The 144,179-nt window shown below is 46.9% G+C and overlaps 1 protein-coding gene and 1 long non-coding RNA gene across 3 annotated transcripts in view; one reads left to right on the top strand and one right to left on the bottom strand.

Annotated features, from left to right (window-relative positions):
* Positions 1–21,077, bottom strand: part of LOC142289747 (uncharacterized) — a 265,036-nt gene extending 243,959 nt beyond the window's left edge. For both annotated transcript variants that reach the window (XR_012750145.1, XR_012750147.1), the window contains exon 1: positions 20,944–21,077. This is a non-coding gene — a long non-coding RNA (uncharacterized LOC142289747). The remainder of the gene's footprint in view (positions 1–20,943) is intronic.
* Positions 21,078–32,177: 11,100 nt separating this feature from the next.
* Positions 32,178–128,862, top strand: KLHDC8A (kelch domain containing 8A). Its single transcript, XM_075333667.1, has 6 exons — positions 32,178–32,424; positions 102,784–103,211; positions 106,090–106,254; positions 123,115–123,330; positions 126,054–126,155; positions 127,744–128,862. The coding sequence occupies exons 2-6, from the start codon at positions 102,836–102,838 to the stop codon at positions 127,935–127,937; spliced, it is 1,053 nt and encodes a 350-aa protein (XP_075189782.1). The 5' UTR covers positions 32,178–32,424; positions 102,784–102,835; the 3' UTR covers positions 127,938–128,862.
* Positions 128,863–144,179: the final 15,317 nt, after the last annotated feature.

The following is a 144,179-nucleotide window of genomic DNA, read 5'->3' as shown; positions in this document are numbered from 1 at the left end:
ATATACAGACATCAGGAACCTACTAATCTAATATATAAAGCTCAGTGTATGTATGTATGTATGTCCGCTAAAGGAATCCGCACCGTCGCATTTACAGACATGAAATTTTGCACAGACGCCTCATGTGACCCAGGGAGCGTCGTAGATGCATGTTATGACAGAAAAATTTAACCCCGTGCTTTACAGTTAGTCTCTAAAATCCTGCCGCCATTAAACTGAATGGAGGTGGGAGCTATAGGTTATTAATAGCAACTGTCAGTGGTTGCTATAGGAACAAAATAAACTTAGTTGAAGCTTATGCGTGAGGTTATATGATGTTGGTGGAGAGATGGATAGAGAGACAGAAAAAAACAGACAGAGAGACAGACAGATGGGGAAAGAGACAGACGGGGAAAGAGACAGACGGGGAAAGAGACAGACGGGGAAAGAGACAGACGGGGAAAGAGACAGACGGGGAAAGAGACAGACCTGGAAAAAGACAGACCTGGAAAAAGACAGACCTGGAAAAAGACAGACCGAGCAAACAGAGAGACGGGCAAAGAGACAGACCTGGAAAGAGACAGACCTGGAAAGAGACAGCCGGGAGACAGAGATAGGCATAGAGAGAGAGAGACAGACATAAACTCGAAGAGCGGTAGATACTATCCCGGGCAACGCCCGGGTACTATAGCTAGTCTAATATATAAAGCTGAATGTGTATGTATGAATGTATGTATGTGTGTATGTCCGGGATTGGCATCTGCACCGTTGCAGCTACAGCCACAAAATTTTGCACACTCACACGTCTGGACCCCGGAGAGTGTCATAGGCTATGTTGTGAGGCAAAATTTTAACCCCGCGCGTTCCAATTTAGCAATCAATTTTGCCCCTATTTACATAATGGGGAAAAAGTGAAACGAAAAGTGTATCCGCACCGTCGCATTTACAATCACGAAATTTTGCACAGTCACCTCATGAGACCCAGGGAACGTCGTAGACTATGTTTTGACAGGAAAATTTAACCCCGCGCTTTACAGTTACTCTCCAAAAAACATGCCTCCATTAAAGTAAATGGAGCCTGAAACTACAGGTTATTAGTAGGAGCTGTGATTGGTTGCTATAGGAACAAAAGACATTCATAGTATAAGAAGCTTATATGTGGGGTAATAAGATGTCGGTGGGGAGACGGATAGAGACAGAGAGACAGAGAGACAGACAGGGAAAGAGACAGAGAGATAGAGACAGTCAGGGAAAGAGACAGACAGAGACAAACGGTGAAATAGAAAGACAGACAGATGGTGAAAGAGACAGACGGGGAAAGAGACAGACCTGGAAAGAGACAGACAGAGACAGACCTGGAAAGAGACAGACCTGGAAAGAGACAGACAGAGACAGACCTGGAAAGAGACAGACCTGGAAAGAGACCGATGGGGAAATAGACAGACAGACATGCAGACAGGGACAGAGACAGGCAGACAGGGAAGGAGGAGACAGCCAGAGAGACAGACAAAGATAGATGGGGAAAGACACAGACCTTGATAGAGACAGACGGGGAAAGAAATAGAGACAGACAAGGAAAGAGACAGACAGAGACAGGCAGACAGGGAAAGAGACAGACAGGAAAAGACACAGACAAAGAGACAGGGAGACAGACGGGAAAGAGACAGACCTGGGAAAGAGACAGACATAGAAAGAAACAGATGGAGAAAGAAACAGAGAGATAGAGACAGACAAAAAAAGAGACAGACAGAGATAGGCAGATGGGGAAAGAGACAGATGGGGAAAGAGACAGACCTGGAAAGAGACAGACGGAGCACATTACTTGGCCAATTTAGTTAAATCTGTGTGGAATATATGTGGTGTTGAAATTATATGTTGTGAAATGCTTCTATTAGCTTAGTTTTTGCCTTTTAATAATTACATTTCTATCTATTTGTTTTGTGGTTTTTGTGTGCAGAATAATTTTTTGTTAATACATTCTATTTTGTTAACAACAGTTTTTAACCCGGGCGAAGCCGGGTAGTACAGCTAGTTGTAAATAAACGTGTATAACAAAGTGTGTAATTGCAAAATTTTCTGGGAGAAATACCTAATTTTCTAGAACAATTTCAAGGGTGCCAACACTGTCGGCCATGAATGTATGATGATGCGCACTGTCCTGTTAAGAGGTTGAGTTCTGCCCAGCAACAGACAGTTAGCAGGGTCAGAGATCGTTAAGTGTTGGGACTAGACAAAAATGGGAGGAGTTAGCTGATAGGGAAAGAGATGGTTCCTTCTAGAAAAGTTAGTAAAGATCTAGTGTGTGATAGATATGAATAGATAGTTGGAAGTTCGTTAAGGTCGCATGCAGTGGATGACTTGTGGCGAAAGAAGGAGAGACAAGACCGGAGTCAAGGTAGCATGATCCTTGAGTTGAGTCTTGACCAAGATATAGAATGTGAGTCAATGCTGGAGCTAGATATTGGCCTTCAAACAGAGTGGCCCTTGAATGGAGAGAGAGGACTTTAGCGACAAGGTACCAAAGCTATAAGGTAACGTGTCAGAATAGACTAAGGGGTACTTTGCACACTACGACATCGCAAGCCGATGATAGCGATACCGAGCGCGATAGTCCCCGCCCCCGTCGCAGCTGTGATATCTTGTGATAGCTACCGTAGCGAACATTATCGCTACACCAGCTTCACATGCACTTACCTGCCCTGCGACGTCGCTCTGGCCGGCAAACCGCCTCCTTCCTAAGGGGGCAGGTCGTGCGGCGTCACAGCGACGTCACACGGCAGGCGGCCAATAGAAGCAGAGGGGCGGAGATGCGCGGGACGTAAACATCCCGCCCACCTCCGTCCTTCCGCATAGCCGGCGTGAGCCGCGGGACACAGGTAAGGAGATGTTCCTCGCTCCTGCAGCTTCTCACACAGCGATGTGTGCTGCCGCAGGAACGAGGAACAACATCGTACCTCTCGCTGCCGCGACATTATGGAAATGACCGACACTACACCGATGATACGATTTCGACGCTGTTGCGCTCGTTAATCGTATCAACAACGATTTACACACTCCGATGTCGACAGCGACGCCGGATGTGCGTCACTTTCGATTTGACCCCACCAACATCGCAGCTGCAATGTCGTAGTGTGCAAAGTACCCCTAAGGCTATGTGCCCACGATGCGTTTTTACATGCTTTTCAGCAGCGTTTTCAACTGCACCTTTTTAATGCCAAAATGCATGCATTTTGATTTTCCAGCAAAGTCTATGGGAAATGGGGATTTCTTGTGCACACCATGCTGTTCAAAACGCTGCGTTTAATTTGCATAATTTGGGGCAAAAACTCAGCGTTCAAAGAAGCAGCATGTCAATTGTTTTTGCCATTTGGGCTGCGTTTTGCTAACATTGAAGTCAATGAGAAGTAGCAAAAAGCAAGAAATATCAAAATTCCAGCGTTTTACATGCTTTTTAGGTGCAGAAAACATGCGTTTTGGACTACATAAACGCATGCGTTTATGACATCAAAATAATGGAATGATATGTCCCTTTACACACACACATAGTCCGACAATTTAAAATAATGAAAAATATTAATTTATTGTTATTTTAGCCATAAATAGTATAAAACCGCTATATATAGAGGTTTTATTAAATATTAAATATACCGTAACTATTTTCGTTTTGATATAATTAATTAGATTTGTTTTCTTTTTTTTTTCCGTTTTTCAGTGTTTGTATGTATAAACTTTATTTACCAGTGTCTTTATGTTCAAAACGCATCTGAGTTTAAGCAATGAAAAAGCATGTAAATCGCGCTAAAAATGCGGCTAAAACGCAGTAAAAACGCACGCGTATTTATCACGTTTTTATGATCAAAACCAACTTTGGCAAAAACCATTTCTGCCAGAGGATGCGTTTAGAAATGCAACTACCTCGACGCAATGTGGGCACATAGCCTTAGACACAAGCAAAGTTGGCTTTCCTGAATAGAGTCGCAATAAGCGACTGGGAGCGCAAGGCTCTACTCTGGCACTTCTGGCTGCCCCCTACCCTCTACGAGGAGAAGATATGTGGATTTTGAAGCTTTTGGGAGCAAAAGGCTCTACTCTGGCCTTAATGGCAACACCCTCTACCCCCTACAAGATGAAGAAACAGAGCTGTGAGCGAGGGAAAAGTGACTGTCACGAATTGGACTGTTAAACCTGCTTTACACGCTGCAATGTATCTTACAATGTGTCGGTGGGGTCACGTCGTAAGTGACGCACATCCGGCATCGTAAGGTACATTGCAGTGTGTGACAGATACGTGCGATTGCGATTGAATGTTAAAACGTTCATCGCATACACATCATACCTTTCTCTAGAATTGCACGTCAGATTGTTCATCGTACCCGGGGTAGCACACATTGCAGTCTGTGACATCCCGGGAATGATGAACAGATCTTACCTGCGTCCTGCGGCTCCCGGCCCACAATGCGGAAGGAAGGAGGTGGCGGGATGTTTACGTCCCGCTCAGCTCCGCCCTTCCGCTTCTATTGGCCAGCTGCCGCGTGAAGTCTATGTGACGCCGAACGTCCCTCCCACTCCAGGAAGTGGACGTTCACCGCCGACATCTAGGTCGCATGGAAGGTAAGTACGTGTGACGGGGGTTAATCGTTTGTGCGGCACGTTCAACAAATTGACCGTGCCACACATACGATGGGGGCGTTGCAAATCGCATACGATATCGTATGCAAAATTGCAACGTGTAAAGCAGGCTTTAGGCTGAGTTGTGCTGAGAATCACAGGACCATTAAGAACAGAAACAGCCTAGTGAGAACTTCAAATGTGCCTGAATGTGCTTTTATTAGTGTACTGTGCTAGAAGATATGTACCTGCTATCTTGTGTATAACTTTGACGAAGATGAACAATCAAGTAAACAGTTGTTGTAAAAATTGAACTGGTGGTGAAAGCAAATTCTCATTTGGTGCTGGCCAGGCAACACCTACGGCTACATGCAGCCTACACGGGTGTACAGTCCACACACCCAGCCAGGACCATGTCTTGTATGTAGTGTAACGGGCGTCCGGAGTCAATCCCTTGGACATGACTACCGCGCTGCACTACTCCACATGTGCACACAGTGTCATTTAGATACCGAGTTTACCCAGGTGAAGCTGCATCAGAAAAACACCACTGCTCTTTCTGTGCATTATGTTAATTTTATGAGGCATTTTTACAGCGCTTGATCAGGTAGATGCTGAGTGAAATCCACCTGAAAAGATTGTGTGCACAGTCTTTTGAACAGTTTTCGGAGTAGAAACTGAGTTGAAACTGCAAGTTTTTAAGTCGTTTTGAGATTTGGAGGAGGATGTGGAGAGTTCATTTTCCGCTCATTTTCTTCTCTAAAAACATCTTGATAAACTCTTTGTCCACTTAACCTTATTCCGAAAAATGTTTTAAAGTAGATCTGGATAATTATCTCTAAGGACATTTGGGGATAGGTCCCATGTAAATAATTTATTTTATTACATTTTATTACATTGGACATTGACTTAATTAGATTAATACTCACTGTGCTGATGTCCTTTCAACGTATAGCATGGTCATTATACAGACCTCAATGCTCGGGTTAGAAATGAGTGAACCCAAGGTTCTGTGTTCGCACTGAACAGAAGCTTTACAAAAAAGAAGGGTTTGAGTTCGAAGTTTGGGTGCTTTACATATGTAAACCACTCGAGTGAGCTTCGCTGTGCTTAGGTGCACTCGGTGCTCGGCCCTGTGCGAGCCATTTATACAGTAGTGTTTGAATGGCCCATCCGCCCCCAGAAGTGTTCTGTTTATGGCTTGCTGCATGTGGGCGGAGATCCGAACTGCCCAATTAATGACTTCCATTAGGGTTTAGGTCAAGTCCAGGTCCCAAACCGAAGTTTTTCAAAAGTCTGTCTGAACCCGGCAAACCGAACTTCCATGAGTTCGCTCATCTCTACTAATGGTGTTCAAACCCAAACTTACAGTCTCATATGTGTCTACAAGACTGTACATTTGGGTCAGAAGACCGAAGGTCATTCCAGGTATTGTGGTCCGTATATGGACTGTGAAATATGTTTGTGGGAACCTGTTCTAAATTAGTACTTAGTATGCCAAACTATTCATGTGATGGAATTGTTATTCTGAGATTCTTGTAACATTGGCTTCTCCAAGGCACTATAAGCCAATGCTGATTGTCTGCAAAATAAGCTTTGTCGTTGCTTCACAATTCAACCATGTGTTAGAAGGGATTAGCAATTCCCTTTGGGGCCTGTACAGTGAGTGCACTTTGGACCTCTGATTTAACCATGTCTTACAGATGTCTATATATTATTTATTGAATAATGTCTCATAATATCAGTACTACTTGAAGTAATCTTTGCTATAGTATTTCTATGGCACATTCATTCTGTTTGGATATCTTTTGTATGGTTTACATTTGCTTTCTTCATAACTTAGTCCAATTCTAGTTCTAGTTAGCAGGAAAAACCTTTTTAGACCTCATTCATATATTTTATGTCCACTGTATTTCAAGGACCTTGGGTCTCCTGGCCAGAAATAACAGTGATATATATGCCTCTTATGCTGCAAAATCAGCTAAGGGAAACCATGGTGAGCACCAAAAATAGCGGCCATTATTTGGGTTGGGGTTACACAATGACTTGGTAGCGACATACGTTGCGCACTCAGAGATTACTATGTGCTGTTGCTACAGCGTCTTGCAAATAAATGGAGACATATCCCGCCCACTTGGGCATCGAAATTGTGACAATCAAGTTAAAAAAACTTTTTCTATTAACTTGTTGCTATTGCAGTGCGCCAAGTGCTATTTACCTGTATCATAGTGTAATGTAGCAGTGGGACAAAGTGAGACGTGCCGTGGCCATGTTGTCATGTAACCCCAGGCTTAAAGGTCAAATGAAGAGGTCTTTACATATACAGTTTATAAAGCATATGTGACATACAGAACACTATGCGCTATAGACATACAGTAAGAGTGCGTGATCTTAGATGCAGCTGCTCTACAAGCTGACGTCAGCACAATTTAATTTTCTATTAACTTTTTCCTATAGGAGGATTAAATTTGAATATGAATAAGATGATTTTGAAGAAGTAATTTTGAACAAAGGGAAGTTTAATTACAGAGAATTATCAATTCTTACAGAATTTACATTGTACCCTTTATTACCTCCCTAAGCACTTATCATAGTCAGATTGATACAGAAGCTCCAGTGCGATATTCCATAGACAGCTATTTAAACTGTATTACCTATGGGCTCAGCTCCTACTTTTGCATATCATCATTTTCATGCTCTGAAACCCTTCTACTCCTGATTCCATTGTGAATTATGATCCCCAGAAGCTAATCGTAGACCTACTTTATTATCACACCATGAGTAAACTTACCCACCTAAAACACCAGGGGCTTGCCTAGTCATTATGAGCCTCAGGCAGCTGTGAAATAGGATATCACTTATTTTAATAGAAGCTGACAATTCCTGAAGAGAGTCGATAATTAAATACGGTAGATATATAAACTACTACGTAATTAAATTCATGCTATGCTTTCTATGACGTTTTATAGCATCTTTATTACAATTTTAGAATTGTTTTTATTGTTATATTGTCTGTATAGAAAGAGCAGTTAAATGGGTATTCTCTAGACTGGAAATTATCCTCTATTCACAAGATAGGGGACAACTGCTCTACCACTGGAGATCCAACCACTAGGACCCTCACTAATCCAAAGAAATGGGGCTCTGAAGAACTCCATTGATCATGAGTAGAGGTGAGCGAACCTTTGGAGGTTCGGTTCGCTGGCAGCAAAGGAACCGAACCTTCACTTGTCTGAACCTGGCTCAAGGAGGTTCGGAATCAGTAATTGGAAGTTTGAGTCTCCGGCCACAAACAGCCAGCTATGAGCAGAACACTTCCGGGGGAGGCTAGGCTTTTTCAAACTTTTTTTTTTTTTGCACACTACATCTAATCATGCTGTTGTTACCCCCCATTCAAACACTGCAAGCGGCTTGCACTGGGCTGAGCACCAAGTGTACCTGAGCACAGCATTGGTTGCCCAAGTTAAGTTCACAAGTAAAGCATTCGAACTCCGAAACCCAAGCCCTGTTTATTTAAGATGATCTTTCGGTTCTAAAACCGAACCTCAGGGTCGCTCATCTTTAATCTTGAGCACTGCTGCTCGATCTATTCTTAATGGAATTGTCGGATATAGTCGAGAGCTGCACTTAGCTGGTCTTTGGTGCTCCCATAAGAATAACTGGAGCAGCAAAGCGCATGATTGACCTCAACTCCATTCACACTAGTCTCTTAAATACAGCATAACCCACAGTCACAGTGCTTGTCAATCTTCTGTCTAGCTATCTGCACACCCTTGCATCAAAGTTTGATCAGCGTGTGTGTTGCGCCCAGAGAAGGGGGTACTTGGTCCCGGGCGGTAACAAATGGGAATGTCACTTTGGTGGCCGTTGCCCGGTCCCGTGCTCTGGGCCCCTTTTGTTAATGGGGTGAATTTACAGGGGAGATAAGAGTTTTTGTCATGTGACGCCACCTGCGGGTTGCGGTTAAGGATGGTGAACCACTGCTGCTCAATGTGGGTACTCCCAGGGATGGTGGTAGTGGCAGCTGTAATGGTAGGCCCTCTGCAGGTAGGGCTGTGCCTGGGAGATGTAATGGGGTAAAAATGCAGACCACACCAGGTTGTCTTTAACAGTCTCTACTCACTGTGGACCCAGGAGTTGTTGGTTCAGGTCCCGGGAGAACCAGTGCCAATGTAGTGACCCAGGTTGCTCTGTCCCCGACACTCTCTGTAGATTGAGTCCCTGTAGCGTGAAACATTTGGGAACCCCGACTGTCCCTTTTGGGGTACAGTCTCCTTCTCCGTATGGCAGTACGGACCCTGCGGGAAGGTAAGTGTCCGAATCCCGATCCTAGTTTACTGCTGATGCCCCCAGATTATTTGGTTCGATGAAGTCTGTGAAGGTGTCCTCACCGTGCAGGTATTTGTCAAACAGTCTGAAACTTGCACTTGACCAAGGGCCCTGTGCCCCGTTTGTGCTCCGGTCCCAGCGGTATCTCGGTACCCATCCTGGCGACCTCTTTCCTGTGCCCCCGGCGTCACCATTACACGGACCCAGCTCTGGCACGTCCGCACATCTCTCCTGTGTGCTCCGACTCTCTATCTGACTACAGACTGACTGCTGACCCCTCCCACCAGGCTGGCTATACCCAGGGACTCATTCCCATGGCGACCAACCCCTTACATGGTTAACCCTCTATGCCCAGTTTGGAGAGAAGAACTAGGATTTTAGATATGTGTTTGTGGAATTGGCACTGCTACTCCAGGTCCCAGGGGGTAGGTCCTGCATCCCCAACAGGATGCAGTTCCCTGTAGTGCCATGAGGGTCTCAGGGGCGCTATATTCCCCCTTGGTTAAACACAGCACGTCCTCGGGCTGAAAGAAAGCAGAGTTTTATTGAACCGCAAATAGAAAAGTTGCAAAAAGGTTAGGTATTTAACATGAACGTTCTTCCCACGCAGGGGAGGCAATGCACTTAAACGTTACGGCAAGCAATCCCCCCCCATCAACCCACCACCCAAAAAGGTCCTGGCTCCCCAAAACCCTTTGAAGAAGCAGGTCACCGGTCCCTTTGGTGACCAGGTCTGGGCCTTCTCTATCCCAGACCTTTGCTTCAACCTTCCTCTCCGTGGTGGCGTGATTAATATCCTGATGTTGCAGAGGACTACTCTGGTAGGCACACTGGGTGCAACTATTTACAAAAGTACAAGTTCGTGCTGGCTGCTGCCAGTCCTGCAGCCATGGTCCATATTTAACTGAACTGGTGGAAAATCAGGTGACTGTCCCAAATGATTTAGCATTTTTCAAAACTTTTTCAAATTATTAGCAGCGATATCATAACAAGTATAACAACATTGTCAATGGTAACAACTGCTGGGGTAGCCTGGTTCAGCTACCACAGTGTGGAGGACCTTGGAAATGGTGGGGGAATAGGAGGAGTTGGCTGGCACATGTCTCGAATTTTCTGGACATCAAGGGCATACCAGCCCCTCTCTCCATGATGCCTGGTGTACGTGACCACGTCACCCAGGTGCAGGTCACGATCCGGATGTCCTTGTGCCAGGTGGTCCAGCACACCTCTGCGGAACACAAACACGCCAGCATGCATCCCTGGCTCCTTGATTAATCCCCACCCTTTGTGCTGGTCGAATTTAACGACGGTCCCCTGATACTGGACCCCACGGGCGCCCCAGGTATCTTGGCGCAGCCTTTCCTTCCCTTTCAGATCACGGGCTCTCACCTCTCTTCTCCTGGGAGCCCGAGCCTGCTGCTCCTTGTGCAGCTGCCGGATGGTGGCTTGGCAGGCCTCCTCGTTCATGGCAGCCCTCTGTGCCACAGCAGTCATCCCGGACTCCCTCTCAAACTTGATGCTCCCCGAACCCAGATAACCCGCATCTGTATTACCGTCAGTGGGCTCCAGCTCAGGCTGGTCACCGGCGCCTTCTCTTGTGGTCGTCGGGTCTCCCAGGGCTGTGTTCCGCAACCTAGCTTGGTCCGATCTGGTCGTGGACGATGGCGTTGTGGCCTGATCTGGTCTGGCTGTGGACGGTGGTGCCGCGGCCCGGTCTGGTGTTGCCGCGGTGGGAGGATCCAGTGTACTGGCGGGTCAGCGGGCACTGGTGTTGATTGTTCCGCGACAGCAGGGACTTGTGGGGCTGAGGATGATGCCTCGCTTACTGGCTCCTGGTGCCGCTCCTCGTTCACGACCCGTTTTGCTTGGGTCTGCACCACCGCCACTATTCTCCTCATCTCCCGGCGCTAGTCCTCGATCTGTTGGATCATTTGCAGCCGCATCCGGAGACGCAGCAGATCCAGCTCTGCTTCAATCCAGGGCAGGGTTACGCGGGCTGTAGGAACAGACATCTTGTCTCGTGCTGGTCTGCAGATTCAGTGTTCCAGGACTGGTGTCACTTCCGCATACCAGGGTGCATTCTGCCGGCCTCTTACAGCCAGTTTCACTTTTGCATGATACCTCTACCAAGGGGCAGGTTCGGCTTTTCGTGCTCTTTTGGTCACAGTGATGGCGCAGCAGATTTTTCAAAGATTCAAAGATGGCGACAGTCTTTACCCAAACAGTCCATAAAATATAGTTCTTAAGGCACACGTCACCCGTGTTAACGGGCCTTGTCCGTATCCTGTTCATGACGCCAGAAAAAAGGGTTGTTGTGCCCAGAGAAGGGGGTACTCAGTCCCGGGCGGTAACAAATGGGAATGTCACTCTGGTGGCCGTTGCCCAGTCCCGTGCTCTGGGCCCCTTTTGATAATGTGGTGTATGTACAGGGGAGATAAGAGTTTTTGTCATATGACGCAACCTGCGGGTTGCGATTAAGGATGGAGAGAGTGACAGCTGTGATGGTAGGCCCTCCGCAGGTAGGGCTGTGCTTGGGAGATGTAATGGGGCAAAAATGGAGACCACACCAGGTTGTGTTGAACAGTCTCCACTCACTGTGGACACAGGAGTTGCTGGTTCAGGTCCCGGGAGGACCAGTGCCAATGTACTGACCCAGGTTGCAGTGTCCCCGGCACTCTCTGTAGATTGAGTCCCCGTAGCGTGGAGCGTTTCGGAACCCCGACTGTCCCTTTTGGGGTACAGTCTCCTTCTCCGTACAGCGGGCAGTGTGGTCCCTGCAGGAAGGTAAGTGTCCGAACCCCGATCCTAGTTTACTGCTGATGCCCCCAGATTATTTGGTTCGATGAAGTCCATGAAGGTGTCCTCACTGTGCAGGTATTTGTCAAACAGTCTGAAACTTGCACTTGACCAAGGGCCCTGTGCCCTGTTCGTGATCCGGTCCCAGCGGTATCTTGGTACCCGTCCTGGTGACCTCTCTTCTGTGCCCCCGGGGTCACCGTTACACGGACCCAGCTCTGGCACGTCCGCACACCTCTCCTGTGTGCTCCCGACTTTCTAACTGACTACAGACTGACTGCTCACCTCTCCCACCAGGCTGGCTATACCCAGGCACTCGTTCCGATGGCGACCATCCCATTACATGGTTAACCCTCTATGCCCAGTGTGGAGAGGAGAACTAGGATTTTAGATGTATGTTGGTGGAATCGACACTGGTACTCCAGGTACCAGGGGGTAGGTCCTGCACCCCCAAGAGGATGCAGTTCCCTGTGGATGCCCTGAGGGTCTCATGGTCTTATGAACACATTGACAACCCAACTAACCACAGACAATGATCTCCAATCTAGAACTGGATTATGGGTCTGCAGCCAAGGGAATCCCAGTACCAAAATATCATGCAAGTTGTGTAGTACCAAAAATTTACAATTCTCCTGATTTGCTGTGGCAACCCTCTTAGTCACCTGAGTCAAAACGTGGGGTTTATTCTCAGCTAAGGGAGTAACATCAATGCCCCTTAAAGGAATAGGAGTTTGCAAAGGTACCATGGGATAGCCACAACTTTTAGCAAACCCAAAATCCATCAAGTTCAGGGCGGCCCCTGACTCAAGAAAAGCCATAGCAGAAAACGAGGAAAATGAGCAAATTAAAGAGACTGACAAAAGAAATTTAGGTTGCACATTATCCATAGTAAATGAACGAGCAAATCTCTTTTCTCGTTTAGGACAGACAGAGATAGTGTGAGACGCGTCTCCACAATAGAAACACAGCTTGTTTCTCTGTCTAAAATCCTGCTGCTCAGCATAAGAGAGAACCTGATCACACTGCATAAGCTCTGAAGACTGTTCCGCAAGCAATACATCTGCACATATCACTTTGCGTTCGCGTAAATGTCTATCTATTTGAATGGCTAAGGTCATAGAGGCATCAAGACCCAAAGGGAAAGGAAATCCCACCATAACACTTTCACAGTATCTGCAAGACCCTTCCGAAAAAGTGTCACAAGAGCATCATCATTCCATTTGGAAAGGACTACCCACTTTCTGAATCTCTGGCAAAAAATTTCAATGGAATCCTGACACTGGACCAATGCCAACAAGGCCTTCTTAGCTTGATCCACAACATTGGATTCGTCATAAACAATCCCAGGGCCTTTAAAAAGGAATCCACATCAGCAAGAGTCGGATCACCAGGAACCAAGGAAAAGGCCCAGTCCTGAGGATCACCGCAAAACAAGAAGATGACAATCCTAACCTGCTGCACGGGACTCCCTGAGGACTGAGGTCTTAAGGCAAAAAATAATTTACAATTATTTTTAAAGTTCAGGAATTTAGACCTATCCTCCGAGAACAATTCAGGAACGGGAATTTTAGGTTCTACCACAGGAGTCTGTCTAAGATAAGCCGACATACCCTGAACCTTAGAAGCAATATGCTCAACACAATCAGACAACTGGTTAATATCCATGCCAGCAAAATATCTTCCACGGAATCCAAACAATAAGAGGAAAAATATACAGAAATAAATAAAAAATTTCCTTCTTTTGAATACCTTTTTTTTGTGTAGCCGGTGATGCTGTTATGAACTGGTAACCGTTGGACGATCACAAAAAATCCCATTAATCAGGAAAAAAGAAAACCACAAGAGTAGTTTGAAACTAAGCTGACCACAATCCCCTATCTATCGGACAACACTAGAAGTAGCAGTGGGATGTTCCTAACACACCTAGACACCTCGTCACTGCTGGAGAAACTTGCTACACCTCAAAGATAGAAATGATGAATCCTAACTTGCCTTGGAGCAGTCCCCAAAGGAATAGCAAGCCCCCAACATGTAACGACGGTGATGTAAGAAAACACAATACACAGATAGAAAATATGGATTAGCAAAGATGAGGCTCGACTTACTAGATACAACAGAACAATAAAGATAAGTGACTACGGCCAGCAAAAAACCCTGCAAAAAATAACAAACTCCTGATAAAAAAAGTCTTAAGACCACACGGTCTTTTCCCCACTATATCAGGTACTCTTGTGCCAGACACTTTAAACAGAACTGCAGATATAATGGGAAGAAACAAAATCACAGAACAAATAATATTCAAAAGTGCAAATAATCAACATCCGAACAGGGAGAAACTCCCTTTCTTGCTGAAGGAACTGCCCTCTCAAAAATAGCGGAGAGCCAGATACTTACATACAAGAAAGCAAACACAGAGCAAAATGGAAACAAAAAGAAAAACACCCGTAGGTGCAAAACCAGCAAAAAAGAAAACCAGTAGACCTATCTGGAGTAAATTTTGGTGCAGGATAAATAGAGGAAACTGAAGGACAAACTCCAAACCATCTTCAGAGGCAGAAGCAACATTTATCACCGGCAGCAGCCAACCAGAAACTGCTCTCTTAAATACACCAGGTTGGTCTGCAATAGGACTTCCTGGATTCCAAATTAATTCCAACACCTGTTTGTGTCACAGATTCAGACTCTGCTTCATTACCATTCCTGGCCACCAGAGGGAGCTCCACACCAGCACCCACACGAATGACATTCACAACACCGGACCCAGATGCGTATTGTATCCATGCAAAACCTTGACCTCAGCTTTGCGGAATTTAAAGACCGGGACATCTGGGCATTGCGTGAGCAGATATCTGCAGTGCCATGCTTCAGTAACCGGGGTTGGTGCCAGCTAAACCAGTGCGGGTTGAAGCCAAGGAACAGACCGTGGGTGATGATTCCATCAATGAACTGCGGCTCCACATCTTGGAATTGATTAAAGGTATGGTTACTTTGACCAAAGCGGTGCAAACCAAGCAAGGGACTCAGCAACGTGCAACCATTGACTTGGCTTCCAGTGCTTAAGATCTCCTCTTACAGCGATGCGGGAAGAACCCGCTGCCCCAGATACCTGATCGTTATGATGCTGATGAGCAGCCGATCTGCTGGCGCTGCAACAAGGTTGGACACTTTGCCCGAGGATGTCATGTGAGTGTCCAGAGCCAGGGGGTTGGGATCAGCCCTCTGGCACCACCAGCAGCCAAGCAAGAATAACTGTTTTTCTATGCAGATGTTGATGTTTGTTTTTCTTGACTGCACTTGATTTTCTTGCTAACCGGTATATGGTTTGAAATGTTTGATGCTACCTCCCATAAAGGGAAAATTATTAACTTGTTTATTGCATACTAAAAATATTGCGGTGTACTAACTTTGTTTGGTTGCAGCCTGGGAGTGCTGCCATTTGCCGTGGGGTAATGTGACGCCCCTGAGGCTTCAGTCACCACAGGGTACTGCATCTCCTTTAGGATGTAGTACTCATTCCGGGTAAGGAGAGATTAATTGCTGGTGTTTCTCACACTCACACAAACCCCACCGTTAGGTGCCTTCCCACTGGGGGGATGGCCTAGGGTAGGCAGGGGGTCGGCCATCATGAAGCATGGGACTTTCCCAGTCACTAGGACATCCACCTGGGGGGCGGGCACCACTTGGGGAAAAGGGAAGGAGCATCTCTACACATAGTTAGCTATCCCTGGGCACAGCTTGGGGTGAGACACACGCTGGGACCTTGGTCCAATCTTTTACCTTACACTTCTGGGAGCTCCATAGGATCCGTGGCTTGGAGCAGACAGCTCAGCCCAGGTTCCCCACAGCTACACGGGATTCCAGGGTCTGCGGAGAGTGCAGAAAACACCCGCAGCCCGTTCCACATGCCACTTACACCAGGATTGGAGGGACGCTGACCAGAAAGGAATCACAGTGGGAGCCCATCACGGCGGTGACCATCATCTTCCGGGTAAAACCAGGACTGTGAGTAAAGACAACCTTGAACCCACAGAGACTGTCTCCGCCTGTCCTTGCCGGTGCCGGCACCCCACGCTTCAGTGCTCACCATTACAACTACTCCCCTCATCAAACTCCCCAGGGCCCGCTCCACCTATGGGGAGCAGAAACATCTTAGCTGCTATAAGCATCTGCTCCGGAGGACAGCGACAGCAGCGGCGGCTATTCCCTGGCTGCGCACCACAGGTGGCGTCACGACACAAATCTTCCACCATCATCACTCCTTTCCCAACCCTTCCTTCTTTACTGTACACCTTGGGGTCACGGAACCGGGCAGGGCCACCCGTGACATCCCTGACAGCCCGGCAATGAGTATTTAACCCCTGCCCCATGTGGGGCGCTACACATGTCCATAAATATTGACTTATGTGCAATAATGAGAAATTATGTTGTTTGCACTTCTAGATTATGGCCCCAACAGTGCTCACTGGGACCTTCGGTAATTTAGAAATTCTGGAACCAATGCCATCAGTATGTTTGCTACAATAAATTAGCAAAGGTCTTGAGACAGCTCACTAGTTTTACCCACTATGAGATATTTCTTGTCTGGCATCTTGATAATGAGACACCTTTTTATAGGCCATAAGTTGAACTAGCTGATATTATTTTTCACAAAAAGGTGACATGTAAGCCCGCTAGGACCCTTTCTCCCCTCTGTCCAGTTTGTCTGCTGTAATTTATATCTGTATTTTGTATGTAACCCCTTTTCAGGTACAGCACCATGAAATCAATGGTGCTCTATAAATAAATAATAATAATAATAATAATAATAATAATAATTAGTGAAAGATTTCAGCTGTTGGCATAACTTCCCATGGCTTTTTGCACCTCCTTTTTGGATGTGTTCAATACTTTTTCCCTGTGTCATTTTTCTTTATTACACATAACTTAATTTATGGTTTGATTTATTTGCCTGTATGGACTGGATGGATTGTTACCGACATCTAGTGAGAAATTCATATCAATTGCGCCTTTAGAAATATATTTAATTTAAAAATTGGTGATGTGTTTGATACTTATTTCAACTGCCATATGTGTATACTGTGCAGGTTCTCACAAGTAACGTTCTCGCTGCTTGTTATCTTTTATTTTCCCTTTTCATTTACATTTAGTCCATACTATCATGACTCCTTCTTCCATTCATAAAATGAAACACACAAACATCTTTACTGCTTTTCCAGGTCCCTACTGACATTCCACCCCCTCTCCACAAACCACAACTTGTGCTACCTTTTAATAATTCCCCTGTGCCTCTTTTAATATTATTCCCCTTTGATCCCTTATAATAACAATTCTATGCCTCCTTATAATAATAAAAAGATCCCTGTGCTTTATTATTAATAGTAATAATAATAATAATAATAATTATTATTATTATTATTATTATTATTATTACTATTATTATATATCCTTGCTTCCCCTATAACAGTAAAGATATTTCATTGTGTCTCCTTTTAAGGCTGTCCTCTCACAAGGGTATACGTCGGACGATTGCTATCTATGTTTTATTGGATAACACAAGGTCCAATGTTAGACTATGGGGCAGTGCCGATTCGGCATCAGACATTTTTTCGACATGATATCACCATTGCAGCTAAAATACAGAGAACCAAGCAGTGGCGGATAGCTGGGTTTGGACCTGGGGAGGGTGAGTACCCGCTGTGTTTGTTATTTTACAGAATTTAAGATTGACTTTTTCTGAAATTGGAAAACTCCTTCAAGGTGATGGTGATCCATCAGTAAAATAATTCCCCCTATGTACTACAGTGTTTGTATACTACATATTGTTATTCATTAAAATTAAAAAATGATGTATAAAAATAAATAAAAATAATATTGACTATTATATAAGCCCTTTACTTTTTGCTTTCCTGCAAAGTACTAACTATCCAATTCAGTGGTATCTATCTCTAAAAAAATTAAGCTTATGTGACAATCCGAGCCTGAATGGCAAATTTGTCTCCTTGAGCTGTGACTCATTGCTTACATTGCACACTATCAATTCTCCATTTTACTAGAGCAGAGCTCCCCTATTCCCTATGATCCTTGCCGCTTGCTGCTGCCAGTATGGGAAGATCACGACATACAGACTTACAGAGCTCCAACCGAAACCTTTACCACTGCATAAATCTACCTGACGGTAGCTCCCCCTACAAGCAGTTACAGGCAGAAATAATTCACTCAATTTCATGGCAAGTGGCAACACAACAGGCCTCCTATTTCACCAGACCCCTGAAGGCTCATTTTCTTCTCTGTTGGCTGTCTTGGGTTGCAGATCATTGATACACATAATGCAAGACATGATGCAGCTGTACTCTCATCTATACGAACGCTTCCCCTGTGCAGGTGTTTTTTGTGCCTATAATGTTAGAAGCATACATTTAAAAATGTATTTGCTGTCTTTAATGAGTTCTTTCATGTGTGCCATAAAGACTGGTGAAAGTCTGATTAAAAAGTGTCATTAAGTTGCGCTGTGACTGCAACAGATCTCATGACTCATTATAAACATCTGCAATACGTGCACCAGACACAAGGTATGCAGCAGATCTGACCTCTACGTGGTGGTGTACTGCCAATGGTGGGAGACCATGTGCCCAAGAGAAAGGGAGACCCAGTGCCAAACTATCCATACCCTCTGCCCAGCAGCCCAAATTCAACTGTATCTATATCAGTGGTACCACAATGGTTGAGTTTAAATGGTCAAGTTTGTATGATCACTGGCTCAGCAGGCATGATACCATCACGATATAGCACCTGCTGTGCCTCAGTCTGTACACAGCACAGACCAGAACAGAACATCAGGGGAATGGGGATAGTTGCGTTTGTCTTGTTTATTATTTTTTTTTTCGTAGGTGCATTTTTTTTTGTGAGTGTGTAAGGAGGTGGGCTAGGCTCATATGTTCCTGCCCTGAAGATATCAATCGCGTTGTATTATAGTAGTATGAACTGTGTCCATGTATCTATTGTGTATGTAATGATCATGCATAGAGTATAAGTGTGACCATCTAGTGGCCAGTTTCAGGTAGTGCTCAAAGGTAGAAAGATTAGAAGTAGGACTATGGGCAGGAAACGATTAAGCTCTGTGGGTAGCCCACTGGAGGAGGGGCTAAGAGCCGTTTCTCACATCCGGCTTTTCGCCGGTTTGCCGGATTCGATGCACGCCAGTACAGTGTATATAGTACAATGGCAGCGCCGCAACTTCCGGGTCACATGCTCCGGTAACATGACAGCATGTGACTGTCGCTTGTCGCGCTGCTACTGTACTGTATACACTCTACTGGCATGCACCGAATCCGTCAATCCGGCGAAAAGCCGGATGTGTGAAACCGGCCTAACCGCAGGGAACAGGCTGACTCCATCCTCGTTTAGTTAGTGAGTAGAAAGCTGTACTAGTGGGTAGTATAGGAAATAGGAACAGTGCGCAAGCCAGATATATACCATAGACCATAGTAAGTGGGTGTTTGTGACATCTATCACCTGACCATGGGTTCACAGCGGTGATGTGTAGAGGATTACCTCCCTCCTGGAATTGTGAATTCCAGGTCCAAACTCTACCGAGGTTCTGCTGTCAGTGAACTAACTTCAGCGGTACAGGTGCTCAACTGGGGCTTGGCATAGACCTTGGCGAATAGGTCGGTACAGAAACCTATGTTAGACGAGTCAAATCTGACAGAGGTCAACACCATTATAGAGAACGAGTTCCGGTGGGTGGGAAGAGACCCTGACCAGTGAGGACTATATGACTTTAAGGTGCGGGACTGTGGTGCCAAACAGTGAAAGAGGTGGACAGATGAACAGCAGTTGTAGTACCAGGAATTATGGAGCAGCCTGGTACTTTTAATATGGTGATGTAGTGCCCCTGAAGCCATCAGGGATCTACAAGGTACTGCATCCCCACCAGGATGTAGGACCTACCCCAGGGACCCAGAAGACCAGTGCCGGTAACAACAAAAACATTCCAGTTAATCCCTGTTTTACACCCAAATTCCCCATAGATTGGTGCCAGACTAGAGTTGGACCTAATGGATGGCCACTTAGAGGTGTAGCCGATCCAGTCCACTAGATGACCTGGTGGGACGGGCAGACAGTGTTCAGTCAGAGAGAGTGAGAGTCATCAGTGACGGACGGACGGAGAGAGAGAGTGAGTGAAGCACTGATAGAAGTGTGACGGTGACCTGAGGGCCCAGGCGTTTGGTTGCTGGTGGGGTACGGTGGAGTGCTCCCGGAACCATAGCATCGATGGGGTACAGAATCCTAAGTCAGGCAAACGCTCCAGGCAGACCTGATAAAATCTGCACAGTGAGGGGACCATCAAGGACCTACCTCACTGACCTTGAATTTCAGGACCCAGTAGCAATGGGAGAACCGGGGAACAGGACCAGAGACTCCGACCCCACAAGGTTCACGCTACCGTCATACGGACTACCATTGAGAGACTACCAGGAGGGGACCCCCAGACGCTCCAAGTCATGGGAACCCACCAACCAAAGACAAGTGCCGGGGAAAGAAGCCATCAGGTCACTAAACCAGCAGTGGGACTAAGGGGACCAGCGGTCAAGACCAGCCTTCCTCGGTTGACCAGTTTCCATCTGACTGTGAGTAAAGGAATCAGTTACACTGCAACCCCTTGTTTGGCCTACCTTCTTTCTGCACCCATTCACATCACGTATCCTCTGAGGCTCGGCCCTGCTTGCAAAGGGCCTAAAATCCAGGCTGCCACCAACACCAGCCCCAGTAGTGAGAACTGTGCATCGGCGGCTCCATCCATATAGCCGCAACCTGCAAGTGACATAACCCTAGTATTACACCACCTGGGTCCGAGTACCCCATAGCCCTGGGCAACACAGTGACAAGAACACTTTAAAGAAAATCTGTCACCAGGCTTTTGCTAACTCAACTGAAAGCAGAATGATGTAGGGGCAGAGACCCTGATTCAAGCAATATATAACTTTCTGTACTGTTTGCTGCAGTTTTTTCTGCTGCAGATCTACCAATTCTTTGAATACTAAGCTCAATACAATCTTACTATCAAAAGACGGAGCAGATCCAGAAATAAGCATTTCCGGCCACCTGCACCAAGAACAGCTGATCAGTGGGGATCCCATTGCACTCACATCAGAAGCAATGCGCAAATGGGACCAAGGCCTAATGATGGGACATAGTCAGTATCACAAATAAACATTTACATTAAGGTACCTTATAGATGATGTTGTCTCTGAGTTTTTTCTTTCTATTCTTCATCTTGCCTGATGCCATGATTGCTTTTCACATTCACATCTCATCCATGCAGATTTCTATCTTCTCCGGTCTTCTGCAGCACATGCCGACACGATGCCCTTAAAAATAGCAGAATGAATATAATACTTCTGTTTAAAAATATCTGCCCTATGCTGTGCCCGGGAATAAATAATGGCCCCTCACTGTGTTCTCTGCACAAAATATGACCCACACACTGTCCTTCTTATTGTACATGCCCTTCACACTGCCCTCTCCTTTCCATTCTGAGCCCACTCTTAGTTACATAGTTACATAGTTACTTAGGTTGAAAAAAGACCTAGGTCCATCTAGTTCAACCTTCTTCCACCAGTTCTACATTTAGTCACTAAGTCATTTATAACCAACAATGTTGTGTGTACTGAGGAAATCATCCAGCCCTTTTTTAAAAGCTGTTATAGTATCTGCCATTACTACCTCTTGTGGTAGGGCATTCAACAGTCTGACTGCTCTAACTGTAAAGAACCCTTTCCTATTTAGCTGTTGGAATCGCTTTTCTTCCACTCGCAGTGAGTGTCCCCTGGTCCTTAGTACTGTCTTTGGAAGAAATAAGTCATGTGCCAGTCCTTTATATTGACCACACATGTATTTATACATATAAATGAGATCTCCTCTGAGACGTCTTTTTTCTAAGCTAAACATATCTAACTTTTTCAACCTGTCATCATATGGGAGGCCTTCCATTCCTTGTAATAGTCTAGTTGCCCGCCTTTGAACTGACTCTAACTTCTGAATGTCCTTTTTAAAATGTGGAGCCCAAAACTGGATCCCGTATTCCAGATGTGGCCTTACAAGTGATTTATAGAGGGGTAACAATACGTTGGGATCACGGGATCTAATCTCTCTTTTTATACACCCTAAAATCTTGTTTGCTTTAGCAGCTGCTGCTTGATATTGAGTGCTGCTGCTCAGCTTATTTGTAATGAGAATCCCCAAGTCCTTCTCCTGTTCTGTATTCCCGAGTTTACTTCCATTTAATGTATACGCAGCTATAGGATTACTCCGTCCTAGGTGCATTACTTTACATTTATCAACATTAAATCTCATTTGCCAAGTATCTGCCCATTCTGACATCTTATCCAGATCTTTTTGTAATATTGTACTATCCAGGTCAGTTTTTAATATCCTACACAGTTTGGTGTCATCGGCAAAGACTGACACTGTACTATCAATACCATCCACAAGGTCATTAATAAAGAGATTAAAAAGAATTGGTCCAAGCACAGATCCCTGCGGCACCCCACTGCTGACTATAGCCCATTTAGAGAATGTACCATTTATGACTACTCTTTGTTTCCTATCTTTTAGCCAATTCCTTACCCAGTTGCATATTGTGTCCCCTAGTCCTTGCTTCTGGAGCTTTAGTATAAGGCTATTATGTGGTACAGTATCAAATGCCTTTGCAAAGTCCAAATAAATCACATCAGCTGCATTACCAATATCCAGGTTTGAACTTACCCCCTCATAGAACCCCAACAGGTTGGTTAGACACGACTTCTCTTTCAAGAATCCATGCTGTTTGTCAGTTATATTATTTTCTGCAATATATTTTTGCATGTCATCCCTTAAAATGCCCTCAAAAACTTTGCATACTACTGATGTCAGGCTTACTGGACGGTAGTTGCCTGGATCTACCCTCTTACCTTTCTTAAATATCGGTACCACATCAGCAATCCTCCAATCCTGAGGCACCAACCCTGTTACAAGTGAGTCTAAAAAGATGAGATACAGCGGTCTGTCGATTACGGAGCTCAATTCTCTCAATATTCGTGGATGAATGCCATCTGGCCCTGGGGATTTGTCAATGTTTAATTTACTCAGACGTAGGCGTACTTCATCTTGTGTTAAATTAATTATATCGGGTGGTGAACTTTGATTTTTCACTTGTTGAATGATCCCTGGTACAGTCAGTTCCTTGGTGAATACAGATGAGAAATGCCTATTTAATATCTCAGTCTTTTGTTTGTCCTCTATAACTAACTTGTTATTATATTTTAAGGGGCCAATACTATCCTTTGTTTTCCTTTTGGCATTAATGTATTTATAAAAGATTTTGGGATTTATTTTAATGTCATTGGCGATTTTTGTTTCAGTAGCTAATTTTGCTTGTTTGATTTCTTTTTTACATTTCCTATTGATATCTTTATACTTCTGAAATGCTATTTCTGTATTCTTAGCCTTTAAGATTTTAAATGCCCTTTGTTTTTGTTTTATTATACTTTGTACAGTCTTATTTATCCATAGTGGTTTCTTTTTATTCCTGGACATTTTATTACCAGAGGGTATACGTTTTTTACAGGACTCTAGTAGTATATCCTTAAACTTACCCCATTTATGTTCGGTATCCCCAGTTATTATGACTTTGTCCCAATCTACACATTTAAGCTCTTCCCTTAATTTGTTGAAATCAGCTTTCCTAAAATTCCAGGTTTTAGCATTCCCCCTTTGAAATGTTCTATTGAATATTATGTTGAAGCTTACCATATTATGATCGCTGGTGCCCAAGTGCTCCCGGACCTGTAGATCTGAAATTGTATCCGGTCTATTTGACAGGACCAGATCTAGCAAATTATCTCCCCTGGTCGGTTCACCTACCATCTGAGAGAGGAAATGGTCTTGAATAGTAGATAAGAACTTACAGCTTTTAGCAGAACCAGAAGATTCTATGTCCCACTGTATGTCTGGATAGTTGAAATCCCCCATAATAAGAACCCGATTATTATTATTAGCTGCCTTTTCAATTTGTTCCAGCATTTCACCCTCTATTTGTTGAGGTATGTTAGGAGGCTTATAGCAAACTCCAATTAGCATTTTTCCATTATTCCCCTCCCCATGTACATTTACACATACTGACTCTACATTGTTGCTGTTCCCCTCATTGTCATCATACAACACAGGTTTTAGGTTACATTTAATAAATATACACACCCCACCACCTTTTTGGCCTTTCCTGTCCTTCCTAAATGTACTATAACCCTGTATGTTTGTCACCCAGTCATGGCTTTCATCCAGCCAGGTTTCCGTAATGCCCACCACATCATAATCCATGGTTGACATAAGAGTCTCCAATTTATTAATTTTGTTTGCAAGACTTCTTGCATTTGCCAGTAGACATTTAATCCTATTAACACCTTTATTACTCCTAGCCTCCCTACGTTCCTTGTATGTCCCACCCCCCCCCTAATCCTTCATTGACCCCTACCGTCTCACTGTCTCTATCTGCTCTATCTTTCCCCTTATTTGCTCTACTACCCTCCCTCCCCCCCGATCCTAGTTTAAAAGCTCCTCCATCCGTCTGACCATTTTCTCCCCCAGCACAGCTGCACCTTCCCCATTGAGGTGCAGCCCGTCCCTACCGTAGAGCCTGTAGCCGACTGAGAAGTCGGCCCAGTTCTCCATGAACCCGAACCCTTCCTTCCTGCACCAATTTCTAAGCCACATATTTATCTCCCTAAGCTCCCGCTGTCTTTCTAGTGACGCTCGTGGCACCGGTAGTATTTCTGAAAACACCACCTTGGAGGTCCTGGAGCTTCTCTCCTAGTTCCCTGTAATCATTTTTAAGGACCTTCCACCTGCCTCTAATTTTGTCATTAGTACCAATGTGCACCATGACCGCTGGGTTTTCCCCAGCCCCACCCAGCATTCTGTCTATCCGATCCGCAATATGCCGAACCCGAGCACCCGGCAGACAACACACTGCAGATGACCCTGTCTGTCCGCCTAATTATAGAGTCCCCTACCACCAACATCTGTCTGGGCTTTGCTGCACTCCTATTTCCCGCCTTCCTACAGCAGTTGTTTTCCTGGTTGCTAGGAGCAACGTCCTGCTGTAGTGACCCTAGTCCAGGCCCTTCATTCCTAATATCAGCCAAACAGGCATATTTACTAGGTTGTGCCAGGTCTGGACTAGGCTCCCTGACACTTTTCCCCCTACCTCTTCTTCTAACTGTTACCCAGCTACCTACCTCTGGGTCCTGATCTTCCCCACCTCCACCCTCCTCCATATCACTGGCCCCAGCCAGAGAAAGCTCAGTGGGCTCTAAACTCCTCTCCAGGTTTGCAATGCCCCTTAGTGTTGCAAGCTGCTTATTTAGATCAGTTACCTTGGCTTCCAAATACGCAACATGCTTGCATCGAGTGCAGACATAGTCACCCTCGAACGGCTGCTCAAGGCATGCATACATCTGACAAGATACACACCTGGTAGCATTGTCCATGGAGCACCTATTAAATGGGGATAAACGTTAAAGTAGTAAAACAAAGAGAAAAAAAACAAAACAAAACAATGGAAAACGTATAAGGATAAATTCAAACTATGTAATTGTGTTGAAACTATGCACTTATCTTAAATTCAGCACTTTACTTCAGTTCAGCACCTCGCACGCTCAGCACCTCGCTTGCACTGGCTGGTTTATATAGATGTACAATGACTACCAGAAGCTGCTAGAAGCTTCTAGAAACAGGTGTGACTAATCCTACTAATTAAATCACAAGACTAACTTTTTTTTTTTTTTTTCCTTTTCACAGAATCACAAACAGACACACAATTCCCTAATGAAATTCAACAATTACAGTTATCACCACTATGTAATTGTGTTGAAACTATGCACTTATCTTAAATTCAGCACTTTACTTCAGTTCAGCACCTCGCAAGCTCAGCACCTCGCTTGCACTGGCTGGTTTATATAGATGTACAATGACTACCAGAAGCTGCTAGAAGCTTCACACTGTCCTTTGCACTGTGTCCCCTTATTCTGCCCAGTCTTTATATTGTAACCTCTCATCGCACTCTCCCTCCTTGCTATGGCCTCACACTGTCCCCTGATGCTACCCTCTCTCCATACCGCCCCCCTCCACTACCCAGTCTATATTCTGTGCCCCTAACATTATTCTCAACCCTTACTGTCTCCTCACTACCTCCTGTGTGTCCATATATTTTCCCCCTCACTCCCCATACTGTGTCCACACCCACTACTGTGCCCACTTGCTCCTCATACCATGTCACTCTTTATTATGTGTTCTCAAAATTTCTTTCCCTTGTTTGCTCCCCTTACTATGTCCGTATACATTCATACATTCCCCCAATCGCTCCACATACTATGTCTGTATACATTCCCCCTCACCCTCTCTTTCTATACTATGTCTGTTGTAAGGATGCGACCGGCAAGGTTATAAATGGCCTGTATGTGTCTGAGAGGCGGAAATTGTCTGCGTTCTGAACCTGGAATATTTCTCTGGGACTTGTAGTGCCATGAGGTTTTTTTGTACACATTCAGGGCTCGGTTCAGGGGATGGTCAGAAGTAATGGGTGGGTTTGACCATCCACCTACCTCCCATACATAGGTGTGTCTAAGGGGATTTAATGGAGCTGTCGTTTGTCACATGATTGCTGTGAATAGGTGGGAGCTATCTTGCTGAAAGCACATGTTCAGGAGATCATGTGCATGCTGAGACAGCAAGGGGCTCTGAGAGTCCAGGGAGCTGCAGAGTTTATTGGGGCTCCGCACTGACAGCAGGTGCCATCGCACGGAATTGATCCTAGGACCTGGTTAGTGAGCCCAGTGAGACAGTCTCCCTGGAGATCGAGCCTGGATGAAGGCAGATGTAGAAATCTACAAAGCGACTGGCAGGTAACACCCTGAGAAAAGGGGATGTAGACTGGGTGATGCCAGAGAATGAACTGTATGGACACTCGGCGGTCTAAACCGACAGTGAGACATTGTGGTCCTGCGAGAGAGCGGCTGTGGCCCTGAAGTAATAGACTTTGTTAGTTTTCTGTTATGCGAACCCAAAGTATGGTTTACATTTAAGTTACACTGCATGGTTCATGAGGATGTGAATAAACCGCCTGGACTGTTTAAGTGACAAAGTGCTCGTGTGTGTGCCTCAATCCTGCTGCCAGACGTGTGTCCCCGATATGTTCGGGGTGCAGGTCATTACACTGTATACATCACCCCTCACCCCCACTCCTTATAGTATGTCTGCATACATCATCCCTCACCCTCACTTCCTATAATATGTCTGTATACATATACTATATCTGTTTACATGACCCCTCACTCCCTATACTATGTTTGTATACATCACCCCTCACCCTCTCTCCTGATACATCACCCCTCACTCCCTATACTATGTCTGTATACATCATCCCTCACTCCCTATACTATGTGTTTATACATCATCCCTCACTTCCTATACTGTGTTTGCATACATCCTCCCTCACCCTCTCTCCCCATACATCACCCCTCACCCTCTTTCTCCCTATACTGTGTCCAAAGATACTTACCCCTCCCCATCCTCTCTTCCCACCACACTGTGTCCACAGATAGTTCCCTCTCCCCACCCTCTCGCCCCCATACCGTGTCTATAGATACTGCCCACTCCCAACCCTCTTTCCCCCCCATTCTTTATCCATAGATACTGCCCCCTCATCCCATAGTGTGTCTCTTCGGTGTCTTTAGCTCCACTGGAGCACTTATAACTAGCATTCTCTGCCGCCTCTGCGCTGCGGCCCTTACTTCAGGGTCAGCAAGTGTGATCAGTTGACCTGATCACACTACAGACGTCACTCTGACTCGGAAGTCAGGGCAGATGGTCGCCACTTCAATTGACCTCGCGTCTGAAATATACAAAGATATTTGATCAGTGGGAGCCGCGCACTGCTGTTTCTATGAGTGTGGCTGGCAGCGAAGAAACACAGCTGCTAGGGAGACTTTCATAGTGCCGCATCAGATGGCCTGACAGCGCCCTCTGACAGTTGCGCCCGGGACAGGTGCCCCGCCAGCCCCTCTCTAGATACGCCTCTGGTGTAGGAGATCATACTTTGTGTGGAGACTAGGGCTATCATACTGCTTGTGGAGACATTATACTGTGTGTCGGCTAGAGGGGATCACTCTGTACGTGGGGCTTTGGAGTCAATCATATTGTGTGAGGAACTGTGGGTATAAGTTTTTTCATTGTTTCTTTTGGAGTTTAATTTTTTTGTGAAGAAACTCAGGGGCCTTTATTACTGTATGTGAAGGGAGGGACTCGAACGCTATTATTACTGTATTTGGGGGCATTTAGGTGATGCTATTACTGTATGTGAGGTGTTCAGGGGAGATTATTAAATATTAACTGGGCACTTAAGAGGCATTTTTACATTATAGAGGCACTCAGTGAATTGTAAGTATCAAACGGACACACACAACACAGACATTTTACTCTGTAAGTAGCACATTTGTGGTCATTATTATGTGGGGCACTAAGAGAAGAGCATTGTTATCATGCCATAAAGCAGGTGCAGTCAAAAGGATAAATACGTCATCAGCGGCTCAGCATTGGGTGTATCAGTAGGGTATTAGTAGGGAGTTTGTTCTGGTTGGGAATACATGGGAATGGTGCTAGAAATGTGAGAAGTCAAATGGGTCATTGTCTTTCTGTATTTTCTGTAGGAGCATGGTCTCTCTCTGAGCTATGCATTTCATCTATAGAGCTTCCCATGGACAGGTGGCTGCAGTTGGGCCCTGTCCTTCTCTGTCCCTATTCACATTGATGTCATTAGCGCAAGGTAAGGTTTTAATACTAGAGTAAGTCCATCCAGACTGGGTACACCTTGTTCACCTTGTTGTAGTGGGATTGGTTTTATGCTTTTTGATCAAACAGTGTTAATCAAGTACGCTGTTATTTACATATACTACTACTATTTACTTACCTTAGGACAGGTCTGCACAGCATACAGCCCATCAAAGGATGGCATGCACTCAGCAGAGAACCAGGTGGCTCCGGTTCTCATTCTCCTATATTCAGCTATAGTCACGTTTTTCAGACGCGACCACAGTTAAATTCAAGAACGCAGGAGATGAGATCAGAGTTGCACTTGCCATCCCCAGCATACAGTGGTGTGATGATGTGGCACCACAGTGGTTCTGGGAGCCACAGTGGCATTGTTCTCATCACTGGGGGCAATGCCATGCTTGAAAGCAGTGGGGTAATCTCTGCCAGGTTTACTAACATGCAACACCACTTCCTCCTCTGGACCAGTAGTGGGAGCTCATAATATGTGTTGAAGGGAGCCTCTCTGGATATACTGACCTGGAGGAGGGATTAGGGAGCAACAGGAAGTGAGACCTCAGGACAGTAGTACATAGCAAAGAGAACAGTCGCTGTCTGAGAGCTGCTGCCCAGCTCTCCAGGACCGAGCGCATAGAGTGGGACACCGGTGTCCCAGACTACTGGCTACTGACGGTCCAGTAGTAACGACTGAGGGCAGAAGAGTTCACCTTCTCTGGCCCACTTAAAATCTGGAGGCAAAGTGGCAAGAAAAGAGCCCGGGGTCACTGCTACAGAGTGGGCCCCAGTACCGGCTCATGCTACCCATCAGACGGAAGACTTAACACACTTAAAAAGAGGGACGCTGTGCAGTTTCAGGCCACAGAGACCAACACCTGCACATAGAAGGAGGCTTATAACCGCCGGGCAGAGAGAAATCCCCCTGCTGCTTCCAGGCTGACCAGGCCACGAACTCCTGGACTTCACCAGTCACCAGTAAAAGTTAAAAGGAGATTCCATCCTGTGTCGTCCAGTTCTTGCCACCGCCCTCAGCCCTGCACCCCCAACGTATTACTCCGTTCCACCATCATCATATCCCTGGGGCCTAGCTTCACCTGTGGGAAGCAAATCTACCCTAGCTGCAGCGACATCTGACTCAGAGAACAGCGACAGCAGTGGAGGCTGTTTCCTGGCTGCATACCGCAGGTGGCGTCACGTTCATCTAAAAACTTTCCTAACTACCACCCTCCACCCTCCTTTCTGTATGCCTCGGGGAAACAGAACCGGGCCAGGCAACCCTGTGACATCACAGAGGATCTGCGTCCCCGGCCCGGCAATGAGTAGGTTAAAACACCTGCCCCGTGGGGCACTACAATGACATCATGACTCTATGTCCTCATCACACTTCTGCTGGAGCCACACAGGCAGAGGAGGCGAGGACATAGAGGAAACAGTAAGTGCTCCAGGAGGAGCTGAAAATTGTTTATACTATTATAAGAAGAGGTGGGAATGTGGGGGAACATTATTGAGCTGTGCAGGTTGTGTGAGGACATTATGGAGAGGTGCAGTACATGGGAAACAATCTGAAAAAGTGCAGGTTGTGTGGGATATTATGGTGAGGTGCAGGGTGTGGGGAAACACTATGGTGCGGTGCAGGGTGTGGGGGACATTATGGAGATATGTGAGGGATATTATGGAGTGGTGCAGGTTGGGGGGACATTATGGAACAGTGAAGGGTGTGGAAAATATTATGCAGAGTTGCGAGGGACATTGTGGAGCGGTGCAGGGTGTAGACATTATGTGGCAGTGTGGGGAACATTACACTGTGGTGAAGGGTGTAGGGGACATTATGGAGAGGCATAGGGCGTGTGGAACATTATGGTAAGGTGCAAGCCATGGGGAAAATTATGGAGAGGTGCAGGGTGTGTGGGAAATTTTGAAGCTATGCAGGGTGCTGGTGACACCATGGAGATGTATGAGTGACATTATGGAGAGATGCAGGGTGTAAGAGGCAATGGGGGAATATTATGGAAAGGGCAGTGTGGAGGGGATATTGTTGAGAGGGCAGTGTGGGTGGATATTATAGAGAGGGGCATTGTGGGGTAATATTATGGAAAGGGGCAGTGTGAGGGGATATTGTTGAGAGGGCAGTGTGGGTGGACATTATAGAGAGGAGCAGTGTGGGGGGATATTGTAGAGAGGAGCAATGTGGGGGATATTTTAAAGGGAGCACAGTGACGTACAATTATTTATTCAGGGGAACTGCATAGGAGATACCTTTATGTATCGGGCAGTATAATGGTACTGTTATTTTTAAGGGCACCATGTCGGGAAGTGGATGTAAATGGTTATTTGTCATACTGATTACATCTCATCAGTACTGTGGTTCTCCTAAGGTCTGCAGTCTAATAATGGCTGGAAAAAATAACTCCCAGTACCTCCTTATCATTGTTAAGGACATACTGGGAGTTGCAGGTTCACATGATAGAAGTCTATCATTGGGCTGACCTGGAACTGTAATTGATCACTGAACTAAGCTTGGTGATGTATTCTTGTACTGACAGTGGTTCTGATCATGTAGCAATGCATAACATGCTTCATGTTAAAACTAAAAAATCCTGAGATTTGAGGAGGATTTAATTTAGTTGCTCCAAAAACTCAGTGTAAGTTGGGTGTGTTCGCACTGATTTTTTTTTGGGATCAGAAACTGAGCAGAAACTCTCTAAATCCTTCTCAAATACTCAACTAAAAATTCTAATGATGTATTATTGTACTGCCAATGGATCTGCTGCTGTATTCTTGTAAATACCGCTTTACATTTTTTGCAGCCCTTCGGATTGGTTAAGTTATTGCAATGTGACCCTTGGATCAGAATATGTTGTTTGCCCCTGCTTTAGGGTATATGCTCATTTTATGTTTTATTTTTCTTGGGCTTCATTGTAAACTCTGCAGACGAGTCGTGGCTGGAAGAAGCTGTTATTTCGATTTTGGTCAGTTAGAAAAGATGGGAAAACTGAATGATTCCATCAGAAAGCACATTGTCTATAAATCACTACATAAAACTCTCTGTAATCTTTTAATATGTTTTTCAGAACTTGTATCTATCACTATGCAGTCACCATATGGGGTAAAATCGGTCGTGGTCTTTGTATAGTTGTTTTCTTTTTCAGTAACAAAATGGTCAAACTATATACTGCTCAAAAAAATAAAGGGAACACTAAAATACCAGTTTGTTGTTTAAGTGTTCCCTTTATTTTTTGAGCAGTATATTTACCTATGTTAATAATCCATAGATTAAATATATAGGTAAAGGCGATCCTAGGGGTTAAGGAGTCTCTAGGTTCCACACAAGTATCGACATACCACTTGTGGCTTCACCTCCTCAATACAAAGAAATCATTGCCATCCATACTATTAATTATCATTTTTCTGGGACAATCAATCCATGTGATACAGTCTCGTCCTGTAACTGTAATGGATTGTTTGTTGTTTGTAACAGAAATCGTTCCAAATATCGCCATCATAAATCAGGTTTGCTTGCTTAAGGAATTGACTATCCATTCGTTCATGCAATTCCCTTCTCTCTAGGCATTTTCCCTGTCTGAAGTATTCTTCAATCACAGCTTGTGTCATTCCCTAAGGGCTGCGAGGAGGGAGGAAAAAAAAAAGCATAGACTTCACAATGTTGTATGCATGTGAGGAATAAGGGGGCTGGCAGGAAGCATGCTGAGAGGGAGAGGAGGCATGTTTGCATTGAGAGGAGAGGAACAGAATATTGGGAGAGACAAGCTACGAGAAAGCCACTGAATTTGGACTTTTCTAGGCTCAAACTTGGCGACAGCACCCAGGAAACTGATCATACTGGAGAACACAGTGAGTACAGTGGTTTCTGTATTAACCCCTACTGGTCCCAGTTCTCAGCATCTGAGTTAGATGTGCATCCGCTATGCCGAAGGCTATCCTATTTTGCAAGGGCATCACTGGAATCGTGCTTAATGTTGTATCTTGCTGGTTCTGCCACCTTCAGTGTCATGGATACAAATCCGTCATGGTGCCCTCCAACGATTTAATTAGTAGACAATTTAATTTTAGCTTTCCGACATCCAGCCAAATGATTTTACAAGCTTCCCTTTAGACTCATAGCTATATTACGGTTCTCCGATATCTGGGGCAAAACATCACTGGATTTCTCAAAAAGCAATGTTCCTTTATATAGAAATGACATAACGCTAATTAAACAGATTACATTATGGTATTATACAACCACTGAAAGCGTTGTAGATGGTACAGTATAGTTACACCAGACCTAGAAACCTGTGAGTTATAATGCCATCGTAATGACTACTTTCCTTGGGGGGGGGGGGGGAACCCTATAATTTTTCCACACACTTAATTTGCAATGGTCTATAGAATGGTTCCCCTTAATAGGTGGTTAGGGAGAAGGCAGTAATAACATCTAGACAGCAGGCTATCCTGAATAAAGACCTAGGATTACGCATGGTTTGATGTTTTAGTCGGTAGGATGAAAGCAGATTAGAGGAGCCCAAGCTGTTCTTGGCAGCACTATCTCCGTGTTAGTGAATGCCATTAACACCTACACTTTGTTGTGGCGGCTGTGACATGTTCATGAACCCTTCCTGTTATTGTCACTTTGAAAAAAAAATTGTTATGGAAGTTTCTAGTTTCACCTATAGGCCCACAAAAGCGAAAAACGTCAGGTTTGAGAGTAGTATAGATGGCACCCAGAAAAAAAATCAGATATAGGAGATATATCTCTTTACACTTCTCTGGATTGAGTGCCGTGAAACGCGTTAAACTTAACCCAGTTGCCCTCAGCTTGTCAGTCTTCCATTTCCAGAATGCTATTGATCAGAGCGAATTCTATACAATGCCAAAATCAATACGCGGAGAAGGAAGGAATAAGCATTTCATCAGGAAGGATTTGTGACTATTATCTCTAGAATCATAAAGTGATCACAAAGAAGATCTCCTTAATATACCTATATGTTTTATTTTGCATAAGTAGAAAAAAGTAATTTAGGCAAAAGTCCCATCATAAGCAAGAAGTATGAGTATGTGAATGGTTTTCATCATGTTCCAGTATCGGCTCAGCCTAAACAGGATGCTGGTATAAACTTCCAGTTAAAGTTTGCGACTGCATTCCTTCTTTCCTCTAAGTACTTCCAAACATTAGAACATTAGATTCCACATGATTAGATGACAGTGCCGCAGTTTCCGCTAGTGCTTTGGTAGCTAAGGTGTATTATCATTAGCTAACAATTTCTTCATTTAAATGGAATAATGGGCAATTATGTCTTCTTAGAAAAGTGACCTCAGCTCTGATAATTTGGCCATTTTGAGTCTACTGTGATGCCTCAAAGTGATTCTCTGTGATCATTTGTTTTATATTATTTCATTTAGATATGTAAAAATCCTTAAAAATATCACAGCAGTACCAAAAAGACATTTCAAGAGTCTGTAGCCATAGATTGTTTGAATTCATCAAGTACGACACCTTAAATAGGTTGTCCAGCCATATAATATATAAATGGGCCTTTTAAAATTAAAGCCCCTCTCCACTCACATTAGACAGCAGTTGGCCGGACAATGGTTTGGTCAGAAGTTATTTTGCTTGACTGCCCCATACACAAGTGCTTGTTCTGCCCAGTGCTCCAGTGTTCTCTATGAGAACCATTACAATTCCGGTGACGGCTTATCTATACAGAACGAAAGGATCTACAGTCCAATATTGAACATGCCATATCCTTAACTCCCCCAACAATCGTCTTCTGGGACTCACGTACACATTAGATTGTCTGCTGAACCAGTTGATATTACCGATTAGGTTGACGTTGGTCTAATCTCTGTGGGCCTTAAATTATGTATCTTACAAATGTGATTTAATTATGACAGATTCCTCTATATACAATCCAATTCCACTTCTGAACCTGTGCAGGACACAGTAGTTTGTTTTATGCGTTGGCATGAGACCAGTACTTTGTGTTATGGAGGCTGGCTGACTGCCTTTTTTCAATAGCTGATCCAGCTCCCTTCTCTTTATGCATTATATGAAGAACAATGCTAGCTTAGCCACAGAAATAGTCAACTAGCCCACCTCACACACTCCACTGGGCTTGTGTGACAAAGGAATCACTGTCCTGGGTTGTGCACAGTGAAAGGAAAATAAACTGCCAAACCTGGAACTAGAGCAGATACCTGACCATCAGAGGACTCGGGACAACTGACGTGTACAGTCATGGCCAAAAGTTTTGAGAATGCTACAAATATTAATTTTTACAAAGTCTACTGCTTAAGTTTTTCTAATGGGAATTTGCATACACTCCAGAATGTCATAAAGAGTGATCAGCTTAACAGCAATTACTTGCAAAGTCAATATTGGCTAAGAAAATGAACTTTAATCCCCAAAACACATTTCAATATCATTGCATTCCTGCCTTAAAAGGAGCAGCTAACATTGTTTTAGTGATTGTTCCATTAACACAGGTGTGGGTGTTGATGAGGACAGGGCTGGCGATCAATCAGTCATGATTAAGTAAGAATGACACCACTGGACACTTTAAAAGGAGGCTGGTGCTTGGTATCATTGTTTCTCTTCAGTTAACCATGGTTATCTTTAAAGAAACACGTGCAGCCATCATTGCTCTGCACAAAAATGGCCTAACAGGGAAGAATATCGCAGCTACAAAGATTGCACCTCAGTCAACAATCTATCGCATCATCAAGAACTTCAAGGAGAGAGCTTCCATTGTTGCCAAAAAGGCTCCAGGGCTCCCAAGAAGTACCAGCAAACGCCAGGACCGTATCTTAAAACTGTTTCAGCTGTGGGATCGGACTACCAGCAGTGCCAAGCTAGCTCAGCAATGGCAGCAGGCTGGTGTGAGTGCTTCTGCACGCACTGTGAGGCGGAGACTGCTTGAGCAAGGCCTGGTTTCAAGGAGGGCAGCAAAGAAGCCACTTCTCTCCAGAAAAAACATCAGGGACTGACTGACATTCTGCAAAAGGTACAGGGAGTGGACTGCTGAGGACTGGGGTAAAGTCATTTTCTCAGATGAATCCCCTTTTCGATTGTTTGGGACATCTGGAAAACAGCTTATTAGGAGAAGAAGAAGTGAGCGCTACCACCAGTCTTGTCTCATGCCAACTGTTAAGCATCCTGAAACGATTCATGTGTGGGGTTGCTTCTCAGCCAAGGGAATCGGCTCACTCACAGTCTTGCCTAAAAACACAGCCATGAATAAAGAATGGTACCAGAATGTCCTCCAAGAGCAACTTCTCCCAACTGTCCAAGAGCAGTTTGGCACCCAACAATGCCTTTTCCAGCATGATGGAGCACCTTGCCATAAAGCAAAGGTGATCACTAAATGGCTCATAGAACAAAACGTAGAGATTTTGGGTCCATGGCCTGGAAACTCCCCAGATCTTAATCCCATTGAGAACTTGTGGGCAATCATCAAGAGACGGGTGGACAAACAAAAACCAACAAATTCTGGCAAAATGCAAACATTGCTTATGCAAGAATGGACAGCTATCAGTCAGGATTTGATAAGTCGATTGAGAGCATGCCAGGGAGAATTGCAGAGGTCCTGAAGAAGAAGGGTCAACACTGCAAATATTGACTTGCTGCATTAACTCATTCTAACTGTCAATATAACCTTTTGGTACTCATAATATGATTGCAGTTATATTTCTGTATGTGATGTAAACATCAGACAAACACAATTAAAAACCAGAGGGCAACAGATCATGTGAAAATATAATTTTGGTGTCATTCTCAAAACTTTTGGCCATGACTGTACTAGTAGGGAATTTAACTTATTTATCATTTATGCATTTAGTTGGGAAAACTCTTAGTGCTGGCTTTTTGTTTTTCTTCATTGAATTGGTCGGTGGCTGACCCCCACCATGCTATGCACCCCAATTTGGCATGTATTCCACCTGTCTAGATTTTGGCGGTTGGTGACTGTTCACATCAGTCATCAGGCCTTGTCCACAGGCTATTTACTTCATGCAGCATTTGCTTGGACCTGTCCCGCCCACAGCCATGACTCAGTCATGGGTACGGGATTGAAATAGACCAGGTGAGTGCTGCTAAGAGCAGTTCTACTATTCATATGTGAGGCCGTATGGCACATTTTATAAAAATATTTTAGTGTAGGACTGCCTCAAATGAGATTTGCCGTGACGTGGCGAGGCAGCTCAAGAAATTGCAATTTTTTGCCAAAAATCTCAAAAAAAAATTTATAAGTACAGTTTGGAATTTTTAGTGCTGATGTGCACATTTAGTGCTGGCTTTTTGTTTTTCTACATATCATGTTTTACTCAACATTGGGTAGACCTTCGATTACAGGCCCCTTGGTCTCTTTCTTGAGGTGCATTTTTCCTCCATCTATCATATAGCAAGTTTCCCACACTTGTTCCCCAAGCTCAAAGGTTTGCCTATAGGGCAGGCTCTTTCACATCCTGAATTCTTGTATCAGTGCTAGCATAATTTTTCCTCAGGTCTGGTACAAGCCACTTAATACTCTACAAAAAATACGAAACCCAGTAGACTATAACACACTCCATATTTTAAGTTGATCCATCTTAACAGCCAAACCATGAAACCAGCACTGATGTTTAATCACCAAGTCAAAGCTATCCCGGAACTGGATAACATCCTCCTTATGTTAAGCTTTCCTGTTACACCAAACTCACTCATTCTTTAACTGTGTGGCTATTACTTCAGGATGATATTCCACTGTTATACCTTCCTGAGGAGCCCAGTAAATTCATAGTGGATAGGTAATGCCTTGACTCTCCTGGACCCCACAAAATAATTTATATTTCCTTTAGTTTGTCCCTAGTCCATTACTTCCGTTTCCTATAAAGCCTACTAACTTGTACTAATGTACAGAGCTGTGGAAAAAGAAGCGCAGATAGGGTATTACCCCAATAATATGGGGTGAGGAGGGGGGAGTGAATACTCACCAGATAAAGTTGTGCAAGTCACAACCCCTTTAATCGCATGTAATGTATTGATCCAGGCTGCAGCCACCCGATGACAGATAACAGAGAGTAATAGAGATAGGTGATAATGCCGCGCCAAAGATCACTTCTGGAACCGTAAGATTAACGTATCTTTATTGGCATAGGTCTACGCGTTTCAGGAGCACCGCTCCCTTCCTCAGGACCGTGAAGAACCAAGAGACATCAAATCAGATTTGATTTGATTTGATGTCTCTTGGTTCTTCACGGTCCTGAGGAAGGGAGCGGTGCTCCTGAAACGCGTAGACCTATGCCAATAAAGATACGTTAATCTTATGGTTCCAGAAGTGATCTTTGGCGCGGCATTATCACCTATCTCTATTACTCTCTGTTACTAACTTGTACTAGCATTATCCTTAGGAAAAATGAACATCAACTTTAGGCTCACTGTTTGTAGTTGTATCGTGCATCAAATTTTAAATAAAAATGTGTTATCCGTCAAAACTTCAAGGTCTAGGCACATAGTTCACGCAACATTTCTCTGTGTACATCCGTTATCTGTCCATTCCTTTTTTTCTTGTCTTAGGGCCGCTTTACACGCTACGACGATTGCAATTGCTAGCGATGTCGAGCACGATAGCACCCGCCCCCGTCGTTGTAACGATATGTGGTGATCGCTGCCGTAGTGAATATTATCGCTACGGCAGCGTGACACGCACATACCTGCTCTGCGACGTGACTGCCGAACAATCCCTCCCTCAAGGGGGAGATGCGTTCGGCTTCACCATGACGTCACAGCGACGTCACTAAGCGTCCGCCCAATCAAAGTGGAGGGGCGGAGATGAGCGGGACGAACATCCCGCCCACTTCCTTCCTTCCTCATTGATGGTGGGACGCAGGTAAGGAGAGGTTCCTCGTTCCTGCGATCTCACACGGAACGATGTGTGCTGCAGCATAAACGAGGAACAACATTGTTACTGCAGCAGCAACGATAATTGAGATTAGGGGGGATGTCACCGATTAGCGATTTTGAACTTTTTTGCAATGATTCAAAATCACTAATAGGTGTCACACACAACGACATCCCTAACGCGGCCGGATGTGCGTCACAAAATCCGTGACCTCAACGACATCGCTTTAGCGATGTCGTAGCGTGTCAAGCCACCTTTAGTTAATGCAACAAAACCCTTTTTTTTCAAACCAAAATGCACAGAAAAATAAAAAAACAGTTTTCTAATATTCAAGCTTAGGTTCTTTGTTTTTAGTTGTATCCTGCATGAAATCTTAAATAACAATGTTTCCATACATACCTCAAGGTCTAAGACATAGTAAAACATGACACTCCATCGTATAAGTTTGTATATGTCCATGTCTTAGCTTACGTACAACACACTTTATCTAAACAAAAATGCACAGAAACCCCCCAAAAAACAGTTGCCTAATATACACCCCCATCAGTCCTTCACAGTTCAAAAAAGTAACATACAACCCTCGCAGCCACTCACTACCTCATTCACTTCAAAGGGAGTCTGATAGGAAACACAGAAAACAACCACCATACTAAGAAACTTAAAGGGAATCGGTCACCAAGCTATTGCTACCTCATCTGATAGCAGCATAATGTAGAGACAGAGGCCCTGATTCCAGCGATGTGTCATTTACTGAGCAGTTTGCTGTCATTTTGATAAAATCAATGTTTCCTCTGCTGCAGATTATTATTATTATTATTATTTATTATTATAGCGCCATTTATTCCATGGCGCTTTACAAGTGAAAGGGTATACGTACAACAATCATTAACAGTACATAACAGACTGGTACAGGAGGAGAGAGGACCCTGCCCGCGAGGGCTCACAGTCTACAGGGAATGGGTGATGGTACAATAGGTGAGGACAGAGCTGGTTGCGCAGTGGTCTACTGGACTGAGGGCTGTTGTAGGTTGTAGGCTTGTTGGAAGAGGTGGGTCTTGAGGTTCCTCTCTAGCAGTTATACAGAGCTCATGACTAGTGATGAGCGAGTACTAAAAAGCTCGGGTGCTCGAGGCTCGGGCCGAGCATCCCAAGATACTCGTGTACTCGGCCCGAGCAACGAGCCCAATGTTATCCTATGGGAGACCCGAGTATTATTCTGAAATGACCACCGGCAGCATGTAGAAACCATAAAACTGTAAATTTAAAAAAAAAACGTGCGTGTGTGTGTAAGCGTGCATATATATATACACGCGGAGTGGAGTGCGGGAGGGGCCGTAGCCGAGCGGGGAAGTGTCGGGCTAAAGGCACGGTCATGCTGTGAGGGCCGGCCAATCACTGCAATTCCACAACAGGGCTGTGGCATTGCAGTGGTCTGCCAGCCAATCCCTGCATAAGGGCTGGCTCTAAAAAGAGCGCCAACATGACGACCACGAGTACAGCACGAGTATTGCGAGATTACTCGGTCCCCGCCGAGTAGCCCGAGTACAGTGATACTCGTGCGAGTACCGAGTAGTAACAAGCATACTCGCTCATCACTACTCATGACTATACTGGAGTACCTGCAGCACACCAAGTAGTCCTCTCATGATCATCTACTGCTGATTAAACAGTGATTTTATGAAAACTACACTAAGCAGCCCAGTAAGTGAAACACCACTGCAATCAGCATCTCTGCCCCTACATTATGCTGTTCTCATATTAGGCGGCAAAAACCTGGTGACAGATTCCCTTTAAATTTTGCTATAAGTTACACGCACATTAAACTACAGATTATGCTTTTCTGACACCTCTCTGAGCCTTCCAGATCTAACAATATATTTAAGTTGCAAAATACACAATCATACCTAGTAAACAAAAAAAAAAATAAACTAATAAGTGAAAAGTACCATATACATAAACTACCGTATACATCAATAAACAGCACAGGCCTGCTGGAAATTCTGTTGCACCTAGATATAAAGAGTTTAATTCAAGGCTTTACAAAAGGTTCAAATTTACTCTTTCCTCCTTGGTTGTAATTGGTTATTATTATGAGATTTCTGCACATAATGGGGCACATGGGACTGAGCGAAAAGGCTTTTATGGCTATTCTGTCTGTGTAAATGTCTATTACCAATCACAATAATCATAAGATATGCCTATTACCCATCACAAGACATCACTTTAATGGTTACTTTTGCTGTTGTTTTTCTCGAGAGAAGCAATTCCTTGATGCGTCTCCTACCTCCACATCTTCACCATTCAATTCAACGCATGTGTGGTGAGTGGCTTGACTGGTACTGCTTATCTCTGGGTGTGAGATACCCCCGCTCTAGTCTCTCCTCATAAAGGAGTACAGAATCTAGTTCTGAGGTACTGTAGTTGCAGGGGGTTTTCTTATACTATGTAGTCCCCTCTGATTTCTCGCATCTATTGCACAGCCTGGCTCAGTATTTGGCAACCCAAAGCAGTCATTTCATGGCTTCAGACCATATCTGCCACAGTGGGGAGCCTCTTGCCCTCGGACTTTAGGTTCCACTTCGACCTCGAGCAAGCTCATATTGACATTGTAGCATAGATATTCCTTCAGTGCTTCTCTCAGATAGGTACCTCTAAGTCCCACAAGCAGCTTATCCCTTAACATTTCTGTAAGAGGACCACAGGGAATAGTTAGGATGGGAGATATGTATCATCAAGGTTGATAGCCTAGGTGATGACAGTTTTAACTGATGAGATTCTATGACGATGGGAGGTGGAAGGAGCTAGAGGCAGAGGGATCAGTCAGAGGCAGAAGGAAGAGCCCCTCCTGAATCTCATTAGTAACAATTTCAAAAACACTTTGATTTTTTCAGTATTGAATATGAGCACCACATGCAGAAGTACACACATGCCTTAGCTTCTATCAATGAGGTTATAAAAGTTGTCTAAGTAGTGTTCTTTCACATTGAATGTACTTAGGCACCACAAATCATCAAGATCCCGGCCATTTGTTCAGTGTCCCAGGAGCGGTTTTTCAACACCAAAACACCAGGCTACTTGTTAATCATACTACTTTGAGACGCTTGGCTGACCTAAACATGCTACCATGGCCTTCAGCTCCTCCCATAAAGCAGATGTGGGATTATTGGTCAGATATTGCAAAGCTAGCTATGTGGGATTGGTAGTTCCTGATGATTTGTGTGCCAAAGTTCAACACGCCAGAGCATTCGTCAGACAACCGCAAAAAACCTCACCTCATTGACAACATGCCAAGATGTACATACTGTACGGTAGTTTATGTACATGTTTTTCTGTATATGGTGCTCATATTCTATACTAAATAATAATATTTTAAAAGTTTTCTTCTATTCTTTCATTTGCAGATTATTAACCCTTTCACCCCAGGGCGATTTTCCGTTTTTCCGTTTTGCTTTTTTTGCTCCCCTTTCCTGAGAGCCATAACTTTTTTACTTTTCTGTCAATCTTGCCATATGAGGGCTTGTTTTTTGTGGGATGAATTGTACTTTTGAATGAAACCATTAGTATTACCATATAGTGTACTGGAAAACGGCAAAAAAATTCCAAATGTGAAAAAATTGCAAAAAAAATGTGCAACTGCCTGATTGTTTTTGCGATATTTTATTCACAGTGTTCACTATATGGTAAAACTGACATATCAATGTGATGGGATAGGTTTACTTTTATCTAGGGGTTAAAAAAAATTTACAAGTTTGTCCAAACATTTTTTGCGCCATTTTCCACGATGCGTAACATTCTAATTTTTCGGGATCTATGGCTCAGTGGTGGGTTATTTTTTGCATCTCGAGGTGACGTTTTTAACCCCTTCACGACCGGCCGATTTTTCGCTTTCCGTTTTTTTTTTTCGCCATTCTTTTTCTGAGAGACGTAACTTTTTTATTTTTCAGTCAATATGGTCATGTGAGGGCTCATTTTTTGCGGAACGAGCTGTACTTTTAAATGAAACCATCAGTTTTACCATATTGTGTACTAGAAAATGGCAAAAAAATTCCAAATGCTGAAAAATTGCAAAAAAAGTGCGATAGCACTATGGTTTTTGAGATATTTTATTCACTGTGTTCACTATATGGTAAAACTGATGTGTGGGTGTGATGCCTCAGGTCAGTGCGAGTTCGTAGACACCAAACATGTATAGGTTTACTTTTATATAAGGGGTTAAAAAAAATCGGAAGTTTGTCCGAAAAAAGTGGCGCACGTTTTACGCCATATTCCGTGACCCGTAGCGTTCTCATTTTTCGGGATCTTAGGCTCAATGACGGCTTATTTTTTGCGTCTCGAGCTGACGTTTTTAACGGTACCATTTTTGCGCAGATGCTACGTTTTGATCGCCTCTTATTGCATTTTGCGCAAAAGTTGTAGCGACAAAAAAACGTCGTTTTGGCGTTTACTGATCAGATTAATTGATTTTATATTTTGATAGATCGGGCGTTTCTGAACGCGGCGATACCAAATGTGTGTATATTTTTTATTTTTTTAACCCTTTAATTTTCAATGGGGCGAATGGGGGGTGATTTGAACTTTTAGGTTTTTTTGTTTTTTTTTAATTTTTTAAAACTTATTTTTTAACTTTTTTTTTTTATTTTACTAGTCCCCCTAGGGGGCTATTGCGATCAGCATTCCGATCGCTCTGCAGTATCTGCTGATCACAGCTGCATGGCTGTAAACAGCAGATACGCTGTCTTTCTCTTTTGCTGTGCCCCGGGCACAGCGAAAGTGAAACCAAGTCAGGTGTAGTACAGGAGTCATCACATGACCCTGTGCTACCATGACAACTATCGGGAGTCAAGTGATCGCGTCACGTGACTTCCGGTATCGGGCGGTAAGGAAAATATTACCGCAATCGCGCTTATAATGGCGCTGTCATGTATTGACAGCGCCATATAAGGGGTTAATCGGCGCGAGCAGATAACGATTCTGCTCGTGCCTAGCAGGCACACATCTCAGCTGTGAAAATCAGCTGAGATGTGTGCCGATCGCGGCATGCTGCCGCCGGAGGACCGCGGGCAGTAACATTATGTCATTTAGGACGTAATTTTACGGCCCGCGGTCGTTAAGGGGTTAATGGTACCATTTTTGCGCAGATGCTACGTTTTGATCGCCTGTTATCGCATCTTGCACAAAATATGTGGAGAACAAAAAACATAGTTTTGGCGTTTGGAATTGTTTTGACGCTACGCCATTTACCAATCAGGTTAATTGATTTTACATTTTGATAGATTGGGCATTTCTGAACGCGATGATTCCAAATATCTGTATATTTTTTATTTTTTTAACACTTAAATTTTCAATGGGGTGAATGGGAGTGATTTGAACTTTTAGGCTTTTTTATTTCTTTACATTTTTTAAAACTTTTTTTACTTTTTTATTTACTAGTCCACCTAGGGGACTATAAGTATCAGCAGTCTGATCGCTTGTTCATTTCTCCAGATCACATGTACACAGCTGAGATCTGCAGAAAAGAAGCTCTCCCATTACACACTGCAGTCTGCCGGGTGTAAGAGGAAGTGACTCATGATAGCTACAGGAGTCATCACATGACCCTGTGTTACCACGGCAGCCATCGGATCCACGTGATCACATCACGTGACTTCCGATGGCACCAGGTAAGTGAATGATTACCACGGCGTGCCATTTCATCTCGCTGTCACATTTTGACAGCGAGATGCAAGGGTTTAACAGGCACGAGTGGAGAGCGGATCCACTCGTGCTTGATAGCCACACGTCAGCTATTTAAATCAGCTGACATGTGCAAGGATCACTGCCGACTGCACGCGGCAGGCAGCGGGAATTAACCTGACACGATGCATGACGTACCCAGTACATCATGTGTTGAGAAGAGGTTAACATGTCTTTCAGTCCTGCAATTTTTAAAATTCCATGACTATTCGTTTTTGGTGTTGAAATTTCAATGTTGAGGAGGTCATACTGTATATATACAGTCCTGTGGAAAAGTTTTCAGAAAAAGGCAGCACATGAAGAATGCTTTCAAAAATACAAGTGTTAATAGTGTATATTTTTTATCAATTGAGAAAATGCAAAGTGAATGAACAAAAGAGACATTTAAATGAAATCAATATTTGGTGTGACTGCCAAAAACAGCTTCTTTACTTGTACCATTGAAACCAGAGGTTTACATACACTATGTAAAAATACACTTATGCATGTTTTTCTCACTATCTGACAAGAATTCAGAATAAACCTTTGCTGTTTTGGTCAATTAGGAACCAAAATTATTTATATTTGCCAAATGCCAGAATAATGAGAGAGAATGTTTTAAGGCATTTTTATTACTTTCTTCAAAGACAAAAGTTTACATACAGTAAGAGTACTATGCCTTTAAACAAAATAGGACAGCCCATGTGACGATGTCATGTCATTAGAAACTTCTGATAGGTTTTTTGGCAACATCTGAGTTAATTAGAGACACACTTGAGGATGTATTTTAATGCACACCTGAGATACACTGCATCTTTGTGTAGTATCATGGGAAAGTCAAAGGAAATCAGCCAAGATCTCAGGAAGAGAATTGTGGACTTGCACAAGTTTTGTTCATCCTTGGGTGCAATTTTCAGATACCTGAAGGTGCCCCATTCATCTGTACAAACAATTTTATACAAGTACAAACAAGATGGGAATGTCCAGTCATCATGCCACTCAGGAAAGAGACGGCTTCTGTACCAGAGATAAACCCACTTTCGTCAGCCATGTTCTTATCAACCAAAGAACAAAAGCAAAAGACCTTATGAAGATGCTGGCAGAAGCTGGTAAGATTGTGTCATTTTCCACAGTGAAACGAGTACTGTATCAACATGGGCTGAAAGGCGACTCTGCCAGGAAAAAGCCATTACTCCAAAAGAAACATAAAAAAACAGATTAATGTTTGCAAATGAACACAGGAACAAAGACCTTAATTTTTGGAGACATGTCCTGTGGTTTGACGAAACTAAAATTCAACTGTTTGGCCATAATGACCATCATTTAGTGGAAAAGTGAGAAGCTTTGAAGCCTAAGATCACCATCCCAACTTTGAAACATGGGCATGGCAGCATCATGTTGTGGGGTTGTTTTGCTTCTGGAGGGATTGGTGCACCTTACAGAACAGATGACATCATGAGGAAAGAAGATTATGTGTCTATACTGAAGCAACATCTCAAGACATCAGCCAGGAACTTAAAATGGGAAATGCGTCTTCCAAATGGACAACGACCAAAAGCATACTGCCAAACTGGTTACAAAGTGGCTTAAGGATCATCATAGTATCATAGTATCATAGTATCATAGTTTTAAGGTTGAAGGGAGACTCTAAGTCCATCTAGTTCAACCCGTAGCCTAACATGTTGATCCAGAGGAAGGCAAAAAACCCCAATGTGGCAAACAAGTTCCAATGGGGAAAAAATTTCCTTCCTGACTCCACATCCGGCAATCAGACTAGTTCCCTGGATCAAAAGGATAACAAAGTCAATGTATTGGAGTGGCTATCACAATCCCCTGATTGCAATCTTTGAAAATGTATGGGCAAAGGTGAAAAGGGAGGTGCGAGCAAGTGGACATACAAACGTGGCTCAGTTACACTAGTCCTATTAGGAAAAATTGGCCCAAATTCCTACCAAATATTTTGAGAAGCTTGTGGAGGGATATAAAAAACATTTGACCCAAGTCATATAGTTTATGGGCAGTGGTACCAAATACTAATGAAATGTATGTAAACTTTTGACTTTGCAGAAATTAAGAAAAATGCTTTAAAACATCCTCTCTCTCTCATTCCAGCACTTGGCAAATATAAATAATTTTGGTTTGAACTAAATGAACTAACTAGGAAAGGTTTATTCTGATTTCATTTCAGATAGGGAGAAAACATGCAGATGTGTCTTTTAAAGGGAAGGTGTCGTCCAAAAAAAAAAATGTCAATAACTGAAAAAATGTAAAGTATTAATGTTTTAATGTTTTATTTAGATATTATTATTTGTTTTTAATTGAGCAAAATATCTAAAAAAATTAAAAAAAGTTGGATATTTTCCACTCTTAAACACTAGGGGGAGCAGCTGCTGAAATCCTGCTGTGGAATTAGACTGGATTACAGCTGCAGTAAAAGTGGGCAGAATTTGCTCTCCTGTGTTGTGATGTCACCTCCCCCTCCCAATCTGGGTGTTTCCAAGGGATAACAGAAAATGAAATTTAGGATCACAGTGCGGAGCCATTTTGCTGGTGACTAGAAATCTCTAAAGTGTCACAAAGGACAGCTGGAGTATCACACAGGACAGGATTAGAAACACAGCTCTGAAGACAGTATCACACACAGGAGAGGATTAGATACACAGTTCAGCAGACAGTATCACACAGGATAGGATTAGATACATGGCTCAGCAGACAGTATCACACAGGAGAGGAGTAGATACCCAGCTCTGGAGACAGTATCACACACAGGAGATGATTAGAAACACAGCTCAGCAGGCAGTATCACATAGGAGAGGATTATGTGAGCAAGGATGGTTGACCTTAGGAAGATCAACATCCACCACTGCGGAGACACCATCACGTGTTTCTCAACGCAGTGATTCTAGAGCAATGCCCCCTGGGAAATATTCAAAGCAAGAAGGCCTGCGGAGACACCATCACATGTTTCTCAACGCTGGCAGGAAACTAGCCAGGTCTTTCACCGGGAAGGAACAACCACGGGAAGGGCAGTCTCCAGTCAAGGAGACCACCTATGCCAAACATGGTATCCATCCACAGACAGCCGTTTCGGGGTATTTGCCCCTCATCAGTGTGGAGTAGGAATCTGGCTAGTGGGACATTGCCTAGTAAAAGACTATGTGAGCAAGGATGGTTGACCTTAGGGAGATCAACATCCACCACTGCGGAGACACCATCACGTGTTTCTCAACGCAGTGATTCTAGAGCAATGCCCTCTGGGAAATATTCAAAGCAAGAAGGCCTGCGGAGACACCATCACATGTTTCTCAACGCTGGCAGGAAACTAGCCAGGTCTTTCACCGGGAAGGAACAACCACGGGAAGGGCAGTCTCCAGTCAAGGAGACCACCTATGCCAAACATGGTATCCATCCACAGACAGCCGTTTCGGGGTATTTGCCCCTCATCAGTGTGGAGTAGGAATCTGGCTAGAAGTTCACATTACCCAGTTTTGGGATTTGGTAATAGGAATAATCATTGTGCCAAACACATATCACTCGGCCTGATATTATTTCTCTTTTAACTGTATTGGTGAAAAGTTTTATGTAATGATTATTCCATACTGAATGACTTATTACTGAAATAGAGGCTTGTTTTGGCCCCATATATTTCATATATTGGATCACTTACATTTCGAGAATACATTTATTGTGCTCTATAGAAAAACGTGACAAACTGGGACAAATATATATAAACCATGTCTTGTTCCTCATGTTCTCATTCTGTCATCTGCTTTGGCAAAGTGTTGTGGCGCACTGCTGGCGCATCACAGAGATTATTTGAGTAACTTCTTTTCTCTGTAACCTGTAAAATCAAAATATCCAAGTGATAGTCCAAAGGTTAACAACTCAACCTTCTACAATACAGAATATACTCTAGCCATATTGCATGGCATAAAGCAAAACAATGTATTAGTGTCTGCACTATACTTTCCTATTATGATCTAGCATCCTAAACTTTTCATCCAATGCCAGGCAAAGGGCACAATGAATCTACCTTCAAATACAGTATCTTGCCATCATCTACAGTAAGTGCCAATAGGTAGGCTATTAACAGATTGCATCTCTCAAGGAAACCAATTACTCAAGTTCCCAGGTTGCCGATATAGTGTACGTTTTGCATATGTTAGACCAATAGGTGTTGGCATGCCTTTTCTATCATTATATAAGAAAGTTTGGTCTGCTGCACTTTCATATGCAAAAGCATTTAGATAAATGCATACCATCTAGGACTTATGGGTATCATACAGTGTCATATATCGCAACTTTGCTTTTGAAAGCAAATATTAAATTAAAATAGAGCCTTATAATTAATCATTGCAAATTTACTGTAAATAAACTCTCTTATCAAAGTTTTTATCTTCTTAATATATTGCAAACATCATTTTATATGGCACTATGTACTTACAATTGCTCATTTTGTTTTTCTACCCAGTAAATTCTTCTCTTTTCTCTGCTCTGGAGAAACAGGAAGTCTCTTGCATCAATCATTCTCCTCCTCAACTCTTGACCGTGTTGCTCCCTCCTCCCATCTGCTAGGGACTACTTTGGCATTGACTAATGACATGCAGGGAAAACAGATAAATAAAACTCTTTCTACATAGAGATTACAAGGATTGAGGTGGTCAGTTTCATGTGATAGCATACACCTAAGGGAAAACAGAAAAATTAAATGAGCAGAAGGGCAAAATGAGAAATTGTAAGTACACAGTGCTATATAATATGATGATTGCAATATATGTGTGCCGCCCCGTGGCCCCGTTACCTTCAGGTCGTCTCAGGGTCTTCAGGGATGGCGCATCCTGGGTCCTTCAGGTCACAGGTAGGTTGACGTCTTTGAGATTCGTGACGCCATTCTTGGTATTGCGGTCAGGGCGACCGCCACTGCAGTTTCAGGGGCACCTGGGGCTGATGTTAGGTGCAATTAGATGTGGTGGCCTCCCGAGAGTGAGGCTGGCCCCAGGGCCCGGTGTAGGTGGGTGGTACCACAGGTCGCAGAAGAACTCACACGCACAGCAGTAATGTCTTTCAGGGTTTTTACTCACTTCAGATGGCAGGGGTGAGTAACCCGGGTGATGCTGTGATGCTCCAAGTAGGGAACCAGGCTCCTTCAGGCTGACGTAGGGGGTGGCTACTGATTCGCCTTCCTAGCCCTCTTGTTTTTGTGGTGACCCAGACTTGTAGTCCTACAGGGTTACCCAGGGAAGTTGCTCCCGCCTGTTCTCCCCTTTTTCGGTCTATTTGCTTGTAGCCTGGATCAGGTCACTCCGGCTGCTTGACTCTTGTGATCTATGGGCCCTCTCGTTGCTACGTGGCTGCGGACTCTGTGGTGTTTTGGTGGAGGGTATGAAGTACCCCCACCTGCAGGTTGAGCAGGCAAACTGAATGGGCCCCTGCTCTGGGGACCTGTAACCCCGTGCGGGCCTGGTCCTCGCCTGGCAGTCCCCGTACTCAGCCACCTCTCTGCACTCCGGCCTTAGGTGGATTTTGGGCAGCACTACCAGGTGGCCGTTCTCCCCCGCCAGTAACCACTGCATCTGCGGTGTCTGACTAGTGACAGCCTCCAGGTTTCCTTCTTGCGACTGCTCTCTTTCCCTGAGCTTCACTGACTGACTAGCTCACTGCCTCCTCCCCTCTGTGCCTGCCTCCGCAACTTAGCAACCAGGCTCTCTACCACACCCCTTGAGTGGAGATGGAGGCCACGCCCCCTCCTGGATTCTCCAGGGGTCCCTTCAAAGGTCAATGTGGGAGACCTGGTTACTATGCGCCTGCTTGTCCACACCCCGGTCAGCCTTCTGGCATAGCTGCAGTACTCAGTAGTGCCTGACCAGGTCAGGGGCGCCACATATGAAAAGGATAAATATTTTGATGAGAGTGCTGCTTTAATACAACCTTTAATTTAATTTCCCCTATGTGGATGATAAGAGATGATTGTGCCATCTTTATAATTTCCTTTTCTATGAAGGTCGGTTTGTAGTGGATAACACTGAATATGATTTCATAACAAAATGTGTGTCTCATATACCGTAATGTTATTCTCTGTCTGTGTTATGTAAATGATGAATCTCCCATATCAGAGTTGAATGATTTATATCACAAAGGATGTTGTGAAATGCATCCTAGCATTCATTATGAGACTGTGATGACTTGTTTCTCTAGTCTCGTGAGAGACCTGTTGATTGGTCATTGTGGTTAGTGAATTTGACTAAAAAGAAAAATATTATAATAAATTCAGAAGCTGGGATCCTGCTCTCATCCCCCTATCCCTTCTACCACCAGTTTTAATCGCTGGATTCTGGTACCCATAGACTTATATGGGGACCGGAATCCGTCCTGGAACCGGATTTTAAAAAACAGATCGCCGGAATCCACCAGTCCGTTTATCTGTGAGTCCGCTTATCACTAGTGGCTACACCAAACCACCAAATTCATGCCGGCTGGCAGCCAGTCTTACGCCATGAATGTTAAATACTATTTCTGGCGAGGTTCAAGTAAACACACACCACTGATAAGATGTGCCAAATTCATTAAGTAACATGCGTCTCTTCATGAGTTCAGTGCATCTTATTGCTCATTAAGACACAATGAATTGTTGCGGACGGGGGCCAGGCTACTGCAGAGGCTGCTCATATCTGGGTTCGTTACTGCGGCTCCAGTGGTGGCCGGACCTGGGCTCGTACGGCCGGCCGTCCTCACAACCGTAGGAAGGGAGTATTTACAGGGGATTGATTTGTCGGTGACGCCACCCGTGGGTTGCGGTGAGAGTTGGTAGCACCGCCGCTGCCTGGTGATGGGGCGCCCGGGGTTGATGGAGTGGGGCAGCTAGATGGAATCCCCTCCATGGGTAGGGGAGGTGTAGTCCCGGAGCCCAGGTGTACGGGAGCAATGGCTGCTGGAGGTGACGTGCTGGGTCGGACCGGGGCTAAATGGTGTACTCACAGTTCAAAGAATTGCACACAAAGTCCAGTGGTAAACCAAATTGCCAGTGACCGGTCGCCTTCGGCGGGTGAATTCGGGTCCCACACCCGGGTGTAGCAAACAGGAGTCCCTTCCTCCTGCACTCAGTGTTTGTGTCTTCACTGGGACAACTCCTCTTGGAACGGGGAAGTCCACTCCCTGGACTGTGTATGTTGGAAGCTGTGGCCCGCGAAATCTGACCCTTGGGATTTCTGTGGGTTCTGACGGACACCCTATCCCCCGTGTTGGGCTTCCGTTTCACTCTCTGGGCTTCTATAGAACAAGGCCTGAAACCTTGTCCCCGGCTGGTCAATTAACAAGAGGCTTGCAACCTTCATCGTCCTAGGGTCCAGGTACCTCGACTGTGCATGGCCTCCGGACCAGATTCCCGTTGTCAGCACCGGCGGGCTACAACCCTGCCCCGGTCCACTCCAGGTCTCCCGCGACCAGATCTCCGTCGCCTGTGGTCCTGCTTGCCATCTACCACGTAGTCTGGTAGTCCAAGGGCCCCAACCCCTGACTCCACTGCTCTTCCACACTCCTCCACTGTCAACTGTCAGTACTGTTCTGTTGTATTCCCTCCCCTGGCACCTCAGGACCCCTAGGTGGGCGCTCCCATCCGCCTGATCCCGCTCACTGGTGTGTCCCTATTGTCATGGGGGGACTAGGCTTTACTGGTTGTGTGGTGTATCTGGGTGTGGGTTTTGTGTTGGTATGCCAAGAAGGATGGAGTTTTGTACCAGATAGATTTGTACAACTTCTGTGACTACCTGGTTTTGCCAGGGCGTCACAAAATGTCTTAATAAATCGCTGGCCTAGGTGTCTACATACCCACCACTATATTGTAGGCTAACTTATTCCATATCACTTACTTTCCTCTGACCTTTTTAGGTCAGAGGAAAGAAACCAGGTCTGACAAGAAACCAGAATTCATTTTTTTAACCCCCTACCTTTTCTAACAAAGTAACTTCTTAGGCCACGTGCACACGGTGAGTATTTGGTGAGTTTTTTACCACTGTATTTGTAAGAAAAACAGGAGTGGGTGATAAATGCAGAAGAGGTGCAAAGGTTTCTATTATACTTCTGATTGTTCCACTCCTGGTTTTGGCTACAAATACGGAGGTAGAAAAAACACTCACCAAATACTCAGTGTGTGCATATGGCCTTACTCTTATTCTAATGTAAATAGATGACAGGAAAAGATTGGAAACCAGGGCATATAATCTACCCCATTGCCCTGTACCCGAGGATGTATAACCTACTTCTGCCTCCCTACTTGACAACATAAAATACCTTCTTTTCTACTGTTCATGAGAGAATATAGCCTCCACATCTCCCTAATAGACACTAAAGGCCGCTTTACACGCAACGACATTGCTAACGAGATGTCGTTGGGGTCACGGAATTCGTGACGCACATCCGGCCTCGTTAGCGACGTTGTTGCGTGTGAAACGTACGAACGACCGCTAACGATCAAAAATACTCACCATATTGTTGATTGTTGACACTTTGTTCTAATCCCAAATATCGCTGCTGTTGCAGGACGCAGGTTGTTCATCGTTCCTGTGGCAGCACACATCGCTATGTGTGACACCGCAGGAACGAGGAACAACATCGTACCTGCGGCCGCCGGCAATGAGGAAGGAAGGAGGTGGGCGGGATATTTCGTCCGCTGATCTCCGCCCCTCCGCTTCTATTGGGTGGCCGCTCAGTGACACCGCTATAACGCCGAACGAACCTCCCCCTTAGAAAGGAGGCGTTTCGCCAGCCACAGCGATGTCGCTAGCAGGTAAGTACGTGTGACGGGTCCTAGCAATGTTGTGCGCCATGGTCAGCGATTTGCCCGTGACGTACAACCGACGGGGGCGGGTGCTTTCACTAGCGACATCGCTAGCGATGTTGCTGTGTGTAAAGTGCCCTTAAGGACTAGTATCGGTCTGTGGTGTCATGGGTGCATCAGACACTGTTATTTTGAAGGCTCACCAACAATTTATCCAGAACATGTGTGTATCCACTTTTCATTGTATGCTATATTTCATGCAAATGTCATATTTTAATTTTATCTCATACTCATATTCTAATAGATAACATTTTGTAAATTAATGTAATTGTTCTTATAAGCAAATTGGTCTCAAATATGTTTGCTGTAATTTTGAAACAGAGCAGCAGTCGAATATGCGCTCTACCACTCCATTCTTCATAGTTCCCCGTTTTGTCGCTTGGTGCTGGTCCATGTGGTCAGATCCCACCAATCAACAAATTGTCAGCTATCCTATGGACTTTTTTTCACTAGACAACTTCTTTATGTCCAGGCACAGATTTATTTCTGGAACAGGCAGTCAGCAATGTTGACAGCAACTTACATTATTGGTGTTGTCTATTTGTGGGCTACCCTTTATTATCGGATCCGGAGTATTGGGCTCAGTGCTAACTATACTGCAGGGGAAGTCTAGGAGGTGAGTGCCAATTATTTTATTCACTTGTCTGGATCCATAGCTAGACCTTTCACAAATTTTTTTTGAACTGGACACAGAATGTGTGGATGGTCTTTGACCTTTCCTTGCACCTGCACATTACAGTACTTTGCTCTATCCTCAGCAGAGCAGAGAGAAGAGCGGGTGTGCAGGAGTGCAATGGGGGCCTCTGTGTGGATGAGGTAGGACATGTCATCCACACGGAGCTGAGAAGGAGGACAGCAATAGAATTAAGAGAGGAGGCGCCAGACCGATTACAGCAACGCCCATCGGACCGGACTGCCTCGTGGGTAAGTATAATAAAAGATGTTTTTTATGTTTATTCAGAGCAACCTGGATTCTTATATACAGTATTCTACAATCTATATATATAATTGCCTTATTCTGTCTGTCTGTCTCTCTGTCTTGCTCCAAAATGACGTCATTACAGTGACAACCGTCGAATTGGCCGCTCGGCTCGGCCCTGTCCCCCGCACGGATTGGCTGCTCGGTTCGGCTCCCCACATGCATTGGCCGTTTGGCCCGGCCCCGCCCCTAGCGTGCAGTTCCTCAACCCACACGGAGCTCCGACTCCCAGGTGACTGCTGCACCCCCGGGAGCCCACACCGGCAACCCAGCCGATACATACCCTTGCGTTGCTGGGATCGTTCCGGAGCCGGCGTACGCTGGTAACCATGGTACACATCGGGTAACTATGGAAACTGCTTTGCTTAGTTACCCGATTGTGTACCATGGTTACCAGCGTACGCCGTCTCCCTGCCCATTCAGATGGTTGGTCTCCCACTGTCAAACACGCCGATGCGTGCTGCACAGCAGGAGACCAACAAGCAAAAAATGAACCAGCACTGTCGCTTTGCATAGTTACCCGATGTGTACCATGGTTACCAGCTTACCGACGTACGCTGGTAGCCAGGGTACACAATCCTGTAACTATGGAAAGCGCTTTGCTTAGTTACCCAATGTGTACCATGGTTACCAGCTTACCCCGGCTCCCAGCACACGTGTGCTGGAGCCGGCATATGCTGGTAACCATGGTACACAATTGGGTAACTATGGAAACTGCTTTGCTTAGTTACCCAATGTGTACCATGGTTGCTAGCTTACCCCGGCTCTCGCCACACGTGTGCTGAACCGACGTACGCTGGTAACCATGGTGCACAATTGGGTAACTATGGAAAGCGCTTTGCTTAGTTACCCGATTGTGTACCATGGCTACCAGCGTACGCCGGCTCCCTGCCCATTCAGATCGTTGGTCTCCCGCTGTCAAACACGCCGATGCGTGCTGCACAGCAGGAGACCAACAAGCAAAAAATGAACCAGCACTGTCGCTTTGCATAGTTACTCGATGTGTACCATGGTTACCAGCTTACCAACGTACGCTGGTAACCGTGGTACACAATCCTGTAACTATGGAAAGCGCTTTGCTTAGTTACCCAATGTGTACCATGGTTACCAGCTTACCCCGGCTCCCGACACAATAAACAATTATGAGAATACTAAATTAAACCTAACCCATCCAGTCCATTCATTACTTTACTATTCAATCTGCTAACCTACATACACATTCTAGACTACTCGATACGTTAGAATCGGGCCACCTTCTAGTGCTGTACATAAGAGCCCACTGTTGATGGCTGCAGCTAACAAAGGACAAATCTGGTGACAGGTTCCCTTTAACTAAAGTTATGTCATTCGGTGCCAAATACTTTGATTTCTAATATCTCCACAACAGAGAGGGGGAATGTAAAAAAAAATTAAAAATACAAGCAAAAAAATGTTTTATTCCGCTCTGCAGCCATTATTATACAGTGTGTCCACCCATATCCTGTCCACCGCCATTAACTTGAGAATGACGGCAGCTATAGGCATAGAAGTGGTGTCTAGGTATAGTAAAGTAGCCATGCACTACGCAATGAAACCACCTATAGCGCCACCTTGTGGAAAACAACGGAGTTAGCATTTTTATCTCGAAAACGGAATGAAATAGAGAAAAAAAGTGAATTACAAAGTTGTAGGGCATCATCAATTCAATATGAATCAACACCTTGCATACAGAAATGCTATGATTAGAAAGTGTAAAACTCACAAGGCTGCGGACGTGAAGCAATACCTCATGGAGACCTTCCTACAAGTCATAGGGTATGGTGGCTGCATGGAGTGGCCTCCACGCTCACCTGACCTGACCCCATTGGACTTCTTTCTGTGAGGTCACATCAAACAACAGGTGTATGTGACCTCTCCATCAACAATGCAGGACCTACGACGACGTATCACAGATGCTTGTGCAAACGTGTCATCTACCATATTGCACAACGTGCAGCAAGATACAGTATGCTGTCCAGAGTCCAGATGTGCATTGCAGATGATGGTGGCCACTTTGAGCATCAAAGTTAAATGAGCGCCATATTTGTGACCAGCATTCAATGTTTTGGGGGGGTCATGGGTTTCATATCATAGCATTTCTGTATGCAAGGTGTCAATTTCTATTGAATTGATGATGCCTTACAATTGTTTAATTCATTTTTTTCTCTATCTCGTTCCGTTTTCGAGATAAAAATGCTAATTCCGTTGTTTTCCACCAGGTGGCGCTATAGGTGGTTTTATTGCGTAGTGCATGGCTACTTTACTATAACTAGACACCACTTCTATGCCTATAGCTGCTGCCGTTCTCAAGATAATGGTGGTTGGCAGGATATGGGTGGACACACTGTATAGTGTGTTCAGTTCAACATAAAAAATTTGGTGAAGGATCCCTGGATGTGATCTACAGGTCACCACAAATTAATTTACTTTTGTTATCCTATTATATGTTGGGATACCTGCTGGTAATTTTATAACAGCTATACCATCCATAAAAAGTCATGATCCACTTTTTAAGTCATGTTTCAGAATATGTCCACATGGATGTACGGATGTGACGTGCTATTTGTGGCAAATTGTTTTACAGGTTTCACTCGATATTTGCGACAGTTTGTGCAAATAAATGGACAAATTGCTAATTTAAAAATTAACAGCACCCTATCAAATCCCATTGTACTGATATTGTATTGAACATTGCCGCAGATTTTCTGTGTCCAGTCCGCCATGTTTGAACATAAACCAAAAAAAGAAAATGAAGAATACTGGGAAACGCAATATAAAATGTGAATTTTATTAGAGTCCTTTAAAAGGTATATATGTAAAAATGAATAGAAAGGGAATAATAAATACCAATATACATACAGATGAAAGAAATTTTATGAGGGGCTGCTGGTAAGTCTTTGTCTTTACCCAGAAATAAACCATAATAGGATGATGAAACTTTACATTTATTCCACATACTCTCCACTGATGTCAATACACTTCTTACATCGGTATTCCAAGTTCTGTAAGCCTAGCAAAAAGAAGATTTTCGGTTGTGCCTCACACCAGGCATCAGTAGCAGCCATGACATCAGAAATGGTGTAAAATTTGGTACCACTAAGGTGTTTCTTCAGGTTTGGAAACAGATGATAGTTGGAGGGAGCTAGATCTGGTGAATAAGGTAGATGATCAACCAGCTGGAAGCCCAGCTCTGCCAGTTTTGCCGTGGACGCTTGTGCAGTGTGAGCGGAGGCATTGTCTTGCAGGAACAAGATTCCTTTGGACAGCTTGCTGCGCCTTTTGGCCTTCAGAGCTGCCTTTAATTGGTCCAAAAGTTCAATGTAATACCTTGCATTGATGGTGGAACCCTTTTGAAGGTAGTCTACTAGCAGCACACCCTCCTTATCCCAGAACCCAGACACCATCACCTTAAGCCTGCTTTACACGTTGCAATTTCGCATACAATATCGTATGCGATTTGCAACGCCCCCATGGTATGTGTGGCACGTTCAATTTGTTGAACGTGCCGCACAAACGATTAATCCCCGTCACACATACTTACCCGTCCATACGACCTCGAAGTGGGCGGCGAACGTCCACTTCCTGGAGTGGGAGGGACGTTCGGCATCACATCGACGTCACGCGGCAGCCGGCCAATAGAAGCGGAGGGGCGGAGATGAGTGGGACGTAAACATCCCGGCCACCTCTTTCCTTTTGCATAGCCGGCTGGAGCCGTGGGAGGCAGGTGAGATCTGTTCAATGTTCCCGGGGTGTCACACACTGCGATGTGTGCTGCCTCGGGAACATTGAACAACCTCATGTTCAATTCATGAGGAATGAACGACGTGCATGCGATGAACGGATTTCCGTTCAATCGCAATCGCACGTACCTGTCACACACTGCAATGTAACTTACAATGCCGGATGTGCGTCACTTATGACGTGACCCCGCCGACACATCGTAAGATACATTGCTGCGTGTAAAGCGGGCTTTAATGGCTGATTTTTGCACCCTGAACTTATTTGGACGAGGAGAACAACTGTGCATCCACTCTTTTGACTGCTCCTTGTTTTCAGGGTTATGCAAATAAATCTAGGTCTCATCCATAGTGACCAGTCGATCCAGGAAGTTCTTATCAGTCCAGAAACGCTAACAAATGGACCGGTAAGTTTTCAATCGCATGCTTCTCTGATCTGTTGTCAAACATTTGGGGATCCACTTTGCAGATAGCTTGCTCATGTCCAAATGTTCATGTATAATGACACAAACACGTTCACGGGAAATCCCCATGATGTCTGCTATTGCTTTAGCTGAAATTCGTCGGTTCTCCAGTATGAGGTTGTGCACAGCATCGATGATCTCCGGAACAACAACCACTCTCGGGACATTCCTCATTATTGGTGCTGAAATGGACAGTTTTAAATTTTGCAACCTAGTTCTTAACTGTGGAATATGAAGAGCATTGATCCCCCAATGTTTGCGACATATCACCATGAATATCCTTTGCGGACTTTCCTTGCAGAAACAAGCATTTTATCACTCCTCCTTCTGCTTTCAGTTGCTGTTAATATCACATTACACTGCACCATTTTGTTTTCCCGCGTGCGTAGAACACTATCCAAACAAAAAGCCACATGGTCTCGCTTTAGAGTCTCAAAAAGGTCATACTAAGCGAGGGCATAAGTAGGCCCCCCAGAATGGTCTAGAGACAGCACACTCCAAAAGCAGGTTAACAAAAACAAGGTAAGGAGCAATTACGTGCAATTAGAAATAATTTTATTATTTCATAAATTTTATCAAAAAGTAGTAAATAGGACAAAGTAGCATGGGATTGGAAACGTCCACAAGGGTCTCTTGAACCACAAAATCACCAATAATGCATATCATACAAAAGATTATTATTAATAAAGTGCCTCAGTGCTTAATGTATCACTATCAACCGAGGTTTTTTATAGTACAATACCATCTATTGCATAGATAACATTAACATGAAAAATGTATGATAAGATGTGCTGCAATCAACAAAGGCCAATATATATAAAAAATGCCAAGGATAAATTTAATACACTTATTATATAATTACCAAAAATAGTATATATATATATATATATATATATATATATATATATATATATATATACACCAATGCATTAAAAATAGTTCCAGGTAGCCAGTACCCGAGATGTGAAAAGGGTCACCTGGATGCAAAGATGTTTAACAATAGTAAACAATATATAAGTAAGTGGCAGTACCATAGATAAGATTAGCATGGGTAGGCTCATAAATTAGATGCGTACGTATGGCAGGCAGTGACATCAGGCATAGGGAGTGTCGTAATCCTTAGTACCCATCAGTTCCATAGATTATGTATTGAGTTTAGGATTAAGAATTTACCCAAGATGTAAGTGGTTCAAGGAAGCCAGTCCAGGAGGGAGCCTCCGACGGCCGTTTCGGGAGGAGTGCGCAGAACACTGTTGCCATAAGCAACAAACACAACATTTTGAAAACATATATTAGACACATAAGGCTTTCATGTGATATAGCATTCATTACCATAGAAACAAAAAAAGATCACAAAGCCAAAGATTTATCAGCAGTCCCTCGTAGGTAAGCAAAAAAAATATATATGTACATATATCTCAGATACAGATATTTGAATAATGTAATATAAGGCTAGGGAACCACGAAAAAAGTGCATATATTATCAAGCCAAAAAATGGCAACAAAAATAATAAGTCAAAATAAAAAGGAGAGTAAATAGTAACGATCACACTAGACAAAGTAAGATAACTCTGATGAGCAGCAGATTCCACAAATGCCTAAGGGAGTATGAAAGCAGTACAATGGGTCACCCACCATTAACCCGACGCATTTCATAGATGCTTCGTCACGAATATAAATCAATTTTTTGTCTCACACACCATTTCTTTCATCAGTCTGTGTATTTTGTCATTTTTTTAATCCCTCGCTATTCATTTTTATATATACCTTTTTGCTGAGATCTTTTTTGGGTGGTGGAGAAAGGTAATTCTTGCTATATACAGTGCCTTGCGAAAGTATTCGGCCGCCTTCAATTTTTTAACCTTTTCCCACATTTCAGGCTTCAAACATAAAAATAAAAATGTTAATGTTATGGTGAAGAATCAACAACAAGTGGGACACAATTGTGAAATTGAACTAAATTTATTGCTTATTTTAAACTTTTTAAAAAAATAAATAACTGAAAATTGGGGGGTGCAATATTATTAGTCCCCTTTAAATTAATACTTTGTAGCGCCACCTTTTGCTGCGGTTATAGCTGCAAGTCACTTGGGGTATGTGTCTGTGGCGCCCTGGACAAGCCAGGGGCCACAGGTAACAACACACACACACACCCCCACCCTCAGCAGTTCACAGCAGTCATCCCCAGTGAGACCTGATTTCTTCCTCAGGTTCAGACAGACACACCAGGTGGGCGGAGTCAGGCAGATGGGCACGCCCACCAAGGAGTTTAGTTGGCGTGAGGCAGGAAACAAGCCCAGACAAGTCCAGGCAGAGGAAGAGAGAGGAGGTCTGCATAGAGGCAGACGCAGACTGGGGCCTAGGTTGGAGCCTAGGGCCCTCGTGTAGCAGTCAGGCAGACGGTAGTGGCCATCTACGAGAGCCGGGAAGACAGTCTGGTGGAACCGTAGGTAGCCGGGGCTGGGCGGTGGCCCACCGGTACTGAACCGGGGAGCCAGCTGGAAACTGGAGCGCAGGAGGAGCGTACGGAAGGTGCAGGAAAGGACTTACATTACCAACCTGCCGGGAGGAGAAACACCGCAGCCGTCTGTGGGACCTGTCCATCCAGCCGCTTGTTTTACCGGAGACTCTGTGTACATCATTGGCTGAGTGAGTACCACCGTGCCGTGCGGCACAGCGCTGCCCCAGCGACCCTGCACCTCGCCAGGCCCCGTAACCCGCCTGCCATCCATCCTTACCCCATCACCAGGCCCCGGGACAACCAATCCCCTACCCACGGAGGGGAGAACTAACATCCAGGCTGCTCCCTGCCATCGCTCCTGGGATCCCCGTCGAGAGCAGCGGTGGTATCACCAACCTTACCACAACCGTGGGTGGCATCACGGACAATATCAAATCCCCACAATCAATTCCCCCTTTTCACTCACGGGCGGGGAACGCCGCTCGAGTCCCCGGGATCCGGCCCACCGCTCGAGCCACCACCGAACAGCAGAAGCAGCAGCAGCCGGACCAGGGCAGTGGGAGAGCGCAGCGTCCCCTCCTCCGCCCGCGACATGTCTATCAGTTTTGCTCATCGAGAGATTGAAATTCTTGCCCAATCTTCCTTTGCGCATAGCTCAAGCTGAGTCGATTGGATTAAGGCCTGGACTTTGACTTGGCCATTCTAACACCTGGATACGTTTATTTGTGAACCATTCCATTGTAGATTTTGCTTTATGTTTGGGATCATTGTCTTGTTGGAAGACGAATCTATGTCACAGTCTCAGGTCTTTGGCAGACTCCAACAGGTTTTCTTCAAGAATGGTCCCGTATTTGGCTCCATCCAACTTCCCATCAATTTTAACCATCTTCCCTGTCCCTGCTGAAGAAAAGCAGGCCCAAACCATGATACTGCCACCACCATGTTTGACAGTGGGGATGGTGTGTTCAGTGTGATGAGCTGTGTTGCTTTTACACCAAACATATCGTTTGGCGTTGTGCCCAAAAAGTTCGATTTTGGTTTCATCTGTCTCCCAGGTGGCTTGTGGCGAACTTTAAACAAAACTTTTTATGGATATCTTTGAGAAATGGCTTTCTTCTTGCCACTCTTCCATAAAGGCCAGATTTGTGCAGTGTATGACTGATTGTTGTCCTATGAACATACTCTCCCACCTCAGCTGTAGATCTTTGCAGTTCATCCAGAGTGATCATGGGCCTCTTGGCTGCATCTCTGATCAGTCTTTTCCTTGTTTGAGATGAAAGTTTGGATGGACGGCTGGGTCTTGGTAGATTTGCAGTGGTATGATACTCCATCCATTTCAATATGATCGCTTGCACAGTGCTCCTTGAGATTTTTAAAGTTTTGAAAATCTTTTTGTAACCAAATCTGGCTTTAAACTTTTCCACAACAGTATCACGGACCTGCTGTTGTGTTCCTTGGTCTTCATGATGCTCTCTACACTTTAACACTAGAACTACTGAGGTAGTCATTTTGACTACTTTGCACCATGTATTTCTATATAGGTGTCACGAGTCCAGTGGTTCTAGTGTTAAACAGAACACTGAGACTATCACAGAACAGGTGCATTTATAAGGAGACTTGATTACTCACAGGTCGCTTATATTAATTATCATCAGTCATTTAGGACAACATTGGATCATTCAGAGATCTTCAATGAATTTCTGGAGTGAGTTTGCTGCACTGAAAGTAAAGGGGATGAATAATATTGCACACCCCACTTTTAAGTTATTTATTTTTTTAAAAAGTTGAAAATAAGTGTCGCGGGCGGAGGAGGGGACGCCGCGCTCTCCCACTGCTCGGGTCCGGCTGCCGCTGCGGCTGCTGCGGCCTGCTGCTGCTGCTCGGTGGCTCGAGCGATGGGCCGGATCCCGGGGACTCGAGCGGCGCTCCTCGTCCGTGAGTGAAAGGGGATTGGGTTTTGGGATAGTTTATTTTCCGTGACGCCACCCACGGTTGTGGTGATTTGTTGACACCACCGCTGCTCTGTATGGGGATCCCGGGAGTGATAGTATGGAGCAGCTAGATGTTAGTCCTCCCCTCCGTGGGTAGGGGGTTGGTGTCCCGGGGCCCAGTGATGAGGTGGGTGATGCAGGGCTTGGTGGGGTGCAGCGACGCGGGGGCAGCACTGTGCCTTGCGGCACTGTGGTACTCACTCAGCCTGAGACGATGACACAGTTCTCGGTAAAACACACGGCTGGAAAGACGGTTCCCACGGACGGCTGCACTTGCTTTTCCCCAGTAGTTGACGGTGACGGTCCCTTTTCCTGCACCTAAGATGATGATGGTTTCGATGGGTTCCCACCGGTAACCCGCTCCTCAGCTTGGATATGGGCCGGAGGAGCCCTACTTTGCCCGCAGGCGCTGGCCCTGAGAAACTGGTGCCCTGGCGGTGGCGGTGTCTCTCCGTAACGGTTGGACTGTTGCCTTCAATCGGGACTTGCTTGTTGGGAGACCCAGAGGTCCCCTTCACTAACGGATTTGGCAAATTCACGGCGACTCCTAGCCTTGCCGGGATCCAAAAGGCCCCTGCCACTGGTGCTGACTGCTCTTCGTATACCGCTCCGGTACCGCCGGGCCACCACCCGTCCGCGGTCCTTCCAGCAACCTCCAAGCAGTCACCCCTGCAGACAGTCACCGCCGTCTGCTGACCTTGCTGTCTCTCAGTCCGGGGCACACACCCGGACCAGCTTCAGGCTTGCTTAACTGTTCCTTTTTCTGTCACTACTCTCACTTAGTCTTCCACTTTAACTCCTCTCTCAAGCTCCTCTACCACTTCCTCCTACTTCACTCCCCTAGATTGATCTGCCTGGTTTTCCCGCCTCCAGGGCTGTGAACTCCTCGGTGGGCGGAGCCAACCGCCTGGCCCACCCCCTGGTGTGGACATCAGCCCCTGGAGGAAGGCAACAAGGATTTGTGGTTAGCCTTGGTGTTCCTAACTGGGGTGTAGGGTGTGGTGGTGTTATGACCTGTGACCCCTGGCTTGCCCAGGGCGTCACATTCCCCCTTAGCAAAATGCAGACCGTCCGCGGGCTGCCCGTCCAACACCGGTTTTATTTTCTGTAAATATATAAAAAGGTAAACATAATACAACTTATGACATCATCCCACATCGGGAGGTTCGGTACTTAAACATTGCAAAACGGTAACATTAAAACGGTTGCTACTGCCGTTCTCTCCCACCCAAGTAACCTGGCCCTGATGCTGCCCCTAAAACCCAGGCAGCACCCCTTGACCCCAGTCCAGCACAAGTTACCCGAGCGGGATCTGTCCTTCCCCTCCAGAGGGTAGCCACCGGTTCCTGTGGTGGCTGGGCCCCAGCCTGCTCCACTGCGGGCCCTCCCTCCAACCTGCCTCTCCGGAGGCGGTTACGGTAGCTGCAACAACATATTTATTTACAACCCACTTAACGTTTGTGGTTGCCCTGCAAGTTCACGGGCTTGTCCATAGGAGTTCCTATGCAAACAACTTTTCAAGCGGTCCCCACGGGGACAACGGTGCCGGCAACGGCCGGTTTCCAATCACGGTAGACAATCAGGTAAATCTTCGGTTATCATTCTCATTTTTGCAAAACTTTTTCAAACACACTTAAAACACACCTGTTTTCTTGTGGTCCCAACGGGGACGGTGCAACGGTGCTCCGCTGCGTTACTCAGATTCTTCTGCTGAGGTGGACCCATCCTCCGCCACCAGCATATCAAACATGCACTGACATGCCTGCTGTGACAGGGGTACCCGGTACCCATTTCCACCGGTACGCGGGGTATGGAAAACCACGGGGTCTCCTACATAGCGGGAACGCTCACTTGCCTCTTCAAACTCAGCAGCGGACCCGGGGCTGGGGCCGGAGTCAGCATCTCTTGTTCCTGCGTCAGGCAGGTTACCGCCAGCTGCCGCAACCTCCTGGCTTCCAGCATCTAGCACTTCAGACCCTTCTGCGGTAGCACGGAGCAACAGATCAGGCGAGTTCACACTGAGGCGCCCCATAAGTAACGGCAAGGGTGATGCATAGGCCGAAACTAGGCCGGGCCCCTCAGCCACAGCGGCCGGTCCTGGTAGGACATAGGGACGTGGGTCACCAGTCGACTCTGTTACATCTATTCCCCCCCGTACATTGGGGCGGTTGCAATCAGCATCTCCACCTCGTTGGTCCACTGCTCCTTCATCCTGAAGATCTGATCCTGCTGACGTTGGTGGAATTGAATCACCCGGGCCTTCATCCATGCCACGGTCCCGGGCTCGGGGTCTGGCACAATCACTGCCGGAGCTTCTGGCACATTTTCATTACAGGGCCGCGGTTCCAGTGGTTCCCCCGGGAACGATTCGGGAACGTCCTGAGTGTCTGCAGCCGGTTGGTCCGCCGGGGCGGATTGGCAGGGTATCGCTACCGGTTGGGCAGGTAGCGGGCCTAGTGGTGGGGCGGCAGCAGCTAACGCGGGTAGCGGGGCGAGAGGCAGGGTGAGCGGAGGCAGGCCGGGCCCCTCAGCTTCAATGGCCGATCCCTCGGGAATACAGGGGCGTGGGTCTCTTACCCGCTCCTCCAAATCCTCTTCCACCTGGCGTCTCCGCATAGCAGCCACCACATCCGCCATGTCGGTCTCCCACTCCTCCAGGAGGAGTTGCATGTGGGCCTGCAGGCGGTTACTCAGCGGGACGGTCCGGTCCCTCAACCACGTCACCGTGCCGGGCACGGGGACTTCCTCATTGGGAGTTGGGTTGTACATCTTGGCAATCGTGCCTTCCAGGAACCCAGTATTGCTGCAGAGTCCTGGCGTCTCTGCTTTTATAGCCGCGCTCACATGCAGCTAGCCGCCATTCCGTCTCCTTCAGCCTCTTTCCGGCCCCTCCTCTATCGGGGCGGGGTTTTGGCCTTCGCGCCTCTACTACTCGAGAAGACGCTCGAGCGGGAACTTTTCGCGACAAAGATGGCGACTTCTGAAATTTTCCGGCCGGATACCTCCGGCGGTCACAAGGCGCACCTCTACCCAACGGCAGAGCGGTAAGATCCTGTTCGTGACGCCAAGTTGTCGCGGGCGGAGGAGGGGACGCCACGCTCTCTTACTGCTCGGGTCTGGCTGCCGCTGCGGCTGCTGCTACTCGGTGGCTCGAGCGATGGGCCGGATCCCGGGGACTCGAGCGGCGCTGCTCGCCCGTGAGTGAAAGGGGATTGGGTTTTGGGATAGTTTATTGTCTGTGACGCCACCCACGGTTGTGGTGACTTGTTGACACCACCGCTGCTCTGTATGGGGATCCCGGGAGTGATGGTATGGAGCAGCTAGATGTTAGTCCTCCCCTCCGTGGGTAGGGGGTTGGTGTCCCGGGGCCCAGTGATGAGGTGGGTGATGCAGGGCTTGGTGGGGTGCAGGGACGCGGGGGCAGCGCTGTGCCTTGCGGCACTGTGGTACTCACTCAACCTGAGACGATGACACAGTTCTCGGTAAAACACACGGCTGGAAAGACGGTTCCCACGGACGGCTGCACTTGCTTTTCCCCAGTAGTTGACGGTGACGGTCCCTTTTCCTGCACCTAAGATGATGATGGTTTCGATGGGTTCCCACCGGTAACCCGCTCCCCGGCTTGGATATGGGCCGGAGGAGCCCTACTTTGCCCGCAGGCGCTGGCCCTGAGAAACTGGTGCCCTGGCGGTGGCGGTGTCTCTCCGTAACGGTTGGACTGTTGCCTTCAATCGGGACTTGCTTGTTGGGAGACCCAGAGGTCCCCTTCACTAACGGATTTGGCAAATTCACGGCGACTCCTAGCCTTGCCGGGATCCGAAAGGCCCCTGCCACTGGTGCTGACTGCTCTTCGTATACCGCTCCGGTACCGCCGGGCCACCACCCGTCCGCGGTCCTTCCAGCAACCTCCAAGCAGTCACCCCTGCAGACAGTCACCGCCGTCTGTTGACTTTGCTGTCTCTCATTCAGGGGCACACACCCGGACCAGCTTCAGGCTTGCTTAACTGTTCCTTTTTTCTGTCACTACTCTCACTTAGTCTTCCACTTTAACTCCTCTCTCAAGCTCCTCTACCACTTCCTCCTACTTCACTCCCCTAGCTTGATCTGCCTGGTTTTCCCGCCTCCAGGGCTGTGAACTCCTTGGTGGGTGGAGCCAACCGCCTGGCCCACCCCCTGGTGTGGACATCAGCCCCTGGAGGAAGGCAACAAGGATTTTTGGTTAGCCTTGGTGTTCCTAACTGGGGTGTAGGGTGTGGTGGTGTTATGACCTGTGACCCCTGGCTTGCCCAGGGCGTCACATTCCCCCTTAGCAAAATGCAGACCGTCCACGGGCTGCCCGTCCAACACCGGTTTTATTTTCTGTAAATATATAAAAAGGTAAACATAATACAACTTATGACATCATCCCACATCGGGAGGTTCGGTACTTAAACGTTGCAAAACGGTAACATTAAAACGGTTGCTACTGCCGCTCTCTCCCACCCAAGTAACCTGGCCCTGATGCTGCCCCTAAAACCCAGGCAGCACCCCTTGACCCCAGTCCAGCACAAGTTACCCGAGCGGGATCTGTCCTTCCCCTCCAGAGGGTAGCCACCGGTTCCTGTGGTGGCTGGGCCCCAGCCTGCTCCACTGCGGGCCCTCCCTCCAACCTGCCTCTCCGGAGGCGGTTACGGTAGCTGCAACAACATATTTATTTACAACCCACTTAACGTTTGTGGTTGCCCTGCAAGTTCACGGGCTTGTCCATAGGAGTTCCTATGCAAATAACTTTTCAAGCGGTCCCCACGCGGACAACGGTGTCGGTAACGGCCGGTTTCCAATCACGGTAGACAATCAGGTAAATCTTCGGTTATCATTCTCATTTTTGCAAAACTTTTTCAAACACACTTAAAACACACCTGTTTTCTTGTGGTCCCAACGGGGACGGTGCAACGGTGCTCCGCTGCCTTACTCAGATTCTTCTGCTGAGGTGGACCCATCCTCCGCCACCAGCATATCAAACATGCACTGACATGCCTGCTGTGACAGGGGTACCCGGTACCCATTTCCACCGGTACGCGATGTATGGAAAACCACGGGGTCTCCTACATAGCGGGAACGCTCACTTGCCTCTTCAAACTCAGCAGCGGACCCGGGGCTGGGGCCGGAGTCAGCATCTCTTGTTCCTGCGTCAGGCGGGTTACCGCCAGCTGCCGCAACCTCCTGGCTTCCAGCATCTAGCACTTCAGACCCTTCTGCGGTAGCACGGAGCAACAGATCAGGCGAGTTCACACTGAGGCGCCCCATAAGTAACGGCAAGGGTGATGCATAGGCCGAAACTAGGCCGGGCCCCTCAGCCGCAGCGGCCGGTCCTGGTAGGACATAGGGACGTGGGTCACCAGTCGACTCTGTTACATCTATTCTCCCCCGTACATTGGGGCGGTTGCAATCAGCATCTTCACCTCGTTGGTCCACTGCTCCATCATCCTGAAGATCTGATCCTGCTGACGTTGGTGGAATTGAATCACCCGGGCCTTCATCCATGCCACGGTCCCGGGCTCGGGGTCTGGCACAATCACTGCCGGAGCTTCTGGCACATTTTCATTACAGGGCCGCGGTTCCAGCGGTTCCCCCGGGAACGATTCGGGAACGTCCTGAGTGTCTGCAGCCGGTTGGTCCGCCGGGGCGGATTGGCAGGGTATCGCTACCGGTTGGGCAGGTAGCGGGCCTAGTGGTGGGGCGGCAGCAGCTAACGCGGGTAGCGGGGCGAGAGGCAGGGTGAGCGGAGGCAGGCCGGGCCCCTCAGCTTCAATGGCCGATCCCTCGGGAATATAGGGGCGTGGGTCTCTTACCCGCTCCTCCAAATCCTCTTCCACCTCGCGTCTCCGCATAGCAGCCACCACGTCCGCCATGTCGGTCTCCCACTCCTCCAGGAGGAGTTGCATGTGGGCCTGCAGGCGGTTACTCAGCGGGACGGTCTGGTCCCTCAACCACGTTGCCGTGCCGGGCATGGGGGCTTCCTCGTTGGGAGTTGGGTTGTACATCTTGGCAATCGTGCCTTCCAGGAACCCAGTATTGCTGCAGAGTCCTGGCGTCTCTGCTTTTATAGCCGCGCTCACATGCAGCTAGCCGCCATTCCGTCTCCTTCAGCTTCTTTCCGGCCCCTCCTCTATCGGGGCGGGGTTTTGGCCTTCGCGCCTCTACTACTCGAGAAGACGCTCGAGCGGGAACTTTTCGCGACAAAGATGGCGACTTCTGAAATTTTCCGGCCGGATACCTCCGGCGGTCACAAGGCGCACCTCTACCCAACGGCAGAGCGGTAAGATCCTGTTCGTGACGCCAAGTTGTCGCGGGCGGAGGAGGGGACGCCGCGCTCTCCCACTGCTCGGGTCCGGCTGCCGCTGCGGTTGCTGCGGCCTGCTGCTGCTGCTCGGTGGCTCGAGCGATGGGCCGGATCCCGGGGACTCGAGCGGCGCTCCTCGCCCGTGAGTGAAAGGGGATTGGGTTTTGGGATAGTTTATTGTCTGTGACGCCACCCACGATTGTGGTGATTTGTTGACACCACCGCTGCTCTGTATGGGGATCCCGGGAGTGATGGTATGGAGCAGCTAGATGTTAGTCCTCCCCTCCGTGGGTAGGGGGTTGGTGTCCCGGGGCCCAGTGATGAGGTGGGTGATGCAGGGCTTGGTGGATATGGGCCGGAGGAGCCCTACTTTGCCCGCAGGCGCTGGCCCTGAGAAACTGGTGCCCTGGCGGTGGCAGTGTCTCTCCGTAACGGTTGGACTGTTGCCTTCAATCGGGACTTGCTTGTTGGGAGACCCAGAGGTCCCCTTCACTAACGGATTTGGCAAATTCACGGCGACTCCTAGCCTTGCCGGGATCCAAAAGGCCCCTGCCACTGGTGCTGACTGCTCTTCGTATACCGCTCCGGTACCGCCGGGCCACCACCCGTCCGCGGTCCTTCCAGCAACCTCCAAGCAGTCACCCCTGCAGACAGTCACCGCCGTCTGCTGACCTTGCTGTCTCTCAGTCCGGGGCACACACCCGGACCAGCTTCAGGCCTGCTTAACTGTTCCTTTTTCTGTCACTACTCTCACTTAGTCTTCCACTTTAACTCCTCTCTCAAGCTCCTCTACCACTTCCTCCTACTTCACTCCCCTAGCTTGATCTGCCTGGTTTTCCCGCCTCCAGGGCTGTGAACTCCTCGGTGGGCGGAGCCAACCGCCTGGCCCACCCCCTGGTGTGGACATCAGCCCCTGGAGGAAGGCAACAAGGATTTTTGGTTAGCCTTCGTGTTCCTAACTGGGGTGTAGGGTGTGGTGGTGTTATGACCTGTGACCCCTGGCTTGCCCAGGGCGTCACATAAGCAATAAATGTTGTTCAACGTCACAATTGTGTCCCACTTGTTGTTCATTCTTCACCATAACATTAAAAATTTTATCTTTATGATTGAAGCCTGAAATGTGGGAAAAGGTTAAAAAATTGAAGGGAGCCGAATACTTTCGCAAGGCACTGTATGTGCAGGTGGATGAACTAATTTTGGCCTTTTGTCACACTTTTTCGGTTCCCTCATGTCTGAACTTAATGTTAACGGTCTCATCCTCTATCGATGGTTATTACACTATCAGTAAATAGAGAATGTACAGGATGTCAAATTACTTTGTAGGCATTAACTAAATGCAGGCTGTCATTAGTTCCAGTTTTCTAGGTCATGTTATTTTATTTAATGAATCTAGGTCCTAGTATAAAAATACTGCATCCATGATTTACATCTGGAGACCCCATACACGTGACTAATGCATAGCATTCCCCCAGGGGCTTTAAGCAGTAGTGAAGTGACCTGGATTTTAGTCTCCTTTACGGGATCTGTTCTCGGCTCTACCCTCATATAACCACTTCACTGCTGGACACAATCATTCTGCACACAATCAGCCAGCCTTTTACAATCTACACATTGTAAATGAAGAATTACTTTGTAATACAGGAGCAGAGCACTTTATAAAAACATTGAATGTGTCACTGTAATAGCCATCATTATCCCCCTAGGTAAAATGATTGCTAGTCCTAATATTTTTATTTATTTGTTATAAGGCCCAGTTTCCGTTTGCTCATGCTGTCCTTGTTGCACCGCGTGGTGAGTTCATGTAGGCGTTGGTTGCCTGGTAACTAGAACTCATCAAGCTGAGTGCTAAAGACTGAGCAGATAGGTGCAATACTCACGATGCCGAGATTAACCCCGTTTCCTTCATTCTTCATTTATAGGAAATGCGCTTTATAATAACCTTGAATTATGCGTTTGCAAATCAATAAAGATGCAAATTGCTTTCATTCTGCATTATGGGTTACAGCGAGGCTGTATGTAGGAGAAATTGTAGGCTACAAAACCCCAAATTAGGCAGCAAATATTTTATTGCCAAAACTGGAATCAAGACAATTTCATTATTTACACATGTACTAAGATGATGATTGATTGACTGCAGTGGTCACGTATGTGTCACGGGTATTACACTGTGTCGCCCAGGGAAGGGGGTACTCGGTCCTGGGCAGTACTTGTAATTGGGAATGTCACTTTGGTGGCCGTTGCCCGGTTCTGTGCCCTGGGCCCCTTTTGTAATGGGAGTATTTACAGGGGGAGATAAGAGTTTTTGTCATGTGATGCTGTTGAGGAGAGCCATAAAATGAAATACTTAATTAACCTCTGGACATAGAGCATTGTGGGAAATATGTCGATTTGCCTTACATAATTCAGGTTTCAGATCATATACATGACACAGATATAAAGATGGCCACCATTTCCTGTTATCCACACCTTGCTTGGAATGCAAGGAATGTCCAGATGAAAGAAGACCCCTGGTCAAGCTAGAAGACATCACAGACCAAACCATCAGCATGGATGCACCAGATGACGTCCCTCCCATCGACATGGTTTCATCCCCTGGAGTCAGACCTGCCCATCAACAGCAACACGGATCTCCCCATTCGGTAGCCCATGAACTGTTCCACTAAATGGGCATATCTGAACTTGTGTACGCCCCTAGCCTATATCAAGAGGATGCATGAGTCTCCTCTGTCTGTTTGGTGCCATTTTCTACTGTGACCAAGAAGAGACTTCATATCCGACTGTGTCTGGTGTGAATTCTTTTATGCATGCACTTGGCCCATATCAATTCGGCCAGGCAGTAGGCAACTAGTGATCTCTGGTTAAGAGTTCACCTTAACATTATCACCTGCGGGTTGCGGTTAAGGATGGAGAACTGCTTCTGCTGAATGTGGGTACTCCCAGGGCTGGTGGTGATTGCAGCAATGGTGTTAGGCCCTCCACAGGTAGGGCTGTGCCTGGGAGATGTAACGGGGCAAAAACAGAGACCACACCGGGTTGTCTTTAACAGTCTCTACTCACTGTGGACCCAGAGGTTGCTGGTTCAGGTCCCTTGAAGGACTAGTGCCAATGTAGTGACCCAGGCTGCTATGCTGCTCTGTCCCTGGCACTCTCAGTTGTTTGGATCCCCGTAGCGTGGAGCATTTGGGGGCCCCGACTGTCCCTTTTTGGGTACAGTACAGTCTTCTCCGTACGGCGGGCAGTGCGGACCCTGTGGGGAGGTAAGTGTCCGAACCCCGATTCTAGTATACTGCTGATGCCCCTTGATTATTTGGTTCGGTAAAGTCCGTGAAGGTGTCCTCACCGGGCAGGTATTTATCAAACCGTTTGAAACTGACGCTTTACCTAGGGCCCTGTGCCCCGTTTGTGCTCCGGTCCCAGCGATGTCTCCGGTACCCGTCCTAGCAACCTCTCTCCTGTGCCCCCGGGTCACCGTTATTACACGGACCCAGCTCAGGCATGTCCGCACACCTCTTCTGTGTGCTACCCTCCCTCGACTGACTACAGACTGACTGCTGACCCCTCCCACCAGGCTGGCTAAACCCAGGGACTCGTTCCCATGGTGACCATCCCCTTACATGGTTAACCCTATATGCCCAGTGTGGAATGGAGAACTAGAGTTTTGGTCGTGTTTTGGTGGTATTGTCGCGGGCGGAGGGGGGGACGCCGCGCTCTCCCACTGCTGCTCGGGTCCGGCTGACGCAGCTGCTGCGGCCTGCTGCTGCTCGGTGGCTCGAGCGATGGGCCGGATCCCGGGGACTCTAGCGACGCTCCTCGCCCGTGAGTGAAAGGGGGTTTTTGGGTGTGGGGATTGTTTATTGTCCGTGACGCCACCCACAGTTGTGGTGATTTGTTGACACCACCGCTGCTCTGTATGGGGATCCCGGGAGGGATGTTATGGAGCAGCCAGTTGTTGTGTTGCCCCTCCGTGGGTAGGGATTGGTGATCCCGGGGCCCAGTGATGAGGTGGGAGATGCAGGGCTTGGTGGGCGCAGGGACGCGGGGGCAGCGCTGTGCCTTGCCGCACTGTGGTACTCACTCAGCCTGAGACGTTGACACAGTTTTCGGTAAAACACACGGCTGGAAAGACGGTTCCCACGGACGGCTGCACTTGCTTTTCCCCAGTAGTTGACGGTGACGGTCCCTTTGTCCTGCACCTAAGATGATGATGGTTGCGATGGGTTCCCACCAGTAACCCGCTCCCCGGCTTGGATATGGGCCGGAGGAGCCCTACTTTACCCGCAGGGGCTGGCCCTGAGAAACTGGTGCCCTGGCGGTGGCGGTGTCTCTCCGTTACGGTTGGACTGTTGCCTTCAATCGGGACTTGGTTGTTAGGAGACATACGTCCCTTTCACTGACGGATTTGGCAAATTATGGCGACTCCTAGCCTTGCCGGGATCCGAAAGGCCCCTGCCCTGGTGCTGACTGTTCTTCGTATACTGCTCCAGACCGCCGGGTCACTACCCGTCCGCGGTCCTTCCAGCAACCTCCGAGCAGTCACCCCTGCGGACTATCACCGCCGTCTGCTGACCTTGCTGTCACAGTCCGGGGCACACACCCGGACCAACTTCAGGCTTTACTACTGTCACTTTTCTGTCACTTCAGCTTTTCTCGTTAGCTCCACTACTACTTCCTTCTACTTCCACTCCACTAACTCCACTGCCTGGTTCTTCCCGCCTCCAGGGCTGTGTACTCCTCGGTGGGCGGAGCCAACCGCCTGGCCCACCCCCTAGTGTGAACATCAGCCCCTGGAGGAAGGCAACAAGGATTTTGGTAGCCTTGGTGTTCCTAACTGGGGTGTAGGGTGTGGTGGTGTGATGACCTGTGACCCCTGGCTTGCCCAGGGCGTCACATTCCCCCTTAGCAAAATGCAGACCGTCCGCGGGCTGCCCGTCCAACACCGGTTTTGTTTTCTGAAAAATATATAAAAAGGGTAAAACGGTAACATAACAATTCATGACATCATCCCACATCGGGAGGCACATTTCTTAAACGTTGCAAACGGTTTACGGTTACGGTCTCCGCTCTCTCCCACCTAAGCAACCTGGCCCTGATGCTGCCCCTAAAACCCAGGCAGCACCCCTTGACCCAAGTCCAGCACAAGTTACCCGATCGGGATCTGTCCTTCCCCTCCAGAGGGTAGCCACCGGTTCCTGTGGTGGCTGGGCCCCAGCCTGCTCTGCTGAGGGCCCTCCCTCTAACCTGCCTCTCCGGAGGCGGCAACTGCGGAAACGGTAACGGTAAAACAACTTATTTACAAGCCACTAACGTCTGTGGTTGCCCTGCAAGTTCACGGGCTTGTCCATGGAAAGTTCTCCATGCAAACTTTTTAAACGGTCCCCACGGGGACAACGGTGCCGGCAACGGCCGGTTTTCTCACAATCACGGTTAATCAGGTGAAGCTTCGGTAATCATTCTCATTTTTAAACTTTCAAACATAAACTCAGTGGTGGTCCCAACGGGGACGGCTGCAACGGGCATCCGCTGCCCTTACTCCGAGTCCTCAACATCACCTGAGGGAGGGGGCGCGGCGCTCACTCGGGACTCCTGGCTGCCCCTTAGCTTAGCGTCCAGCGCAAACCACCCCCTCTCCCCACAGTGCCGGGTGTACTGCACAATGTCACCCGGCATTAGGTTACGGCCGGGATGCTCCTCAGGCAGGTGGGCATTCACATCCCGCCGGGCTACAAACACTTCGGCCTCCAGGCCCGGTTCATATATAAACCCATAGCCCCGGCGGACATCAAACCGCCTCACCTGCCCTTCGTACAGCGGGCCCCGGACACGGAATGTTGCTTGACGGAGGCTCTCTTTCTCTCTAATTGCTCGGGCCACCAGCTCCGCCTTCTTCCTCTCCCTCTCACCGATCTCCAGGCCCAGCGGTACCGGCTCCCTGTCCCAATACGGCACTGCTGCGAGCTCCGGCGCACGGGTCGGGCCCCGCGGGACATTCTGGACGTTGCCCACTGTCAGGGATCTGGGCAGCAAGTCCCGCGGCGTCTTGGCCTTGGGCGCCGCCTTGCAGCAACAACCCGGCGCTACTTCAGCCGAGGTGTGGGGGATGGGCACAGGGGCTTTCCGCAGCTGGGCCTCCGGCTCGGAACGGTTCATCAACTCCGGCTCGGGGACTTTCTCTGGAGACGCCTCCGGTGCGGTTTTCGGAGCCTTCCAGGGCAACACCTCCGGTCGACTACGGGCTCCGGCTACAGGTCGGCCCGCCTGGGCGGGCATGCTAGGTATTGCTACTGGTTGCGGTGGTAGCGGGCCTAGTGGCGGGGTCACGGCTTCCGAGACGAGTGGCGAGGGAGGCAGCGGGGGGAGAGGGCTTGGACCGGGTCCCGCAGCCGCGATGACCGGCCCTTCAAGGGCATCGGGGCGTGGGTCACTCACCCTCCCTTCCTCCGCTTCCTCCTCGCGTCTCCGCACGGCTGCTATAACGTCCGCCATGTCAGTCTCCCACTCCTCCATGAGGAGCTGCATCCTGACCTGCAGCCGTTGGTAGAGCTGCGCGGTCCGGATCTCCACCCACGCTGCGGTTCCAGGCGCGGGGGCTACGGTGTCGCGGGACGGCATCCACATGCTGCTGGCGGCTTTTCCCAGGAACAAGATGTCTGCAGAGTCCTGGCGTCCCTGCTTTTATAGCTGCGCTCACATGCAGCCAGCCGCCATCGCGTCCCCCTTAGCTTCTTTTCGGCCCCTCCTCTATTGGGGCGGGGTTTTTGGCTTTCGCGCCTCTGCTACTCGAGAAGACGCTCGAGCGGGAACTTTTCGCGCCAAAGATGGCGACTTCTGAAATTTTTCCGGCGGTCACAAGGCGCACCTCTACCAGACGGCAGAGCGGTAAGATCCTGTTTGTGACGCCAAGTTGTCGCGGGCAGAGGAGGGGACGCCACGCTCTCCCACTGCTGCTCGGGTCCGGCTGCCGCGGCTGCTGCGGCCTGCTGCTGCTCGGTGGCTCGAGCGATGGGCCGGATCCCGGGGACTCTAGCGACGCTCCTCGCCCGTGAGTGAAAGGGGGTTTTTGGGTGTGGGGATTGTTTATTGTCCGTGACGCCACCCACGGTTGTGGTGATTTGTTGACACCACCGCTGCTCTGTATGGGGATCCCGGGAGGGATGGTATGGAGCAGCCAGTTGTTGTGTTGCCCCTCCGTGGGTAGGGGTTGGTGATCCCGGGGCCCAGTGATGAGGTGGGAGATGCAGGGCTTGGTGGGCGCAGGGACGCGGGGGCAGCGCTGTGCCTTGCGACACTGTGGTACTCACTCAGCCTGAGACGTTGACACAGTTTTCGGTAAAACACACGGCTGGAAAGACGGTTCCCACGGACAGCTGCACTTGCTTTTCCCCAGTAGTTGACGGTGACGGTCCCCTTTCCTGCACCTAAGATGATGATGGTTGCGATGGGTTCCCACCGGTAACCCGCTCCCCGGCTTGGATATGGGCCGGAGGAGCCCTACTTTGCCCGCAGGCGCTGGCCCTGAGAAACTGGTGCCCTGGCGGTGGCGGTGTCTCTCCGTTACGGTTGGACTGTTGCCTTCAATCGGGACTTGGTTGTTAGGAGACAGACGTCCCCTTCACTGACAGATTTGGCAAATTATGGCGACTCCTAGCCTTGCCGGGATCCGAAAGGCCCCTGCCCTGGTGCTGACTGTTCTTCGTATACTGCTCCAGACCGCCGGGTCACTACCCGTCCGCGGTCCTTCCAGCAACCTCCGAGCAGTCATCCCTGCGGACTATCACCGCCGTCTGCTGACCTTGCTGTCACAGTCCGGGGCACACACCCGGACCAACTTCAGGCTTTACTACTGTCACTTTTCTGTCACTTCAGCTTTTCTCGTTAGCTCCACTACTACTTCCTTCTACTTCCACTCCCCTAACTCCACTGCCTGGTTCTTCCCGCCTCCAGGGCTGTGTACTCCTCGGTGGGCGGAGCCAACCGCCTGGCCCACCCCCTAGTGTGAACATCAGCCCCTGGAGGAAGGCAACAAGGATTTTGGTAGCCTTGGTGTTCCTAACTGGGGTGTAGGGTGTGGTGGTGTGATGACCTGTGACCCCTGGCTTGTCCAGGGCGTCACAGTATCAGCACTGGTAACCCAGGTCCCAGGGGTAGGTCCTGCATCCCCAAGAGGATGCAGTTCCGTGTAGTGCCCTGAGGGTCTCAGGGGCGCTACAACACAAAAACCAGGGTGTAGCACAACGTAACCCTGACTCCTGTGAATCCCTGGTCTAATACCCACTCTCCCCCACCCCAGGGGAGGGCTTTGACAGGAGAAATGAACCCCACAAAAAACAACAGAGAGGGGAAAACCAAAGTTCAAACTCACTGTATGCACACACTGGGGAGAAGACAATAAATGTTCAGGAAGAAACAAAGTACAGGGAGGAACTAAACAGAGGACAAGGATATTTCCACCGCACACCCAATTGCATACAGCTGTTCACCAATAACTGAATCACCACACAAAAAAATGGTATTGCTGGAGTAAAAGCTAGAGATACTGTATAATCGGCATCTGAGGCTAAGTACCACCATTTTCTATATGGCGGAGGCGGCTGTGAAAGAACACCAGCAGCAATTCACCAGCTGGCAGGAACTAACTCCTGCTATAACGATGACCAGTGAGCACTAAACAGTCGAATCCTGACTTTGACTGAGCAACTAAGAAGCATCGCGTTCCCTGCCAGACTCTGCAATGTGAACAGAGTCTGGAGTCGCCATGACACCTAGTAAGTGAGGAGCAGAACACCGCATAACAGTATGTTGCTGTGACGTAATCACTTCAGAGGAGGGATTTATCAGGTGAGTAATGTAAATACATTAAAGGGGCTGTCCACTACATTGGCAACCTTTTTTTAAATTAATTGTTACTCACCTCCTGAACCAATGCTATTCCAGAGATGATGGCGCCGAATTTCATAGATTCTTGGGACATTATGTCACGTGACCACTGCAGAAATTAGTGGCCACTATTGAGCTGCTGCGCTCTTCCCTCTGTGACACTTCACTCACTTAATGTAATGGGGTTACTCACTTGGCTTGCTTTACTGAGGTAGCACACAGGAACCACATAATTTAAAAGTCCAGTCAGTTTATTTCAAATACATAAACTGCACTTCATAACAGCCCTCACACACTGACCACATGCCAAACAAACATTCTCCATCTTAACAGGTGAGCCATACCCATGGGTGGGTGTATGTGAATAGCCAGACATGCTCATCTCTCCAGCTATCTGTAGAACCTGGCCCTGATATGTCTTAACAAGACTAGTGGCACTACAGGTACCAAAATGGACATCAAGGTTTATGTCACTTTTGTTATCCATACCTATTACATAGCCGGTCACCATCTTACACATCCTCCTGAAATTAAATTACAGTATTACTAGTATTTCATAATTTTTTGCTCCCTTGGTGCCACAGTTAATGGAGTTGTACCAAGATCGCAAGTTTTTTCCTAATTACTGTACTATCTCAGTCAATGCCATAGACTTTGAATAATTTAGCCAAAAGCTGGACTTCGCTATGTGCATCAGTCTCAAAGACTTTAATGGAGTGACATTGTGCATGCTCCATTCCAATAGGGCAGGGGTGGGATTCAGCCGGTTCTGTCCGGTTCGGGCAAACCGGTTGTTAAAATAACAGCTGGTTCGCAGAACCGGCAAGAATCGGCGTCGCAACCCGGTTCTCTGTATTGGCGTGTTTAAGATGCCGATACAAATTAATCCCTGTACCTCCGTGCACACCGCACTTCCGGGTTCAGTGGAGCCAGTCTTCTCTCTGACCCGGCACCTGGCGACGTGATGACACTGCAGAGGTCACGGCAGCGTGGTGAGATTACCTCACCACGCTGCCGCCTGTCAGTATCGTTATACAGAGTGCCGCGGAGGAGGAGGATGGAGGAGAGGCCGCCGGCACTTGGAGCAGGTAAGCTCTCTGTGAGCTGAAGATGCGACTCTGCAGGGCAGGAGGAGGCCACATGGACTCTGCAGGGCAGGAGGAGGCCACATGGAATCTGCAGGGCAGGAGGAGGCCACATGTACTCTGCAGGGGAGGAGGACGCCACATGGACTTTGTAGGGCAGGAGGAGGCCACATGGGATGGGAGCCTGCAGGGCAGTCGGAGGCCACATGGACTCTGCAGGGCAGGAGGACGCTACATGGGATGGGAGCCTGCAGGGCAGGAGGAGGCCACATGGACTCTGCAGGGCAGGAGGAGGCCACATGGGATGGGCACCTGCAGGGCAGGAGGAGGCCACATGAACTCTGCAGGGCAGGAGGAGGCCATATGGACTCTGCAGGGTAGGAGGAGGCCACATGGGATGGGAGCCTGCAGGGCAGGAGGAAGCCACAGGACTCTGCAGGGCAGGAGGATGCTACATGGGATGGGAGCCTGCAAGGTAGGAGGAGGCCACATGGACTCTGCAGGGCAGGAGGAGGCCACATGGGATGGGAGCTTGCAGGGCAGGAGGGGGCCACATGGACTCTGCAGGGCAGGAGGAGGCCATATGGACTCTGCAGGGTAGGAGGTTGTTTGGTTTGGGTCGGCTGGAGCGGTGCTCTCTGACTGTGATGGTCTTTTCTTCTGAGATTGCAGGGGCCGAAGTTTCTACACCACTTCTCCAGGGCAGTTCTCATTCCCACCCAGTAGAATCTTTCTTTAAGGAGTGCCTCCAGTTTCTTCCCACCAAATTGGCCTGCGCCATTGTGGTAGGCTTCCAGCACCATCCGAACATCCTTCTGTGGCACAATCACTGGCCACACCTTCTCATGCGTCTTCGGGTCAATGATGCTCCTGTAGAGCTTGTCTTGGTGGATAAATAATCGACCCCTCTCTCTCCACAGGTGCTGTGCCTCAGGCGGGCCTCCTGAATCAAGGCTGGTGCCAGGTTGAGTAATCAGCTTTTTCACCAAGCCAACCGCTGGATCATTCTCCTGAGTCTCCTTCCAGTTGTAGTGAGTATAAAAAAGCAAAAAAGAAAATATCATTACTTACAGCAAGATGGAATTCCAGCTGTATATTGCTCAGGCCAAAAGACTACTACTACTCCAGCAGGATACAGCTAAACCCCCACTAGGTGGAGGCAACACAGGTGCAGCCATTCACACGCACTTCCAAATATGGAGGAGGTGAGGGCTGGATGGTAAAACTGCACACTGGTGGCTTGGGGTTTAGCTGTATCCTGCTGGAGTAGTAGTAGTCTTTTGGCCTGAGCAATATACAGCTGGAATTCCATCTTGCTGTAAGTAATGATATTTTCTTTTTTGCTTTTTTATATTATATGTAGTGTAGGGACCTACAAGCATGAGGTTCCCGTGACGAGGGTTGTAGGCTTACGTCTTATGGCCATAACGCTAACAAAAAACCTCAAAAACTTTTTTGTACAGGATACAGCCAGGCCCCTTTTTGTTAGGCCTTGCTATCAGAGTTTCTGTCCCTACGTAGCGCGCAGTGGGGGTACGGCTTGGCAGCCCGCCTGATCTAATAGTATGGGCGTCACCTAATAGGCTGCGGGTTTGTGACTGTGCGTCTGCTAGTGTGAACAGTGCTCTATGCAAGCCACCAGTGTGCAGTTTTACCATCCAGCCATCACCTCCTCCATATTTGGAAGTGCGTGTGAATGGCTGCACCTGTGTTGCCTCCACCTAGTGGGGGTTTAGCTGTATCCTGCTGGAGTAGTAGTAGTCTTTTGGCCTGAGCAATATACAGCTGGAATTCCATCTTGCTGTAAGTAACCAGTTGTAGTGAGGTAGCGGATTCAGAATCGCTTCTTGGTGGCTGGTGTGTGACTGCTGACACTGGTTGACTCCATGGCGATGGAACGCTGGCAGCTCGATCTCTTCAAGGTTATCTACATCTTCACCCTCGTTGGCTAAGTGAAGCATCCTGGACAGAGCATCTGCGTTGCCATCCTTGCGACCGGCTCGATACTTGACAATTAAATCATTATTGGCTAGCCGGGCTACCCAACGTTGCTCCATGGCACCCAATTTAGCAGTATCCAAGTGGGTTAGGGGGTTGTCATCTGTGAAGACAGTGAATTTGGTGGCTGCCAGGTAGTGCTTGAATCGCTCCGTGATAGCCCAGACCATGGCCAGGAACTCTAACTTAAATGAGCTATAATTTTCTGGGTTTCTTTCAGTAGGCCGGAGCTTCCTGCTGGCATAAGCGATCACGCATTCCTTGCCTTTCTGCACCTGTGAAAGCACTGTTTCCATCCCCACATTAATGGCATCGGTATACAGTACAAATTGTAGACTGTAATCAGGGTAGGCTAGAATCTCTTCACCAGTCAGGGCCCCTTTCATTTGTCTGAAGGATTGTTCTTCTGTTTCTCCCCATTAAACGGTGGGCCGTTGGTCTTTCCCTTCTTTGCTTGGCCTACCAGGAGCTTTTGCAAAGGTGCCACCATCTTCGTATAACCCTTGATGAACCTTCTGTAATAGCCCACCAGACCAAGGAACTGACATACCTCCCGGACGGTGGTGGGTATCGGCCATTTCTGGATGACTGTAAGCTTCTCTGGGTCCGGTGCTACTCCTTCCGCACTGACCACATGACCTAGGTATTGGACCTTCGGCTTTAGTAAATGGCCCTTGGATGGCTTCAGCTTCATCCCATATCGGGATAGTGCTTCAAAGACTTCAGCCAGGTGTTTCAGGTGGTCCTCATAGGTCTTGGCATACACGATGACATCATCCAGGTAGAGTAAGATGGTCTCAAAGTTGAGGTGTCCCAGGCAGCACTCCATCAGCCTCTGGAAGGTCCCGGGGGCGTTGCAAAGTCCAAATGGCATGCTGTTGAGCTCACAGAGGCCCATGGGGGTGGTAAAGGGTGTCTTTTCCCGATCTTCTTCTGCTACAGATACTTGCCAGTAGCCACTAGTGAGATCTAGGGTAGAAAAATAGTTAGAGGCCTTTAGGGCAGCGAGGAACTCCTCTATCCGTGGCAAAGGGTAGGCATCCTTGTGTGTTATCTGGTTTATTCGTCTATAGTCCACACACATCCTCATTGTGCCATCCTTTTTTTTCACCAGGACCAGGGGAGCCGCCCAAGGGCTGCAACTGTCCATAATGACTCCAGCCTCTTTCATGTCCTTCAGCATGTCCTTAGCGCACTGGTAATGGGCTGATGGTATAGGCCTGTGTCTTTCCTTAATGGGAAGGTGACTGCCTGTGGGTATGTGATGTTGCACCCCTTTGATCCTTCCAAAGTCTAATGGGTTCTTACTAAAAACCTGTTCGTATTCCTGCACGACCCGGTGAACCCCTCGTTTGTGATAGGCGGGGGTGGAGTCAGTCCCACATTGAGTTTTTGGCACCAGTCCTCTAACTGCTTCTGGGAGGTCTCGTCCTCTTCTGAGTCAGCTAGCGTCAGGGGACCTACAAGTTGTATAGCGTTGTTTGGGCAAGTAAACAGTTTGGCAATGGTAGCGTATCTTGGTAGTCTAGCTTCCTCCTCCCCACAGTTCAGCACTCGTACAGGTACCCTTTCCTTGTGTACGTCAACTACCCTTCTGGCTGTTAAGACTGTTGGCCAGTGTTCTGAATGAGTGGGTTCCACTACAGCCTGGTAATCCCGTCCTCTGAGACCTACCGCTGCTCTACACCACATCATCATCTCACTCAGTGGGGGTATCACAATGGGGTTAGCATCTATCACCCGTACATTACCAATTTCACCGCCAATCTGGTTTACTTGTTGCTTCCTCAGGATGACTCAGATCTCCTTTTGCAGGGCTCTCCGTTGTCCACCCTCAACACCCTCAGCGATCTGGTGAAGCAACAACAACACCTCTCCTAGGTTATTTTCTATGACAATTGTGCCTAAAATCATTTGTGGGTTCCTTTCTCTAACATCATTATCTACAACAATCAGTCCTTGTCCCTTCATTTCCTGCCTTCCCACCTTTATGGTTACCTCTTTGACCCCAATCTGGTCTATAGATTGTCCATTGGCTGCATAGATGGTAAGGTCAGGGTCCGGTTGTCGGAGATCGTTGTCCGACCAAAACCTGCGATAAAGCACATACGGGATTGTGGTTACCTGGGAACCGGTGTCCAATAATGCTAAGGTTGGGATCCCGTCCAGGGTGATGGACAGGACCGGTCGTCCACCCACATACTGATCACGGCAGTCAGCTGGGCCTGGTTTCCTTAATCCTGGGTGCTGGCCCTTGGCCCAAGGTTTGGCCCATTTAAAGGAAAGACCCTCGCATAATGGCCTGCTTCCTGGCAACGGCGGTAGATGGGTTGTCCAGACGAGTCATAGTGATCGCTGCTCCTCCCTCGGTTTGAGGGACCTCTTCTCCCTCGCATCCAGGGGACGTCCTCTGGGCTGTCAGCTATCAGGATCCTATGAAGAGTTTTGGATTCTGGTGGAAGTTGCATCGCTTTTAAGATCCGGGCGACGTCCTTGCTAAGTTGTTGTACCTGGGAGGACAGAGTATCTAGGGCTTCTGCTGAAGTTATGAGTCCTTTTGCTGCTACTAGGGCCTGTGAAGAGGATTCGACTCTAACAGCCTGGGTGCTGGTAGACCAGGCTGGTGAGATGGGGTCCATGTCCAATCGGGGGTTGAAGTGCTTTCACTGAACCGTCTTTCAGAATAGCAAAGTCCACATCACTGTGTTCCAGGGACCACAGCCTTATCTGTTTTCTGTCCTCAGAGGAGTGCAGGTCCTGCAAGAACTCTTCTCTCATCATCCTGTTTCCCTCCTGATCACTGACAGGGTCCACGAGCTTGAGAGCCCGCAGTGCGGCTTGCAACCTGAGGGCATAGTCTCTAATGCTATCTTGGGGCTTCTGGCGGCAGTTATAGAAGCCCATTGTCAGCTCTGCCTCTGTGCGGTTTTCAAAGGCAGCTTTCAATTTGGCAAAAATGGTTTATACAGAGCCCCGGTCATCACTGGCCCAGGCCTCAGCCTCTAGTTCTGTTGCTCCAGTCAGTTGCCCCAGCACCACGGCGGCCCTCTGCTTACCGGTCATGGCATACATGTCCAGCAGGGTGCTGATCTTCTTTTAAAATCCAGTCAGGGTGTCCGTCTTGCCAGCGTATTGTGGCAGCCAGGTCGCCCCTGGGACGTACGGTAAGGAGATAGGCATGATTGGAGATATGTCGGCCCGCGCGGCTGCGGCCGCCGCATCGGAGCTAGGTGCTGCTGTGTTCACTGCGCTGGGACCAGGCATCGCTTGGGGTGCATCGCCCTGGCTGGGAGCAGTAGTACTCCTGCGTCCATCTTCCTCCTCTCACCAGGTCAGAGCGTGCCGGGAATCCTGGGACAGCCACTCCTCTCCGTGGGCGGTTACTTTTCTTCTGCGCGGGCTGCAGCTTCTAAAATCGCGCGCTTTTAACAGCAACAAAATGGAGGTGGTTCAAATTATTTGATCGGACCGCTGAGGCGCACTGTCACCTGTCTAAACAGGTCTAGTCCCTGTTCGTGACGACAGATGTGGAGCCCACCTGCAGTGGTCGCTCCAGGGACTTCACTCCACCTTCGGGGACGCCATGGGGTCTCCACTTTTTGGTATTTCTGGCAACAGGTATGTCAGGTTTATTTACATGGGAGTCGCGACGCCACTCACAGTTTGCGGTCAGGGTTATGGGTGACCGCCACTGCAGGTTAAACAAGCGTCTGGGGCTGATGGGGTCTACAGTCGGATGGTGTGGCCTCCCGTGAGTGAGGCTGACCCCAGGGGCTCGGGTGTGTAGAACAACAGGTTCCAGCTCAGTCACAGTCCAAAATGTCTTTTCAACTTGCTTTTACTCACGTTTGGATGTTCTGTGAGGAACCCGGGCGATGCTGAGATTAAACCAGGTGAAACCAGATATCCTTCAGGCTGGTCTAAGGGTAACCGTTAACTCGCCTTCCTAGCACTTCTTGTTTCGGATAACCCCTGACTTCGAGTACCGTGGGATTCATCCAGGGAAGTCGCTACTGTCTTTTCTTCCCTTTTTGGCCCGTCTGCCAGCAGCGTGGACCAGGTGAGATGGCTTCTGGCTCTGTCTCCTTATGAATCCCCCTGTTGCTGCTGAGGCTCGGACTCTGGATCGTTGGTGAGGTACTTCCAGTCCCCTCACCGACAGGTTTAGCAGATCAATAAATGGACTTCTACTCTAGGGACCTGTTCCCCGTGTGTGCCTAGTCACCAGCGGTCCCTGTACTCGACTGCCTCTCTTCAGGTGTCTTTCTGACTGACTCTCTCTCTGGTCACCGTTCTCCCCCACTAACGGCTACTTCACATGCAGCGTCTCACTAGAGTGTTTGTGTGAGTTCCTCTTGCAACTGCCGCACTCCATCCTCCAGACTGACTTGCTTCTACTACTTTCCTAACAGCCTCTCCATCTTAGCTTCCATCCCCTCCCCTACACCCCTTGACAAGAATTGTAGGCCAGACCCTTCCAGGGATGGCCAAGAGTCCCATCTAATGGTGTGGGAGACCTGGTTGCTATGTGTCTGTGCGTACACACCCTATTCCAGCCTTTGGATTACCTGGAAGTACTGCCCCAGCATGGGTGCAGTACTCAGTAGTGCCTGACCAGGTCAAGGGGGCCACAGCAACAGACTTTGATTTTGTAAGTTGTAAGTGTTGGACTTGTTTAGATTGGATTTGTATTTTTAGTATGTCCAACAGATGATGGGTCAGATTAAGATGTATAATTTGTAGGCTAAATCAGCATCTTGAATATTTTTGGCAATGTTGCAGAGCTAGAGTTGAGCAAAATGATTTGCAGGATGCACACCAGTACTCCATAGCAGCCGAACTAGGGCAGTGTGAACTTCCTAGCTAGTGCTTGAATGCCAGTAACCTAGGTGCCTCTTGTCCTTACTAGACATGATACCGTACCTTCCACTGTGAAGTCATGATGGCATGGATGTCAAGAGGTACACAGCATTGCAGCATTAGAGGGTTGGCTGAGGGATTGGTGCAGCTGCTAAGGAGTACCACTGAGGAGACCAAACCAGTGTCCAGTGGATCTTTTTGCTCAACTGTAGGCAGGGCGCATTATCTTTCGGTAAGAGGCCAATGGCAATAGGGAATACAACTGTCATGAGCTTGGATTACAGCATTGTTCAGGTTGGGGGTACACAGAATAATAATGTCCACATAAATGCCAGAATATTGCCCAGACCACAATGCTACCTGTGACAGATTGTCTTCTTACCATAGCGCCATCTCTTACCCATATAAGTAAATGACACATGATTGATAGGCAGACCACTTTCTACAACTGCTCATTGGTTTAGTTCTGTTGTTCATATTCTCATTGTAGGCAGTTTTGACAGTATCTATAAGTGCCCTGTATAGAATCTCCGGTGTATTTCTGTGAGATGCAGCTTCATATTAATTGCAATTATTTTATACACTGAACCAGCCAACTAAGCTTTCCTTGTCCAATGTGATGAATAAGCTTTCTCTCCTCTCAGTATGATTCTCACACCTAAGTAATTAACCACAAGAGTCATGTAAACTTTTACTTACAAACACTGGAAGAGGTTAGGGAAATCATACTGTTCTAACTTGACACTATGGGCCTAATTCATTAAGTGTGTATGCCAGAAGTCTGGTGTGAACCACTCTAATAAGTCGCAACTCGGAAGTTGTGGCAAAAATCTTTCAACTCTTATCGTTTTCAGCTTTGCCGAAATGACCATGGCTAAGTCTGCCCATCTAATTCATGAAAATTTACACCCATTTATGTCGTTTCCCGGGGCAGCCGGGCTGCTCGGATCCGGCCGGTCCGTGGCTCGAGGAAAAATAAAAAGAAGAATAAAGTAAAAGTCCAACTATGCCACTCGCGGTTTGCGGCCAGGGATGGTAGGGCCGCCGCTGCGGGTTCCCACTGGGGATGATGGTTGGGGGCAGCATGGATGGTGGAGCCCTCCACGAGAAGGGCTTTTCCTCAGAGGTAGGTGAAGGGTTATCGTGAAGGCGCAGCGTAATGAAGCAGTCCAGACAGAGAGTGCAGTATGATTGTCTTTACTTACTGGATTCACGCCCTGGGAACGTACTGGATCCCAGGTGCGCCCGTGTCCTAATGTCTGTGACGGCCAACCTGGTGCCACTGTCCACCTGTGCACTCTGGTGTATGTGGGTCTTTCCTGGCGTGGAGCACTTGGAGGTCCTCCAGGTGTCTGGGTCCTGCCGCAGACAGCTTGGACTGTTTAAAGGGAACCTGTCAGCAGAAATTTTGCACTAAACATAAAAGATTCCCCCTCTGCAGCTCCTGGGCTGCATTCTGGCAATGTTCCTGTTGTTCTTGTGCCCCCTTTCTGAGCAAAATAAAGACTTTATAAAGTGGTACCTTTTTGTATTCAGATACTGTAAATGGGACACGGGGGCGGGCTGCCTGGTGTCCGTTATTCTGCCTCCTGCCGCTTTAGGCTGTCCCCCATCGCTCATTTCCATAGCTGTGGACGCCGCCCAGTGCTCCACAGGTCCCCGTGTATGCCCAGTGCCTATCTCTCATGGATGAGCACTGTGCCCAGTGTCACCGCTGGTGACGTGTGCGCAGGCTTTAGATTATGGGTGGCGCTTTGATTTTCATTACCAAGTAACCGCCCATAATCGCGTGACCATGCTTTCCCCCTCTGCCTCCTTCGTTCTGCGGAAGCGCGGGCCTGCTGACCCCACGTTACCTCTTTCCCATCTTGCCCTGAGGCAGGAAATAGATGGGAGGAGCGCGGAGCAGGAGACCACCGATCAGGATTAGACGCAGGAGGCAGAGGGGGAAAGCGCGGTCACGCGTTTATGGGCGGTTACTTGGTAATGAAAATCAAAGTGCCGCCCATAATCTAAAGCCTGCGCACACGTCACCAGCGGGGCCCCCTGACGAAGGCTTCATAGCCGAAACGGCCGTCGGGAAGGACACGGACACCTCTCTCTGACCACCATTATCTCCCAGGTAAAGTGTGCCACTGGTTTATTATATTTATATATAGTCCTGGAGTATTGGTTCCCTGATTTTCCAATGTGTTACAGCCATTATCTTAGTTATGGTATTGCCCTGCCTTGATCGGGGACCCAGATGGATAGGATGTGAGGGAAATTGTTCCCTCTCAATCCATAGTGACTGAGCTTTGCCTGGTTGATAATTGTGTCTATATATCTACCATATACCTATCACCTGTTATTTGTTAAATATTTAAATATATGATTGATGATACATGATTATATTATATTATGGATAGACTAATATGTCAGTTTTCAAGAATCCTTGACAACTGTCTGTACGCTTTGGTCAGTGATTGATAGTCCGTGCCCTCACTTGTTCCGTGCCGCCCCGCACCTACCCCTGTATCAATAAAGATTATCACCTTTGCACTTTGGATTTTGGTCGTGTGTTTTTTCCTTGTTCTATAATTATTACGACTTATCCTCAGTCCCCATCCAGTTCCTTATACACAATATGGTTTTAATTGTTAGTATATGCATCTGGTAAATCATGGTGTGGCTGTGGCTTTATTTGAATTTCAGTAAAGCATTGTAAACTCTGTTTACCTGCAGATTAACCCTATATTTGCAGGTTAATAGCGTTTTCTGAGATGACAGATTCCCTTTAAAGATATTGTTTTTTGCTACGACTTCTGAAAACTGCAGCCGCAACATAGGAACGCAGCCTCAAAATGTTACCCAGATGCTAGAATAACAATACTGATAGGTTTTTTTTATACAGAGGGTATTTTGCATCGGCATTGGTCATTACAGTGAATACAGCTTTTTGACAGCGGCAGCGCATCATCTGTGAATAAAGAAACAAAACGTTCTAAAGGGATACTGGAATGCGAATTGTCATTACTCATGAAATATTCTAGACACAGTGGGTGTTTTTCCTGTGATACATTTTATACATTGAATTAGTGCTCAGTATGAGAATCTTCAAAGCTCTTTACCTTCTCAGTTCACAGCGTTAGCTGCAGGCTTCATTAGGAATCCTCCAAAGTCTTTGTCACTTTCTCACATACTTAGAATGTTTGTGGCTTATGGTTCGTTAACACCAGGGGCAAAACCTTTTCTGGTCCGATGGCCATAATGTCATATTGAACAGCTTCCCAGCAACGCAGTAAAGCTAAAAAGGGCATTACATTTTGAGACGTTCCCTGCATATCAAAAGTATATGCCATAAATGTCTAACAGATGTACAGTGCCTTGATAAAGTATTCATACCCTGTGAACTTTTTTACATTTTTCTTTTCACGCTACAGCCACAAACTTAAATGTATTTTATTGGGATTTTATGTAATATGCCAACAAAAAGTAGCAAGTAAAGAAATTATATATTATATTGTAAATATTTTATAAATATAAATCTGGAAATTGTGACCTGCTTTAGTATTCAGCCCTCTGAGTTAATACCATTTTTTCTTGCAATGTTGCAGATCTAGTGCATGTACATTTGAAACCAGAAGTTTACATAAACTATCTAAAAAGACGCATCTGCATGATTTTCTCACTATAGGCTACTTTACACACTGCGATATCGGTCCCGATATCGCTAGTGTGGGTAGCCGCCCCCATCTGTTGCGCGACACGGGCATATCGCTGCCCGTGCCGCACAACATCGCCCACAGCCATCACACATACTTACCTGTCCGGCGACGTCGCTGTGACCGGCGAACCGCCTCCTTTCTAAGGGGGCGGCCCGTGCGGCGTCACAGCGACGTCACTGAAACGTCACTGAACCGCCGCCCAATAGCAGCGGAGGGGCGGAGATGAGCGGGACATAACATCCCGCCCACCTCCTTCCTTCCGCATAGCGGCCGGGAGGCAGGTAAGGGGAGTTTCCTCGTTCCGGCGGCGTCACACGCAGCGATGTGTGCTGCCGCAGGAACGAGGAACAACCTCGTTACTGCTGCAGTAACGAGATTTGAGAATGGACCCCCGTGTCGCCGATTAGCGATTTTGCACGTTTTTGCAACGATGCAAAATCGCTTATCGGTGTCACACGCAACGGCATCGCTAATGCGGCCGGATGTGCGTCACGAATTCCGTGACCCCAACGACTCCGCATTAGCGATGTCGTAGCATGTAAAGCCCGCTTAACTCACATGAAATCAGAATAAACCTTTCCTGTTTTAGGTCAATTAGGAACCAAAATTATTTACCCGTATATATGCCAAATGAAAGAATAATGAGAAAACGAGAGAGAGAGAGAATATTTTAAGGCATTTTACTACTTGACTTGGGTCAAACATTTTGGATCTCCTTCCAAGCTTCTAATAATAGTTGGTAGGAATTTGGGCCCATTCCTCCTGACAGAACTGGTGTAACTGAGCCACTTTTATAGGTCGCCTTGCTTGCACCTGTCTTTTTAGCTTTGCCCATAAATTTTCTATTGGACCGAGATCAGAGCTTTTTGATGGCCACTCCAAAACATTGACTTTGTTATCCTTAAGCCATTTTGTAACCAGTTTGGCAGTATGCTTTGGGTCATTATCCATTTGGAAGACCCATTTCAGCCCAAGCTTTAAGTTCGTGGCTGATGTCTTGAGATGCTGCTTCAGGATTGCTACATAGTCTTCTTTCCTCATGATGCCATCTATTTTGTGAAGTGCATAAGTCCCTCCTGCAGCAAAACAACCCGATAACATGATGCTGCCACCCCCATGTTTCACAGTTGGGATGGTGTTCTTAGGCTTCAAAACTTCTCCCTATTTCCTCCAAACGTATTGATGATGATTATGGCCAAACAGATCAATTTTCGTTTCGTCAGACCACAGGACATGTCTCCAAAAATTAAGGTCTTTGTTTCTGTGTGCATTTGCAAACATTAATCTGGTTTTTAAAGTAGTAATGGCTTCTTCCTGAGAGAGTGGCCTTTTAGCCCATGTTAATACAGTACCCTGTATTCACTGTGGATAATGACACAATCTTACCAGCTTCCGCCAGCATCTTCACGAGGTCTTTTGCTTTTGTAGTTGGGTTGATATGCACATGTCGACCAAAGGACTTTCCTCTCTGGTACACAGAACCCATCTCCTTCCTGAGCAGTATGATGGCTGGACTTTCTCATCTTATTTGTACTTGCATATAATTGTTTGTACAGATGAACGAGGCACCTTCAGGTATCTGGAAATTTCACCCAAGGATAAACCAGACTTGTGCAAGTCCACAATTCTCTTCCTGAGATCTTGGATCATTTATTTTGACTTTCCCATGATGCTAAATAAATATTAAAATACATACTTTATTACATACATAGTTTATTGGCAACATCTGAGTTAATTAGAGATAATACCTATCAGAAGCTTCCAAAGAGATGACACCATCACATGGGCTGTCCCATATTATTTAAAAGCATAGTTCTCTTAGTGTATGTAAACTTTTGACTTTGCAGAAAGTAATAAAAATACCTTAAAACATTCTCTCTCTCATTATTCTGCCATTTGGGAAAATATAAATAATTTTGGTTCCTAATTGACCTAAAACGGAAAGTTTTTTTTTCTTATTTCATGTCAGATAGTGAGAAAAACATGCATATGTGCCTTTTTAGATAGTGTATGTAAACTTCTGGATTCAGCTGTAAATAGCATATCATAAACGGACTTTAGAAATAATTTTTTAAAGATCTGTTTATGTGTGCAATGTAATAAAGGGACTGTTAACAAGGGAAATTAGATATTACACACAGCCGCTGGTGATTCTGGAGACGTGAGGAACCTGACAGGTTTCCTTTAAGTCATATCTGTGCTTATATACACGTGATGCACTAAAAAGCAGCGCCAAGAGATGGCACCACAGTACATTGTAAATTTGAAGTTTATATAACAGCTTTAACTGAACAAACATGCAGAAAGTACATACATTTTTGTGTTTCATTACAAGAGAGATTCAAAGAATGTGGATTAATATATTTATGGCCTACTTTGGCTGGCTGCACTAATTCCTAGACTTTACATATATGAAGACACATGCAGACATATTTTACTGTTTAAGCAAAATCTAGAATACAACAAAAAGATCACTGACATATTCAGTGATATACTCAGATAGTAAAGATTGATGTGCAGATAGCCTCAGTGTCCTGATGTGTCCTCAGCTGTGCAAACAGTATCTATCACTAGGTGTTTGCCACCTAATCTGAGAGCAGTATAATATAGGGGCAGAGATTCTGATTCCAGCGATTTGTCACTTAATGGACTGTTTAGTGTAGTTTTGATAAAATCAATGTTTAATCAGCAGTAGATTATCATTAGAGGACTACTTGGCCCGCTGTTAGGTAGTCCAGCATATTCATGAGCTCTGTATCACGGCTAGATCTGCAGCAGAGAAAATATTTATTGCATCAAAATGACAGCAAACACATCGCTAGAATCAGGGTCTCTGTCTCTCAATCTCAGATGGGGGGAGCAAAAACCTGGAGACAGATTCCATTTAATGCCAATCACCAATCACTTATAATGCCACCACACAGCCACCGTGCCCTTTCTGTTATCCTCAGTGATTTCAGTGCTATAGAAGTGCATGGGTGAATTGGTTTCGGTGCTCATGGAAGTGTGAGGTAAGGGAGTGTTCAGATTTGTCGAAACTTTAATTACATACATGGATAATGGAACCAGTGTAGTGCATAGAGGTGCTTACTATGTACATATAGAATCAGATCCATTTCTTGAGCAAAAGTACAGTAAAAGTCTAAAGGCCTGTGCATATGATGTCTTTTGCAGACAGATCCCGGTCGTAATCCACCTGAAAAATCATGGCAAATCCATTGTACGTGCACAGCAATGTAACAACGACATTGCTGTGCACATATTCTTTGCTTCTTCTTTTATCCACTTCATCAATTGGAAACCTTGCAGTGCTTAACAAAAGCAGCATGAACATTCTGCGGGCTCATCACTATAATGGAAAGTACATTTTTCGGACTATAAGACGCACCGGACTATAAGACGCACCCTGGTTTTAGAGGAGGAAAATAGGAAAATAAAATTTTAAGCTAAAAAATGTGGTCATGACACACTGTTATGGGGCGAGGATCTGCTGCTGACACTGTTATGGTGGTAATGTCCCCAAATTCTCTACTAAGGTACCCCAGCCTGGTAATGAACCTCCTGCCTTGTATATACAGTATATGTCCCACATCCTGGTATAGCCCCCATCCTGCTATATACCGTCATCCTGGCATATGGCCGCATCCTGCTATATACTGGCATATGGCCGCATCCTGCTATATACCCCATCCTGGCATATGGCCCCATCCTGCTATATATCCCATCCTGGCATATGGCCCCATCCTGCTATATAAACCATCCTGGCATATGGCCCTATCCTGCTATATACCTCCATCCTGCTATATACCCCCATCCTGCTATATACCCCCATCCTGCTCATATACCCCCATTCTGCTCATATACCCCCATCCTGCTCATATACCCCCATCCTGCTCATATACCCCCATCCTGCTCATTTACCCCCATCCTGCTATATACCCCCATCCTGCTCATATACCCCCATCCTGCTCGTAATATACCCCCATCCTGGTATACGGCCCACATCCTGTGGCACATAAAAAAAAAAAAACGTTTATACTTATCTTACCTCACTCCCTGCAACATTGCTCCTCCTCCGTCTGTGTCAGCAGCAGCGCTGGAGTGTGGAGCCGGCCATGATCCCTGCAGCATTGCGATGTCCTCCTGTCTGAGCCGGCGGCGGCTGCATGTGAACACGTGCGCACAGCGATGACGTCATCGCTGTGAGCACCGCTAGTCTCCACACAGCCGCCGCCAACACAGACAGGAGGACATCGCGGTGCTGCAGGGATCGTGGCCGGTGAATTATACTGATGCACTGCACCCCGCGCTGATGATGATGCACAGGGGGCAGTGAATACAGCCGCACATGATCACTCCTGGCTGTAGTTGCCGGGGGTGATCGTGTGGGCAGGCTGTTTAATATGCGCGCATTCCCCGCCCATCACCCCGCCCACCTGTCAGCGCCGGCATCAGTGCTGAGAGATGATGGGCGGGATGATGGGCGTGCATATTAAATGAGCGGGTCCACGTGGTCACAGCAGGCTGCTACAGTCTGCTCGTGCCGCCGATGACCCGCTCCACCGCAGCACCCTCATTCCCCACAGCCCTACATTCAGACTATAAGACGCACCCCCCACTTTCCCCCAACATTTGGGGGAAAAAAAGTGTGTGTTATAGTCCGAAAAATACGGTAACAACTGGTAATTGTTGACATGTTGCATCACTCCATGTTACACTGATGAGCAAAGGGTAACAATGTTTTGAACTTTTGACTTTCAGGCTCCATATCTCACCATTCACTATAGCTTAAAACTTGAGACTACCTTCACTTTATAGACAATCATCTTGGCTATCTCATATATAAATGTGACTTGCAACTTTCAGCATATGATTAGTTATGCAGATTCTTATCATGTCACTGCATTGTTACTGTAAATTTCTATTATTATGTTTAGTATTTTGCAAATCCACCTATGGCTTTCAACAGTGCCTGAATCCTTCTGGGCATGATCTCGATCAGATTTGAGGTCTGGAGACTGTAGATTATGGGGGACAATCCAGCACCTCTACTTCATTGTCATTGAACTATTTCTTCGTCAATCTCGACGTGTGCTTCTGGTAATTGTCCTGCTGGAACACTATGTTGTCCTTTTCAAAGTCCTAGTACTCGAAGGTACTAAGTAACCTGTTTTGTAGGATACTCACATATAGCTAAGCATTGAACCCACCATCGATCCTGGTCAAGTATCTATTGCTTTTGACTGTGAAATTACCCCATATAATCAGGCTTCCTCCACTGAACTTAACAGTTCCTTCAATTTCTCAATCCGTTAGCCTCTTTTCCCTTGTTTCTTACAGACCCATTTGCACCCATCAAAGCCTAGTCTATTGACTTTCATCTCATCGCTCCAAATCACCCGTTTCCAATATTTTACCATTTCCACTTTCCATACTTTTTTCAAACTCGAGCCGACACCACTTTTGACGATATTGAAGTCAAGGCTTCATCACTTTCTTTCAGGCCACCATTCAAAACTTGTGTAACATGCGTCTCACAGTGCTTACATGGACGTCTGTGATCTCACTATTACAAAGCATATAAGCCACCTCCACTGCCGTGTTTGTTGCTCCAGAACTGATAAACCTTGTGATGAGCCAACTTGTGGACTCCGATATTTTGCCTGGACGTCCACCTCTTGGCTTTTGAATGGCTGGATGGACTTCATTTTGTATTCTTCTAACTGTTATGGCCCTCACATGATGCAGTTTGGCAATTTTCTTGGCCAAGAGTTGAGCTAGATGATGCTATTTCTCTTTTCCTGGGAAATCTTCTTCATGGCTGCTCCTCAAGTCGAACCAATTACTTTTCACTTGGAAATCAACCTAATAACACACTGAGCTATTAGGCAATGGGAGAGCAAGTTGTAATTTGTAGTATGCAGGAAGAAACAAATTTTCCACAACCAGGAACAAGGCAGTAACAATGCAGTGACATGAGAAGAATCTGCATAACTAATCATATGCTAAATAGTTAAATTCAGTATGAGATAGACAAGATGATTATCTATAAAACCATGTTAGTCTCAAAGCTGTAGTGGATGGTGAGATATAAAGCCTGAAAGTCAAAAGTTGAAAACATTTTTACTCTTTTGCTCGTCAGTGTAGCATGTCTGCCTGAGTACATCAGTTACAGTATGCTTTGTATGTCATTACATAAAGGTTCTTGATTCTGGTAACCCCTGTAATCATTTGATATACAGTATGTAGAGGAACCCAGCAACAAGTGTTCAATCTACATCAATAAAGCAGGGGTGGGGAACCTCCGACCCGCAGCCCGTATGTGGCCCCAATGACTGTTTATACAGCCCCTGGGCACATTCCCGGGGACTGCAGTACTCGGGCTGCAGCTGTGGTCTTGTCGGCTGCCGGACCTTTAAATCACAATGTGTGGTGCGCATACAGTTAGGTCCTCAGCCTGCTGGCCTGTGCCAGCGTGCTGAGGACGTACTTTGTAGGCAGGGTAAACGTGAGTGCGCTGGGCTCCCTTCCCACAGAACAAGAGGAGCATCAGGTTTACGGGCCTCCCGTTTGTACATCCCTCCCACTGCTGTGAGCCTCCTGCCTCCCACGGTGCTGTGAGCCTACGATGCTGTGAACCTCCTGCCTCCCGCTGCTATGAGCCTCCTGCCTCCCATTGTGCTGTTAGCCTCCTGCCTCCCACGGTACTGTGCACCTCTTGCCTCCCGTGGTGCTATGAGCCTCCTGCCTCCCATGGTACTGTGCTCCTCCTGCCACTCTGGTGCTGTGAGCCTCCTGCCTCCTGTGTGGCTGTGAGCCTCCTGCCTCCCATGGTGTTGTGAGCTTTCTGCTTCCCGTGTTGCTGTGAACCTCCTGCTTCCCACGGTGCTGTTTGACTCATGCCTCCCGCGGTGCTGAGAGCCTCCTGCCTCCTGCGGTGCTGTTTAAAGCCTGCTTTACACGTTGCAATTTCGCATACGATATCGTATGCGATTTGCAACGCCCCCATCGTATGTGTGGCACGTTCAATTTTGTTGAACGTGCCACACAAACGATTAACCCCCATCACACATACTTACCTTCCATACGACCTCGATGTGGGCGGCGAACGTCCACTTCCTGGAGTGGGAGGGACGTTCGGCGTCACATCGACGTCACGTGGCAGCCGGCCAATAGAAGCGGAGGGGCAGAGCTGAGCGGGACGTAAACATCCCGCCCACCTCCTTCCTTCCGCATTACCGCCGGGAGCTGCAGGACGTAGGTAAGATCTGTTCATCGTTCCCGGGGTGTCACACACTGCGATGTGTGCTACCCCGGGTACGATGAACAATCTGACGTACAATTCATGAGGAATGTACGACGTGCGTGCGATGAACGTTTTACCATTCAATCGCAATCGCACGTAGCAGTTACACACTGCAATGTAACTTACAATGCCGGATGTGCGTCACTTACGACGTGACCCCGCCGACACATTGTAAGATACATTGCAGCGTGTAAAGCGGGCTTTACTCCTTCCCACCATGGTGCTGTGAGCCTCCTGCCTCCCGTGGTGCTGTGAGCCTCCTGCCTCCTGCGATGCTGTGTGACAACTGCCTCCCGCTGCTGTGAGCCTCCTGCCTCCTGCGGTGCTGTGAGCCTTCTACCTCCCACTGTGCTGTGAACATCCTGCCTCCTGCTGCTGTGAGCCCAACACCCAGTGCTGTGTACCCCCAAGTACTGTGAATGACAACCAGTGCTATGTGCCCTCCTTCCAGTGCTGTGTGCCACCCCCACTCAGTGCTGTGTGCCACGCCTCCAGTGTTGTATGCCACACCCAGTGCTGTCTGTGTCCCCTTGCTGATGTCTGTGCCCCCTCAGTCCTGTCTGTGTCCCCCAGTTCTGTTCGTGCCACTCTAGTGCTGCCAGTGCTGCCCGTGCCCATCAGTACTGTCTGTTCCCCCCAGTGATGTCTGAGCCCCAACCCCTTTTGTGATGTGTATATGTTCCCAGTCCTGTGAGGTCTGATTTTGACAAGACAAAAGTTTTTTCGCCCACAAAAAGTAATGTGAAATTCAAACAAATAATTAACTTCTAATACAAAAATATGTTGCATAACATTGGTAAATTAAGTTGTGGTGCTATTAGAGCCATATTTAATATTTTGTGTGACTTCCATGAGCTTGAAGGCCTGCATCCATGCGGTTCAACACTGATTCATACAATTTATTGATGAAGTCATCAGGAATAGCAAAGAATGCAGTCTTACATGTCTCCCAGAGTTCTAGATTCTTTGATTTTGTCTTCCAAGCTTCCTCTGTCATCCTACCCCAAACATGCTCAATGATGTTCATGTCTGGTGACTGGGCTGGCCAATCCTTAAGCACCTTGATCTTTTTTGCCAGGAGGAACTTTGTTATAGAGATGGATGTATGAGTGGGGCACCATCCTGCTGCAGAATTTGACCCCTTTTATGATTGGGAATGTAAGAGGTAGCTAATACTTCTTGATATTTTAGGCTATTGATATTGTCTTCCACCTTGCAAATGTTTTGCACACCTCATACTGAATGTAACCCCAGACCATGATCTTTCCACCACCAAGCTTAACTGTTTTCTGGATCCATACGGGCTCCAGTAGGTCTCCTGCAGTATTTGCGGTGGCTTTGGTGTAATTCAACTGAAGATTCATCAGAAAAATCCACCTTCTGACACTTTTCCAGCATCCATATGTTTAGCAGGCTGTGGGACTTGGCAAATGCCACACACTTTTTTAATTGGCTTTTGTTTAGTGCTGGCTTCTGGGCACTGATTCGACCATGAAGGCCATTTCAACACAGAATCCTACAAACTGTTCTAGTTGACACAGGGACTTGAGGTGACCAGGCCTGTTGGAGCTCTGCTGCAGTGGAAGAGGGGCTGGCTTTGGATTTTCTAACCAACAAATGTTCCTCCTGAGCAGTTGTCTTGCAGGGTCTGCCGGACCTGGGCTTGTCAAAAACATCTCCAGTCTTTTCAAATCTTTTTTTAATTCTTTATACTTGCCGCTGAGACACATTAAAGGTGCCAGTCACCTTTGCAGTGGATCTGGTTCTCAGCCTCTTGATAATCAAGGCTTTGGTCACAGGGTGGATTTTTGGCATGTTGTCAGAGGTCAAGTTGCAGTTCAACTGAAGGTCTGGGGTGCTGGGTTTCTTTTTATACACACCCACTAATTAACCGATCATTTAGTGAGCATAGGTGAGGATGTAAACTAGGAATGGGTGCATTATATAACAAGGCGACAAAACTTTTGTTTTGCCAAAATCTGATCTTTCTGTGTTCATTAAATGATCAATATTTCAGCTTTGCAGCAACTTTATTTTCATAACCTAAACCTAATTTGGGAGGGTTTCAACTTTTAAAAGAATAATTTATGAAACCAATGGATGAATTTAAAGTCAGGTTATAAGCTTTTATTTACATAACAAGGATAAGCGACAGAACTTCTGTCAGGGACTGTATGTTCCCAGCTTCTCCTGTGATGTATATATGCCCCAGCCCCTCCTGTGATGTATATATGTCCCAGGCCCCTCCTTTGTATATATGCCCCCAGACCCACCTCTGATGTATATATGTCCCAGCCCCTCCTGAGATGTATATATGTCCCCAACCCCTCCTGTGATATATATAGGTCCCCAGTCCCTCCTGTGATGTATATATGCCCCCAGTCCCTCCTGTGATGTATGTACTCAGCTCTTCCTGTGATGTATATATGCCCCCAGCCCCTCCTGTAATGTACATATGCCCCCAGCTCTTCCTGTGATGTACATATGCCCCCAACTCCCTCTGTGATGTATATATAACCCCAGTCCCTCCTGTGATGCATATATGCCCCCAGCCTCTCCTCTGATGTATGTGCCTCCAGTATCTCCTATGTGATGTATATGATTTACCAATCTGTTGACTGCGCTCCAGACCGAGACACACCTGGAAAAGCAGTTGTGGGAAGCAACAAGATCAATATCGCCAAACATCACAGCCACATCAAAGAGAAGCAGCTCCATCCACCACAGTAGGTGTGTAGGGGTAATTTTCAAGCTGATAATTTTTTGCAGCCCCTGAAGGTTGGTAGAAATTTCCAAATGCCAATGGGGAGAAATAAGGTTCCCCACCCCTGCAATAAGGCATTACATAGGACCTATAGAAATCTGTAGTTCTTATAATTAAGAAACAACTCAGGTTCTCATGAGTGAGATCCTCTTTATATAGTAGCCCTCTGTTCTGATTAACATCAGAAGACTCCACTATTGAAGAGATTTTCTATCTTTAAGATTATTTGTCTCAACTGACTTTTTGTCTGGGTAAAACTCCAGCACTGCTGCTGCATCCGATCTCTACTGACTTGGCTACAATATTTAATGTAGTTACTACAGCACATTACTGCTGCAGCCAATCAGTGGGCTCAGAGGGCTTCCACCGATTACACTAGCGTGACCGCTGAGTACAGTGATTGGCTGCAGCAGTCATGCGCCTTATCCATTATATTAACTCTTGTGCCATGTCAAAAAAGACCAGGTACAGCAGTAGAGAGGCAGCACTCTAGTGGCATAGGGTAACTAATGCTGATTTTCTTATTTTTACACATACTCTGAACTAAAAAACTTAAAGCGGGAAAATGCTTCTAACGCAAAAAGTCTGACTGGTATTTCAAGTGATTGTTTCAAAGTACACAATCCCTTTACCATTTTTTTTATTGTTTGTTCAGAATATACAGTATTTCATGTGGATTCTTGAGAGCATTTAGTGGAGATTGCTATATTCCTTGCCACTATAAATGTCTAACATTATATGCTTAGAAACAACTCATATTGCATTAGCTAATGTTCTGGCACATCTGGTGATGCTGGACTAAAGGGTGCTTTACACGCAGCGACAACGCTAGCGATGTCGCTCGTGAAAGCACCCGCCCCCGTCGTTTGTGCATCAGGGGCAAATCCCTGCCCATGGCGCACAATATCGCTAGGACGCGTAACACGTACTTACCTTCCTAGCGACGTCGCTGTGGGCGGCGAACAACCTCTTTTTTAAGGGGGAGGTTTGTGCGCCGTCACAGTGACGTCACACAGCGGCCCACCAATAGAAGCGGAGGGGCGGAGACCAGCCGCATTAATGACATGCCCACCTCATTGCCAGAGGATGCAGGTACGTTGTTGTTCGTCATTCGTGGGGTGTCACACGTAGCGATGTGTGCTGCCTCAGGAACGACGAACAACCTGCATCCAGCACCAGCAATGAATTCCGTGACCCCAGCGATATCTCGTTAGCGATGTCGCTGCGTGTAACGGGGCCTTTGCACTTAGGACAATTTGTGGCAAAACTTGGACCTGCAGGAATTGTCTCCCAAAGACAGCAAGAAGAAAATCATAATCTCCTAATGCAATTGGGGAATCCTTCTCATTAAAGAGGTGGTCCACTACTCAGCATTAGTGGCCACATCACTGTAAAACTCATAGAGAAGGATTTTCTGAAATACCTTGTGTAGGAAATTCTGACTCTGAGCAGCGCTATTGCGGTCTGCTCATTCCCATCACGTGACCCCTGGGCTCCGTGACCTTTGAGATCCAGTGATGTAACATTAGCTTCCAGTTGACCTGACATTGCTAAGACGGTCCTCATTATCCCTGAGTGACTGAGCTGTGGGTGGAGTTTCACCGCTCGTCACAGCCCAGCATCTCTACTTCACCACAGAGCGCCGCAAGCAGGAGTGATACTGGGCTGTGACAAGCGGTTAAACTCCGCCCACAGCCCGTCATGGGGATGCCAGTTCAATTGGAAGTTGACATGACATTACTGGATCTCAGATGTCATGGGGTAACGTGATGGGGATGAGCGGACCGCAATAGCGCCGCTCAGAGGCAGAATTTACTACACAAGGTATTTGAGAAAAGGCTTCCCTATGAGCTTAACAGCGATGTGTGGCCACCATCCTGTGTAGTGGACCACTTCTTTAAGCAAGTAAATGTTGTCCTTTAAAGAGAAGTTGTCCCCAGGTCAAAACTTGCCAGTTTTGTTGGTTGATTTTATTCCTGCTGCTCCCCTGTGTGTGCTGCTTGTTAAAAATAAAAAAAATCCATCATACAGTTCAAGAGATAAAGGCCTTTTTAATTAGACCTAATCTTTATGGTCTTCACTAAAGATTTGTGGCTGAAAGGGTAATGATGTAGAGCAGCCTAAAGACACACCCTCAGAGAATCCTATGAGACACGCCCCCAGAGAATCGTGTGAGACACGCCCCCAGAGAATCGTGTGAGACACGCCCCCAGAGAATCGTGTGAGACACGCCCCCAGAGAATCGTGTGAGACACGCCCCCAGAGAATCGTGTGAGACACGCCCCCAAAGGATCGTGTCAGACACGCCCCCAGAAAATTGTGTGAGACACGCCCCCAGAGAATCGTGTGAGACATGCCCCCAAAGGATCGTGTCAGACACGCCCCCAGAGAATCGTGTGAGACACGCCCCCAGAGAATCGTGTGAGACACGCCCCCAGAGAATCCTGTGAGACACGCCCCCAGAGAATCCTGTGAGACACGCCCCCAGAGAATCCTGTGAGACATACCCCCAGAGAATCCTGTGAGACACGCCCCCAGAGAATCCTGTGAGACACGCCCCCAGAGAATCCTGTGAGACACGCCCCCAGAGAATCCTGTGAGACATGCCCCCAGAGAATCCTGTGAGACACGCCCCTTGTTAAGACCATAAAAGGCCCATGTCTCTGGAACCGTATGGCAGATTTAAAAAAAAAAAAAATTAAAAAAAAGGTGACATACTCATGGGAGCAGCAGGGGGAGCAGGTCCTCTTTAAGATAGCTGGCACCAGGGCTACAGTAGTAGCACTCCACAAATAGAATTCCCTTTTTTAATACTAAAGCATTTTGATGTTATTTAAGCATGTTTGCTTGTTGTTTATTTTATGGTGTTCCTTAAAGTACTTGAGTTTTGTCATATATTAAGATTTAGATGTTATGGGGCATATAAAAATATGGTTTAATATGTTCTAATGGGAAAAAGAAGTGATCAGCAGAATTATTCTCCGTTATGCAGCCTACATCTGCAGTGCATCTGCAGAAATCTTCATAATTTAGAATCTGCAGACTGTGCTACTCATAAACTGAAGATTGATTATCTCTTGCTACAGCCAAAATTCATAACAACAAATGCTGAAATGCTGCCTTGTTCACTTGCGCATTGCCCCTACTATAAAATGAAATTAAAAAGCCAAGTGATAAAGGACTGGTGCATCATTTTCTGATATCCCCTTCTTATTTTGCATTTAGGGAATCAGCTGCTGAATAGACAGATGAATACCTGCTGTTGTACTGATCCAACATGGAGATACCCCCTACCAAGGACTTCCAATGGCAGTCGTTAGCATCGCTCTCCAGTCCACGGGTATACAGTTCATTGGTAGAAGCAGGAGGACAAATCTTCGCTATTGGAGGATGTGACGATGCAGGAAACCCAATGAATACGTTCGAGGTGTTTTCTCCTGAGGTCAACCGTTGGACTAACTTGACTCCCATGCCTTCTGCTAGAGCTGGAGTTGCGGTGGTTGCTTTGGGCAAGAGAATCATGGTGGTTGGAGGAGTTGGGGAAAACCAGACGCCTCTTAAAGTGGTAGAAGTTTATAACATTGATGAGGGCAAGTGGAAGAAAAAGAGCTCTTTACGCGAGCCTGCCATGGGCATATCAATCACTGCGCGAGGTAACATTAGAATCCCTTTGCCCTCCCTTCTCTTTTATTTTACATTGTCTTTTTAAGGTGCACATCCACATAAGATGATAATTGATAAAAGTGAATCATTTCAAATACAACAAACATTAATATGGTGGAATTGAAAAAGTAACCAATATTTTTATTTGTATTTCATATATCAGTAGTATATATGAAATTAAGCTACTTTGTAATATATTTTAGAATTTTACTTCTTTATTCTCCTTCACTGATTTTTCACTCTCAATTCATGGTTAAAATATTTATTCAGGGAAGGTAGATATTCCTATTACTGAGATAGGAGATGACAGTTGGTGCTTTTAAAATTTTATGACGGAAGGAGCAACAGACAGACTCGGATATTTGGCCGAAAGTTCTCCTGAAATGTTACAGTTCTTTATAGAATTTTATAAGCAGCAACTGTCATCTCCTATCTCAGTAATGAGAAAATCTGTATTCACTGAAGACAGATTTTATCTGTGACTTTATGAATTTTTAGAATGGTCAGTTCCAAAGGAAAAATAAGTTGATTTTCTTTGGTAAGATATATTATAAAACCTCTTATTTTCACATGTACTATTGATTTATGGAAAACATAAATAAATCGACAGTTACTCTTTAAAGGGAATCTGTCAGCAGGATGTTGCTATGTATTCTGAAGACAGCATGCTGTAAGAGTTAACGTAGAGATTTTAGCCATGTCTCTTATCACAAAGTGTGTTTTTGTCTACCTGCAATGTTCATTTAAAGAGTTCCTTCACTGGTTAGTATTCATAGATACATCAATATTATGTTGAGAAACAATGTTTCTTTCAAATACCTTGTGTTGACAATAGTGCCTGTGAGTGGCACTATTGTGCTCCACTCATCCCCTTCACATGACACCCTAGGCCTTGTGACCTCTGATGCCCGGTGTTGTCATGTCAAGCAGGAGCGACGCTGGGCTATGACAAGCGGTGAAATGCCGCCCGCAGCCCAGAGACTCAGGAAGACTGGGGCCAGCTGCAGTGATGTCAGGTCAACAGGAAGTTGATGTGACATCACCGGACATCAGAGGTCATGGAGCAGGGGGGTCACGTGATGGGGATGAGCGGAGCACAGTAGCGCCACTCACAAGCACTATTGGCAACACAGGGTATTTGAGAGAAACCTTGCTTCTTAACATAATATTGATATGCCTATGAATACTAACTAGTTAACCAACTCTCTAAGCTTCATTAGTGTTATCATATATAGTAGGACTGAGGAGCACATGAGCTCAAGTCAGATTCCGTACCCATCTGTGATTAGCAGTTTCTGTCTATAGAAATGTACATATAGAGCCTTGTCTGGGCAGGGCAGATTGTTAATGTTTGCTACATGCTAAAACTAAAATGTTTGATTGTGTCAGAACGGCTGCAGCCAGCAATCTAAGTGATACATCATAAGCGGGCTTTACACGCTTCGACATCGCTATCAATTGCTAGCGATGTCTAGCGCGATAGCACCCGCCCCTGTCGTATGGCTGATATGTTGTGATTGCTGCCATAGCGAACATTATCGCTACGGCAGCGTCACACGCACATACCTGCTCTGCGACGTCGCTGTGACCGTCGAACCACCTCCTTTCTAAGGGGGCGGTTTGTTCAGCGTCACAGCGACGTCCCAGCAGCGTCAATGAACCGCCGCCCAATAAAAAAGGAGGGGAGGAGATGAACGGCCGGAGCATCCCGCCCACCTCTTTCCTTCCTCCTTTTCCGGTGGACGGAGGTAAGGTGATGGCTGTCGCTCCTGCGGTGTCACACATAGCGATGTGTGCTGCCGCAGAAGCGACGAACCACATCGCTACTGAGCAGAAAACGATATTTTGTTTTAGGATGACCTCTCTATGACCACCGATTTTTCCCTCTTTTGCGATGCTTACGGTCGCTCAGAGGAGTCACACGCTGCGATCTCGCTAATGAGGCTGGATGTGCGTCACAACCACCGTGACCCCGACGATATCTCTTTAGCGATATCGCAGCGTGTAAAGCCCCCTTTAGGATTCAGGATCTCTTTGCATGCATCATGCTGCTCTCAGATGAGGTAGCACAAACCAGCTGACAGATTGCCCTCTAACAATGGGCTATCATAGCTGACACTACTCACCAAAATTATCTGCATCAAAAGTGGCTATGCTTGAATGGTTTGTCTGATAGTCTATTATCTTTCCCTGAAAGAATGTTCTCAGAAATCTCATTCGTCCCTCATCCTGTATCATTGAAATCTATGACTAGTTTGAACTACTGTAATGGCCAATATGGACTAAAATGTACATGGCTACATAAGGGAAACGTTCATATACCGGCAATCGTTCTTTCAACAGTTTTTTAGCTATCAATGTACATCTGCCTAATGTGTACTGTCACCTTAAGGCTTAATGCCTTCTAAGAAAGTTGCCCGAATATCATCCCAGAAAAAAAAATTGCATATCCTTCCTAATAGATTGCTAAAGTATTATTTTACAAAAAAAAAAGTTGCAGGATCTTCAAGAACTATGAACTCCACAGTTTCCATAGCAATTTGAGATTTCCCAGCGCAAACAGTTCTAACGAGACTAGATTTTATTTTCAAGGAAACAGTAGCTCATTTTTAAGAAGTGTCAAAATGATCACAAAGAATGAAAATAGCTCTGCACACGCCATGCACAATACTTATTAATTCTCTGAATATTCCAACCAGATATCATGTACTTCCTAATTGGTTTACACGGGTAATAGAGAAAACCCATCAGGACTTCAAGAACCTGAACAAAGCTCGCTGACTCGAATATATTCTTCATAGGATGACAAATGTCCACGTTTCCGGAACTTTCTATATCTCATGGGATCTTCTCTGATTTTCATCTCAGATTGCAGGGTATATGCTGCAGGAGGAATGGGATCAGATTTGCGACCGCAGTGTTTTCTTCAGCAGTTTGACATGTTAAAAGATATTTGGGTCCATTTTGCACCAATGCCAACACCCCGCTATGGTGCTACGTCCTTTCTCAGAGGCACCAAGATTTATGTATTGGGTAAGTTTATCAACACGTGTATGTAGCTTAAATATTAAATTTCACTCAGCATATTAGTTTTATCTTTTTTTACTATGGCAGTGAGAGATACAGAGGAGTACAGTATGAGCACTAGTAAGGCACCTTACTCTTCTCTGCACTTGGGTATGCTTGCTGACTTTGCAATGTAGCGAGGTTTGCATGTCATGGAAGTTTATTCATATAACACCTCTCTATAGACAGACTATGTCAACATTGCAAAAAAATAGTTCCCCATTGATTATAATTTTAAGTGTTTCCAATAGACAATGCTGCCGGCAGTGTCCTACATAAAAGACATTGCTCGCAGGGTACCCCTTCAAAATCAGTGTAATAGAATTTAAAGGGTTTTTCCCACAAACTACATATAACTGAATAGGATAACTGAAGTGAGCACTAATATATATATATGAGTGCAAGCCAAAAATACATACTATATATAAGAATAAGGCTGCACATCAAACTTAGATAATGGTATAATGCCTCAAGCATATGGAAAAATATTGGAATATACAATGAAAAATGCTACTTGCTAATTTGAACATGTGAATAATGAATTGCATACCTGCTTTGAATATTAGGAAAAAGGAGATATTTAGCAATCGCATTGATCAATGTAACTGAGCCCCAAAACCTCGTCAAGGTATATCTCTATATTGGGGTCCCTAGCTCTGTGACCCTAACTGTGTGTCATCTCATTGCAATTAAAAACTGCTATGGGTGGAGAGGGGTAACTAAGGACTTTCTTATATAGGAGATGGAAAAAACATGGCCGAAAGGGGCGGAGCTGTGTTCACATTCAGAAAAAAAACTACATATAACTGAATAGGATAACTGAAGTGAGCACTAATATATATATATGAGTGCAAGCCACAAACTAAGTTTATTTTAATCAATAGATCTTGGAATGATAATATTTTCCAAAAATGGATGTGTTTAAAAAAAAAAAATCCCTGTACTGAGATAATCTTATATAGGTGTCCCTGCTATGTGCTGTGTAATGGCTGTGTCTGACCATACAGGAACAATGGTCTGATCATACCACATCTTCTAGGCCGGGAAGGAAGTGAAAAAAGTATAAAGACAAATAATTCTGTAAGGTAAAACATTTTTTTAAAAACAGGCAAGGAAATAATTTACCTCACAAAAAGAATCAGCTATGATCCCATGCTGTAATGTCTTTATATACTTGTTTGCTTCTTCCGAGGCCCAGGAGATGTGGCATGATTAGACCATGTCCCTGTACAGTCAGACACAGCCATTACACAGTACATAGCAGGGACACATATATAAGATTATCTCAGCACAGGAACATTTTTTAATCACATCCAATTGTATAAATTATTATTATTCCAAGATCTATTGATTAAAATAAACTTTTAAATTAACTTTGTTCATGGGAAAACCCTTTTAATGGTTCTTATTGCCTGCAAAAACCAATATGGGGTGCTCACTACATACATATTTGAATCCATGTCACTAAATCAATCAAAGTACGGTAATATGCTGCTAGGCCCTACAATTAACTGATTCTTGTCACAGGATAAGGCACAGCCACTGAACTGTGCATTTCAAAACCGTAGACATCCAAGATTAAACAAGGCACTCTTCAGGGTATACTTTTTGTATAGAATTTTGTTGTGAACATGTGACGTTTCGGCCACGTAGTGGCCTTCATCAGACAACTGTGAGAAATAACAGACAAAGAAACAATCAGGATATACAAAAATATATATATAAAATATACAAAAAAACAAATCAATAAGGAGAACAGAAAAGAGGGAAAAAAAGGAAAATAAAGTTAGGGAGAGAAGGGGAATCAGAGACCAGCAAAGAAAGTAAAGGTAGAAACCAGAATGTCTAGGATGTGTGACAAAAGGGTTCATAAATATTATACCTTAAGCCTTAACCTTGTTGAGAACGAACATAAATAGAACAAAATATATATATATATATATATATATATATATATATATATATATTTATGAAAAAAATATCTACAATTAACTGATGACATTAGTGTTATGGGGGAAACATGACTACTTTGCCAGTAGATTTCGTCCATTTCAGCAGACTCTCAGAGAATTTATAAGAGTAGCCTTTTAAGCCTTTAGTTTATTAGAACTATCAGTGTCTGGATAGGATTTAGAGGCTCCTGACCTTGAAATCCAGCCTGGGAAGCTTGGCAGCAGTCTTGCCATGCTTATCCCATCTGGACTAGGAAGATGTAGGTGGAGAACCACAGCTAGGAGTGTTTACTGTGTAAAGAAACATAAAAAAATGTTATCCAAGCCAAAATGCTTAAACATTGATGATGCTATGTTACATCTATCTTTTAACTGTAGTCAAAGCTTTTCTTTGCAATTCTTCAATGAGGTGTTGAGGAATTCTAACAATTCAAATAAAGCAAGAATACGCTTACTATTAAAAGTGTTTGAAGAATAATCCACATTGTGATTTGTTTTGGAGATCATCTAAAAATTTTAATTACTCTGGAAAACGGAGTCTTTATATAAATGCTGCTTCCATGGTTGTCCTATTAGTCCAGACCTGATCTAATATGATGTGCCTATTCTGGGCAGCTTCTGGCTGGTATTTTTAGGCTAGGTGTCAATATCCATGGCTCCTCCCAACCTGCTAATACCAGCTCCCACCTATCTGCTTTAACGTTTCTGGATATAAAAAATAAGAGGGACTCTATGCCTTTTTTACCTTCTATTTTGATATCCAGACATGGTAAAGCTCACAGGTGGGGGCTGCAGCCTATAGCTGTTGTTTTGTCCATGCTGGTTATCAAAATATAGCGGGAACCGACATTTCTTTAAATTATTTCTTTCCTTCTTTTTACACTACCTTACAGCAAATTGACTGAAACCAATCACATATGGGGACACAGGGTAGGGGCATGTATACCAGTCTGAAACCAATCACAAACACTGGCATAGAGGGTGTGCTGGGGAAGCAGTGAATATTGATAAACCTTAATTAGCGACGAAGAGAGTCTGACTCCAGTGTGATCCTCCAGAAAACACAGTATGTATAAGTGTCCTGCTCTCACTACCATTTAGCTTCCATTTGCAGCCCCCTAGCCCTTATTTTGGCCATTTTACAGCCCAGAACTTCTCATCACCATTGACTTGTATGGGATTTGATGTTTGGGGTCAAGATTGGCTGTCGTACCCAAATTTTATTTAGTCTGTGCTGGTTCAGAGAATCTGAATATTCGCTCATCAATAGTCAGGATCAAAGCCGCAACAAGTGGTGGTGCTGATGATATCGCTTGATCAGAAGGGAAGATTACTGCTGTAGATATATCATAAAGTGTGGAACTTGGAATGTAGGAACCATGAACCAAGGCAAACTCAACATTGTTAAAGCCGAAATGGACAAAATAGGAGTCAACTTACTCGGAATTAGCAAACTAATGGACTCAATCAGGACTTCTGGAACACTATTTCGTCTGTTTCATACCAATAGTACTCGTGTACGAAGTAACTCATCTTGTAAGTGTCGCGGGCGGGGAGGAGGGTGTCAGCACTGCGCTCACCCCTCTGCTCGGGTCCGGCTGCTGCTGCTCAGTGGTGGCTCGAGCGGTGGGCCGGATCCCGGGGGTCTCGAGCGGCGCTCCTCGCCCGTGAGTGAAAGGGGATTGGGTTTTGGGATAAAGTATATTGTCCGTGACGCCACCCACGGTTGTGGTGATTTGTTGACACCACCGCTGCTCTGTATGGGGATCCCGGGAGTGATGATGCGGAGCAGCCAGTTGTTGTGTTGCCCCTCCGTGGGTAGGGGTTGGTGATCCCGGGGCCCAGTGATGAGGTTTGGTGGGCGCAGGGACGCGGGGGCAGCGCTGTGCCCTGCGGCACTGTGGTACTCACTCAGCCTGAGACGATGACACAGTTCTCGGTAAAACACACGGCTGGAAAGACGGTTCCCACGGACGGCTGCACTTGCTTTCCCCAGTAGGTGACGGTGATGTCCCTTTTCCTGCACCTGATGTTCCTGTGTTGGTAGCGATGGGTTCCCACCGGTAACCCGCTCCCCGGCTTGGATATGGGCCGGAGGAGCCCTACTTTGCCCGCAGGCGCTGGCCCCGAGGAACTGGTGCCCTGGCGGTGGCGGTGTTCCTCCTTAATGGTTGGACTGTTGCCTTCAATCGGGACTTGGTTGTTTGGAGACAGTCGTCCCCTTCACTGACGGATTTGGCAAATTTACGGCGACTCCTAGCCTTGCCGGGGTCCGAGAGGCCCCTGCCCTGGTGCTGACTGTCCTTCGTATACTGCTCCAGACCGCCGGGCCACTACCCGTCCGCGGTCCTTCCAGCAACCTCCGAGCAGTCACCCCTCCAGACAATCACCGCCGTCTGCTGACCTTGCTGACACTGTCCTGGCACACAGCCGGACCAACTTCAGGCTTTACTTCTGCCACTTTTCACTCTCTTTACACTTCACTGTTTACTCCTTCACTTAGCTCCTCACTCAAGCTCTCCCTGAGCTAACTCTGTTCTTTCCACTTCTCCCTCCAAACTCTAACTGCCTGGTTCCTCCCACCTCCAGGGCTGTGTACTCCTCGGTGGGCGGAGCCTACCGCCTGGCCCACCCCCTGGTGTGAACATCAGCCCCTGGAGGAAGGTAACAAGGATTTTGGTAGCCTTGATGTTCCTAACTGGGGTGTAGGGTGTGGTGGTGCGATGGCCTGTGACCCCTGGCTTGCCCAGGGCGTCACATTCCCCCTTAGCAAAATGCAGACCGTCCGCGGGCTGCCCGTCCAACATCGGTTTTATTTTCTGCAAATATATAAAAGGTAAACGGTAACATTTAAATCATAACATCATCCCACAACGGGAGGCACATTTCTTAAACGTTGCAAAACGGTTTACGGCTACGGTTTCCGCTCTCTCCCACCCAAGCAACCTGGCCCTGATGCTGCCCCTAAAACCCAGGCAGCACCCCTTGACCCAAGTCCAGCACAAGTTACCCGAGCGGGATCTGTCCTTCCCCTCCAGAGGGTAGCCACCGGTTCCTGTGGTGGCTGGGCCCCAGCCTGCTCTGCTGAGGGCCCTCCCTCCAACCTGCCTCTCCGGAGGCGGCAATTGCGGAAACGGTAACGGTAAAACAACTTATTTACATGCCACTAACGTCTGTGGTTGCCCTGCAAGTTCACGGGCTTGTCCATGGAAAGTCCTCCATGCAAACTTTTTAAACGGTCCCCACAGGGACAACGGTGCCGGCAACGGCCGGTTTCCTCAATCACAGTTAGACAATCAGGTTACTTCTCGGTTTTATCTTCTTTTATCATTTGCAACTTTTTCAAACAAACACACTGACTGGTGGTCCCAACAGGGACGGTGCAATGGTGCTCCGCTGCCTTTTGCGGCTCAACAGTCCATTCTCACTCGTGGGGCTCTAGTGCCACCTTCACATGGTGCACCGCTCTGGACCCCAATAGTAGCTCGCTGCAGGCGATCTTCTTCCATATACATGCGGGCATGCACATCCGCTCTACACCCCTCTCGGGCATCGATCTCCCTGCGCAGCTGCTGTTGCCTCCGCTCCCAGCCAGGAGCACTTTCTGTTTGCTCCGGTTCAGCGTGTGCGGGGGACGGACCCAGCCAGAGTCCCTCCGTGTCGGCTACGACCGGCACCTTCAGTAATGAGGGACCCCGCTGTGACATGGCCTGTTCTGCCTCCTGGCAGCTGCATCCCCGCCGTGCCTCCGGTGCATCTTTGCTGACGGCCTCAGCCTTCGGCTTCTTCCATGGAAGCGGATCAGGGCGGTCACGAGCTTCTGCTGCAGGTCGGTCCGCCGGGGCGGATTGGCAGGGTACCGCTACCGATGGTGGTGGTAGCGGGCCTAGTGGCGGGGCAGCAGCAGCCAACACGGGTAGCGGGGGAGGTAGCAGGGTGAGCGGGTATGGACCGGGTCCCTCAGCCGCGATAACCGACCCACTAGGGGTACAGGGGCGTGGATCACTTACCCTCCCTTCCAAGACTCCCTCCACCTCGCGTCTCCGTATGGCCGCCACCACTTCCGCCATGTCGGCCTCCCACTCCTCCATGAGGAGCTGCAGCTTGACCTGCAGACGGCTGCTTAGGTGGACGGTCCGGACTTCCACCCACGCTGCGGGGCCAAGCGCGGGGACCACGGTGTTGTTGGTCGGACTCAGCATCTTTAGCAGCGGCCCCTTCCAGGAACCAGTCAATGGCCGCAGGGTCCTGGCGTCCCTGCTTCTATAGCCGCGCTCACATGCAGCTCGCCGCCATTCCGTCTCCCTTAGCTTCTTTTCGGCCCCTCCTCTATCGGGGAGGGGTTTTGGCCTTCGCGCCTCTGCTACTTGAGAAGACGCTCGAGCGGGGACTTTTCGCGCCAAAGATGGCGGCTTCTGAAATTTTTCTGCTGGACACCTCCGGCGGTAACAAGGCGTACCTCTACCTGACGGCAGAGCGGTAAGATCCTGTTCGTGACGCCAATTTGTCGCGGGCGGGGAGGAGGGTGTCAGCACTGCGCTCACCCCTCTGCTCGGGTCCGGCTGCTGCTGCTCAGTGGTGGCTCGAGCGGTGGGCCGGATCCCGGGGGTCTCGAGCGGTGCTCCTCGCCCGTGAGTGAAAGGGGATTGGGTTTTGGGATAAAGTATATTGTCCGTGACGCCACCCACGGTTGTGGTGATTTGTTGACACCACCGCTGCTCTGTATGGGGATCCCGGGAGTGATGATGCGAAGCAGCCAGTTGTTGTGTTGCCACTCCGTGGGTAGGGGTTGGTGATCCCGGGGCCCAGTGATGAGGTGGGAGATGCAGGGCTTGGTGGGCGCAGGGACGCGGGGGCAGCGCTGTGCCCTGCGGCACTGTGGTACTCACTCAGCCTGAGACGATGACACAGTTCTCGGTAAAACACACGGCTGGAAAGACGGTTCCCACGGACGGCTGCACTTGCTTTCCCCAGTAGGTGACGGTGATGTCCCTTTTCCTGCACCTGATGTTCCTGTGTTGGTAGCGATGGGTTCCCACCGGTAACCCGCTCCCCGGCTTGAATATGGGCCGGAGGAGCCCTACTTTGCCCGCAGGCGCTGGCCCCGAGGAACTGGTGCCCTGGCGGTGGCGGTGTTCCTCCTTAATGGTTGGACTGTTGCCTTCAATCGGGACTTGGTTGTTTGGAGACAGTCGTCCCCTTCACTGACGGATTTGGCAAATTTACGGCGACTCCTAGCCTTGCCGGGGTCTGAGAGGCCCCTGCCCTGGTGCTGACTGTCCTTCGTATACTGCTCCAGACCGCCGGGCCACTACCCGTCCGCGGTCCTTCCAGCAACCTCCGAGCAGTCACCCCTCCAGACAATCACCGCCGTCTGCTGACCTTGCTGACACTGTCCTGGCACACAGCCGGACCAACTTCAGGCTTTACTTCTGCCACTTTTCACTCTCTTTACACTTCACTGTTTACTCCTTCACTTAGCTCCTCACTCAAGCTCTCCCTGAGCTAACTCTGTTCTTTCCACTTCTCCCTCCAAACTCTAACTGCCTGGTTCCTCCCACCTCCAGGGCTGTGTACTCCTCGGTGGGCGGAGCCAACCGCCTGGCCCACCCCCTGGTGTGAACATCAGCCCCTGGAGGAAGGCAACAAGGATTTTGGTAGCCTTGATGTTCCTAACTGGGGTGTAGGGTGTGGTGGTGCGATGACCTGTGACCCCTGGCTTGCCCAGGGCGTCACATAAGATCCTCACATACAGCTCAGGATTGAGACCATCATCGATCCTAGTCAAAGTATCCAATGCCTTTGGCGTGATACAACCCCATATAATCAGACTTCTTCCACCAAACTTTACAGTTCCTTAAATTTCTTGATCTGTTAGCCCTTTTTTCAATTGTTTCTTTCAGGCCCATTTGCATCAATTAGAGCCTAGTCTATTGACTTTGTCTCATCGCTCCAAATCAACTGTTTCCAATCTTCTATTGTCCACTTTTCATACTTTTTTTGCAAACTCACGTCAACACTTCTTATGATGATATTGAAGTTGAGGTTTCTTCACATTTTTCGGGCCACCATTCCAGACTTGTGTAATGTGTGTCGCAGGGTGCTTTCAAGGACATATATGATCTCACTATTACTAAGTATACAAGCCTCTTCCACTATGGTGTTTTTTGCGCAAGAACTGATACACCTTGTGTTGAGCCAACTTGGTGACTCCAATATTTTGCCTGAACCTCCACCTCTTGACTGACAGACTTAATTTTCATATTCTTCCAACTGTCATGGCACTCACATATGCAGCTTGGCAATTTTTTGCCCGGGATACCACTATCAATGAGCTGGATGATTATGTTTCTCTTTACTTGAGAAATCTTTTTCATAGCTGCTCCTTGATCCAAATCAGTGACATTTTGCTTAGGAATAAACCTAATAACATAGAGCTATTAGGGAATGTGAGAACAGGTTGTAATTTGTAGTATACAGGAAGAAAAAGATTTTTATACCACCAGGAGTAAAACAATAACAATGCAGTGACATAAGAATTTGCATAACTCATCAAATGCTGAATAGTTGCTAGTAGAATTTATGTATGAGATAGCCAAGATGATTGTCTATAAAATAATGATAGTCTCATGTTCGAAGCTGTAATGGATGGTGAGATACGGAGCCTGAAAGTGAAAAGTTCAAAACATTGTTACCCTTTTGCTCGTCAGTGTATAAGGACTATTATTACTGAAGAAGCCAGGAAGACAATAAACAAGAGGCAGAAGAGACTCACAATTAATGGGTAATATAAGAGACCCCAAAGATAATCGAAGAAAGAAGAGTGGCAAAAGATAACAAGCAGGACTTAAGGGCACTTTACATGCTGCGATATCGCTATCGATATCGCTAGTGAGCATACCCGCCCCCATTGGTTGTGCGTCACGGGCAAATTGCTGCCAGTGGCACACAAGATCGCTTACACCCATCACACGGACTTACCTTCCCTGCGACGTCGCTGTGGCCGGCGAACCGCCTCCTTTCTAAGGGGGCAGTTTGTGTGGCGTCACAGCAACATCACGCGGCAGCCATCCAATAGAAGCGGAGGGGCGGAGATGAGCGTCCCACATCCTTCCTTCCTTATTGCCGGTGGACGCAGGTAAGGAGATGTTCGTCGTACCTGCGGTGTCACACATAGCGATGTGTGATGTCGCAGGAACAACGAACAACCAGCGGCATGCACCACCAATGATATTATGAAAAGGAACGACATGTCAACGATCAACGATTTTTGACGTTTTTGCAATCGATGATCGTTGCTCGTAGCTGTCACACGCTGCGATGTTGCTAACGACACCGGATGTGCTTCACAAACACCGTGACCTCGACAATATGTCGTTAGCGATGTCGCAGCGTGTAAAGCACCCTTCAGACAACATCAGTAAAAGAGTAGAGAGAGTCGTTCGAAAAGACAAAAAACTTTATTACCAAAGATATGTACAGAGATAGAAAGCAAACATCTGAAGGGTAAGACCAGGAAATAATACCAAAAGATCAAAGATATATGACAAAACTTTCAACTTGAGTGAGAATGTTGAAAGAAGCAAATGGGAACAAACTAAATCAGAAGAGATCAAGTAAAAATTACATGCAGCATTTCAACAAGAACGATTCAGTGATAAAAGTCCTTTCGCCTGCTGCTATCACCTAGTTCTATTTCTCTCATACTATATATGCTTTTTATATTTCTTTTACCCAGATGTAGGACTTTGCATTTGTCCCTGTTAAAAAACATTCTGTTCTCCTCGGCCCATTCTTCAAGTGTGTCTAGATCCTTTTGAATACAATCTCTTTCCTCTCTAGTGTTGGCTACTCCTCCTATCTTAGGATCATCTGCAAATTTTATGAGTTCCTCCATAAGTACATTATCGAGATAATATATAAAGATCTTAAACAGCACTGGGCCCAGGACAGAACCTTGCGGCACCGTGCTTTTCCATACAATGATCAAGTACGGAATCAACAAAAAATCAGTTAGATGGATTCACAACCGGCTTACTGATCGTGCACAACGAGTAATACTAAAAGACTGCATATCAAACTGGAGGAAAGTCAAAAGCAGGGTGCCTCAAGGCTCTGTCCTGGGGACAGTGCTGTTCAATATCTTTATATCTTCACACATTGCTTTATTGCTACATGTTTTTGCAGCGTTTGTTCATGAGTTTTATGCAAATTAAAAAGTGATTTTTATAGTGCCAGCAGAAGCTAGGAGATTTCATAAATCTAAGCCACGATTGTTTTATTTTTCCTGACTGAAATGGAAGCTGCTTTCAATTCTTTCAGCATTTTTGCACAATTTTTTCAACTTTGAAAGCAATTAGAATGTGTAAAAACGCAGCAAAAATGCTATGTGTGACCGAAGCTTAAGGGGTGGAGGAGGCAGGTCGTTTTTTTATGTCATTTTATAGGAAAAAATGTTTCCTAACATTTTTTTTCCCGTAAAATCCATTTTATCTTTGGTCTTGCATGTTTTATTGTCACTGCGTTAAAGTGGCATAAAACTTTGACAACATTGTTCCCAGAGTCAGAGATGTGTCCAGGCATCTTCTCCATGCTGTTCCCATTCCATTTGAGCTCTGTTTCCATGTATCCCAGAAATTTTTCTGTCCTTCAGCCCCCAGACCTCCTGGGAGGGTCTACCGGAAAAATGCTTCAGTTTCTCATTGACTTCCATTATACTTGTTACTCGAGTCGAGCCCATCCGAGCGTCCGACCTGCTTGATTCAAGTAACAAGCACTCGAGCATTTTAGTGTTCACTCATCACTTGTCATTATAATTAGTGTTGAGCGAGTAGTTGACTATTCGTACTCTCTATGCTGTTAGCGAGTATTGTCCGCTACTCGCATATTCGTTACAAGTAGCGGGCGCAATGTCAATGGGAAATACTCACTAAGCGAGTAACCCGAAAGTCGTACTATTTGCTACTTGCACGAAAAGTACGGCTTTCGGATTACTCGCTACTTAGCGAGTATTTCCCGTTGACTTACATTGTACCTGTCGCGGGCGGGGAGGAGGGTGTCAGCACACCGCGCTCACCCCTTCTGCTCGGGTCCGGCGGCCGCTGCTCAGTGGTGGCTCAAGCTGTAGGCCGGATCCCGGGGGTCTTTCGAGCGGCACTCCTCGCCCGTGAGTGAAAGGGGTTGGTTGGGTGTGGGGATTGTTTATAGTCCGTGACGCCACCCACGGTTGTGGTGATTTCACCACCGCTGCTCAATACGGGGGTCCCGGGGATGGTGATGCGGAGCAGCCAGGTGTTGTGTTGCCCCTCCGTGGGTAGGGGTCGGTGATCCCGGGGCCCGGTGACGGTTTGCGAGGTGCAGGGCCTGGTGGGCGCAGGGACGCGGGGGCAGCGCTGTGCCTTGCGGCACTGTGGTACTCACTCAGCCTGAGACGTGGACACAGTTTGTACGGTAAACCAAACGGCTGGTAAGACGGTCCCACGGACGGCTGCAATTGCTCTCCCAGTAGGTGACGGTGATGTCCCTCTTCCTTGCACCTTGTGTACTTGTTGGTTGCGATGGGTCCCCACCGGTAACCCGCTCCCCGGCTTCAAGCTGGACCGGGGAGCTCTACTCTTTGCCCGCAGGCGCTGGCCCTCAGAAACTGGTGCCCTGGCGGTGGCGGTGTCTCTGTTGTACAGGTTGGGCTGTTGCCTTCACTCGGGTCTTGGTTGTTGGGGGATCTACGTCCCCTTCACTGACGGATTCGGCAATTTACGGCGACTCCAAGCCTTGCCGGGGTCCGAGAGGCCCCTGCCCTGGTGCTGACTGTCCTTCGGAACACTGCTCCAGACCACCGGGCACACAGCCTACGGGGTCCTTCCAGGAACTTCCAAACGGTCCCCCTCCAGACAGTCACCGCCGTTGCTGACCTTGCTGACCTGTCCTGCACTCAGCTGGACTACTTCAGGCTCTTCTCTCTCAGTCACCACTCTTGCTTTCCTCCTTTTCTCCTTTACTTTCCTTACTTTCACTCAGTTGTTTACTTTAGCCCTGTCTGGGCTACTCCTCCACTCCTTCCACTTCCTCCTCCCTGACTAGACTGCCTGGTTTCTCCCGCCTCCAGAACTGTGATCTCCTTGGTGGGCGGAGCCAACCGCCTGGCCCACCCCCTGGTGTGAATCACCAGCCTCTGGAGGAATGCAACAAGGATTTTTGGTTCAGCTTAGATGTGCCTACCTGGGATGTAGGGTGTGGTGGTGTGTGACCTGTGTCCCCTGGCTTGCCCAGGGCGACACATTCCCCCTTAGCAAAATGCAGACCGTCCGCGGGCTGCCGTCCTACACCGGATTTATTTTTCTGCAAAAGGGATAACAAGGGAATTAACATATAAATACATTTTCAATAACTCTTCCCAAAACGGGAGGCACATTTACTTTAACGTTGCATAACGGTTTACGGTTACGGTTTCCGCTCTCTCCCACCCAAGCAACCTGGCCCTGATGCTGCCCCTAAAGCCCAGGCAGCACCCCTTGACCCACAGTCCAGCACACGGTACCCGAGCGGGATCTGTCCTTCCCTCCAGAGGGTAGCCACCGGTTCCTTTGGTGGCTGGGCCCCAGCCTGCTCTGCTGAGGGCCCTCCCTCCAACCTGCCTCTCCGGAGGCGGCCTGCGGAAAACGGTAACGGTAACCAACATATTTACAAGCCACTAACGTCTGTGGTTGCCCTGCAAGTTCACGGGCTTGTCCATGGATAGTTCCCATGCATTTTTAAACGGTCCCCACAGGGACAACGGTGCCGGCTCCAGCCGGTTGCAAATCACACGGTGAATCAGGTGAAACTTCGGTCATCATCTTTTCATCATCTTTCAAAACTTTTCAAACTTTTTCAAACAACAAACAAAGTGGTGGTCCAAACGGGGACGGTATTGCGGGCATCCACTGCCCTACTCCGGACTTCCAGGCTCCAGTGCTCCTTCCAAGGGAGGGGGCGCGGCGCTTGCTCGGGCCTCTGGGCTGCCCTTCAATCAAGCGTCCAGCGCAAACCACCCACGCTCCCCAAAGAACCGAGTGTACTGGACGATATCACCCGGCATCAGATTACGGCCAGGATGCTCCTCAGGCAGGTGGGCATTCACATCCCGCCGGGCTACAAAAACTTCGGCCTCCAGGCCCGGCTCGTAGATGAACCCGTAGCCCCGGCGGACATCAAACCGCCTCACCTGCCCCACGTACAACGGTCCTCGGGCACGGGAGGTTGCCTGCCGGAGGTGTTCTTTCTCCCGGATCGCTCTGGCCACCAGTTCGGCCTTCTTCCGCTCCCTCTCGGCGATCTCCAGGCCCAGCGGTACCGGCTCCCTATCCCAATACAGCGCTGCTGCCAGCGCCGGCGCACGGGTCGGGCCCCGCGGGACATCCTGGACGTTGCCCACTGTCAGGACCATGGGCGGCATGTCCCGCGGTGTCTTGGCCTTGGGCGCTGCCTTGCAGCAACAACCCGGCGCTACCTCAGCTGAGGTGTGGGGGATGGGCATAGGGGCTTTCCGCTTCCGGGCCTTCGGCTCGGAACGGGTCATCTGCTCCGGCTCGGGGGATGTTTCATGGGATGCCTCCGGTTCCACTTTCGGCGTCTTCCACGGTAACACCTCCAGTGTGCCGCGGGCTCCGGCTACAGGTCGGCCCGCTTGGGCGGGGACGCTGGGTACTGCTACCGGTTGCGGTGGTAGTAGGCCTAGTGGCGGGGTCACGGCCTCCGGGACGGGTGGCGAGGGAGGCAACGGGGGGAGAGGGCTTGGACCAGGCCCCACAGCCGCGATGACCGGCCCTTCAAGGGCATCGGGACGTGGGTCACTCACCCTCCCTTTCTCCGCTTCCTCCTCGCGTCTCCGCACGGTGGCTACAACGTCCGCCATGTCGGCCTCCCACTCCTCCATGAGGAGCTGCATCCTGACCTGCAGCCTTTGGTAGAGCTGCGCGGTTCGGATCTCCACCCACGCCGCGGTTCCAGGCGCGGGGGCTACGGTGTCGCGGGACGGCATCCACATGATGGCTTGTTCTTTTGCTTCCAGGAACGGTATGTTTGCAGAGTCCTGGCGTCCCTGCTTTTATAGCCGCAGCTACATGCGGCCAGCCGCCATCACGTCCCCCTTAGCTCTTTCCGGCCCCTCCTCTCTCGGGGCGGGGTTTTGGCCTTCGCGCCTCTACTGCTCGAGAAGACGCTCGAGCGGGAACTTTTCGCGCCAAAGATGGCGGCTTCTGAAATTTTTCTGCCGGATACCTCCGGCGGTAACAAGGCGCACCTCTACCAGACGGCAGAGCGGTAAGATCCTGTTCGTGACGCCAAATTGTCGCGGGCGGGGAGGAGGGTGTCAGCACACCGCGCTCACCCCTTCTGCTCGGGTCCGGCGGCCGCTGCTCAGTGGTGGCTCGAGCTGTAGGCCGGATCCCGGGGGTCTTTCGAGCGGCACTCCTCGCCCGTGAGTGAAAGGGGTTGGTTGGGTGTGGGGATTGTTTATAGTCCGTGACGCCACCCAAGGTTGTGGTGATTTCACCACCGCTGCTCAATATGGGGGTCCCGGGGATGGTGATGCGGAGCAGCCAGGTGTTGTGTTGCCCCTCCGTGGGTAGGGGTCGGTGATCCCGGGGCCCGGTGACGGTTTGTGAGGTGCAGGGCCTGGTGGGCGCAGGGACGCGGGGGCAGCGCTGTGCCTTGCGGCACTGTGGTACTCACTCAGCCTGAGACGTGGACACAGTTTGTACGGTAAACCAAACGGCTGGTAAGACGGTCCCACGGACGGCTGCAATTGCTCTCCCAGTAGGTGACGGTGATGTCCCTCTTCCTTGCACCTTGTGTACTTGTTGGTTGCGATGGGTCCCCACCGGTAACCCGCTCCCCGGCTTCAAGCTGGACCGGGGGAGCTCTACTCTTTGCCCGCAGGCGCTGGCCCTCAGAAACTGGTGCCCTGGCGGTGGCGGTGTCTCTGTTGTACAGGTTGGGCTGTTGCCTTCACTCGGGTCTTGGTTGTTGGGGGATCTACGTCCCCTTCACTGACGGATTCGGCAATTTACGGCGACTCCAAGCCTTGCCGGGGTCCGAGAGGCCCCTGCCCTGGTGCTGACTGTCCTTCGGAACACTGCTCCAGACCACCGGGCACACAGCCTACGGGATCCTTCCAGGAACTTCCAAACGGTCCCCTCCAGACAGTCACCGCCGTTGCTGACCTTGCTGACCTGTCCTGCACTCAGCTGGACTACTTCAGGCTCTTCTCTCTCAGTCACCACTCTTGCTTTCCTCCTTTTCTCCTTTACTTTCCTTACTTTCACTCAGTTGTTTACTTTAGCCCTGTCTGGGCTACTCCTCCACTCCTTCCACTTCCTCCTCCCTGACTAGACTGCCTGGTTTCTCCCGCCTCCAGAACTGTGATCTCCTTGGTGGGCGGAGCCAACCGCCTGGCCCACCCCCTGGTGTGAATCACCAGCCTCTGGAGGAAGGCAACAAGGATTTTTGGTTCAGCTTAGATGTGCCTACCTGGGATGTAGGGTGTGGTGGTGTGTGACCTGTGTCCCCTGGCTTGCCCAGGGCGACACATACCCGCTACTCAAAACGAATTTGCAAGTAGCGGACAGTACTCGATAACAGCATAGCGAGTACGAATAGTTAGCTACTTGCTCAGCACTAATTATAATTAGTTTACAGAAATATACTATTAGATACTTTTTAAGTCAATGTCTGGCATTTTATTCAGTCTCGTCACATTACTAAGGATATTCAGTTTAGGATATTTATTTTGCAGTCTCTGCTGGAGAGCTCTGCTGAATACTGCTGTGAAAAGTCAGTTTTATGACATTTCAAAGCAAGAATAGTGAAGCATTAAACAGAGACCTGCTGTGAAAGTGAAGGACCTAACAGTGGAAACCCAAAAGACCCTATTACAAATCAGTGGGGTCAGGCATTAATGGATCGGAGATCTAATGGATTTAGCACTGTTAGTAATGTAAGCAATGAAACAAATGCAAAAAAATCCCAGGTTACAGCATTGAGTTTATATTGCTAAATGGGCATTACGAGCTTGGCATATTCCAAATATTTTCATTATTAAATTGTTAATACTTCAAAGGAGGAACCATATGTGCTCCAGAATTAGACACAATCAGAAGCTGGTACATTCCTTGCATTCTTCAAATTGGTGACATAAGATGGTATACACAGACAATAGAAGGAGAAAAACAAAAATCTGAATGCACGATATTAAGTGACCCTGGAGGAGAATAGGGAGTGGATTGTATTATCTGTAAACTCGAGTTTTGTGTGTTGGAATGCGGCTCAGCCGATGTCAGGTGACAGGTATTGTATTCGGCAGTCAGCTGGGTGTCTGGTACATTCCCTACAGAATTTCTTAGAACAATATGCATCTGCCTACAGCTATGAGCCGCAAGCAGTCACGGTTAATAAATAAAACCTAAGTAGAATTATAAAGTAATAATTCCACCAAAACCTGAGCTTCTGCATTCCACGAAGCTTCAGAGCTGCCAGGTAATGTGCACCTCATAATGTCTGGATTTTAAGAAATACACAGAAACACAATTCCATCTGAAAGGTCAGGACATTTTCCAATGTTATCTCTAGTGATATGAGCCGTGAAATTACCAGGAAGAAAGCAGTGTATAAAATGTGAAGAAGTCACTTTATGTATCCCACGATGGACATGCTATGTGATGGGGAAATCTAATGTGCCTTTATTTTAGCTGCGTTCTTCCTGAAATGGATATGGCCGTGGAAGATCCATTATCTGCATATCTTCGTGATTCGTATTGTAGAGTCATATATTGCATAACTTTGATGGTGACCTTTACTGTATTCTTATCTCTGGTAACACATACTTCTATGCCCACAGGGGGTAGGCAGTCTAAGTATGCGGTGAATGCTTTTGAAGTCTTTGACACTGACTCCCGATCATGGACCAAATTCCCCAGTATTCCCAACAAAAGGGCATATTCAAGATATGTGATAAGTGAGGGCTCCCTCTACAGTTTGGGAGGACTACGGCAAGGGGGAACATACCGACGGCCAAAATTTACAAAGACTGTGGATATATTTGATATGGAACAAGGCAAGTTTAAACGTAGATACCAACTTGACATTATACATTTGTTACATATATATTTGTAAACTCAAATTCTGTATACCATAAATGTTTGATAGCTAGTAATTCCTTTCCTGCCACCACCAACCTATTAGGATAACAGGATAACATTCACCATGTATTCCTGCCTATTTGTATATAACACAATGTAGCATCACATCTGAACACTGGACCGGCTTTGCCTGACCCAGATAATAACCTCTTCCAATGCTGCATAGCCTTTAGTGCTTGGCATCTGGGCTGGTACAGCTCAACTGCTCAGTAACAGCCATACTCAATCTAGTCACAAGAGGAACCCTGGGAATGTGCCTGGCTGGGATGTACATTTGTAATAGCAGCTTCCCTTTCCCACCATGCCTCATTTTTAGACCAAATCTCTTCCTGCAGACTATACCCAGTTACACGTCTCTCCCACACCCATAAAATAAAAGTAATGGTAACCAAAATTAAAGGGAATCTGTCAAAACGATTCATCTTCCCAAACTGATTATATGGTTATGCTTCTCTTTGAAAGATGTTTTCCATACCTTTAACTTATGGAATCTGTTGCTCATTTACTGAAAATTTGCAGTTTTGATTAATATGCAAATTAGGCTTAATAGCTCTGGGTGTGCCAAAGCACTTCCTAAGCCTGTGCCTCATTGGTCCTATCCTACCCAGCCCCTCCTTAACTGCTCAATAACTGTGGAGTTCAACCAGTGAGCTATCAATCACTCAGAAGGTGAGGCTGGGCATAGAATAGACTCAGAGAGGCAGCTACATGGGAAGTGCTTTGAAACTCTCAGAGTCCCTTTTCCCCCATGTTGGCCTTGCTCCATAATGTACCTCCTATTCACATTGCCACCTTCTTTAAACTACTTCCTCTCCATACTCTGCCCTCACAATGTCCTCTCCATGCTGGCTCCTCACTTTATATTGTCCTCTCCTACCACACTGCCCTCTCTCCATACTGTGCCCTCACAATGTCCCCTCCATGCTCGCTCCTCACTTTATATTGTCCTCTCCTACCACACTGCCCTCTCTCCATACTGTGCCCTCACAATGTCCCCTCCATGCTGGCTCTTCACTTTATATTGTCCCCTCTTACCACACTGCCCTCTCTCCATACTCTGCCCTCACAATGTCCCCTCCATGCTGGCTCCTCACTTTATATTGTCCCCTCTTACCACACTGCCCTCTCTCCATACTGTGTCCACACACTGTCGCCTCCACACTGCGCCCTCTTAACACTTTTCCCCCCATACTATGGCCTTTCATTCCTCCCCATCACATATGTATACTGTACGCTTAACTGCGGTCTACAATAAAAGACCCTTGAATCTTCGGCTCCTCTGTGAAGTGCTTATCATAGCCCATGCATTTTCTGCGTCTGTGGTGCTGCAGTAACACCAGCAGCGTAATGAAGTGGCCTCATCACATTGCTGCACATTGAGTCTGGCAATGCAGCAACGGAATAGCTTCAGTTGTTTTCACATGTTATAGATTAACCATTGTTTTATTTATTATTTTTTTTCCATAAATCAGTAGTACACATGAAAATAAGCTACTTTATAAAATAAGTTATCAGGTAAATCTACATCTTTCTCCTTCAAGACTGATCATTCATTTACATAATTTTCAATTGACTGGTAAATTGTAAATTCACTGACTACAGACTTTTCCATTACTGAGGTAGGAGGTGACAGTTAATGCTTTTAACATTCTATGGAGGAGGGAGGAGCTAGAGATAGACACAAACAGTCTTCTGAAACAGATGCAGTTCTCCATAGAATTTGATGAGTAACAACTCAATTTCAGTGAAATTCTGTCTTCTGTGAATTGGGATATTCTGAGAATAAAAGATAAGTCCAGGAGGAGAAAGAACTACATCCCTCTGATAACATATATCACAAAGATTGTTATTTTCACATGTACTATTTATGAGATAAAAATTATGACAGTGTATACTTTGATGTGCTGCCAATATTGACCGATCAGATACGTCCATTTCTTGCATATTCATTTAAAGTATTATGGGACAAACAAAAGACTAATCTACATGTGCAGAGCATAATCTGTTTGACTCCATTTAAAGACTAAGCACCATTTTAATTTTTATTTCACAAATCAATAGTGCACATGAAAATAAGAAACTTTGCAATATATCTCATTAGAGAAATATACTTCTTTCTCTGCATGGATTGATCTTTTATACTTAAGTAATGGGTAAAACCTCTATTTAGTGAAGACAGATTTTCCCATTAGTGGCATAGGAGATGATAGTTGGTACTCATAAGATTCTATGGAGAGGGGAGACGGGTGAGGAGGCAGGAGCTAGAGTCAGACAGACATTGTGCTGTAAGTTCTCCTGAAATGATACTTGCGGTTTTCCATAGAACTTTGTAAGCAGCAATTGTCATGTATCACAGTCATGCTACAATCTGTATGCACTGAAGACACATTTTTACTAATGAATTGAGGATATTGAGAATGAAGGATGAGTTTAGGAGGAGAAAGAAGCGGATTTATCTTATAAGATATATTATAAAGCTTCTAATTTTCACATGTACTATTGATTTATAAAGAAATATTAAACCGATAGTTACTCTTTAAGAACTTTCTAGTGTCACAAAGTTGCCCTATTCACCATTTATTGTATGTATTTAGCTGGTCAAAATAAATAATCAGTAGCTTACATCTCTGATTTACAGGGGGCTGGATGAAGACAGATCGTTCTTGCTTTCTAAGAAAAAGAAGAGCTGATTTTGTTGCGGGGGCAATACATGGGAGAGTTGTTGTGGCTGGCGGTCTTGGTAAGGATAATTAACGCTTTCTGTATTATAGCATCACAATGAGCTCCTAGATAAGGTTCACTTGTACCGGACTAAAGCGGGCTTTACACGCTGCGACATCGCTAATGCGGAGTCGTTGGGGTCACGGAATTCGTGACGCACATCCGGCCGCATTAGCGATGCCGTTGCGTGTGACACCGATAAGCGATTTTGCATCGTTGCAAAAACGTGCAAAATCGCTAATCGGCGACATGGGGGTCCATTCCCAAATCTCGTTACTGCAGCAGTAACGAGGTTGTTCCTCGTTCCTGCGGCAGCAAACATCGCTGCGTGTGACGCCGCAGGAACTAGGAAGCTCCCCTTACCTGCCTCCCGGCCGCTATGAGGAAGGAAGGAGGTGGGCGGGATGTTACGTCCCGCTCAGCTCCGCCCCTCCGCTGCTATTGGGCTGCAGTTCAGTGACGTCGCTGTGACGCCGCACGGACCGCCCCCTTAGAAAGGAGGCGGTTCGCCCGTCACAGCGATGTCGCCGGACAGGTATGTATGTGTGACGGCTGTTGTGCGGCACGGGCAGCGATTTGCCGTGTCGCGCAACAGATGGGGGCGGGTACCCACACTAGCGATATCGGGACCGATATCGCAGTGTGTAAAGTAGCCTTAAGGCTACTTAAGGCTACTTAAGTAGCGTTAAGGCTACTTTACACACTGCGATATCGGTCCCGATATCGCTAGTGTGGGTACCCGCCCCCATCTGTTGCGCGACACGGCAAATCGCTGCCCGTGCCGCACAACAGCCGTCACACATACATACCTGTCCGGCGACGTCGCTGTGACGCGCGAACCGCCTCCTTTCTAAGGGGGCGGTCCGTGCGGCGTCACAGCGACGTCACTGAACCGCCGCCCAATAGCAGCGGAGGGGCGGAGCTGAGTGGGACGTAACATCCCGCCCACCTCCTTCCTTCCTCATAGCGGCCGGGAGGCAGCTAAGGGGAGCTTCCTCGTTCCTGCGGCGTCACACGCAGCGATGTGTGCTGCCGCAGGAACGAGGAACAACCTCGTTACTGCTGCAGTAACGAGATTTGAGAATGGACCCCCATGTCGCCGATTAGCGATTTTGCACGTTTTTGCAACGATGCAAAATCGCTTATCGGTGTCACACGCAACGGCATCGCTAATGCGGCCGGATGTGCGTCACGAATTCCGTGACCCCAACGACTCCGCATTAGCGATGTCGCAGCGTGTAAAGCCCGCTTTAATATCAAGCACATTTACATTGTTGCAATATCTATATTCCATTGAAGCGAACACTGTGACATAACAAGCATAGACAGAATACTTCCGTTTGTGGCCTTAAGGATGGGTACGTTATACAGAATGCAGATTGTCTGCATAGATTACATAGGGCTTGGATGTGACTGGGGAAACAAAGATTAATTGAAGGTATTCTGATTCCATTAAAATGCGGACATTTGCACAACAATTCAGCTTATTTCCAGACATTTAACCCTGAGAAATGTGCGATAGAAGTCACTACCTGAGAGAAAGGACTATTATATAATAGTAACAAACATTCCGCGAATAGTTGTAATTAAATTCTGTTTCTCTTCAGGAAACCAACCTTCCGTTTTGGAAACAACAGAGATCTTCCATCCATTGAAGAACAGGTGGGAAACCTTAAGTCCCATGCCGAACCCCCGATGTGCCTGCGCTACAATCGTCTTGAAGAACAGGCTGTATGCCATCGGGGGAGTAAACCAGGGCCCCAGCTCTGCGGTAGACATGCTAAGTTTGTTAGAATCTTGACCAAGGTGTTGTATGTATTTTGTAGGTACTGTACAATAGGTTTGAAAGAGTTTCAGAGTGTGTGTTTTATACCGTGGGTATCAGACTGTTTTATTTGCCAAGCCATGCATACCAAGACATCTGTTCTGTCTGTGATGACGTATTCACGGCATCTGGAATGTGAGCGCATACATCAGTAATAAGAATTATTTTGCTAAAGGCAAAACTAAGACACTGTCTATAGTAATCAGCATCAAATAATTTAATTTAAAGAATGTCGAGGTGACTTTGGAATAACTTACAAACTCAACAATACATATTAAATATTTTTAAAGTATAATGAAAATGTTCTATAGTGATCTGAAAATCGTTTAAAGGGGTTGTCCAGATTTGGCACAGAAGTCTACATTAGTGCAGACTTGTGAATCCTCACATTGTGCACAGAGTGTTGTCAGGATTATCCAGTGCCATGTCAGGAGCAGATGGTTATGTGACTGCAAGTATGCAAAATGCATACTTATGGCCACATTCCAACTAGTCGTGTGTGGCCTGAAGCCATGCACTTCTAGTCAGACTGTGGCTGGAAATATGAATTTTGCATACCTGTTATTACAATACTGCCAATTGTTGCATCCAGCACTGGAAAATCCAAACAGCGTGTGCTCTGTCAATTTTGGTGCAAAATCTAGACAACTCCTTTAATGTACCAAAAAGTCATTATTAGTGTAAAATCTCTTATGATATGGGTGGACCAGAGAGACAGAAGGAGGGAAGTACCCTTAAAAATACAGGAGTTATAACCATTAATTTAGATGGCATAGGCCAGTCATACATATACCAACCAGGCCAAGACCTGGTCAACTAATAGAAGCTTCTTTACTGATATCATTATATGGCATTATAACAAATTACTATCAAATCAATAAAACTTGAGCATTAGACATTCCGAGTGTGTCTGTTTCCTTGCAAACTGTAGTACTCATCATGCCCCCGATATCTGTCTACTATCTATATCAGTCTAAAGGGTGCTTTACACACTGCGACATCGCTAGCGACAGCTAGCGATGTCGTGCGCGATAGCGCCTGCCCCCATCGTTCGTGCGACATTTGGTGATCGCTGCCGTAATGAACATTATCGCTACGGCAGCGTCACACGCACATACCTTTTCAGCGTCGTCGCTGTGACCACCGAACAATCCCTCCTTCAAAGGGGAGGTGCGTTCGGCGTCATAGCGATGTCACTGCGGCGTCACTAAGCGGTTGCCCAATAGCAGAGGAGGGGCGGAGATGAGTGGCCGGAACATGCCACCCACCTCCTTCCTTCCTCATTGCTGGTGGACACAGGTAAGGAGATGTTCGCTGTTCCTGCGGCGTCACACATAGCGATGTGTGACACCGCAGGAACGACGAACAACCAGCGGCATGCACCACCAACGATATTAAGAAAAAGAGCGACGTGTCAACGATCAACGTTTTTTGACATTTTTGCGATCGTTGATCGTTGCTCCTTGGTGTTACACGCTGCGATGTCGCTAACGGCGCTGGATGTGCGTCTCTAACGACGTGACCCCGACGATATATCGATAGCGATGTCGCAGCGTGTAAAGCACCCTTTAGTGCACGCTCACATGACGACGGACGAGTGCAATGCGAGAAAATCTTGCATTACACTCGGACCAATGTTATTCAATGAGGTAGAGCAGATGGTCAGCTTTTTTCTCATCCAAATTCTGGATGAGCGAAAAGTCGCAGCATGTTGCGATTGTCAGCGAGAGATGTGTCACTCACACCCATATAAGTCTCTGGGTGCGAAAGAAACATCGGACTGCACTCGATTGATATCTGAGTGCAGTTCGATAATCGTATCAGCTGACAATGGAGGAGATAGGGAGATTAATCCCTCTCCTCCGCAGCTGTGATCTGATCACAGGATCGGATCACAGTTGCATGACACTCGGCTACACTGGCTTCACAGCGGGAGCCGAGGGTCATTAGCATATCACATCTGATGCATTTGCATCAGATGCCATATGATCGTGTAAATCTAGCCTAAATAGGAGAATAGAAGTAGATACCACGAAATTGCAGAATAAGACCTCATTTAGACATCTGCTTTTCATGTACTGTACGTGTTCTATCTGTAGAATATATACCCATTATAGTCTATCAGGAGCTCACATTACCAGATCTGTGATTGAGTGGCCGCAAAAACACAGACTTGCAACAAATCAAACTCGCCTATCCAAATCAATGGTTCCATGAAAAATTAGAGCATTCTGTCCGTATTTTGGGTAGGAGCAGGTTGGACTTTTTAATTTGTGCACTTGAGAAAAAGGGATGCCGATTAGGGATGATCGAATACCTCAAATATTCGGCTTCGCAAATATTTTCCGAATAGGTCACCTATAAGTAATGTAAGTCTATGTAAGTCTAGAGAGTCTATGTAAGTCTGTGAGAAACCCGAATAACAACTATTCGGGCTTCCCATAGACTTACATTGCACATCGAATACTCGCATATCGGCGACCTATTCGGAAAATATTCGCTAAGCCGAATATTTGAGGTATTCGATCATCCCTAATCGGCATCCCTTTTTCTCAAGTGCACAAATGAAAAAGTCCAACCTGCTCCTACCCAAAATACGGACAGAATGCTCTAATTTTTCATGGAACCATTGATTTGGATAGGCGAGTTTGATCTGTTGCAAGTCTGTGTTTTTGCGGCCACTCAATCACAGATCTAATGGTAAGACTTAGGCGGGCTTTGCACACTACGACATCGCAGGTGCGATGTCGGTGGGGTCAAATTGAAAATGACGTACTTCCGGCATTGCATGCGACATCGTAGTGTGTAAAGCCTAGATGATATGATTAACGAGCGCAAAAGCGTCGTAATCGTATCATCGGTGCAGCGTCGGCGTAATCCATAATTACACTGACGCGATGGTCCGATGTTGTTTCTCGCTACTGCGGCAGCACACATCGCTGTGTGTAAAGTCGCAGGAGCGAGGAACATCTCCTACCGGCGTCACGGCGGCTTCCGTAGGATATGCGGAAGGAAGGAGGTGGGCGGGATGTTTACATCCCGCTCATCTCCGCCCCTCCGCTCCTATTGGCCACCTGCCGTGTGACGTCGCAGTGACGCCGCACGACCCGCCCACTTAATAAGGAGGCGGGTCGCTGGCCAGAGCGACGGTCGCAGGGCAGGTGAGTCCATGTGAAGCTGCCGTAGAGATAATGTTCTCTACGGCAGCTATCACAAGGATATCGCAGCTGCGACGGGGGCGGGACTATCTCGCTCGGCATCGCAGCATCGGCTTGCGATGTCGCAGCGTGCAAAGTACCCCTTAGGCCAGTTTCACATGTCAGATTTTTCTTTCGTATCAAAGTAGAAGATGTGAAAAGGCACATTCAGGCCAAATACCCATGACTGTATTTTCAGTTTTAGTGCTGACCCTGAAAAAATGCACAGCACACAGGTCAATGTTATTCAATGGAGATTTGGAGATGAGCGATTTTTTTTTTTTTCATTGAAATTAAGAAATTACAATATGCACTATTTTTTTGGTTTGTTGGATGAGACTTGCCCATTCAAATCTAGGGGTATGCAAATAGATGGAGCCATCTGATACCATCTGATTTTTAAGGATACATTTTAATTCTTTAACATTGCACACTGTATTTAATCTTTTACATTATTAACAACTGTTGCTGTCTAAAACCAGACTGCAAATGTGTGATAAATTAGAAAAAAACCGTACTAGTTTTCTAGATGATTTTTTTGTTAATGCTTCTTTGACCTTAGCCTCACTGTAATGGCTCCTTGACCTATCAGTAAAAATAATGAATAGCACACATACCAAAAAATCTGATGTGTGGAAAAAACCTTAAAGAGTTGAATTTTGCTTTCTGCAGACACACGGAATAGTGTTTATTCTCTATGCAGTGTGATTCTAATGTAATCCTCACATATACTGTACGACGCACGCTTCTTTACATATTTCACATAATGCAATATAATATGTTCCTAGATAACATTCACACAGTACAGATTTTTGGTGCAGTTTTAGTATATTGCTTATGGGACTGGATACAAAAAAGTATTTCATTTATTTATTGTACCCATGTTTGTTTTTATTTTTTAACCCTTACTTTTTAATTTCACTTGTATATTTCTAGTCCTTATAAAATGTAAAATAAAGAAGGTCGATAACTATGAATGAGCCATTTTTATACACATTTACAAAACAAATGTCATCTCAAGTTTCCATTATTTTTGCCTTAATTGTCTGATTTCTGCTCATAAATGAGCAACGATTACGTTATTTAAAAATTGACAGGTATTTATTTATGGCCTTGTTCACATGGACTGAGAAAACTGTATACAGACATAGCGATCATTAATGCAAACATCATGCAGCTTCATATTTACAGGAGGCATTAAAGACTAAATCCCTACATAAATAATTGAGTCCGTCGGCTAACATTTTGCTAGCCCACCAGCTGATGGGCAGCATGTTCAGATGGTTATGGATCTAGAGAATCTTATGAACAATTGGCCTGTCTATATGGGCCTTTAGGCTACATGCCCACAATGAGGTTTTGGTGAGTTTTTGATATTGCAGAATAGGTGCGGATTACATGTGTTTTAAGTGTGTTTCAGTATGTTTTTTACCTCCGGATTACCTGCATCTAATGCAAGTCTATGGGGGAAATCTACAGAGAAAACTGGGCGTACCCACAAGAGAAAGTGACATGTTGCGGATCTGAAAAACACATTCTATAAATTCCATTCATTCTGCTGGAACTGTAAGACACTTAGGCGGGCTTTGCACGTTGCGACATCGGTAATGATATATACATACGTTATATGTATGTAGGGAGGAGGAGAAAATCCAGCATCCAGTTCCAGAAATTTAAAACATCAGATTTTATTCAAAATTTCATTAAAATTCCATGTTCCATGGTTGCATTAAAAACGCATCATAGCAGGTGTAGAAAGGGAGGACGCATTTCGGACGTATATGTCCTTAGTCTAGAAGACTTATACGTTATATGTATGTAGGTATATGATATATATATATACGTTAGTGACGTACATCCGGCGCCGCTACCGACATCGCAGCGTGTAAACCCTAGGAGCGACGATCACCGATCGCAAAAACGTCAAAAATCGTTGATCGGTGACACGTCGCTCCTTTTCATAATATCGCTGCTGCTGCCAGTACGATGTTGTTTGTCGTTCCTGCAGCACCACACATCACTGTGTGTGACACCGCAGGAACGATAAATATCTCCTTACCTGCCTCCACCGACAATGCGGAAGGAAGAAGGTGGGCAGGATGTTATGTCCCGCTCATCTCCGCCCCTCCGCTTCTATTGGCCGGCCGCTTAGTGACGTCGCTGTGACGCCGAACGCACCTCCCCTTTGAAGGAGATATTGTTCGGCGGTCACAGCGACGTCGCCAACCAGGTATGTGCATGTGAAGCTGCCGTAGCGATAATGTTCGCTACGGCAGCAAGCATTACATATCGCATGTGCGATGGGGGCGGGTACTATCGCGCTCGACATCGCTAGCAATTGCTAGCAATGTCGCAGCGTGTAAAGCCCGCCTTAGTTTTTGAAGCAGAAAAAATCCACAGTGTCCGAAACTCACTAAACACTCATTGTGGGAACATAGCATTATTCTCACAATTGTAGTAGACACCAATGTGCATCATTAGCCAATGGTGAAATGTAATGATTGTTCATTTTTTTTCATGATTTTTCTTTTTACAGTATGTTATCATCTTTTTTTTATTATTAATATTATTAGAAGATGAATTAAAAAACTGATATACATTGATGGTAATTTGTGATCAGTTTTTCAAGATTTGCACAAAAAAAAAATCCTCTAAGGCCTGTTTCAGACGTTAGTGATTCTGGTACGTATGTGCTAGTTTTTATACGTACCAGAATCACTGACATATGCAGACCCATTATAATCAATGGGTCTGCTCACACATCAGTGATTTTTCCCTGACTGTGTCTCCGTGCGGTGTACAGGTTGTGCATATTCATGAATGCAGCCAGAGCCGACCCAGAAGTAGCTGCAGAGGTCAGACAGCGGGGGCAGGATGCAGCAACGCAGGACTCTTCAGCACCACGGACAGCAGGAACGGGGGCAGGTGAGTTTATGTCCATGTGCAATCACTGATCACGTATCACGGATTGCACATGGACAACCCACGTGTGCGAGTTTATGCCTAAGGCCGAGGTCACACAAGCGTATGAATCAGACGAGTGCAATGCGATAATTTCTTGGATTGCACTCGGACCAATTTTAGTCAATGAGGTAAAGCAGATCTGCAAGTTTTTACTCAGTTCTAAGCGGACTGATGAAAATCGCAGCATGCTGCATATGGCGGCGTATTTCGAACGAGACTCAACAATGCAAATCTATGGAACGAGGAAGGATCCAACACAAGTCTCCATAAAATACGTCTTTATTTAGAAAATTGTAAAATTAGGGCTTTAAATACAATGAATATGGATTTGAAAATCCAAAACATGTTTGTTTGTGGGTGAAGGATTTTCCTCCTATTATTGTGTTATCCTGATTTTGTGTATTAAAAGCCCTATTTTTACAATTTTCTAAACAAAAACGGATTTTATGGAGACTTCTGCTGTTTCTCGTTCCATTTATCCTCAGTTTACACAGCTGCTTTCCATTGCACGGTTCCATGATGGATGGGTGAGCTGGAAATTTTCTCTACTTCATTTCGAATGCAAGTCTATGGGTGCGAGAAAAAACGGATGCCACATGTACCATCCAGATGGCGGACATTTTTTACTTATGCATTGCCACACTGTAATTGGTCCTGTAAATGATTGTAGAATAATAGCTGCTGAGAAAAAAAACACATTGCATATGGATGATAGGCGAGAAAAAAAATTCTCACAATAGCATAGCACTCACATGACATGCGGAATACCAAACAGATTTTACTCGTCCTACCCTCCTGGATGAAAATCGGTCACTTTTGTAATCCCAGTCTAATAGGTACTAGGTCAGATTTACACGTTGTACAGACTGTGGTGTATGAACTGGCTGTAGGTTTAAAGAGAACCTTTCACATGTTAAAATGCTATTAAGCTGCAGATAGGGGGTTAAAACCATTTGAAATCTGCCCAGTACCTACACATTGAACCGCACTGCCGGGAGCAAATTAATTTTATTCCTCCTAACAGCATTTGGGCTTCAGTAACAGGTGGTGCTGATGGGAGTTCAATCACCACCCTGTGTATCGAGAGCAGCTATTGTAACTTCGCTCCCGGCACTGACTGACAGCTGGGTCTAATGCTGAGCAGCTGTCAGTCAGTGCAGTGATTGGACCCACGCTGGCGCCACCCCCGTGACTGAAACCTGAATGCTGCCTGGCTTAACCCTACTTCTGTAGGTTAATAGCGGTTTTACTCGTGACAGGTGTTTTTCCATATCACATGTCATAATTGCCTGCTTAGGCTACTTTCACACATCCGGTTTGAGCAGTGCGGCTCGATCCGGCTGTGAAACCTATGCAACGGATGCGGCGAAAACACCGCATCCTTTGCATACGTTTTTACATGCGGCCCGTCCGTTTTTTTCTGGTTGCGACATGCTACTGAGCATGCGCAGTGGAAGAAACCGCATGCGGCGGCTGGATGCATTTATTTCCACATCGCGCCGCATCCGGCGTCCATAGGCATTCATTAAAAAATGCGCCGCAGCGGCCGGATGCGGCGCAATGCGTTTTTTTTTAGCCGGAGCAAAAAACGTTGCAGGCAACGTTCCATCCGGCCGCGGCATCGGCTAAATCTGCTGCATGTGGCAAAAACCGGACTAAACGCAAGCCCATGCGGCACAATACGGCACTAATGTAAGTCTATGAAAGAAAAACTGCAACCGGCAGCAAAAAAACCGGTTGCGGTTTTTCTGCAGAGCGCCGTATTGTGCCGCAGAGCAAAAACCGGATGTGTGAAAGTAGCCTTAATGTGGGTCCAACATCTGGATGTACACAGCAGAAGCCATGTTAACCATTTGGTCAGACTTTACCTCAGTATTTGTATCTAAAACCAGGAGTGCAACAATCAGAGGAAAATTATAAAAGAAATATGGGCACCACTTCCATATTTATTACCACTATTGGTTTTCCCTTACAATACTTACTGAGGTAAAAAACTCACCAAATACTCAATATTTTAAATGCACACATGACACACATTAATTATTAATAACAAAATGGGCTATAAAAATTGCGGAATGGTCCAATTAAATATTAATTTGTCCGAATAATTGAACTCAAAGTGGTTGCCCATGATTTCAAAAACATGACAGGTGTTTGGTTTTTTTGCCACCCCTAACTATGTGTTGTATGTGGTATTGTAGATCAGCTGTATTCACTTAAAAGGAACCTGTCACCTACTCACCTGCGGGGCGGTCCAATGCGGTAAGGGCCAATGGGTGTCACTGCTCTTAGTCTGACGCCTCCTCTATCCTTGCGATTGCTGTCCTTCCTACTTGTTCGTGTGAATGACGCGTCCTACGTCATCTACACAGTGTCCTCCATTGTGCTTCTGTGCATGTGCACTTTACTCTGCCCTGCAAGGAAAGGTCAAAGAATGCCCGCACATATGCATTACAGTACTTTGTTCTGCCATCAGTAGGGCAAAGTGTGCATGTGCGGAAGCACAATGGAGGGCATTGTGTGGTTGACGTAGGATGTGTCATCCACACACACAAAGCAAGGAGGACGACGATCGCACAAGATTGAGGAGGCGCTGGACCTGAGAGGACGTTTTGGACCGCCCTGCAGGTCAGTAGGTGACAGGTTCCCTTTCAATGGATTAGACATGCAATACCAGACACAACCAAAGGTCAAGAATGGTGCTGTTTTTGGAAGAAAGCAGTATTTTCTAATCCTTTTACAACCCCTTTAATTATTACCTTATACACCAATGGGAAGGGGAGACAGCACTGCTGTTCATTTCTATTGAACCAGTTTCTGTAACCAACAGGTGATAAAAAATAAACTTGCCATATATCTGCCCTTTCTGCTACAATATTATAAGTCAGTTAAATGTGTCATTCTCCATTGTAGGCGCAAACAATAGACCTATATGATCCATCACTACAGTAGTAATGTACGTAGACTATGATGTGTTTTCAGGACAGCAGTCTGTATATTTCACTTTTGTAAAAGAAAAAAAAATAGATCACCGGTCACTTAGCTGTCTGATCTTTCTGTATTTAATAAAGTGATTCCAATGTATTGCGGATGCAGAGCTTGGTGTGTCACTACTTTCAATAGCTTTACTGGAAAGCAATACACATCTGTGGCGCCCTGGACAAGCCAGAGGCCACAGAGCACAACACCCACACACACCACACTCCCAGCAGGCACACCAAAGCCAGAACACAAAACCCTTGTTGCCTTCTTCCAGGGGCTGATGATCACACCAGGGGGTGGGCCAGGCGGTTGGTCCCGCCCACCGAGGAGTTCACAGTCCTGGAGGCGGGAAAACCAGCAGATTAGTTTTGGAGAGGAGTGAGGGCAGTTGAGTAGTGAAAGTGAGAGAGGAAAAAGTGACAGCTAAGCTGCCTGAAGTTGGTCCGGGTGTGTGGCCCGGACAGATCAGCAAGGTTGGCAGACGGTGGTGACCGTCTGCAGGAGTGGCCGATTGGAGTCTACCGTAAGGACCGTGGACGGGCGGTGGCCCGGCGGTACCGGACCGGTACATAAAGAGGAGCCAGCACCATCTGGCAGAGGCTTTTCGGACCCCGGCAAGGCTAGGAGTCGCCGTGAATTTGCCAAATCCGTTAGTGAAGGGGACCTCCTGGGTTTCCAAACAGTCAAGTCCCGACAAAAGGCAACCGTCCAACCGAGTGAGAGAGACACCGCCACCGCCAAGGCAACCGTTTCTCAGGGCCAGCGCCTGCGGGCAAAAGGGGCTCCTCTGGCCCATATCCAAGCCGGGGAGCGGGTTACCGGTGGGAACCCATTGGAACCGTACAGACATCTTAGGTGCAGGGAAAGTCAGTCACCACCAACCTGCCGGGAGCAACAACACCGCAGCCGTCTGTGGGACCCGTCCATCCAGCCGTGTGTTTTACCGAGACTGTGTCTTCATCATTGGGCTGAGTGAGTACCACAGTGCCGTGCGGCACAGCGCTGCCCCTGCGACCCTGCACCTCGCCAGGCCCCGTAACCCGCCTGACATCCATCCCTACCCCATCACCAGGCCCCGGGACAACCAACCCCCTACCCACGGAGGGGAGAAATAACAACCAAGCTGCTCCCTGTCACCACTCCCGGGATCCCCGTCCAGAGCAGCGGTGGTGTCACCATTATCACCACAACCATGGGTGGCGTCACGGACAATAAATCCCCACAATCAAATCCCCTTTTCACTCACGGGCGAGGAGCGGGATCCGGCCCACCGCTCGAGCCACCACCGAGCAGCAGCGGCAGCCGCAGAGCAGCAGCACCAGCGGCCGGACCCGAGCAGTGGGAGAGCGCAGCGTCCCCTCCTCCGCCCGCGACACATCGTCAGCTGGTGCGTACAGTACAGAGGATATGGACTGTCCGGTATGGGGGATACATCTACACTCATTGTCTTACAGGTGCTAAAGGCTGATGTCGATGTGTAGGAAAACCACAAAGAACTATATCAGAAAAACACCAAAAAGGAGCCAAGACAAATGATATGTGCACACACAGAATGTGGTGAGCCTTCCTCATAAAGATGGCTGCAGCCCAGGTGCATGATGCTGATGTCACAGCCATTCAACCTCCACACTAAGGGTGAGGGGCGGCTGCTTAGCAGAAGACATGTGTGCACATACATCATTTGTCTTGGCTCCTTTTTGGTGTTTTTTTTATATAGTTCTTTGTGGTTTTTCTAACTAATTCAGTGTAGGGACTCGCAAGTGTGAGAATCCTTGACGAACGGATTGCGAGCTTACATATTTTGGGCCAAAATATAAACTAATATCTCACTATTTGAGGTATGGCACATTTTATCCATTTTTGCAGGATGTGAGTTGACCTTTTGAATTCAGGTGGTTAAATGGTGAGCCTGTCATGTGTTATGTACTCATATAGTGCTAACTGACCCGCCTGGACCTGGTGTTGTGCGTCATTTATAGGCCTTAATTCAGACGTAAGAAGAAAGGATGTCCAGCTCTTTCAGGCAAAGTATCACGTCTTTATTTCATCATGCAGACACAGGGAATAACATGACCAGCACTACGCGTTTCAGGTGAAAACACTCACCCTTAATCACAGGGAAATACGATTTTGCATGCAGCAAGCCATCATCCATTACACACTATTAAGGCCATACCAGTAGGGGAAACGCAACGTGCATATAGAAATTGTAGCTCTCAAAAAAATTTACAAACTGAAGTAAATACCATTGATTCAAGACTTAAAAAAAGAGGTTATAAAAACTGGATGCTCAGTAGAGCACAAAAAATTGTAAAATCCAAAAACACCTCAATAAAAACCGCTACTCAGATCTCACCTAGAGATCAATCTACTGCCAACTCAATCATCACTTTAGCATTACAATACAGTAATCAGTTTGCAGACAAACGAAAAATTTTCTTCCGCAATCTGAGTATTTTAAAAACAGACACAACTTTGAAAAAAATTCTTAAAAACAATTGCAGAGTAGTTGCAAAAAGAGCAAAATCACTGGGTGACAAACTATCCCCGAGTGACATTAACAATAAAAAACCAAATCTCCTAGGCACCGATTGGTTGTCCTTAAAGGGTTCTTATCAATGTGCGAGAAAACAGTGTAAACTATGTCCACTGACTCCTAGAAAAACCACATCTTTTGCTAACAGCAATGCTAGTAGTAGCTATGCAATAAAAACTTTTATTAACTGCAAAAGTACATACATAGTTTACCTGGCAGAATGCATAACCTGCAAATTAAAATATATTGGAAGCACAAAACGGGAACTTCACATACGTATAAAAGAACATTTATATGATATAGCACATAAAAAAACTTCTGGAGGTATATCCCAGTTATCTAAACACTTCATTAATAAACATCAGGGCACGTTTGACACCCTGCAAGTATATGGTATAGAGAGGTTACACAGGTCGCATAGAGGGGGTAACTTGGAAAAACTTTTGCGCAAAAGAGAGGCCTGGTGGATATTCAAACTGGGAACCACTTTTCCCCATGGTTTGAATCTCCGCAGAGATCTCATGATTTTTTATTAATAATAAACAGTGAAGACTTGTTTTGGTGCTACACTGTGACGAAAAAATCTTTGCACCTCATAATATTCACTGGTATTTACAACTCTTATCAATACTGATTTAATGCATGCGCACTAAATCTGAAAAATATCTATTGATAATGAACCATCTGCAATATAAGAACTCATCCCCAATCATTGTGACCTACAACCTCAGCTCACATTATGTGCGGCTTATGTGATTTCTGTTTGCTTTATCCATTCAGCCATAATGCGATTTTCTTTGCTTTGTCTGTGGCGCATGGATTCTCTCATATTGATAGGAATGCATGTTAGCCGCAGAATGTGTTTAAAGCCAGCTTTACACCTTACAATTAGGTATGCGATCTCGTATGCGATGTGACACGCCCAGGTCGCATATGCGATTGAATGAGATTGCACGTAGGTCGTTCATTTGCTGTCACACGAGCGTTAGTAGTCTATGTTAAATTGATCAATTTTGTGTGCGATCCTTTAGATCATGTGTTCTGTGACGTATGAATTGGGCACCCTTTTTTTTTTTTTTTATTTATTGACTTGACAAGCGTGTGTAATGTGGGATGCGTTTTTACTATGTCATCTGCCATTCAGCTCTGCTACATGGCCGCTGACAGCAGACACAGACAGCCATGTAGCAGCGGTGATTGGTAGTTGACAGCAGACACAGAAAGAGCCGCACTGTCAGAATGAACTCGGGTGAACTTCACCCGACTTCATTGTCATGCTGCGGCTCTGTCTGTGTCGCATCCTGATTAGCGGTCACCTGTGAAGGGCTCACCGGTGACCGCTAAACTCCTGAGTAACTGAATTGAGCAGCCCTCTCTCATATACTCACCGATCCCCGATCCCCGGAGCTGCACTGCATTCACACTGCTCCGGCGGCTTTTACTGTTTTGAAAAAGCCGGCCGCCCATTAAACAATCTCGTATTCCCTGCTTACCCCGCCCACCGGCGCCTATGATTGGTTACAGTGAGACACGCCCCCCACGCTGAGTGACAGGTGTCACACTGCACCCAGTCACAGCAGCCGGTGGGCGTGTCTATACTGTGTAGTGAAATAAATAATTAAATAATTAAAAAAAACGGCGTGCGGTCCCCCCTAATTTTAAAACCAGCCAGATAAAGCCATATGGCTGAAGGCTGGTATTCTCAGGATGGGGAGCTCCACGTTATGGGGAGCCCCCCAGCCTAACAATATCAGCCAACAGCCGCCCAGAATTGCCGCATGCATTAGATGCAACAGTTCTGGGACTGTACCCGGCTCTTCCCGATTTGCCCTGGTGCGTTGGCAAATCGGGGTAATAAGGAGTTATTGGCAGCCCATAGCTGCCAATAAGTCCTAGATTAATCATGTCAGGTGTCTATGAGACACCTTCCATGATTAATCTGTAAATTACAGTAAATAAACACACACACCTGAAAAAAATCATTTATTAGGAATAAAAAACACAAACATATACCCTGGTTAACCACTTTAATCAGCCCCAAAAAGCCCTCCATGTCCGGCGGAAGCCAGGATGCTCCAGCGTCGCATCCAGCGCTGCTGCATGGAGGTGACCGGAGCTGCAGCAGACACAGCCGCTCCGGTCACCTCCACACAGCAACTGAAGACAGCCGCGCGATCAGCTGATCTGTCACTGAGGTTACCCGCTGTCACTGGATGCAGCGGTGGCCGCCGGGTAACCTCAGTGACAGCTCAGCTCATCGCGCTACTCACCGCCGCTCCGGTCAGCTCCAGTCAGCAACTGAGGTGAGTAGCGCGATCAGCTGAGCTGTCACTGAGGTTACCCGCGGCCACCGCTGCATCCAGTGACAGCGGGTAACCTCAGTGACAGCTCAGCTGATCGCGCAGCTGTCTTCAGTTGCTGTGTGGAGATGACAGGAGCGGCTGCGTATTTTTGAATGTGCTTGATGCAAATCTAGCTGTGAAGTGTACAACTGGGGCACAACTGAAAACACTGAAGGGGTGGGTGTGTGTGTGGCCCAATTTTTGGAAAAAAGGGAGACTCCGCTTGGAGTAACCCTTGCTTACAGTGTTTTTAAAAAGGAGCCAAGATGAACAGAGCTGGGATCAGGAAAGACTTTGCTACCTACCCCGGTGTCATCCTGGGGACGGTTAAGAATGGCGTATTTTTGAATGTGCTTGATGCAAATCTAGCTGTGAAGTGTACAACTAGGGCACAAGTGCTGCCACTGAATGGGTGGATGTGTGGGGCACAATTTTTGGAAAAAAGGGACACTCCGCTTGGAGTAACCCTTGCTTACATTGTTTTTAAAAATGATCCAAGATGCACAGAGCTGGGATTAGGAAAGACTTTGCTACCTACCCCGGTGTCATCCTGGGGACGGTTAAGAATGGTGTATTTTTGAATGTGCTTGATGCAAATCTAGCTGTGAAGTGTACAACTAGGGCACAAGTGCTGCCACTGAATGGGTGGGTGTGTGGGGCACAATTTTTGGAAAAAAAGGGAGACTCTGCTTGGAGTAACCGTTGCTTGCTGTGTTTTTTAAAAGGAGCCAAGATGAACAAGTCATGGTTCAGCAAAGACTTTGCTACCTACCCCGGTGTCATCCTGGGGACGGTTAAGAATGACATATTTTTGAATGTGCTTGATGCAAATCTAGCTGTGAAGTGTACAACTGGGGCACAACTGAAAACACTGAAGGGGTGGGTGTGTGTGTGGCCCAATTTTTGGAAAAAAGGGAGACTCCGCTTGGAGTAACCCTTGCTTACAGTGTTTTTAAAAAGGAGCCAAGATGAACAGAGCTGGGATCAGGAAAGACTTTGCTACCTACCCCGGTGTCATCCTGGGGACGGTTAAGAATGGCGTATTTTTGAATGTGCTTGATGCAAATCTAGCTGTGAAGTGTACAACTAGGGCACAAGTGCTGCCACTGAATGGGTGGGTGTGTGTGGGGCACAATTTTGGAAACAAATGGACACTCCGCTTGGAGTAATCCTTGCTTACATTGTTTTAAAAAATGATCCAAGATGCATACAGCTGGGATCAGGAAAGACTTTGCTACCTACCCCGGTGTCATCCTGGGGACGGTTAAGTATGACGTATTTTTGAATGTGCTTGATGCAAATCTAGCTGTGAAGTGTACAACTGGGGCACAAGTGCTGCTACTGAAGGGGTGGGTGTGTGTGTGGCCCAATTTTTAGAAAAAAGGGAGACTCCGCTTGGAGTCACCTTGCGGTGTTTTACATGATTTTAGAAGGGCGTGCCATGCCTATATCTGTGTCTCCTCCTCTTTTTCCTTGTCCAGCTCTTTTGTTTTCGCATGAGTATATGTCCTTGTCACTTTCCCATGTGTTTGTTTTGTGTTGTGAGTTGTTTGTCACCTTTTGGACACCTTTGAGGGTGTTTTCTAGGTGTTTTTATGTGTTTGTGATTGCCTGCCATTGTTTCCTATGCAGTTCGAGTTCGGTTCGTCGAACGTTCGACGAACCGAACTCGAACGGGACCTCCGTTCGGCGAACCGACCTCGAGCCGAATTGCGACCGGTTCGCTCATCTCTACTTCTTACATTATACCGGGCCGTGGCAGTGCCTGTCCGCGCTCCAGGACGGAATCGGGATTGAGCCTTTGTACGGTGAGCTGATTCACACAATTGATTGCTTAATTCAGACACTGTGCGTCTCGTGTATCCGTGCGAGATGCACCTATATAGTGCTGTTTAGCCCGCCTGACCTGGGTTTCTGGCGTCATTTATAGGTTACAGTTCAGACACTGTGCATTTCACTCATTATATGATGGGCTCCCAGTGCAAGCTTTATTAGTGTGCATGTCTTATGCTAAGCAGCCGCCCCTCCCCTCTAGTGTGGAGGTTGTGTGGCTGTATCATCAGCATCATGCACCTGGGCTGCAGCCATTTTTATGAGGAAGGCTCACCACATTCTGTGTGTGCACATATCATTTGTCTTGGCTCCTTTTTGGTGTTTTTTTGATGTCGATGTGTACCCTGGTATCATGTCTATTATT

This window comes from Anomaloglossus baeobatrachus, chromosome 2 (genome assembly GCF_048569485.1).
Source record: "Anomaloglossus baeobatrachus isolate aAnoBae1 chromosome 2, aAnoBae1.hap1, whole genome shotgun sequence".
Lineage (NCBI taxonomy): Eukaryota > Metazoa > Chordata > Amphibia > Anura > Aromobatidae > Anomaloglossus > Anomaloglossus baeobatrachus.
This window is presented reverse-complemented; position numbering and strand designations above follow the sequence as displayed.

What these genes read in the sequence shown, in the direction of transcription:
- KLHDC8A (XM_075333667.1), top strand. Translation starts at nt 102,836, where the DNA reads ATGGAGATACCCCCTACCAAGGACTTCCAATGGCAGTCGTTAGCATCG. An exon ending in CACCAAGATTTATGTATTGG is followed by an intron (nt 106,255 to 123,114) that starts GTAAGTTTATCA and finishes CTATGCCCACAG; the next exon opens with GGGGTAGGCAGTCTAAGTAT. An exon ending in TGTTGTGGCTGGCGGTCTTG is followed by an intron (nt 126,156 to 127,743) that starts GTAAGGATAATT and finishes GTTTCTCTTCAG; the next exon opens with GAAACCAACCTTCCGTTTTG.